Source organism: Dama dama, chromosome 1, assembly GCF_033118175.1.
Source record: "Dama dama isolate Ldn47 chromosome 1, ASM3311817v1, whole genome shotgun sequence".
Lineage (NCBI taxonomy): Eukaryota > Metazoa > Chordata > Mammalia > Artiodactyla > Cervidae > Dama > Dama dama.
The window spans coordinates 64,428,574-64,572,752 of record NC_083681.1 but is presented as its reverse complement, the minus strand read 5'-3'; the positions used below and the strand labels follow the sequence as shown (position 1 = coordinate 64,572,752).

Below are 144,179 nucleotides of genomic sequence, written 5' to 3'. Positions count from 1 at the left end.
CCTGGTGACCCTTTGAGTGACAGAGGGGGCAGCTGGCTGGAGTTGGATGTATTTTAGTCGTGGTTGTTGTTTACATTTTTGTTTCACTGTCCATGGCCTTTCTAAGTCTCCCTAGCTGGATCTCTTCTATTTTGCTTAATAATCCTTCATTTGTGCTCTTGTGTAGCTCCTAAAACTTCCTCGGACTCCTTCTCCATCCCCATTCTCTTGGCTCTGCATTCTCTTTGGAGCCCTTCTTGGGCACTTGCATACCACATGTATACTGATAACTCCCAAGTGTGTGTTTCTATCTCAGACCTTTCCTCCAAGCTCCAGTTTTCTATATCCTTCACCCTAATGGACAGCTCCATTTGGGCAATACAATCTCAAAATGACCACGGTACAGTGGAACTGTTGGTTATTTTCCCTGCAGACTCACCCCCTACTCCTTCCCAAGTTTCTCTAGAGAGTCAAAGCTAGAAGGTGAGTATTGGCCCTGTTTTTTTCTCTTCCATCAGTCCCCACCTACAAGCTTTCTCAGTTCTATCTCCAAAACATACCTAAGTCTGGCCTTTTCTCTCTGTGGACATGCTTCATGCTAGCCCAGGCAAGTCATCTCTCCAGTGGAAGCTTCCCAACCTCCTAACTTTCATTTCCTCAAACACCCTCCAGTCTTGCCCACCTTAGGGCCCGTTCCCTTTGTCTGGACCACTTCCTACCCTCCACCTACCACTATTCTCCAGTTGGCTGTCACCCTCTTATGCAGAAACATCCTTTAGTTCTTAGCTGGAGCAGTGTTTCCCAGAGAGCTCTTCTCTCATCCTGCCACTGAAAATAGGTCTCCCTCTCTTAGTCCTACATCATTCCTCCTTTTCTTCCTTCCTCAGGGCATCAGTGACAATTTTATTTATCTTCTTATGTCTGTCTGCCTCCGTCACCAGAATGTAAGCACTTTGATGGCTGGTTCATCATGGCATCTCTCAGGATCCTAACGCTGTGCACTCTATACACGTTTATTAATTGAATACTCACCCACCTCAGCCTGGGGATGTAGGGAAGCCTTCTCTAGAGAGATGATGTTTGGGCTGGGCCTTTTCCAGGAACTTTGTCCCCAACACATTTACTACAGCACTTCGTTATCACAGGAGTGTGCTAACTGTTTTCTTGTCTGTCTGAGCCATCACAATCCTGAGATCTCTCTGAGGATGAGGACTACATTCATTTCTTTGTGCCCCAACTTATCATTATCACAGTGCATGTTGGTGTAATTGAATTGTCTGATTTGGGAAGGAGACATGCAAGGGCATAGAGAGGAAGGTTTTAAGGGAGGAACAGCACCAAAGTTGGAAAAAAAAAAACAAAAAACCCTGCTCTTTTGCTTGTTAGGACAAGTCCTCCTTTTTAGGTCCTGGCGATCAGTTGAACTTCTCTGCCTAGCAGTCAGTAACCAACCTTTTCACTGCAAAAGTTGACAAGGTTCAAGTAGGTTACAAGAATAACTGGTCAGCAGCTCATCTTGTGAAGCCAGAAATGTATTTGTCATAGTCAGTTATGTTCCCATGCTGTTGTCTGGGAAAGATTGCAAACTCCTGTAGCTGCTGTTATTTTAAAATGGAATAAAATGGAATCAGATAAGAGTTTTTAAGTCCATTCCCCCGCTCTTCCCCCTGTCTTTCCCAAGACTTCTGGCTGTCTCTGAGTGATGTCTTTCTATTCCTTTTCTTCTTTCTTTCTGAAGGAAAACAAGGAGAAGTTAGCATTCATTTAATATTCAAAGAAGGATTTAAGTAAAAAATGATGTGTAAATTACATCAGTGAATAAATCAAGGGCTCAACAGTACAATTGCTTGTGAAACTGGTCTAGAAAAAGGTCCCAGTAGTTGACAGTTTCATTGTTAATATTGATGCTTTTAAAGAGATTCTGAATGTATTTAATCATTCCCAGTAGAGTTCTCTTCTTTGACTTCATATTGTGGTTGGAAAAGAAAAAGCCCTGGGTCTAAAAATAAATACATCTTGTGTTGGTATATGTTTTCTGGTAATGTTGCAGGAAGGGGGACCCCTTCCAGGGCCCGAAACTGGGCTCTTGTCTAACACTCGGAAATGAATTGTCCGAGGAGACACATGTGCTGACAAAACAAGAGACTTTATTGGGAAAGGGCACCCGGGTGGAGAGCAGAAGGGTAAGGGAACCCAGGAGAGCAGCTCTGTCAGTGGCTGGCGGTCTGGGTTTTATGGTGATGGGATTAGTTTCTGGGTTGTCTTTAGCCAATCATTCTGACTCAGAGTCCTTCCTGGTGGTGCACCCTAGTTCAGCCAAGATGGGTGTCAGAGAGGAGGATTCTGGGAGGTGGTCGGACATGTGGTGTCTCCTTTTGACCTTTCCCGAACTACTCTTCTGGTTGGTGGAGGCTTATTAGTTCTGTGTTCCTTACCAGGACCTCCTGTCCTAAAACAACTCGTGCAAATGGTTACTATGGTGCCTGGCCAGGGTTTCAATCAGCATGCTTCCCCTAACAATAATGTAAAGAAAAATGTGCGATATTCCTATATTTCTTGAAGTGAAGTTCTTTGCTGGAGTTTTCTAGGGCCGGGACAGACATGTTGAGGACTGTTTTTTGTGTCCTGGTAGAATAAGAAAATAAAAACTCTGTTGGCTCGGCATGCTGTTTTCTCCATCCTCAGGGAGAATTCTGTGATGGGATGAAGGGCCTGTTTATGGAACCCCTTCCTGAGCCTTATGAGAAAGTCTTCAGCTGGAACCGCCCTCATCATCCTTAGTGGCGAATGCTAGATTCTTCCTAGATTCAGAGCCGGGGCAGTCAGGCTGCTGTTTTGGAGTTGAAAGTAGAATCAAAGTAGAGACGCTGTGTTTTCTAGTCTCCTCTGACATACAAGTCGTTGTTAGCCGGAGCGCCCAGAGATCGTGTTTTTACTTTCTTTGCTTTCGCTGTCCGTCTTTAGACTCTCCGTGGGTTTCCAGGAGAGTAAGCAAGCAGCAGATCTCCATACACAATCCCTGCGTGTAAGCAATGGTTCAGCAAGCAGAAAAATCTACCCGGTTTTCCCAGAAGGGGGCGCTGTGGGGCCTCCCGCCGGCCAGCTGCAGGGCAAGCAGGGGTGGTTTTCCTGCTGCCCTGAATCAAGAGCCAGAAGGCACTACTTCCCTTCCCAGGCCAGCACCAGCTGTTGCCACGCTTTTTGAGAAGGGAAGCCCTACCGCTTTGACTGTTTATATTCCAAGTGACCTGGAGTTGTTAAAATACCTGGGGACCAGAGCTCTGGAGCACAAGGCTATACCTGGGACAACAGGACTGAGTTTGAGAACAAGTTGACCACAGTCACCATTGACAGCCTGGTCCTGGGTCGTCGTCCTGGTCCGCCTGGCTTCTCCCTGAGACTCGAGCAAGATTCGCTGGCTCCAGAGCCTGGGTAGGTCCAATCTGGTTTGGTCTGGGTTCTTGGCAGACTTTTTAAAAGTGAAGGGGCAATCATGGGGAGGAAGAGAAGGTTTTTAATGAGAGAGGGAAAAGACAAGGGATTGAGAAGTACATTTCGAAAGAACTGGAAAGGCCCCAGAATAAACATGGCGAGAGAGGAAGCATGAAAGCAGATATTCCTCTCTTCCAAATGACTAACCAGCCATCCCAGAAGTCCAGCTCATGTTCCAACCCAATTGGAAGCAGGAAATCGAATTCAAACTGGTGTGAAAGTGCTGTGTTTTGGGTGCTTGGCTTCCTCCCTTAGGAGGAGACCATAGAGGAAGGAGGAGGGCCTTAGCCACGTGTCCATATGCTGGTCGAAAGAGGACGTTGCTCTCCACCTTTGAGCTAAGCTGCCCAGGCCAGTCAGCAAGATGGAGGTCTTCCCGAGTTTTCAAGCAGCAGGAAAATCAGGCTTCTGCGCAGCTCTGAGTTTAGCATCTGGTCAAGGAGGCATTTAAAATTAACTTTTGAGTTTCTCATGTCATAGAATCATAGGGTATTTACAGAATATATACAGGAATACAGTCAAAAAGATCACTGGGGGGGTGAGCTTTACTGCAAAAATTTCTGAGTCCTCCTTCAAGAGGATCTTAGATTATGAGTTTATTGGTTATACACATAGAAACATAGGGAAGCAAAGCTGACTTCCTGGGCATGGGATGGGCAGTTACACGGGGCTCAGAAGGGACCTGTCCTTGGTTTAATGCTCTGTAGTCACGTTCTTGAAATTCTTAATAACAGAGTCCTGGGGTTTTAATTTTTGCACTAAGCCCCGCAAATCACATGGCCAGTCCCACAGGGAAGCCAGCAGAAACAGGCCTGTATGGAATACTGCGGTTCATGGTGACAGTGACTGTGAAGAGGATGATAACCTTAAGAATATCTGATCTCTTGCAGTGCCCTAGACTGTATCATAATGAGATACTTGGCATAAAACAGCTTCTGGGACCCGTGTTGTAGTGGTTGGAAGGATTTTCTGTTGCACGGCTTCCTAACAGTAAAACTCCAGGGAAGTTAACTAGCCTCTCTGAGACTCAGTTTATTTATCTGTTAAATAGGGACAATATCACCCACCTGATAGGCTTTGGAAAGGATTAAGGCAGAATGTGAGCCTGGGACACCCTGTAATGATGACTGTTTTTCTATATCTTGCAATAGCCTTTACTGTGTTGCTCTAAGCCTGCTGAACCTAGGTGGGGTTAACTGTCAATCTCCCTACTTTGCAAGTTACGTTGCCAATACTCATACGCAGGGTGTGTGTTTGCTAATTCTTTCTTGAGGACCATAGGTGATAAGATTAGAAAGTTGGTCCTAGACTCCTTTGATCTTGTGGTATTTGCACTAGTGATGGTTTGTTTGAAGGTTTTTCTCTTTTTGTGCTTTTAACCCTTGAACTATTTTTACTCATAACACACCTGACTCAAAATGTATGGTGCCTTTTCCACCACACTCTCTGATACCAGCTGGGTGTCCTACCATTCAATTCAGTTCTTACACCATCTTCCTGGGAGTTAGCATCCGATTCCATAAGTTAAGAGCTCAGTCCCACGAGGCTGCCCCACTGCAGATGCCGGTTGAAAGCCCAGGTTGTATTTTGATTGACAGGCTGGACATTCAGGGGGTTCCCATAAGCCCCTCCTCAGGTTCACTAATGTGCTAGAATGACCCACAGAACTCAGGGAAACACTTTATTTATGTTTCCTGAAAGTGAAAGTCACTCAGTTGTGTCCAACTCTTTGCGACCCCATGGACTATACAGTCTGTGGAATTCTCCAGGCCAGAATACTGGAGTGGGTAGCCTTTCCCTTCTCCAGGGGATCTTCCCAACCCAGGACTTGAACTGGGATCTCCTGCATTGCAGGCAGATTTTTTACCAGCTGTGCTATCAGGGAAGCCCCCTATGTTTCCAAGTTTATTATAAAGGATACAACTTAAGAACAGCCAATGGAAGAGATGATAGGTAAGGTATGGAAAAGGGAGTCTGGTCCTCTCTCTAGGCACACGTTGATGTGTTTACAACCTGGTAGCTCTAGAAGCTTCCGTTAGAGACTTCTATGGGAGTTTCATGGTGTTGGCATGATTGATGACATCACCGGCCATTGGTTATTAACTCAGTCTCCAGCTCCTTTCTCCTCCCCCAGGGTCCTGGTGGGAGGAGGGGCTGAAGTTTCCAACCCTCTAATGCTTTGGTCTTACTGGTGACAGCCGCCAGCCTGAAGCTGTCTTTTTGCTGCAGATGGAAAGAACTAAGCATCCTTTCTACGCTGCCTAGGAATCGATGATCGAACAAGCTGCTTCCAGCTGCAGGGCATCATCTACATGCAGGCGTTGAGGGTCAGCTCTGCTTCTCCCGTTCTTAACCTTCTTGTCTCGAGACCCAACCCTGTCCCCAACCCGGGCCACCTCCCTGCCTCCAGCTGTGGTCATCTGGATTTTGTGCCCCAAGTCTAAGAAGGTGACATCTACCTAACCGCCAAACAGGGAGAATCATCCCATTTGTCTTTATTATCCGGGCAGGTCAAAGTTAAGGTGTGGGGACCAAGTCATTCAGAGTTCTTGCTTTCCTTTCTTATGTGACCCAGGAGATGTCTGTGGGGAGCTGAGTCTGTTGGACAGCTCTCGACTTCCTTAAGGATGAAGGGGCTCCACGTGGGGAGGACGGCAGGTCAGGGAGCAGGTGGAGTAGAATGGCCATGCTCAAGGTCTGCGTGGATGGGATGGCTCTTTCCAGGCTGGTAAGAAGAGATGAGCTGAAAATTTCTATTTTGCAAGTAACTTGCAGGCTGATCGCCCAATAAACTCACAAATGGAGTCTCTCAGCTGGTGGCCCAGCCATGGGCAGGCTCCGCAGGGCCAGTGTCCTTCCTTCCTATCCAGGAGGCTCTGAATGGCCTTTCTTCTCATCTCACGTGTTTCACAGCCCCATGGAGCTGAGTAGGAGGCTAAGCTGCTGCTGCTTAGGGTAAGACTCTGACTTTATTTAGATCTCTTAAGATTAGGTACTCACATCATCTTCCTAAGAAGGGGCATCGCATTTTATTACCCTACAAACAGTGGACCCCAAATATCTATTTCAGCAGGCTTTACTTAACTCAGTGCAGAGTTGCTGGAACTTAATATCTTCTGGCCGACTCACCCAGGGTAGCGCTTCAAGTTTGGGCTGTGTTTTCTTAGCCAAACTCGGATCTTATTTTTGTTCCACCCTCTTCAAAAGAGAGAACAGTCAGGGCATGTGAAATTGCCTTGGCAAGGAATGCTGAAGCGGCTTCTATGTCACGATAAGGATAATAAGGTGTTTCTTGTTGTTGTCACCATGGACTCAGAATGTTCCAGAACATTTGGCTCAGCCCTCTCATTAGCCAGAGGTCCACAGTCCAACTGAGCAGAGAGACCTGGGTTTTAGTCCTTGCTCTGCTACTGGCTTCTGGACCAGAAATCGGTCCATTAAATCTCACAATACCCTGAGTACTGTGAGTTTGAAAGAGTCGGGGGAGGAAGAAGGAGATGAAAGTTGCAGACTGTCCCAGGCATATTCTAAGCTCTTCTTCTTCCCTGCTAGCGTGTGAGCTTTAGAAGGCGTGTTGCTCAGGTCACCTCTGTTTTTCCCTCCCCCTTGGGCCTCTGCTGGCTATTCTGGGGACATTACTGTCACCCTGGGGCCATTACTGTCCCTTGGATGGTGCTGCTCTGTCTGCAGTCTTGAGGGAAGGTGAGGTGGCAAAGCCGAACTTCCCTTAGCTCCCCCATCCTTTAATTCCCCCAGAGCCTCTCACATACGAGGGGGTTGTGGATGTGTAGACTTTATTGAAGATATGAGAATATCCAGAAGGGATAATGATTTTTTAAAAAAGATAACCTTTTAATGATTTTAAAAAACATAACATTTTTAAAAAACTTTAATAGATTTTTAAAAGATATTAAAAATGTTTTAATATTATTTTTATTTTTAAAATATATCTTAAAATGTTATTTAAAATTTAAATTTCTTTAAATATTTAAAAATAGTATTTTTTAAAAATACTATTTTTAAAAATTGTTATTCTCCAGCTGCCACGTCATGACCAGCAGTTTAACTGCAGCAGAAATGGGACCCAGAGCTGTATCTCTCCAAACCCTGGGGCCATTTGGCTCTGATCATTTCCACTAACTAGATCAGAATCTACAGGTTCGAATTTTCCTGGAATTCCATCCTGTTCTTGTCCGGTGGGATGGTGGCCCTCCAGCCGGTGAGCAGTGATTGAAGGTGTGGCCATGGGGTGAGCTCTCCAGGGTAGAAAGGAAGGGATCCGCCCGTCTGGCCTGTCCTGCCTTTTTCTGCTGAGTCACTCGGTCATTTTCTAGGCCAGAAAGTTCATGCTTCTTTGACTAATGTTAAGTGAATTTTTATATTTAATCAGGAGAATTAAATGAGCTATTTGCACTTTTATGTAGTTGAAAAGCATTCTTTCACTCCAGCAGGTTCAGATGGCCAGATTTGCACATCCAATGTACGAGGGACAGTCAGGCAGGTATCTGGTGCCCGAGCAGTGAGCCGAGGCTTTGGAGACCCAGGAGCTGTGTCTCTGACCCCTCCACACCTGGCTGAGGGCATGTTTGGGCACAGTGTGTGGATCTCAGCCTTCACTGTGACATCATGAGCAAAGCAGGATGCCCCCACTGCCTGCAGGAGGGAAGTGGGGGAAAGGATCACAGCTGGGGTCTTGTGCAAGGCAGGGGAGTTTACCTTTCAAGACTCCTGGGGTTAAGGTTGGGATTTGTTCAGGAGCTGGCAGGAGTTGGTGACAGAAAGGCAGTAACCTTGCAAATTGCTGAGGATGGAAGGGCTCCATTAAACAAAGGCGTCTTCTTCCTTCACACGTGAACTGGAGGATGCTGGGTCATGGTTATAAAAGGGGCTCAAATGTCTGAAAATTCCTCTAGTCATTCACAAGAGATTAAAACCTCGGAGACGGAAGAGGAAAATTGTGAAAGAAATGCACAGGATGATAAAGGGAGTCTGTAGTCTCTCCTATATCTAAAAATTTGAACATTTTTAGGCAAAGAATCCTTTAAAATGTCTTTTTAATATCCTCATGCCATTTTAAGATGCATGTTCTATTGACATCTATAATAATTTTCATTTGGTTATATTTCATATATGGAGGAGGCCACAGATTACTAGAAATCAGTCTTGAATATTCATTGGAAGGACTGATGCTAAAGCTGAAACTCCAATACTTTGGCCACTTGTTGCGAAGAACAGACTCGTTGGAAAAGACCCTGATGCTGGGAAAGATTGAAGACAGGAGAAGGGGACGACAGAGGTTGAGATGGTTGGATGGCATCACTGACTCAATGGACATGAGTTTGAGCAAGCTCTGGGAGTTGGTGGACAGGGAGGCCTGGCATGCTGCAGTCCATGGGGTTGTAAAGAGTCAGACACAACTGAGTGACTGAACTGAACAGATTACTATAGAGAATGCTCAAAACTTGGAGGAAAAGTGATCGATGACTTTGTTCAAATTCGTGAAACATCCTTTACATCTTGTCTGAATGCCTCTTCCCGATGACCAAATATTAATTTGAGAAAGGCTTAGCAGTGAATACTAGTTTGGGAATTACTTTTGCCGTCTCTGCTCAGGACATTAAGATAGCAAAAAGAATTGGAAGAAAGAATGCAGATGCTGTGGGTCACCTGCAGCCATCTGGCTTAAAATTGACCAGGGAAGGGACTCCTGTGTTAACTGCAGGATGGAGGTAATATCAGGGGCTGGGCTGGCCTCTGCCTTCAGCATGGGAGCTTTAGGAGTTAGGGGAGTCTTCTGGAATATCACCTGGACTTCTGGCTCAAGCTGCAGTAAAATAGGTGCTGTTCATTGATCTAACAGATGCATGTAGAGTGGCTGACCCTCTGCTTAGGTGTTAAGGATGACCCTCTGTAGGGATTCCCTGGTGGCTCAGATAGTAAAGAGTCTGCCTGCAATGTGGGAGACTTGGGTTCAATCCCTGAATTGGGAAGATCCCCTGGAGAAGGAAATGACAACCCACTTCAGTATCTTGCCTGGAAACTCGCATGGACAGAGGAGCCTGGCAGGCTACAGTCCCTAGGGTTGCAAAGAGTCGGACACAACTGAGCGACTTCACTTTTCTCTGAGTCAGATACCGCCATCTGGTGGGGCCCAGCGCCCTGGTGCCTGGAGAGAATGTGGTTAGGTCTCCTGCTACCTGCTGTCCTCACAGTCTGGCCAGAACCTTAATGCAGGACCCCTGGCACCTACAAGGAAAGAGAGGTGCTCCAGTATCATACTGGTTATTTTCCAAAGGAGCAACTTGGCTTCTCAGAGCTTCAGGTTCCTCTTCTGTCCTTACTATAAAGTAGAGAGAATAGCATCTACCTTGCAGGGCTATAATGCAAGTCATCTGCCATTTGACTGGTCCTGAAACAAGTAGGTGCTTGGAAAAAAAAGTGGCTGTTATGAAACATATTGTCAGGGCTTCCCTTCTGGCTCAGTGGTGACGAATCCGCCAGCCAGCGCAGGAGACATGAGTTTGATCCCCGGGTCGGGAAACTCCCACATGCCTTGGAGCAACCAAGCCCGTGAGCCACAGCTACTGAGCCTGTGCTCCAGAGCCCGGGAGCCGCAACTATTGAGCCCTTGTGTGGCAAACTGCTGAGCCCGCGTGCCCTCGAGCCCATGCCCTGCAACAAGAGAAGCCTCTGCAGTGAGAGGCCTGCACACTACCACGAAGAGTGGTCCCCGCTCACTGCAGCTAGAGAAAAGCGTGTACAGCGACGAATACCCAGCACAGTGAAAAATACATGATAAATACATAAATGCAAAATAGAAAACATATTCCCAGGTAAGCACAGTAGTGCTTAAATCTCTCTGGAACACCTGAAACAGAGCCCTCGAAATGTATACAACCTTTATTCAGAGTGTACTCATTCTACATTTATGCACATCCGCCCTCCAAGCACACATGTGCACCTCGTCGCTGCCGAAAATCTGCCAGAAAGAGAGATCTGAGGATGCCAGGCCTGGACGGATGCTGTGCTGGACTCAGGGCATCGCTTCCAGGTGGCTTTCCCAAGCCTTTCCGCTGCCACCGAGAAGAGTCTGGAAACCCTGGAAGCCTTTATTTTGACAGGCAAAATCCGGGCCTTGGAGCTCGAGCTCTCTCACTTGTCTCACTCAACAAGCATAAATATTGATTGACCCAGGCATTTCTATTGCCCGCTACATGCAATAGTCTATATGCAATTGCCCAGCAGGACCCCTGCCCCAGAGCTAGAGGCAGGCTTCCTCTGCCCGCTGCTGGTGACATCCCCCGCCCTGGACACAGGGGGGCGCTGTGGCCCCACGTTTTCTCAAAGACAATTGAGGCGCTCCCTGGGTTTCCTGACTGAGCCCTGAAGATCGCAGTCCTTTGTACGTACATGATTTCATTTTCTCTGTCTTTTCCTATGTGGAAATCAGTGGAAGGATGGCAGCGACCTAAAATCGCACACACAGAAAATGTGTGTAGCTTCTTCAACTAGGAAACGTCAAAAACTTGCCAGCAATTATGTTTTCATAGTAACAGGTATGTATTCCACACACCTTGTAAGAATAGTCTTCAACACACACACACACACACACACACACACACACAATAGGACATTTGTAAGTAATTTTTATATATTCACCAAAACAGGGTATCACTCTGCAATCTATTTTTTTTTTCCACTTTATAATAGCCTCAGTGAACTTTTTCAGTCTTTCCCACACTATTTTTTTTTTCCCCAAAATGACTTTATTTAGCTATCTGGAGCCATCAAATCTGAGGTGCGAAGCCCTGAAGTATTAGGGTTGAAAATGAAAAAAGAGGCACCTTAATGAAAAGCCCTAACTGAAGAAAGGCTTAAAATGATGGCATTTTGGTTATTCACAGAGCAGCATATGAGCATTATTTATTTGCATTGTGGGTCGAAAGCTACTCACTCTCCCTAGAACTAAAGGAATAGTTACAATCCTTAAATTCCCTGAGGAGAGGCCTTCTTCCCCAAACCTGTCCCCATTTTCCTCTGGACTGGTTGACAGTCCGATGGGTCTGTTCTCCAGCCACAAATGTGTTTAGTTAGGATTTGTTTGAGTGTTTGTCTGAGGGAGGGGAAAGTGTCTACAAGGTAGAAATGGTAGCCCAGGACTTGTCGTCAGGCTGTTGTTACCCTGTATTTGCTGAATCGTGTCCGACTCTTTGAGACCCCTTGGATCGCAGCATGCCAGGCTTCCCTGTCCTCCACTATCTCCCAGCGTTTACTCAAACTCATGTCCATTGAGTCGGTGATGCCATCCAACTGTCTCATCCTCTTCCCCCCACTTCTCCTTTTCCCTTCAATCTTTCCCAGCATCAGGGTCTTTTCCAATGAGTCGGCTCTTTGCATCAGGTGGCCAAAGTATTAGAGCTTCAATATCAGTCCTCTCAATGAACATTCAGAGTTGATTTCCTTTAGAATTGACTGGTTTGATTTCCTTGCAGTCCCAGGGACCCTCAAGAGTCTTCTCCAGCACTCCATTTTGAAAGCATCAATTTTTCAGTGCTCAGCCTTTTTTATGGTCCAGCTCTCACATACACACATGACTACTGGAAAAATCATAGTTTTGACTATACAGACCTTTGGCAGCAAAGTGATGTCTCTGCTTTTTTAATATGCTGTCTAGCTTTGTCATAGCTTTTCTTCCGAGAAACAAATGTCTTCTAATTTCATGGCTGCAGTCATGGCCCATAGTGATCTAGGAGCTGAAGAAAAGAAAATCTGTCACCGCCTCTACTTTTCCCCTTCTATTTGTTATGAAGTGATGGGACCAGATACCATGATCTTAGTTTTTTGAATGTTGAGTTTTAAGCTGCTTTTTCACTTCTCTTTCACCCTCATCAGACTAGCATGGGTTCAAATCCCAGCGCTGTTTTTTGCTGCCCAGTTGAGTGATCTGGGTCCAGTTACTTAATTGCTTGGAACCTCTTTTGTAAAGTGTGGTAATGAAAGTCTTCTTGCAGGATTGTCTTTAATATCAAGTCAAATATATATGTATATACATACATATATATATATATGCACCTTGGCTGGCAGATAATAAGCATCTGATGCTCTTTTAGAGGTCAGCAAGCTTTTTCTGCAAAGGAGCAGGTGATAAATGTTTTAGACTTGATGGACATGAGTTTGAGCAAGCTCTGAGAGTTGGTGATGGACAGGGAAGCCTGGCGTGCTGTAGTCCATGGGCTTGCAAGAAGCCGGACACGACTGAGCAACTGAACTGAACTGAGGTCATACACAGTCTGTGTGGCAACTCTTTACCAATACAATATGTGAATGAAGCAGAGAGGATGTGTTCCAATAAGGGTTTATCTACAAAAACAGATGGCGGGTGGATTTGACATGGACAGTTGCTGCTGACCCTGCTCTATGTCAGCGCTGCCCGCTAGAACCTTAATATGAGCCTCCTCTGTAATACTAAGTGTTCTCAGAGCCACAGAAAGTAAAGAGAAACAGGTGACATTCATTTTATTAAAATATTTCATTTGCTTCAAATTATCCAAACTATTCTTGCTTCCACATGCAATCAGTAGGAAAGATCATCAATGAAGTATTTTACTTTAATGTTTGGTAATATTTTTAAGCATCTGCTGTGTATTTTAAACTCACGGCTCCTCTCATTTCATACTAGTCACGTTTCAAGTGCTCCATCACTACATTGAACAGCGCAGTTATGGACAGTACTTCTCAAACTGCCATCGTAACCATTTAGTGGGTCAAGAAATCCATTTGCTAGAAAAAAGTCAAATTAAGAAAATGAAGTAGACGAGGATAGAATCCATCAGAGTACATTCCATGTTGAAAGGATACAGATTATTTCCTGCAGTCTTGTGTGTACTTGCCCATGTGTCTATGTGCATGTGTGTGTGTGTGTGTGTGTTACGTGTAAGTGTGTGCTGAGTCATGATGAGAAACATCAGATGTATTTCTTCCTGTGGGCTGTTGTCAAACATGCTTGATGTTCAGTATTTTACACACTGTAGTCAAGCTTTTTTTAAAAAAAACAAAACAAATGTAGGCTGAGTTGTTGAGCTTCTTCTTCACTTAGGCCATGCAGGCACTGTGCCGAGAGTGATGTGTTGACCACATGACTGGTGTAGAACCAGTCAAACTAGTTACCAAGTGTCATGCCAACCATTTCAAAAGCACAGATCAAAATTCTCAACTTTAAACTTTACTATCGCTGTCCTGAATTTCAAAGAATCCTCCTTTTACAGATAGTAAACTGAAACCTGGCGTGGTGGAATGCATGATCAAGATCCCAAACGTGAGCCGGGTTTTGGGGTGACAGTGAGACACGCTGTGTGCCAAGCTTGGGGACGGCTCCTGCGTCACATGTTGGGGCTTCACCTGGGCATGTGGACGGGAGCCTGGGCCAGCTCACCCAGTGACTTAAGTGTCACGAGGCCCTGGGGCTTCGAGCTTTGGGATTTATGAAACACAAGTTAAAGGGATGTTGCTTAAAAGTGTTTCCTTCTCTTATTGATTCTTTCACTGATTCTTCCACACATTTTTCTGAGCAACCCCCCACGACCCAAAAGTGAAGTAAGTTCATGCTCTGCCCTCAAACAGCTCAGCTTTTATCTTTCTATAATAATATGTCTAATATTTTTCAGAAGGTTGTGGAGAAGAGCATGTTATTGTGTCTGGCTCCTAATTCCATAAAAGTTGAAGACAGGAAACTGATAAAACTAGTTTTCCCTTCTTCTCTTTAGCTATGTGATGAAAGATATTTTAAATAATGTGTATAGTAAAAATTATTTAAGGTCCATTTTCCTGAAGTATATTCTGAGTTTATCCCACTCTCAGTTGGGTTCAATTTTCTTCCTTTCCCACCACAATACAGACTTTGGATTCAGGTTGACGTGGGCACAGATCCTGCCTACATGACTTCTAGGCTGTGAGGCTTAGCCATGGTCTCGAAGACTCAGCTTCTTCACCTATAAAATAGGGATAATAATTTTGGCCTCATAAGTTTATGGTAAAGATTAGTTGGGGAAATATATGTTAAGATTAAAAAAAACTTCGTGTGGAAAAATTCTTTTCCCTATGAATTTTCCATATGTTTTCATAATAATAGAGCCGGGTATAGAAATGTTATATTTTTTCACTTCCTGTTCCTTCCAGGAGGGTGCAGTGTAAAGCCAAGAAATGTTTTTGTTGCATTTCTTTTAATGTCCTGGTATTTAATGACTTACAGACTGCATTTTACGGTATCTTTTCTCCACCTGTTCACATTTCACTCTCACACATATATAGTTTCCGTCAGGAATTCAACATTTGAGAAGAAATGGTCTTACTTTTTAGATACTTAAAAAGAAACAACAAATAAGGGCTTTCAGCTGTTACCATGACAACCAAACCCTCTCCAGTCAGTTATCCAGAGTGAATTATTAAAGAGCTCTGTCCAGAGAGTTGTTCTAAGGGGAAGGTTACACGGCTCTAATAGTGAGAGATGCTTGCAGTGCTGGAAAGTGGGGTATGGGCTTGCTTTCTCACTTCATCCACAGGGAAAGACTCAAATGAGCTAACCATTTGCACGTGATCCTCTTCAGTGGCTAAAGAGTCTGTTTTCCCAGAATTTCAGGTTGCTTAAAAGAATGAGTGTCTCTCTGAGTCACTTTTTCAGAAGCAGGATGCGTAAATGAGCACTTTCTCTCATTCCCGGAAAGAGTTGACCTGTTCCTGCTCAGATAATCCTTCCTAAAAATTAAGATGTCCATCTATAGTGATTGGTCGATCAGGAACAAGTTGTTATACCAATTCCAGGAGAGAATGGAGGAGGCTGCTGGAAGATGAGAAAGTCAGAAAGTGTAGGTTTGCAACTTATTGAGAAATAAATGGCTGTCCTCATTTTTATTTTAAAGTAAGAAATGCCACGTGTTAGTCATAGATAACCTTCTCAGACCAAGTAATATTAAGGCAACTTACTTAAATTTTCTGAGCCTCAGTTTCCACATAGGTAATATAGGTTTCACCAGACCTTTTAGGGGCGGTTGTGAGGATAAATGCATAGAAAATGTAGAGCAAAGTTCCTGGCACACAGTAAGTTTTCTGTGTGCTAATTGTTGTGCTTAAAATGGTTGATTCCCATGCCACACATCATTATTTCCCTAACATTGTTGAATCTCCTGAAATCTATTAGGATATTCAAAATAAAACATCTTAAAGGTGACTTTATTATCATTTTCAAAAATAAGAATTGGTTTCCTTTGTTTTTCTTTCCAAAGAAAATGCTTGAACCTGCCATCCAAATGATAATATTTTGATGGCTTTTCTTCAGCTTTGAGTTTTGCTTTATACTCACATCCTTGAATTTCATTGCAATGGTATCTGAAGTTGCCAGTGTCTGAAAGTATACAGAAAATATATTCATTTGTAAAAGACATGTTCCTTTGTGTGTGTGTGTGCGCGCTCAGTCGTGTCCAACTCTTTGTGACCCCATGTGACGCCAGATTCGTCTGTCCATGGAGTTTTCCTTTCCTGACACAGTAGAAGAGTGAGAGATGGGAAGGCAAGATGGGCCTAAGAATTTAGGTATCCCATTGAAGAGAGAAACCTGGTGATGTGGAAAAAAACATGGCAAGGAGCATGGTGAGGCTCAGAGACAGTATTTTCTGAAGGATGATTTTGCTTGCTGCTTTGTGTCTCCTCTGCCTAAATTCTTTTTTTTTTTTTTCTATTTTTATTTATTTATTTTTTATTAGTTGGAGGCTAATTACTTCACAACATTTCAGTGGGTTTTGTCATACATTGATATGAATCAGCCATGGATTTACACGTATTCCCCATCCCAATCCCCCCTCCCACCTCCCTCTCCACCCGATTCCTCTGGGTCTTCCCAGTGCACCAGGCCCGAGCACTTGTCTCATGCATCCCACCTGGGCTGGTGATCTGTTTCACCATGGATAGTATAGATGCTGTTCTTTTGAAACATATAATTTTATTTATTTATTTATTGGCTGTGCTGGGTCTTTGTTGCTCCTAGGGTTTTTCTCTAGTTGTGGCGAGAGGGAACTACTCTCTAGTTGCGGTGTGTGGGCCTCTCATTGCCCTGGTTTCTCTTGTTGTGGAACGTGGGCTCTAGTGAACATGGGCGTCAGTAACTGTGGCATGTGGACTCAGCAGTTACGGCTCCTGGGCTCTAGAGCACTGGCTCAGTAGCTGTGGGCACATGGACTTAGTTGCTCTCAGGCATATGGGATCTCCCTGGACCAGGAAGAACCCGTGTCTCCTGCATTGTCAGATGGATTCTTTACCGCTGAGGTGCCAGGGAAGCCCCTAATTTCTAACTCTGATGAGTCAAATTTCTGTAGGGTCAAAAAAAATTATATAAGTTTGGTTAGAAGATGCTAAGGAGAATCAGGCAGAGAGAAATGAAACTAAGCCCTGTATCTTTGAAGGAACCTATCTTGGGGGAAGATCAGGAGAGCAGACAGGTTTGCCTGGTTCCTTGTAGAACTGGTGTTCTGAGATAACTTACAGGTCTCAAACAGTGTATGTTTAAGGAATTCCAAAAAGACCATTTCTCTGGCAACCATGCCCCGCTGCAGGATCTTCTGCCTGGGAAGAATGGGAGACACAGTACTGCAAAATTTGGAGGCTTTAGAATCAAACAGACTAGCTTGGAGAAATTACCTAACCTCTCAGAGACTCCGTTTGCTCATCTGAAAAAGGGGAGATACTATTTTTCTTGTAAGGTTCTGAAGAGGATGAAATGAGAAGCAATCTGTGATGTGCTTCTCATGTCATATACTTTCAACATTGTTATTCCTCTTCTGAGTATTGAAAACGTCCATTTTTCTAATTCATATAGAGGAGGGCAGAGACGGTTTGACCTGGTAGATTTACTGGTCTTTCTAAGTTACACTTAGGGGCGAGGGGGAGTACTTTTGTTTTTTAATATTTCTATTTCACTCTGAGGCCCAATCACATATGATGTGTATGTGACTATGATCTTACCATCATTCAGCGTGTGGGTAAATTTGTATTATCATATGTCTTTAGTGTATCCTCGTATAAGCAACAAATTTCTGGGAAGTTTAACCAAGTGCCTCTCTATGAGTTGGGCCATTTGTAGGCAGGTGGTTACCTATTTGGTACACAGTACAGTAGAAAAACTATACTGCCCTGAGACTCTGACTGTAGGCTTCTGGGCTTTGGCAATCACCTTGACCTCTCTAACCTTTATTCTTTCTTTCATATGTAAAATATAAGGTTGCTGATTGGATTTCTAAAATCCTTTTACATCCTTCAAATTCTATGATTGAAGTTCTCAGTTATTTGTGTAATTGTGTAATAGCACAAACAGGTCAATGGCCAAACTTCTGTGATGGTATTTTTCATTCCTGAAGTTGGTGAATCTTCTGAAGGTTTGGAGGTTGGGACACTGATGGGTATGCCACAGCGCAAGTATGAATGGGTAACTCAGCAACTGAGTAAGCCTCAGTTGATGTTGGATGTTCTCTAATCCACTGGGCCTAGAGCTGGAACAGTCTGAGATTCGTTTAGGATTCAGGATTCTTGCTTGTCGTTTTGAATTATGGCCATATGCTGAGCAGATGGCCTCTGGGCTCGCCTTCCTTGTTTGAGTGGGAAGAGGTCATCTTCATTTATCTGTACATTGTATTTCTAAAACTCATGGGATTTTAAGGATGAGTTCAGGATTAAGACATACTCGAATCAAGCCATATGGATGAGAACACTCATCTTCCATATTCCATGTGGGATCTGAGGTCATCCAGAGTTTGGCAAATGCTTGTCGTTATATACTTTCAGTTAAAATGTTTCTAGAATTATGATATTTCACAAAGTCATTCTCAGCTCTCACTAACCAATCATCCAGTCCCCGGTCCAAATTGCATTTGGCAGGACAACTTCTGTTATTACTTTGCTTCTTGTTCTTGGATTCCATGAGACACCCATGCCTCACACTATCACACCGTCCTCTTTTGTTGTGTGTGACTGCATTTCTCTTTCAAGTAACCAACAGAGTCCAGACCAGAACAGTGGAGGAAGATGGCAGGCCATTGCTAAACTTTACTGGGTTGTGGCTGTAGTATTTTTCAGCTGTCTTCTTTATTCTGTTAACTGTCAGTGCTCCAGACTTGCCACTAGAGCAACTGGGACAGGATCTGGAGAGAGATTTACACAAAACGCATCATGTTTGGGGTGGTATCATGGTGGCTGCTCCTGAAAGCCCTAGCATTTCTCCCAGGAATCCATCTGGGCACCATTCAACAGACATTGATCAGACACCCACCGTGCATGGAGCCCTGTGATACTTGCTGGAAATATAAATGTGGATAAGATAGGGTGCTTGCCCTTGAGTGGTTTTCACCGTAATAAGCAACAGCTTATCCAGAACATGCCCTATGCCAGGCATTGTTTTAAATGCTTCACGTGTGTGAGCTCATGTGACCTTCAGAACGACTCCCTGGGGTCACGATTACTATTCTCAACCCTGTTTTCTAGGTGGGAAAATGGACATGCAGAGAGAATGGGCAACTTGTTCAGTTACAAAGCAAGTGAGTAACAGAACCAGAATTCAAACCCAGGCAGTTGACTTGAGTCTGGACTCCCACCCACCCTGGCACATCCTGCTAACACTTTCCTTTTCTCTGATAACCTCAGTAACATCTTCATCTGCCTAATCTTTGTAGCCTTTTTATTAATAACCATTATTAACAATCATTTGTCAAATAGCATCATGATAAAAATAATGTTGCTCAAAACAAAACAATTTCAACCAAAAATAAATCACAAAGCAAGAAAGCAACCAGCCAAAAAAAAAAAAAAAAAAGTCACCCACAATCATTTTAGTTTATGTCCTTTTAACCTGTGTTTGTTATTTTTTTTTTAATCAACATTTTAAAGTCTGCATCTTTCATTGAGCACTGTGACAGGCTTGTTTTTTCCCCACTATATTCTTCATCAACATAACTTTAATGACTCAGTAACTTTGCAAGTTTTCAAATGATACTTATACTGTACTATTGATTTAATCACTTATTGTTAGACATTAATTCTTACACATCACTGTCACAAACCATGTGATCATGCACATCTTTGTATATACATTGTTTTGCATATGTTTAACAATTTCCTTAGATTATTCTGGTTATCTGTTGGATTTTAACTTTTGTTGTGTTTAGGTGAGGAAAGCAGAACCAGACTTTGGAGTCAGTTTCCAAAGAAGCACTTAAGTTCTTTTTATTCCTGGAGAGCTGAGAAATAGTAATACCATAAATGCTTGAAGCATGATCTAAATCATCTTTTACTTTTTAGGTAAACAATTTTAAACTTAGGATTTGTTCTCTTGGAAATACAGAGAATTTTCATCTTGAGGCCTGGATTCGTGATTCTGCCAAAGATTAGCTAAATCATGATGTAACTGGTCTGGTTGCCCCTCTTCCTCCCTCTTGAAGAATCACAGTGGAATGCTGGTGAATCAAACACACAAGGGTCAGGAAGACATCAGTTTAACAGGAGCTGTGTGGGAGTGAAAATGCAGAGAGGCTGACAGACCAGGACGGAACACACAGCGTGAATAAACAGCAAGTAAAGGTCCATCAAGCAATGAATGGGTGGTTCAATACATAGTGGTTGACCACAGGCTTTGGAGGTACATGGGGTTGAATTGGAAGCCTGACTCCATGTCTTACTTGCTATGTGATCTTGCACAAATTGTTCCATCTTTCTGGACCTCAGTATCTTTACCTGTAAAATGGGTATGTGATAGTTATCTGCTTCAAAGAGTTGTTGTGAGGATTTAACCAGATCATGTAAGTAAACATTTTATATGTATATAAAGTAAACATTCCAGTAGTCATGTATGGTTGTGAGAGTTGGACTATAAAGAAAGCTGAGCACTGAAGAATTGATGCTTTTGAACTGTGGTGTTGAAGACTCTTGAGAGTCCCTTGGACTGCAAGGAGATCCAACCAGTCCATCCTAAAGGAAATCAGTCCTGAATATTCATTGGAAGGACTTATGCTGAAGCTGAAACTCTAATACTTTGGCCACCTGATGCGAAGAACTGACTCATTTGAAAAGACCCTGATGCTGGGAAAGATCGAAGATGGGAGGAGAAGGGGATGACAGAGGATGAGATGGTTGGAAGGCATCACCGACTCAATGGACATGAGTTTGAGTGAGCTCCGGGAGTTGGTGGTGGACAGGGAGGCCTGGCGTGCTGTGGTCCATGGGGTCGCAAAGAGCTGGACAGGATTGAGCAACTGAACTGAACTGAGCTGAACTGTAAGGAAACGTCTAACTGCTGTTGATTGACTGCTTTGCACAGGGCAGTGGACTATGGCAAGTTCATCATCATCAGTATCACTCAGTGGAGGGGACTGTGTGATCAGAGGTCAGTACTCACACTCTGTTGTGGGGCATGAAAATCATCAGGGAAGTTTGCTCTTCTGGGAATGACAGCAAATGAAAGCTTGCCATGTGACATCTGTGGGAAATGAATGTTACTCTTTATTTTCCAAAAGTACAAAGTAGGATCAGCTTGGAATTCCCCATCTGCTTTCTGAGGGCAAATGAGGGCAGTTAAGAGGCCTTAGGTAGCAGGATGGGCGTGAGTGGATAGGCTTATGGCTTGTACTTTAACATTCCTCTGGCATTTTTAGAAATCTACATTTGGAGATCACTCTGCCTTATGCTTCTTTGGGGTACTCTTGGTAGAACCCCAACTCAAAGGGAGGAAAAGGGGAGCTTTATTGGTTAAGGGCATGAGGGTGTCTAGGGAGTCAGTGATGGGCCAGGGCCACGGGCACAGATACCATCAGGGTCACCCCATTCCCTCCCATCTCTTGGTTGGGCTTTCCCGGGTTGTCTCGTTTCAGGTGGTGGTTTGAGGCTCCTGGGAGCTCAAAGCTTACAGCATCCTCACCGTCGATGCTCTTAGTAATAAAAAGTGCTTCTTTCCTGATGTTTCAAGGAAAAGGCCCAGGGAACAGCCTCATTAGCTGGACTCTCAGTCCCACCCGTTCCTCGTCTGACCGGTGTAGGAAAGGTCATCTTATTGGATCACTTGGTTCACTTCTAGGAGCAGATGAAAATGGGTGGAAGAGCAAAAAGAAAGGAAAAAAGAAAAAGAAAAGAAGGGGGGAAAAGGAAGGAAGGAAAAGAAATACATATAGCTACTAAAAACTCCTAAAACTCTCATGGTTATGTGGTTTATACCTGAGCTCTGCCATACTTAATTTACTAAGTTTATGAAGAATTTTTTCTTCCTTTTCCACCTTCACTTCCCCATATGTGTGATTGCTAAGTCAGGTGTGGCCTTCTGACGCCTGCAGCTTCAGCAGTCGCTGTGTGCATCCTGCTGCTTTAAGCTCAGGGTGTCATTAGCGGCATATCAGCCACCCGGTGCCACTTAACTTCTCCCTACAGATTCTAAAAATACCCAGAGGCTCTCAAAACAAACAGCGAGGCCGCGGCGTGCGCAGGCGCGACGCAGCCCAGCTCCCTGAATGCCTTAGCGCCGTCCTTGGAAAGACAGCCTCTGGGTCCCTCAGCTCCATTCTTCATTCTTTATTTTCCGCTTTGGCTCACCTACACCGCTCCTTAACACAGAGGAGGAAAAAGGGCTTATTGACAGAACAGAATTGACTGGAAGAAAGGGAAAGAGAAACAAACCTCCAACTAATTCACTCTGTCATTTTGCAGTTCGCTTGTAGACCTGAACTAAGATGTGTCGAGAGATCAGTCCAGGGAGCTGCAAAGATTAGCTGGGATTTAAAATAAAACTCTTTAACCTGAGATCACCTAGAATAACTCTCCCATATGTGTCCATGAAGACACTCAAGGACCCTATTCAGAGAAGGTTAGTGCTCACAAACCATCTGGGTCGCTACCTGGATGATTTTTTTCAAAGGAGTGTAAAACCCAGTCTCCTTTCTGTGAAATTCTTAGGTAGAGTTGACTCATCCAGGGTATTGAGGTTTTCCTGTTTCAAGGAGGTGTCCCATTCGGTGGGGCTGAGGCGCTAAGAATATTGGCATCACATGTTTGGGAAACTGCCTGGTGGTATTTGATCAAATCAATGAGCCCTGGGTTGTTTTTGGAACTTGGCCAAGGGATTAAATGATAAAATCAGATGGGTTATGAAAATATGTGAATCATTACTGATCAGACCTTCTATAGATTTCCTGGAAGAATCAAATGTCTCTTGAAGATAATGAACCTGAACCCAGTAGAAGCGTGAGAGTAAGGGCTTTTGCTCTTTGTGCTTACATGGAATAATAGATGTCATGAGTGATGCTCATGCAAAGGCAAAAAAAAAAAAAAAAACCAAACACAGCTTTTTCCCAACTCTTTGGATGTCCAGACTACATCGAGCATTTGTTTTAGCTCTTGGGAACTGCCACGCGATTAATAGATTGCCCAGAAGTTGTTCTCAGAACAACCTTTCAGTTGGCTGATTTATGGTGGAATGCTGGGATTTAAATTAAAAAGTTCAGCCTTGTAGGCTAAGCATGAGTAAGTAAGTTCTTGGGACAGAATGTACTTAGCATTGTTTCCATCCTTACGTGAATGAAGGAAGCGTATGTACCTTGGACATATGCTTCTCATTGGAAAATGCGATCAAATGTCTCTTTCTGAACTGGTTCTCATCAGAAGTCCTTGGCATCTTCTCAAGACTCAAGTAAAGACTCCTCAGCTCCGCAGTTGCTAGGTGGTCTCTCCCTAGGAAAGTGTCAGAGGCAGGGGCTTCTTGCTCTTTGTGGGTGGGAGTTTGCTCATTCAGGATGTCATGTCTGCCTTCTTTAAAAAATCTGCATTGCTTATCTAAATGGAATTGCCTAAATGTGATGAAGGTTTTCTAATAGTTTTGTGCATCTGGGCAACCTAATAAGAATGTTAGTAATAACAATAGCAGCAGGAACAACAGCTAACTAACGTTGCTGCAGCACTTCCTTTATGCCAGGCACTGGCCTGTGTCACAAATTTTAATGCCCTTAATCCACAAACAATGGGGTTTCAGCTTACCCTTTTGTCTTCTTCTTTCAGAGCTACCATTAGCCTGGATGCCTACACACGCTTTCCAAGATTGCCAGCTTTTAATGGCATCCATGCAGATTTGACTTTAAATAGAATTTAATTGAAGAGAGCCACATGTTATGTGTTTGTTGGGACACACTTATCTTTCACATTCTTGTTGGTCTGTGAGCTGTAAGTTCAAAGCACACTATTTATCAATCCAGTCCAGAGTTTCAGTTCCTGGCAAAGACTCATTTTGTTCCCTTTGCCCTTCTTGCTTCCAGCACTTTGGAAAGGTTCTCATTGTATGCTAAATAGTTAAGTAAATTTCATGAGAAAGAAGAGCTGTGGACTTTTAGAGTTGCTCATAAAGACACAAATTGCTGATGCAAAATAGGAAGGGTGAGTGTTTTCCGAAATGAAGATTTTGACAAATCAGTTCAGGTTTGTGACAATTTTAAACTGCTTAAGATCAGTCATTAATATTTATTTCTGGCTTTTCCTCTGCCTTTGTACAGAGCTGCGAGCTGCTCTAAGATTGCCGACTTCCCAGGAGGCAGGGTCTCCCGAGTGGCCTGTATGTCATCACCCAAACAACGTTTCAGAATAATCGGTCCCCAAAGTATTATAGTGCAAAGGCATCAGGCTGCTTCCACTGTGCCTGTGTTTTAGGGTCTGGGGATTCTGTCCTTTCCAAAATTCCATATTGCTTTTCTTTTCAGAATGTGAAATCCTCTACTGAGAATTCACTTTTGAGGAAGGGGAAAGTGATATTGCTGATTCTGTTTCCAAGTTTGAAACCAATGCATTGGGCTTGCATTGAGGGGCACTAATCTGGTTTGGTGTAGCTTTATTCTGGCTGAAACCACTAAAGGAACTCCCAAGTGCCGGGCTGGTCCCATTTGCCATGTGCACGTGTTTTCATTTAGGAATGCCTATTTTGTGAAATGGATTGTGAATCTGAGTTTCTTAAACACACACACACACACACACATACACACACACTCTGGAATGCAGGAGAGGGGTGTTTGCAATTATCTAGATGGTTTAAGTCATGGAGATGTCTAAAATAAGAGATGTAGGCCCCAAAGAAAAGAAAACAAGCAAAATAAACAAGCCACTCTAGTTTTTTAGGGTCTAAATAATCTGGATTTGATCACTGTGACAGGGAAAATCAAGGGCAATGGCAGAATCTGCATGAATTTGCCTATGTAGGCCTGTCTTTTAGGGTTACTTTGCAGGGACTTGAGGTTTTTTTTCTTCTTACCTACTTGATTTTTTTTTCACCTTATGAGTCTTCCTTGGAAATGGAATGAATGAAGAGAGCATGATGGGCCTTGGCTATCAGGAAGATTCAAGTTTGAAAAATTCTGGTGTGCCCACTCAGCTGTCTGGTAACCTTTCTGAGCCCCTTACCTCCTTTGAACACGGAGGTGATAATCACTCCTCTTTGGTGATGATCAAATGGAATGATGGATTTAGAGCATCTGGTACATAGTGTGTGTTCTGTGATATTTGTCTGGTTCACTTTGCATCTTACTGTCCGAGTTGAGGACAAACCAGAGGATGATTTGTTAGAGAGAGCCAATTTAATTTTGGCTGAAATAAGAAAGTCAGCAAAGAAAGGGAAACCTACAGTCTCATGATAACATGCTTTTCATGCTGTATCCCAACTCTACTGCTGACTTGCTGTGTGACCTTTAGAAATTGTTTAACCTCTCTGATCTTCAATTCCCCGATCAGTGACTTGGGAATTATAATCATAGTTCCTTCCTCCTAGGGCTGTGGAGAGGATTAAACCAGCTGTTGCAGGCAAAGTGTTTGTCTCCGGGCCCTGTACCTAGTTATAGGGAGCTGTGCGTCGGTTTGTCCTTTACGTCTCTGGCTGACAGCCGTCTGGACCTTCATGAAGACGTGGGTCTCCCTGGCTTGCCCTTTCCTCCTAGTGTGTGTCAAACCTGCTGCCCTTCAGGAAGCTCACCCGTGCCTATGAAGCGGTACTTCACCTCCAGGGGATCCAAGCCTTTCTTGGGCAGTGGCCATCAACCTGTGGGTACTGAGTAGATCTGTTGAGTAGTGATGCTGAGCATGTGAATCAGAGAGGGAAAGATGAGAGAGAGAGACACCTCAAAGCACGTGTAAGTGATCTGTCCTTCCTTCTCTTCCAGTTCTATTGAGATATAACTAACGTGCAGACCTGTGTAAGCTTAATGTGTATGGCATAATGATTTGAGTGACATACATCATGAAATGATGATCACAGTAAATGTTGTGAACATCCATCATCTCACATGAATATAAAATGAAATAAATAGAAAAAATGTTTCCTTATGATGAGAACTCTTAGGATGTATTCTCTTACTAACTTTCATATATAACATACAATAGTGTTAATTATATTCATCATTTGTACGTTGCCTCCCTAGTGCTTATTTATTTTCTAACTGGAAATGTGTGCCTTTTGACTGCCTTCATCCAATTCTCCTGCCCCGAATCCTCATTTGTGATCTCTTTTGTCTATAAATTTGGGGGTTTTTTTTTTTTGAAGTACAGTTGACCTACAACACTATACCTTAGTGATTCAACATTTCTATACATTTAAAACTGAAGTGATGTGTTTTTCTAAAGAAGATCCAGGTTTCTAAACTTAATCATTACCAGCTTTTGTTGTTGTTCACAATTTTAAACAGATTTAATGTCAAGTCAAAATGAGTGCTTATTTACATATATAGGAGGAAATGTAGTCCGATTACAATGACAAAGATAAACACATTCATTTATAAACTGAGAATGTCACTGGTTTTGATCCTTTTGTCATTTGTATATTTGTTTTTTTCAACACCAAATTCTGTAAAAATTTTAGATAATTTTAGACTTAAAGAAGAACTGTAAAAATAATACAGAGAGTTCCCGTACACCCCTCACTCTGCTTCCTGTAATGGTAACATTTTACATAACCACAGGCCATTGATTAAAACTAAGAAGTCAACCTTGCTCCAATACTGTTAGAACTTGCTTGGATTTCCCCAGTTTTTCCAGGAAGGTCCTCCCTGTTCCGGGATGCAATCCAGGGTCCCATGTTGCATTTAGCTGTCCCGTCTCCTCCCGCCAGTGACAGTTCCTCAGTTTTTCCTGTCTTTTGTGACCTTGCCACTTCTGAAGAGGTCTGATCAGTTATTTTGTAGAATGCCTCTCAAGTTGGAATTGCCTAATAATTTCCCCATTTCCAGATTTTTAGTTGACTGTTCTATGTATACTTGACTACTCAGGCTGAGAAACCATTCACAGATAAGTGTTTCAAGGTCTGATAAATTATCTAGTTGCAAAAAAAAAAAAAATTATCTAGTTGCTTCTGAGAATAGCCTGATTAGGTATTACAGATCCTAGAGGTTAAGAGTACGGACTGTGGAGCCAGAGAGCCTGGGTTGTGTGCCTGGCTCTGACTTACCTGCTGTATGACCTCACGAATGTTACTTGACCTCTCTGTGTCGTCCACAAGATGGGGATAGTATTGGGACTTCTTTGGGTTGTGGCGAAGACTCAGTTACAGCGCTAGGTGCCCCAAACGGTGCCTCGCATGCAGTCATCACTCAGTAATGTCTTAGCTGTTAGTTACCATTGCTGTCCTGCAACCCTGCCCCAAGGAAGTTCAGGATTAATGATTTCCTGTGGTCACTTCTCAGGTCTGCAAAGTCAGGTGTGGTTCTTGCCAGAGTGATAACTTGGCAGTAAAGCCCCGGGGTGTTTGGACATAGGCCTCATGTCCCGTCTAGAAAACTCGTTTCAACAGGAAGGTTGAATCTCGGCTGCCAGAACCATGTAGAAGTTCGGTCTCCAGTACGTCCTGGCTGTGCTCAGCTCTTAGAGGACCCTTGTCTCATCTCCCACCCTCAGCCCCTGCCAACAGCCCTGGGATCTGCTTAGAGCTCTCTCCAGGAGTCCTGTCTCTGTTCTGCCTTCTCCCGGGCCTCTCACCTTGGCAACCTCTCTTCACCTTGTTCCTCTGACTTGATGTGAGGCAGCAAGGCATAATGGTTACACACACTGCTCGCTGGCTGGGTTTACTTCCCCCACCCATCACTTCAATGTTACGTAGATCTCTGTGCTTCAGTTTCTTTGTCTCTGAAAAGGGCAAATGATAGCAACAATTATTATAATGAAATTGACTTTATTCTTTATGATGCACCATTTTACTTGTTACCTCTATTATTACAACTGTGTGACAGAACCACTAACATGCTCCCATTTTACAGACGAGGAAACTGAGAAACACAGAATTGAACTAGCTTGCCCCCGATCACAGAGCTAAGAGATGGAGAAGTCTAGATTCAAACCCCACCTGGTCTTGGAGCTCACATTTCTATTCATGCCATGCTGTTTGCCACATGGAGTCTCGGGGTGGGGTGTTCTGTAAATAATTCTCAGGGGGTTAAATAATTTACATAGAGCATTTATCAATGTGCCTGGCTCGGGGTTAATGTTCAGTCAGTTTTAACTATGATTAATCCCATGTCTCTGACTTCTGTTTCCTCTGGCTTGTGGTTTATATGATTCTGGGTTCCAGGTCCTGGGGTTTATCAGTCATTGACCTGGCACCCTGCACCAGGAGCAACGGCCACCTCGCCCAGTCCCAGCCCAGCGTCCCCCTCTGCCCATGCTGTATTAGTCCCACAAGCCCCCCACCCAGCAGATGGGCTTGCCCACAGCGCTTCACCTCGATACAGTCGAGCCTGCACTCCTCTGTCTGTTTCTAATCGACTCACTTTCCAGCGTCTTTACTCCTCTTCATTTAGTTTCACCTTGCGCCTCCGACCTTTGGTTCCGCTTCTCTGGCCCAGCTTCTGCCTCCTTCCCCTCACCCACAGCTGGCCTCATGCCTTCTCTGGACCAGCTGCTTCCTGTCCCCAGGCTCAGCCCCGGGGCCTGTCGTGTGGGACAGCCTGAGACAGATCCTCATGACCGGTGTCCCTGCTGGATTTGCCCAAGTGGTGAAGGAACTCTGCCCCGTGGTGGAAACAGCAGCACCTGTTTGTGGGCCTTGAGGTCTGAAGGAAGGTGTTCAAGGAGTTGTTGTTTGGTCGCTAAGTCGTGGCCGACTCTTTGCGACTCCGTGAACTGTAGTCTGGTCAAGAATGCTGGAGTGGGTTGCCATTTCTTTCTCCAGGGGATCTTCCCGACCCAGGGATCGAACCCATGTCTCCTGCATTGGCAGGCGGATCATTACTGCTAAGCCACCAGAAGGACAACTGTGGGAGGGGCAGGGAGCAGGAGCCAGGCAGCGTTTTGTTCCCTGGTCCCAGGAAGCTCTTTTCCTCAAACCTCAGAGTGTTCAGGGATTACCTGGAGATTCTGTTAGATTCTGTTTCGCAGGGCCGGACACGGCTGCAGGGCTCTGTGGTTCTGTCGCCTGGGTGACGGTCGCTGGAGCACCCGTTGATAAACAGAGATCGAGCACAATAATTTAGCCAGTGACATTTCTGAATGTTCGATAAAGAATTCAAGCTACAAAAGTGATGTCCTGAGCATCAGTGCAGATGTTGCCACCTCCTAAAGGTGTTAAATGAGGTCATGGTCTCCTTTGACACAGGTTTTGAGGCATCCCTCATCTAGTACCAAAGAAAATGAGGCCAGAGGTTCAAAATCAGCCTCTCAGGGAGCAGTCAGCTTCTTAACTCAGTAGTCACTGGCCACCAAGGTTGTATGTGATGGCAAGAAAAATCCACTGTGGCCAAGGGATGGGGTCCTGAGGGCCCAGCCGGACCATGGTAGACACTTCTCCAAGTCTGCAGGAAGGGAGTGAGTGTGGGTTATGGTGGAGTTGGGGCCACATCCAGGTGCTAAGGGGAAGCCATAGATAGGAGATGAATGAAATGATAGGAGGCAAGGGAACAGGACCTGTCCTGGAAGTGTCCAGGCTGGACTGGTGGAGGGGACCTGCTCAGGATGCATGAGGCCAGGCTGTCCTCACTCAGGCTGGCCACCAGGCTTAAAGGACCAGAGCCAATACAGGTGAATCAACTCATTCCATCGCCTGAGCAAGACTCTTCTACCGCTGAGCCACCAGGGAAGCAGGGAATGGAGACTCAACATGGAGGCCTCTTTTCGCCTTTAGTTTTTCCCCTCTGCCCCCTGCCTCCAGTGAGACAGCTGCTCAGATGGAATGGAAAGAGATGCTACCTCTGCCTGCGTGGCCTTCCTCCTCCCCTCCCCTGCTCAGCCCTTCTCTTCCCTCTCTGCTCCTGTGACACCCTCTCTGTTGTTTGGGCTTCTCTTCCAACCTGTAAATCCCATCTCTTGGGCTGCTGAGTTTAGAGACTCCAGGCTGCTTCTCTTGTCGCCGGTGGGACATAGCTACCCCCATACCAGCATCATCCTTATTCCCTTGAAAGCTGAAGTGACTCCCGCAGTTATTTCAGGAAAGCCTTGGCTCCTTTCTTGAGGAGGCTTAGCCCAGCCTGGACTGTAGGTGGAGTGCCACCAAAGGAGGGTAGGAAGGGTCAGTGCCTTGGTCTATGATTGCTTCCCCCCCCCAACATGTCCCCTAATGATTCTTGATTTCCATAACCCGATGAGCTCATTATTCCTATATGGGCTGTTCCTTCCATTTCTATCTGTAGATACTTATCATATTCTGATTTTTGTTAGCATTAGTTATGTATTTGAGTTACTACCAGTATCATTCTACCCCAGCCCCCTGTCTCACCACATACACATCCTGCTGACAAGTATGATGGTCAGTTCTCAGATGGTGGGGCCTAGCCCTCTTGAGCCTGCAATGGGTGGCATAGAAGGCAGTTCATGAAAATTCAGAATAAATGTATCAGATGCTGATATGGAAATGCCAAGCTCCTTTCAGACCCTTAGATATGGCCCATATCATGCTCTGGTGGGGTTTGAGGGATCTGGTGTTAGGGACAGTGCTGTGACAGGGATCCATAAAGCCATGTTCATAAATGAAAGACCATAAGTTTCCATCCATAACTTCCTTTCTCCTGCTTTCCACGAGTGCCTACAGGCAACCTCAGTGTCCTTAGCCACAGAACTAAGTGTCCTAAAGCTGCGAGCTGGCCGAGACCCTCAGGGAACTTCATGGGAATGTCCAGCCAGTCCTTTGCTTCAGAATCAAGTGATCAAAATCCAACTCAGAGTCCAGCAGGCTGTGGGGATGCAGAGTGGCTTTTCTGGACTCTTCCACCTGTCCTGGGGCTCCCAACCTCAGCCAGAGACTTTTGGGGTACACTCTGAGTCTGACCCTATAGTGGGTTGAGAGCACCCTAGGTTCCCTGTCCCACTGTCTCCCAGACCATGGAGCTCCTTTATCCCCCAAAGCCTTGTGTCTTTATTCCCAGCCTCCAGCCTGGGTTTCCTTTCATTCTCTGCATACATGTGTTGCTTCAGTTTGGGCAAGTCAGGGACATGCAAGGCTTCTGATTAGGAATCTGGAGTTTTGTAAGGGGCATATAACTGAGCACCAAACATGTATGTATATATCCCTTACAAGACTGAGGATGGGGCACCTACAGTGCAATCAGACCTTGTGGGCAATGCTGAAATAGAACTTTTTTTTTTCTTTTTCATTTATTTTTATTAGTTGGAGGCTAATCACTTTACAACATTGTAGTGGGTTTTGTCATACATTGACATGAATCAGCCATGGATTCACATGTATTCCCCATCCCGATCCCCCCTCCCATCTCCCTCTCCACCCGCTCCCTCTGGGTCTTCCCAGGGCACCAGGCCCGAGCACTTGTCTCATGCATCCAACCTGGGCTGGTGATCTGTTTCACCATAGATAATATACATGTTTCGATGCTGTTCTCTCGAAACATCCCACCCTCACCTTCTCCCGCAGAGTCCAAAATTCTGTTCTGTACATCTGTGTCTCTTTTTCTGTTTTGCATATAGGGTATCATTACCATCTTTCTAAATCCCATATATATGTGTTAGTATGCTGTAATGTTCTTTATCTTCCTGGCTTACTTCACTCTGTATAATGGGCTCCAGTTTCATCCATCTCATTAGAACTGATTCAAATGAATTCTTTTTAATGGCTGAGTAATATTCCACGGTGTATATGTACCACAGCTTCCTTATCCATTCGTCTGCTGATGGGCATCTAGGTTGCTTCCATGTCCTGGCTATTATGAACAGTCCTGCGATGAACATTGGGGTGCACGTGTCTCTTTCAGATCTGGTTTCCTTGGTGTGTATGCCCAGGAGTGGGATTGCTGGGTCATATGGCAGTTCTGAAATAGAACTTTTATGTTAAAGAGTGTCTGACTCCCTCCACCCCCACCACCACTGCCTTGAGTTCTGTGACAAAAGCCCCATCCCCTTGGGATTACATTAATCTGTAGAGCCCCAGTCTCTGGGAAGGCAGTGGGGGAGAAAAATCTACTTTAGGATGTGTTATTTCTGCTGCACCCACACTGTCAGCCCCAGAGCAGGACTTGATGCTGGTGCTTTAAGACCAGTAAGGGGTGTGGGGAGGGAAGGCAAGTGACACGTGTATGCTGTCTCTCTTCCAGACTTGTGCTTTTCTATCCAGGTGGTGCTAGTGGTAAAGAATCCACCTGCTAATGCAGGAGATGCAAGAGACCTGGGTTCGATCCCTGGGTTAGGAAGATCTCCTGGAGTAGAAAATGGGAACCCACTCCAGTATTCTTGCCTGGGAAATCCAATGGACAGAGGAGCCTGGTGGGCTACAGTCCCTGGGGTTGCAAAGAGTAGGACATAACTGAGCACCAAACATGTATGTATGTATCATCTTAAAGTGTTCTCTGCAAGTGGTGAATCTGAAGTAGAGTAGGATTAAAATCAGGTGAGACATGTATAAATGGAATATTAAAAAGGCATAGCAAATGTCAGCGTTGTCTGCAGTGACCTCTGCCATGATGAGTGGCAGGGCTTCGCATGTAATGATGCATCTGAGTGGTTTTAGATTAGATCTTTGCCCTCATGTGCTGCCCTCCACAAAATGGCAAGCCCCAGGGCAGGTTGGCACACTTTGGGGGCCAAAGATGAGGCAGGCCCTTCTCACTCTGGCCTGAATCTGCTCCAACTGACTGCTTATGTCCGGGCATCAACGCCTTCTGTGTTTTTGTCAGAGGCAACCAGGCAGGCCTGTAGAGTTAGAAAAAAATAAAATAGGATGGGAACAAAAATATCCAACTTAAAATAGGTAATAATCCTGGCTGCACATTAAGGCAGCTATTTATAAGAGTGGAAAAAGCAAGGCTGTGTGACCTTGACAGATTATGCAACCAGTCCTTCCTTTTTTTGTCTGTAGAATGGGTGTCAAAATACCTAGCCTATATTGGGACTTCTCTGGAGGTCCAGTGGCTAAGACTCTGCAAGGGACCCTGGTTCAATCCCTCGTCAGGGAACTAAGATCTCACATGCCACAATTAAGACCTGGTGCAACTAAATAAATATAAAAAATACCTATCATACAAAGTTAACAAGAATAAATAGTAATGACAGCCATAATTAATTAAGCCTGACTGTGAGTCAAGCATTATTTGAAAGTCTTGACATTACGAAGGTGGGACTATGATTATCCTCACTTTGCAGATGAAGAAAGAAACCCAGAGAGGTTTAGGAAGTGGTAGAGCTGGACTCAAACCTGTGCTATTAATAGTAAAACCACACACGGTAAGAATCCAGGGCAGTGAGACAGCTTTATTCAAAGCATGAAACAGATGTCCCAGTGAAATGAAAGATGATTTAGATGACTGTGCACTGATGACAAATTAAGGAACGTTTCATCACATGGTGAGAAACACTCCTTTTCTGAATCTCTCCCAGTCTTTCTGATGATGACAACGTTAAAACCTTGGTCAGGTGCTGCTAGGCCTTTATCACTGTCCTAAAGCCTTTCAGTTTCCCTTTTAAACAAAGAGAGCAGGAGGCCGAGGCTTCAGCAAACATCCAGCTCGCATTCAATAAAGATATTTGCTGTCACATTTGTTTTCATGCCTACCTTCTATTTATGACAAAGGTTACTGGGTTTTCATTGACAGTAGGCATGTAAAAATCCCTCTGAAGATACGGATTTAAGTACAAAGAGTCTGTCAGCACTAAACATTATCAAGTCAATTTTAGAAGAGGTGGTATTCAGATAAGGCAAAACTAGCCAAGGCTCATGCTTGTGAGTGACTCAGGCATGAGAAATCTTGTGAGAGATCGTGAGTAGGTTTCAGCCTGATGCATAGCACGGGCTTCCTACTCAGTGAATGTTAAAGACAGAGGGAAGGGAGGATGCCATTCTGTCTTCTGATCTGGGAACTGGAGAAAAAAAGAAATGAATCCTTGGTAAACTGCAGGAGACAGTCTTTCCCTTGAAATTTTGGGTATGAGTTTAGCTTGTTCTGAAGGTTGATGGATCAAGCAGGGGATGGAGAGAATGAGGTTGGTTTTGGTCTTCAGAGAATCCCGGTGGCTGAGTCTGGTGATGGATTCAGATCTTAGAGTCAGACCCCAAGTTACAAATGGGAGGCTCCAGATGGGGGGAGGGTTTTCCCCAAAGTCACTCAGGTGGAGATCAGCTGTAGTATGGACTGGTGTTTTCATCTGTTTCTAGCCAAGTGCCTCGTCTTCGTCTCTTTTCCCAAAATAGTCACCAGGCTTGAACTGGTTCCTGGTAAAACCCAGATGGCTCGGAGATAAGTCCCCATCTCTAGGTGCTCACCACTTCTCAGCACTGCATGAGGTACCCCGAGTTACAGGAACCTCCACGAGGGGAAAAAACAATCGTCTCCAACCTCAAGGATCTGGTAAAGCTCTGCTGTATGATTTTGCCCTTAGACGAGCATCATTTGAGAGGTAAGTAGCCCAGGTTTTCTAGAATAGCATCAGTTAGGAAGGTCCCTCTAGGAGTGATAAGCCCTGTATGACTCGGTTTTCACCAGGTTTTGCTTCAGTAACAACAACTCCCAAATCTCTGTGGCTTACCACCACGGAAGTTTGTTTCTTGTGTCTGTTACATGCTGGTTGCAGGTCAACTGCAGTTAGCCACAGTGTTTCCTCCATAAGGGACCCAGGCTAAAGACACAGCCCTCACCTGGGTCATGCTTTTCTCGCAGGAGAGGGAAAAAGCAGTGACAGAATCACCTGGTAGTTCTTGAGGCTTCTGCTAGGAAGAGAAATGCGTTGCTTCTATTCTGTTTTTGTTTGGGCAGACTCCAGAGCAGAATCCAGAATGAGGATTCCAACACGAGTTTATTTGGGAGGGGCAGGAGGGGCAGGAAACACCAGGAGGGAGGGCTGAAGTGGAAGGGCAGCCAAGAGAGGGTGGGTTATCAAGCTCACCTCTGTGGGCAACGCTAGTTTAACCCACGGGGAAATCGTGGAGACAGGGAAAATTATGTGCCCTGTTAGCCCTGGAGTCATGTGTCCTGGTTTCCTCTCCGGCAATGAAGGAACTGATGTATTTACACATTCAAACCTGCTGGCCATTAGTTGAGGGCTGCTCCTTGCAGGGGCATTTAATTTCCCAGCATTTCTGGCACATATGGGGCCAAAGCCCTCAGGCAAAGAGATGCAGATAGTGGCAGTTGGGAGTTAGCTGGAACACATTGGAGTGCCAGACGAGTGCTAGCGGTGAGGCACGGAAAACAGCTGAGACATCTCTCGTTCCACTGACCCAAGTGGAGAGGCATCAGGGATGGAGACAAGTGGTCCTCCCACAGAGGTCCAACTCTTCTCTGAGGTCTGAGGTGCAGTGTGCGGCAGCCCCTGAGTCCTGATGTATGGGGCGCAGTAAACTCTTGAGTCAAGAGCATGAGTGATGCTTAATTGAGAACTGCTAGGTAGACTAGGGGCTTCTAGTGGCTCAGATGGTACAGAATCTGCCTGCAATGCAGGACACCGGGCTTGATCCCTGGGTCGGGAAGGTCCTCTGAAGAGGGGCATGGCAACCCACTTCAGTATTGTTGCCTGGAGAATCCCATGGCCAGAGAAGCCTGGCGGGCTACAGACCATGGGGTCGCAAAGAGTCGGACAGGACTGAGCGACTAACACTTTCACTTTTTGGAAGACTAGACTGTGTTGACCTTGACAGCGTTGGCATTTGGGGCTGGGTCATTCTTTGTTGTGGAGGCACTATCCTATGTACCGTAGGATGTTTAGCAGCATCCCTGGCCTCCACCCATGAGATGACAGTAACACCTTCCCACCTCCAGATGGGTCAACCAAAAATGTCTCCAGATTGCCAAGTGTCCCCTGGGGGAGCATAATTGCCATCCACAGAGAGCCACTGATATAGATCATGCATGCATTGCTAATTCCCAGAGAACTGGAATAAATTATTAATTCCCAGAGAATTAAATTATAGGTGCCTGGGTGGAGGGGTTCGTAGCCTAGTGGAGGAGACAAATATAAACTCTAAGGACGAGTCCCTCTGTGTTGCGGCACTTTGAAATATGTAAAGGCAGGAGAACCAGTTCAGGAATGGAAAGAATGCATTCTTTGAAGAGGGAGGATGGGCAAGGAAGGCTGTATAGAGCCAGAGACAGCCGAGTGAGGTTTTGAAGGATGAAGAGGAGTTTTCCAGATGAGTGATACCATGTATAGAAGTTAAATATAATCTTTGGTGATGGTGGAGACTTGGGAATGCTATAATAATTGATGCTGGAAGTGCTGACTTCAGAGCCTTCTCACACTCAGGCCAGATTGCAGGACTGTAGTTGAATCAGCTTTACCTTGTGATAACAAAGCATTCTGAGTGCATCTGGACCTGGGTTCCAGCCCTCCTCTGTCCATCCACCAGCTGTGACCTTTTCTGACTCCCTCCTCATTTTCTCATCTGTAAAATGGGTATAACACCTACCTATGGGACTGTCTTGAGGACTAAATCATGCTCTGTCTCTAAACTCTCAGCCCTGTATCTGGCATGTGGTATGAGAAGAATAAATGGCAGTTAATTATTACCATAAATATTATGAAATAGGCTGAATTTGCATAATAATAGCTAACTTTTGTTGAGAGTGTATTCTGCTCCAGGCACCACCACAAGGGCCTGTCTGTATTAACCTTTGAGCACGATAGGTATTGTGATTGCTCTCTCCATTTTACATGGAAGAGGCCGAGGCACAGAGTAATTGGTACGGTGGGTGAATGATACTCAAAATGCCAGCCGACGTCTGAACAAGCAGTCTCTTTGCTGGATGGTTTAGTACTTAGCATTTCTCCTTAACTTTTTGAAAAGAAATCAAGGGCTTGGTTATAAAGTTATTTTCACCAAAGTTTTAGAGGCAGTGTAGCAACTTTTGAATAAATGAACTTTTCTCACTGTTGACTGAAGGTCCTTAATGCAGTTATAGAATATTAATAAGAAGATGAGTGAGCAGAGACTTATTTTTAACCACAGCATCTGAGCTGGCCTTTCACTGCTAGTCTATTGGGGTAGATGATGAATCACCCAACGCTGACCCCTTCCAGAAATGTCTGTGAGAGGAAACAAGGGGAAACTTTCAGCTATTTAACTCTTCCCCCGGCCCCCACCCCCACCGCACCCCCCAGGCTATTAAAAGAAAAGCTGAAAGTGTGTTTGTCAGCCTCCTGGATTCCAGGTCCAGAACAGGAGGAGATATGTCTCCTCTCCCTCTGTGACCGGGACACATAGGGTGTTCTGGGTATTACAGGAGCAGAATGTGTTCCAAGGACTGCTTTTAAACCCAGCCCCACTCCATGTGCCTGCGATGGGAATCAGCGTAGGGTCCTGGTGTCTGGGGGAGCACCCTTCTTCTGCTGTTTCTGGCTGAGCTCTCAGCTTTGATGGCCTCTCCTTTGAGAAACAGAAAAGACAATTCAGTGAGGGCATGGACCTGGTCTGCCATACGTAGTTCTGTGTCCTGAGCCCGTTGGAGGCGCTCCAACATGAAAGAGTCAGTGAATGAAAGGTGTGGGTGCTCCTTCTTTCCCAACACTACCATCACGTGCCTAGACTACACATGAGTTTCTCCCATCTTGGGCTCAGGTCCAGACTCCAGTCCTTGCCAGCCACGTGTTCTGGGGTAAATTACTTCCCCTCTTTATGCCCCGTCAGTAAGGTGGCATGTGTGTGTGTGCTCAGTCATGTCGGACTCTCTGCAACCCCGTGGACTGTAGCCAGCCAGGCTCCTCAGTCCATGGAATTTTCCAGGCAAGAGTACTGGAGTGGGTTGCCATTTCCTCCTCCAGGGGATCTTCTTGACCCAGGGGTTGAACTTGTGTCTCTTATATCTCCTGCACTGACAGGCGGATTCCTTACTGCTGGCGCCACCTGGGAAGCCCATCAGTAAGGTGGAGCGAATAATAATTCCATGCAGAAGGAGGCTGGAAGAAGTCAGTCTAAAGCACCTGGCTCATAGAAAGTACTCTTGGTGGTAGTTCTTTTGCTTATCATTTCAAGATGGAGCTGGATCCGTTGGAGGTATCCCTCGGGTCGGGGAGAGGGATTGGCATCCTAGAATTCCACAATCCTTCCCTTGGAGGGATCGTAAGGTGCCCTCGGGTTCTGTATTCCAAATGATGTTTGAAACCCTCTGGTCAGCCCATGTTTTCGAAAGGACAAAAACCGTGGCAGCCTAGATAAAGAGGCGTCTGCAGCAGCTTTGCTCTCGTTAGCTGTGGCCTGGGCTCCAGCTGGCCCCCCTTCTCGCTGCCACGCAGCATCTGCTGTCTGCCTCCTACTCAGATGTCCGTGGGTCGGTGGCAACCCCAGAAAGTTCTGGGCCAGATGTGATTGCGGCTCAGACTGTGCCCGACTAGGTGATTAGCTGGTTGTTTTCTGTGCACGACACCCCCCAAAATGTTTTTACTCTCCATGCCTCACCCACACCCATTGCTGCCTCCTCCACTTTCTATTCTTTCTTGAATATGCATGCTTCACATTACCCCTTCTCTAAGAGACAGTCAGCCCCTCCAGGGAGAGGCAGGGTCATATAGTGGGTCCGGGCTCAAGCTCAGGAGTCCAAACTTGGAGGGTGTGGATCCCAGCTCTGCTGTGGAGCTGCTGTGTGAACTCGGGCAAGTTACTCAGCTTCTCTGTGCCTTCTCCTGGCCTATAAATGAAAATAATAGTAGTGCCTACTTGAGAGGGTCTTTGAGAAATTTAAACAAGCCAAGCTCTTGTAAAGCACATAGAATGTGCTTTGACATATGGTGAGTTTCAGTGAAGCTTAGCTAATATCAAGATCTTACAGTAACAAGTGGTAGCAAAAGAGGATGGTGATGCTTCAACCATAAGAGCTTGCATGTAGTCAGCCTGCCGAGGGGATCTGGGATCGAAAATCCAGTTGGCTGTGGATTTGCCATGGATTCTTTAAAAAAATTTTTTTTCTTTCTTTTTTTATTGACTGTGTTGAGTCTTAGCTGTGGTGCATGGACTTAGTCGCCCTGCAGCAAGTAGAATCTTCCCGGACCTGGGATCAGGTCCCCTGCATTGCAAGGCAGATTCTTTACCACTGGGCCACCAGGAAATTCCTTGCCATGGATTCTAATGGCAACCCTCAATAGTGAAATTGTTCAAAGGACCTTAAGGGCTCATGAAGTCAAAGTGTTACTCAGCTGTGTCCGACTCTTTGCGACCCCATGGACTGTAACCTGCCAGGCTCCTCTGTCTATGGAATTCTCCAGGCAAGAATACTGGAGTGGGTTGCCATTCTTTTCTCCAGGGGATCTTCCTGACCCAGAGATTGAACCCAGGTCTCCTGCATTGCAGGCAGATTCTTTACTGTCTGAGCCATAGTAAAGCCCCTGGGGAAGCCCAAGGGCTCATAAAGGCAATGGCTGTTGTGCTTCTGTAACCTGATGAATCCAGGTTAAATGTCAGGGAGCGAGCCTGCCAGGGAATGCGTAGTTAATGATCACAGCGGGTGTAAGGCTAGTAACGGAGGAATGAGAGTAAGTGCCAAGGAAGGATGGTGTGGTAACAGTGACTGTGGCTTGCCAGCTAGCTGCTGGGCTCACTGGGTGAAAAGTCACAAAACCCTGATAGGAAAAAGGTGTAGTTCTTGCTTATGGAAAAGAGAGGGACATCAGAGGTCTAAGATGATCCTATCGAGTTCTCTAACTCCAGTAATTACACAATGTTCAAACAAACACTTACTGACCTTGGCGCTTTTCAGCCAAATGATGCACTCAACTGGACAGTTTGTTACTTCTGTAACGTCAGAACACTGGCTGGTAAACTTTAAAGCACCTGACAGATCTTCCTTCAAGGTACAACAGCACCGAGATGAAAGATAGAATTCATGTCCGTGCTCCGGGGCCAGTACGTTCCTGGAGACAAGAGGACAGTCAGGTCAGAAGTCTTGGGATGGGGTGGGGCTGGGCTGTGCGGGGCGATGAGAAGGGAAGAATCACTTTATATTCCTGGAGGAAAAAGAGATATGAAAAGTGGAACAATGGGTTATTATAGCACACTCATTGGAGCCTGTTTTGGTATCTGGCAAAGACACTTGCTTTTCCCAGGGGTTGAGGTAAATGTGTGCTTCCTTCTGTGAACCAAGTCTTTCCTGGGAATGTAGAGGTGTCAAGAAAGAAGGAGTAAAAATTGGGAAATATAATCTGTTCATCAGAAAACAGCTGGTCCTGAAATGTTTGATACTGGTGAAGAAAATCTGTGGCCCTTGTACCCTGATGCCTAACGATGAACCAGGGGCATGGTTCCCTTCCCGATGAGTATGTGTTGAATGAATGAATGAATGAATGAAATTCATACATTTCCATATAGATGTTTTCTCCTTTAGTTGTTGTTGTTTAGTCAGTAAGCTATTTCTGACTCTTTTTGCAACTCTGTGGACTGTAGCCCACCAGGCTCCTCTGTCCATGGATGATTGCTTAAATAGCATATTAATAAGGTGTTTAGTGATGACTTGGAAAAACTGTACCTTGTACTGAAATCATCATCTGTGATTGCATCTTGAAGAATTTAAGCACCCAGATGTGAGACGTAGTCCTTAATGAGGATGTCACCCACATTCAATCCCAGACTCTTTCTAGAGGTTCGAGTGTTAGAATTTTCAGCAATCATTGCTGAAGGAATTGGTCCATATAAAAGCCTGTGCATCTCAGTTCAGTTCAGTTCAGTTGCTCAGTCATGTCTGACTCTTTGCAACCCCATGGACCGCAGCATGCCAGGCCTCCCTGTCCGTCACCTACTCCCAGAGTTTACTCAAACTCATGTCCATCGAGTCAGTGATGCCATCCAGCCATCTCATCCTCTGTCATCCGCTTCTCCTCCTGCCCCCAATCCCTCCCAGCATCAGGGTCTTTTCCAATGAGTCAACTCTTCGCATGAGTTGGCCAAAGTATTGGAGTCTGAGCTTCAGCATCAGTCCTTCCAATGAGCACCCAGGACTGATCTCCTTTAGGATGGACTGGTTGGATCTCCTTGCAGTCCAGGGGACTCTCAAGAGTCTTCTCCAACACCACAGTTCAAAAGCATCAATTCTTTGGCGCTCAGCTTTCTTCACAGTCCAACTCTCACATCCATACATGACCACTGGGAAAACCATAGCCTTGACTAGAGGGACCTTTGTTGGCAAAGTAATGTCTCTGCTTTTTAATATTCTATCTAGGTTGGTCATAACTTTCCTTCCAAGCATCTCAGCTCTGCCGTTTACCTGGTGTGTGATAACTGTATTTCCCTATGCAAGCAAGTACCCGGTACGATTTCATTAAGACTGTGTTGTCAGTTAACCCTACTGCAGAAGCTCTTCAGTCCAAAGATTTAAAAGCAAAAGTGTTTAAGTGGTGTTGCTCTGTGACCTGAACTTGGTGTGATGGGAAAGCCAGCAGACTTGGTGTTCATGTTGGAAAGACACTTTCTGATATTGCTAAATGCATAAGGTATTTGGTTCAATGTTGTACTCTGGGCCCTGGTAGCATTTCTTATCTCTCTTGCAACACAAAGTGTAGGTGTTACAAAGACCACCAACTCCTCCTGTCATTTTTCCTCTTCAAATCACTCCTCTTCAATTCCCTCCATAATCAGGAAGAAATGGCTGTTGTTCATTTGTTAAGTCTATTGAGTGTTTGTTATCAGTTTGGGGCTCAGTTTTAGGGTTTACTAGAATTGGGATGGTGCTCAAACACTCTGTCTTTTTATACATTGATTTGTGTTTTCAGAAGCCCAAAACGATGTTTTAAAAAGTCTAACTGCTGACAGCCATAATTCAGGAAATCAAAAAGAAGAGATCAGTGTGGAAAGGTTGGATTTTGAGCAAGGACTCTCTGTATGTTTTTGACACCACCAAGTTGTGAAAAACCTAATGATTTTCATTTTTTACATTAATTTAAATGATTTATTCTGTTCATATTTTGGCTTATTTCTCCTCACTGCTTTAAACTAATTTCTTAAAGTTCATTTGTTCATAGTTTCATTTTTCTATAAAGGATATTAATATTATGATTGTAAAAGTTCTATATGCTTATTATAACCAATGGTTAAAATTTTTTTAAGTATAAATAAGGGGGCAGAATCATCTGCAATTCCTTCAACCAGAGATAATCGCTATTCAAATGTATCTTTTTCTAGTCATAATGTAGGATAATATTTGGGACCATGTTTTACATCTTCAGTCTTATATCTGTTTTTTAGATTATCCCCCTCCATTATTTTTTTTATTAAGAAAAGGAACTCAAATCATTATACTGTAAATTCCTGTTCTAAAGTCCCTTCTACTCCTAGTGATTATTCTTAAGTCCATCCTGTCTTGTGTGGGCTGTGAGGGGCCTGGTGTATGTCCAGCTGCATGGACAGGCATTAGGTTGACAAATGGAAACACAGATAAGAAATTGCATCTTTTAATGGCTCTGTCATACTTCACTACTGCTGTGGCATTGTTTGCTTAACCTTTCAGAGAGAATGAACTGAGTTGTTTCTAATTTTCTTATTATCTAAAGAGTGCTACAAATAATCATCTTTGTCTGAATTGAATTTATTTTTCTTGGACATTGTTCCCAAGATGGGGTTACCAGGCCCATGAATATAAACAGACTTATAATACTTGTTACCTCTTTACAGTATTACTTAATCCAATTAATACTGCCACCTGTGATGTCCAAATGTACTTGTTTGCAGAAAGCCCACTCCTGTCCAATTTAAGTCATTATATTTGTTGGGTTTCTTTGGTGACTCAGTGGTAAAGAACCCGCCTGCCAAGGCAGGAGACCCGGGCTCGATCTTTGGAGTCAGGAAAATTCCCTGGAGAAGGGTATTCTTGCCTGGGAAATCCGATGGACAGAGGAACCTGGCAGAACTGCAGTCCGTGGGATCTCAAAAGAGTCAGACACGACTGAGTGACTACACAACAACAATTTATATTTTCTGCCTTAATATGGACCTAAAATTACGTGAAACAGGTTTGAATTTACTTTTTGAAACTTTTACCTTTTTGTCACCAGAGGTACATATAATGCTTGCCAAAAATGTGAAATGAGCTTGTTAAGTATTACCTAAACAGTACTTTAAAACATATAATGTATTATTAAAAGGTTAGCTTCTACTAAGTAATAAAATTAACATAAGGACTTAATGTTTGGGGAAAGTTCTGAAAGAAAAGACTTGCTTCCATCTTGATTTTCCCTCATTTTTCTTTATCTTCTCACCAAATTCTCAGGAATTTTACCACGCTCAATGCCATTCACCTACTTGCCCTAATGTTTCAAGCAAGTCTAAGCAATAAGAGAAAAGTGATATTCTAGACCTTCAGAACCAATTTCCTTTCAAGTGGTGCAGAAGGGTCCTTGGATTTCCTTGCTTAGGAAAGAAAAGATGCCATGTGTTCTTGACCCAAAGTAGCTGCCTTGGAATGCACCCCCTCTCTGCTCAAATCCGAACCAAAGGCATTCTGCCCAGAACTCGAGGTGAGCCGTAGTCACTGCGTGGAGTCTTAATCTTAGCAAACACACAGCCATAACATTTGGCTAGAGAAGCATGTAAACATGAGTGGGTTCTCTCCAAATGAACCTTTGTACTCTCCAGGGACAGCAGGGGAGTGGACGATCTTATCCCTGTCCATTTATAAGATAAAGCAACACAAGCCCCTAACACCCTTGTTAAAAATCAATTAGTAATATTGTATGGGTTGATTATAGGTTTGTGAGTATGAGTTTGGAAAAAAAGTTACAGGCTCCCTCATTTTGGTCTACTTGATGGCACTGAACCATCAAGCTGAATTCAAGAACATCCAAAGTATAAACTGACTACAAGGCTCTGGAGGCTTTAGAATCACCATGGCTGGATGTCTTACAATTCACTCAGAAGACCAAAACAACGGCTGTGGGTAGTCGGCTGTGCGTTTCACATGATTACTTTCACGTGGTTATTTTACTTAACATCTAAAGAGAAAAAACAACTCTGTAGTGGGCAGTGCTATGATCCTCCCCTGCCACTCCCTGTCTGAGAGAACCGAGCAGTTACCTTACCATGTCCAGTGAGATAGTCAGCCAAGGTGCTGAGTCTCAGTCTGTCACTGACCTCGCTCACTCCAGTCATGTGTTGACCAGTCCCCGCTGACCTGCAGCACCCATGCAGTCAGAAAAGATGGTCAGCAGGCAGGACCCATGGGTGCTGCCCTCCCAGGGAGCCTCTGGACGCCCGCAGGTGCTAACCACAGGAAATGGTGGGTTACGGGAAAGAACAGAAAAGGGGCCGTGGAGATGAAGAGAGTGGAAATGCAACAGGAGTGCATTGAGGGCCAAAAGGAGGCGGAGGAGGCCAGTCCACCATGGTTGGTATCATCACAGACCCTCTGGGTACTAGTTGTTTTTCATCTTAAGAATAAAGTCTGTGCTTTGAACTTTTCTTCCAGTGAGGGGGAGGACTGTGACTTCCTGCTGGTTGAGAGAACCTGCTTCAAGGCAGAAATCCTCTGAAGGCTTGTGTTTTGTCTTTGGCATTCAAGCGCATTTTACACCACCTTCTATCATATCTCTGTGTTTATTTCTACATGTTATATTATTTTAAATTACCATTTAAATGATTCTAATATGCAATCATTTATGAGTTTTCATTGATTTCAAAACACCACATGGGTGGGGAGGGAACTACATTAGTTAAAAGGCACATTCCATTTTCAGAAATATTAAAATATGGGGATAAGGTATATCTTAGAATGAAGACAATTCAGCAAATTCTGAGTAAAATTACTGCTCCCGGAAGCTGTGTCATATTTCTGGTGGGGCTGAGTCTGTTTTCTGGTATATGTTTGTGTACAGGTGGGGGTAGACAAGTACCTTGGTATCTAATGCACAACCTTCGATATGTTGTGGGGTGGGGGTGGGGAGTGTGTTGGGTTTGGGGCTGAGAGGTGTGAGGAATTGCCCAGTGTCCATTCTGGATTCTTTTATGACATTCCTTAGGACAGGGTTCCTAGACCTTGGCAATGTTGGCATTTGGAGCCAGTTAACCCTCTTTTGGGAGATGTTTAGCATCATGCCTGGCTTCTATCCAGGAAGAGCATCCCTTGGCCCTGGTTGTAACAACCAAAAATGTCTACAGATGCTACAGAATTGCCCCTGCTTAAGAGCCGCTGCATTAGGGCCAAAGAGAAGCTCCCGAAGCAGTGGACCAACCCAGAGCCTTTGGCATTTCTATTCTTGGGAAAGAGTATTGTGGTTAAGAACAAAGTTTCTTAAGTTTCTGAAGTTAGGCTGAGATTTTCAAAACCCACTTACTCTGTCACTTTGGGCAGGTAACTGCACTTTTGGGGGCCTCAGTTTCTTCACCTGTCAAACGGGGATAAGAGCAGCACCTACCTCTGTGGCCTCCCAGGATCGTTGTGGGTATAAAATGCTTGGCAGGACACCTGGAGTAAGTGCTTTGGACATGTTATCTACCATTACTATCGATGTTGTTATTGTTGCTCTTCTTATCATTGCTATTATTATTGTGGATCCTTTGGCCACCCCCACCAGCTGGGCTAATCACTGGCCATCTCTTGACTGCAGGCTCCCGCCTGCCGACTGTGTTGATAGGGCTTCTCACTCCCTGATCAAGCTCGTCACTTTTCCTCCTTAGATCCATCCTCTCTCACCCCCCGAATTCTCATTTACTTCTGCCGCGCTGTTTACCATCGCATTAGCCTACTCACTCCCAGCCTAATCCTCAGAGTGAAACGTGTCCATTATGTTTATTAAAGTAAGAGCAACTCAGATATGCAGATGACACCACCCTTATGGCAGAAAGTGAAGAGGAACTAAAAAGCTTCTTGATGAAAGTGAAAGAGGAGAGTGAAAAAGTTGGCTTAAAGCTTAACATTCAGAAAACTAAGATCATGGCATCTGGTCCCATCATCACATGGGAAATAGATGGGGAGACAGTGGAAACAGTTTCAGACTATTCTTTTGGGCTCCAAAATCACTGTAGATAGTGACTGCAGCCATGAAATTAAAAGACGCTTACTCCTTGGAAGGAAAGTTATGATCAACCTGGATAACATATTAAAAAGCAGAGACATTACTTTGCCAACAAAAGTCCGTCTGGTTAAGGCTATGATTTTTCCAGTGGTCATGTATGGATGTGAGAGTTGGACTATAAAGAAAGCTGAGCGCCGAAAAATTGATGCTTTTGAACTATGGTGTTGGAGAAGACACTTGAGAGTCCCTTGGACTGCAAGGAGATCCAACCAGTCCATCCTAAAGGAGATCAGTCCTGGGTGTTCATTGGAAGGACTGATGCTGAGGCTGAAACTCTGGTACTTTGGCCACCTCACGTGAAGAGAAGACTCATTGGAAAAGACCCTGATGCTGGGAGGGATTGGGGGCAGGAGGAGAAGGGGACGACAGAGGATGAGATGGCTGGATGGCATCACCGACTCAATGGGCTTGAGTTTGAGTAAACTCCGGGAGTTGGTGATGGACAGGGAGGCCTGGTGTGCTGCGATTCATGGGGTCGCAAAGAGTCGAACACGACTGAGCGATTGAACTGAACTGAACTGAAGAGCAGCTCGTGTTCTCCCTCCTTCTCTCTCTCCTCTCTCTCTCTCTGTCTCAGGTTTGGTACAGCTCACTCTGAGTTATTTTGTACATCTAGATGGAGATGATGCTATTAGGAAGAGAAAGAGGAAAAATTGTGCCAGTCCTTTGGAGAAGCAAGCAGGAACCTGGCTGTTTCCTCAGCCATTGGAATGGCTTCTAGAAGGACAACCTTGGCATCGGGACAGGATAAAAATGCCTCATCTTTGTGACCTCTGAGGATCGGCCAAGGCAAGAGTGGATAAAGAGCTAAGCTGCCCCGCCTGCCAGCCAAAAATAGGCCAACTGCGTCACAGGGCTTTCAGTCATTAAACCTTTCCTCTGCAGAAGGCTGTGGTTCCAACTGGAAAGGGGCCAGGGATGGGTTAAGGTAATTCCCTCACAACCCTGACATTCCTCTCTTTGCGTCAGAGGCAGGCTTGGAAATTGAGTAGTGCTACATGGAGGTGTAAATTCGTAACCAGGAATGATGTATAAGCAGCTAGCTGAGGGAACATGTGCAATGAGTCTACTTATAGATTAACTATTCTTTGTCTTTAAATAATGAAGACCTATTTTTTGGATCAATCAATTTATTTTTTTAACTTTTGTTTCTCATTCTAAAGGTTAATTCATGTTTGTTGTAGAAAGTTTGAATGTAAAAAATCAATAAGAAATTAAAATCCATCCATCATCTTACCACTACAGCCACTGGGAACCTTTTGTGCCTTTTTTTTTCTTTGCATCTTGGTGCAATGTACAGTTTTCCTAAAATTGTGATCATATGCCGTTTTCTAAACAGTGAAGTTATAGATGCTAAATTATATCAGAACTGTCTTTATTTAGAGTGTTGTAACCTCAGTGCCTGGCTCAGAGCTTATAAACAAAAGTATCGTTAGTTTAGTAAAGATATTTGTTAGATGAATTCACAGTGAGGTGAGTAAATTAATAAGCTTATAAAGAGAGTATATATTGATTCTTACATGAATTAATAGTTTGGATAAAGAAATATGTCTAAGTTATAGAATGTTTGCATGAATTATTCCTAATAAACAATGTAAAAGGTATACAGAAGAAAAAAATTTCAGGATATTTCCAAAGGTCATGATAAATCTTCTTTTAAATTCTTGAGGTTCTATATGGACCAAATGTTCATGATAGGAATTGATAAAGGATATAGCTTTAAATTATAATTTAATCCACATGTTCAGCCAATGTTTCTTTTGCTTTTATTGTCTGAGCACTATGCTAAAAGTTGGGGATGCAGAAATTAACAAGACAAGTTGAGTCTTTGTTCTCAAGAAGTTGACATTTTAGGCAGGGGTTGTCATGATGACATCTTTGGTCTACACAGGGAAACATTGTTTGAGAATATGGAACTCAGTTACTCCCTTTATGTTCCTGATCTGTCTCAGAAGTTCTGGGTGGAGCATGTTCTTTTCTTGGCTTCCTTCAAAAGAGGAAGAAAAAATAAATAAATAAAAGTACACCCAAAGTACTCACAATGATACTGTATCTCAGATTCAATTAAAGTGTTAGCCGCCCAGTCATGTCCAACTCTTTGTGACCCCATGGGCTGTAGTCCACCAGGCTCCTCTGTCCATGGAATTCTCCAGGCAAGAATACCGGCGTAGGTTGCCATTCCTTTCTCCAGGGGATCTTCTGACCCAGAGATTGAACCTGGGTACTAGATCTCATGAGGTCATTAAATATATTACTTGAGAACCAGATGGATTTTGGCTTGTTAACCTCCTCTTGACTGGGCTGAGTGTCCATGTTGGTAGGAAGAGGCTCTGGTCTGGAGTATCCTTCAGACTCCACAGTCCCAAGAGGAACTGATGTGCCATCTGTGGGAGCAGAGACATGCTGGTCATTCAGGGAGGTGGGGAAGGAACGGGAGGCCGCCCAGCTGCCCTGGAGAAGGCGTGGCACGGGGAGTGGAGCGTGGGCCTCTAAGGGAAGCACTTCTGGGTTGTGTTCTGTCTCTGCCGCCAATCAGTTGCCTGGCTTTGATTAACCCATCTCACCCTCTAAACCTCAGTATTCCCATCTATAGAATGGAACTAATGATTGTGTCTGTTTCTTTGGATTACTGGGGATAGTACCTGACAGTGTGGGTACACAGTAGTGATCATTAGTATGCTATCATGATTAATTCCTCAAATGAAGACTGGGTCAGCTGACTCCATCCTATGAGGATAGTGGGTAGATGGGTTCACCTTTTAAGCAAATGTCTAAAAGAAAATAAAAGTGTGGATAGGATTTAGTATGTTCTCCCAGAAGGGAGGTGCAGTCAAAATATAGGGTGGTCCAAAGAGAGGAATTAGGGCTCCTTCCATTATGCTTTTGAGGCTATTAGTGGAGATGCTTCCAATGCCTGCTAGGAGGTCACCCACCCCAGAGTCTGGGTCTAGACCAGGGAGAGTCTCTAACCCCAGCCAGGCATCTTTCTAATCAGGCTTGATGGAGCAGCTAAGAGTATTTAATACATCATCATCATCAGTTTTGTTGCTGCAGCCAAGGTTGTTAGGACCAGGAATTGACACATTGGGATGAAATCTTATCTCCCAGTGCTTTTGTGGAAGGATCCCCAGGTAGTGGGGCTTCAGGTCTGGCTTCAGTCAGGAGCAAGAAAGCATCTGAAATGGTTGGAGAGACCTGGGTTTGAATCCTACTTCTCCAGTAGCTTTAGGACTTTGGGTAAGTTTCACACACTCAGTCTCTCTTTACCTTCTCACTTGATCCAACTTAAACATCTCTACCTTGTGGTTGATGTTGAGGATTAAAAGAGATAAAGTCTACAGCATGCCTAGCACCATGCTGGACTTGCAATAGATACTAAAAAAATGTTGATATCATCTTCCACTCCCCACATTCAGCAAGATAAAACCAGGAATAAGAGAGTCTCTTGGTTTCTCCATCTGTAAATAAGAAGGGTTGATAAAAATTAATGGCTCACTCAGCCTCTAGGGTTTGGGAAATGTTTGTCTTGTCCTCCGATTGTCAGTCCTAAACATCAGTAGTGAGTTTCCAGTATTTGCTGGCACATCCTGGCAGATAACCATTGAGTGTATGCCATGTGCCAGGCACTGAACTCAGCCCTTTGCATGGGTCATCCCATTCAGGGACTACATCCCATAAAGAAGAAAAACAGAGGCTCAGAGACATTATTAAGAGACTCATTCCAAGTTTCTTAGCTGGTAAGTGGTGGAGGTGGGATTTGTGCCTAAACCCTTGGACAGCAAATAGATCAAACCAGTCCATCCTAAAGGAAATCATCCCTGAATATTCATTGGAAGGACTGATGCTGAAGCTCCAGTACTTTGGCCACCTGATGTGAAGAGCTGACTCATTGGAGAAGACCCAGATGCTGGGAGAAGATTGAAGGCAGGAGGAGAAGGGGGTGGCAGAGGATGAGATGGTTAAATAGCCTTATTGACTCAATGGACGTGAGTTTGAACAAACTCTGGGAGATAGTGAATGACAGGGAAGCCTGGCATGCTGCAGTCCATGGGGTCGCAAAGAGTCAGATACAATGTAGTGACTGAACAACTCTTTACCTCTGGAGACCATTTTCACAACTAAAGACTTCTGACCCTGTTGGCAAAGATAAGCACAAAACAGGCTAGAATGGCCATTTCAGCAGCTAAATTGAAGCCCCCCCCTGAGCCCAAGGACTGTGGGTTGTCCACTCTGTCCCCTCCCAGGCAGGCAAGCAGCAAATAGGAACTTGTGGACGAATGTATGGAAAATCTAAGCATCTAAGTCAGCTTCCTTTAAGTGCAGATGTGAAGTGAACAGCAAGTGCTGTTCATGTAACTAGACACATAACTAGCTGGACACGTTCACTTAGCTTAGACACATACCTCCACTGCAAGAGAGACCAGGACTTTCTCGGGTCCCTGGGTGACTGCTCGGAGTGAAGGAGACTGAAAATCTGGAGGGGAAGGATGTTCCCTTAACTTTCGTTTCCCCACAAAAGGAAGGGAGGAAAGGACCAGAGATGAAGAAGACAGCTTCATAGGTTCCAAAACAGAAAACCATCTGAATTATTGATTTCCAGGACCTGGACATTAGCTGGACAAGGTTTGGTGGTTAGCAGGCTATGTAAAGAATCAATGTTTCTAAGGACTTACAGAAAACTGCCACTTCGTCCATCATTTAATTTCTTTTTCCCGGGAATGTTGGCCTTTGATTCCCTTTGTGCTTTGATTCCTTCCTGATTCTTCTTTTTTTTTTAAGTTATATTTTTATTTTGTGTATTTATTCTTTTTTTTTTTTTGACTGTGCTGGGTCTTCATTGCTGCGTGCGGGCTTTCTCTAGTTGTGATGAATGGGAGCTACTCTTCCTTGTGGTGTGCAGGCTTTTCATTGCGGTGGCTTCTCTTGTTGCAGAACTCAGGCTTTAAAAGTGTGGGCTTCAGTAGATATGGCTCACAGGCTTAGTTATCCCACCACATGTGAAATCTTCCTGGACCAGGGATCGAACCCACGTCCTCTGCACTGGCAGATGTATTCTTAACCTCTGGACCACCATGGAAGTCTCTGATTCTCCCTTTTAATGTGGCCTTGGTTTTTATCTTTATTTCCATCTGTATAGTGCGCACCGTAATTCTGGCCTCATTCCTCACTCTCTAGGGGCCCCCATTCACATCCTAACTTCCCTTTCTGCTCCCTGTTGCTCCCAGATTCACCTCCCACATTGTTCTGCCTGTTCCTGAACCTTGCCTTTCCCAGTCCGCTACGGGCGTTTGCCCTCCGCTTCCTCTGCCTAATGCATGTCTCCACTTCTCTGTCTCTCTGCAGTGTTTACCTACGGCCTTCCAGGCTCAGCCCACATCCTCTGAGACTCTGTCCCAAACTGTTTCATCCATCCCTTTGTCACTCCGGTTACACTGATGCGTGTGTGCATCTGTTCCTTTGGCAGTTAACCATGTGCTGCTTCTCTCCCCTCTATCTTTTCTCCCCATCTACTCAGGAAGTCTCTAAATGTCTGTCTTATTACGGAGACCCCACTGCATACAAGGCACTCTTCTGAGAGCTGAGGGACAGCCAAGAGGAATACCGGGTTTGCTCATCAATAGACACTTGAGGGAAGACACCCAGAAATGTGTCCATTGGCCTGACTCATGACTGTAAGTTCTTTCACCAACCGCAGGGGAAGCCAAGGCAGGCATGTCTCTGCTTCTGACGTCCCTCATCTCCTCTCTGCAGAAGCAGATGCCTGGGGAGCGCTTTAGTGTGGCCTGGGGTCACAGCCCTGTTCCTAGCGAGGTTGTGCCCGTCAGCCCCAGAATCCTCCAGCTATGTGAATTCAGCCTCTCCCACGGGCAACGTGTGGATGCTGCTGGTGGGTTGAGCACTTTCTCTGAATGAGAGCGACCTCAGCTCAACCCAAGTGGAGCCCAGACCATCACAGGGAGTACGGTCCTTGGCAGGGTCAGAATGGAAAGCTGGCTTCAGAGGGAGAGGCCCCTTCTGCCACGTCTGCATGTCCTAAAGCTCACTGCACCCAGCTTCCTTGTCGTTTTTCTTAGGAATAAATGAGTGTAACAATTCATTCAATAAACATTTGCCGAGCACACCATTCTCTGATGCCCTAGTTCCTCCCTGGCACAAAGATAAATATGACTGTCTTTGCTCTAAATGAGTTAACATCTAGGACAGAAGGTATATGCAAATTACTCAGAGAAAGAGAGCCGATATGGGCACTGCTCAGTGTTGTGTGCATGACAGACATTGCTAATCAAGCATAACTCACTCACTTTGAATCTGGATTCAGCTTCAGAATCCTTCTCAATACATTGTTCTAGGCAGCCACCGTTATTGAATTGGGTATTGGGTGAGAGTCAACTGGCTTGTGATCCATTCTTCTCTTTGTTGTTCAGTAACGAAGTTGTGTCCAACTCTTTGTGACCCATGGACTGCAGCACACCAGGCTTCTCTGTCCTTCACTATCTCCCGGAGCTTGCTCAAGCTCACGTCCATTGAGTCGGTGATGCCATCCAACCATCTCATCCTTTGCTGGCCCCTCCTGCCCTCAGTCTTTCCCAGCATCTTTCCCAGGGTTATTTTCAGTGAGTCGGCTCTTCGCATCAGGTGGCCAAAGTATTGGAGCTTCAGCTTCAGCATCAGTCCTTCCAGTGACTATTCAGGACTTATTTCCTTTAAGATTGACTGGTTGGATCTCCTTGCTGTCCAAGGGACTCTCAAGAGTCTTCTCCAACACCAGAGTTCGAAAGCATTCTAATCTTTAAGGCAGTCTAAAGGCCACTGAGATAGAGGGAGGGGACTCATTGTGTTGAGTTACTGTGTCTGTATGTTTAGTGGAAGTGCTCGAAAGTAACACTGCTTTTGGGGAAACCCCCTAAGATCACTCCTCATGACATCTTCATGCTTCCCCTGCTCTCTCAAGGCTCCTTTCTGCCCGTGTTTTAAAGGATTCTTCTTCCTCTCTTTCCCACAGAAGTAGTTGTAGGAGTCAGCTCTCATCCTTTATAAGGTCTTTGTTTTTGCCTGTTCTCCCACTTAGAGAGTTAATTGAAGCGGTCAACTCCCAAATCTTTATCTTCGGGTATGTGTTTTTTTCCACAGTCTCCCCTTCTTCCTTTGGCACTGGAGTGCCAGGATAACCTGAGCCTACTTTATCTTCCTTACTCCATCCCCAGCCCCCACTCCTTGCCTCCAGAGCCTCTGCTGGGAGCATCTGGGTCCACTCACATGGAGTCAGCTTTGGGACATCCTGCCCCCATGCCTCTCTTCTCTGCTTTGTCACATCCTATCCAGCATCTGAGTCTCAGCTGAACTGTCACTTCACCTGGGAAGTCATCCCCAACTTCTTTATGATTTCCAAAGAGATCCAGGGACCGAGATTCTTACTATCTTACTCTTTCAGTCATTCGGTAAATAGCTACTAACTGCCTCCTAAGGATCTGCAGTGGATAAGATGCAAACCTGTCCTCAAGGAGCCTGGAGTCTGGCCACGCTTCTGCTGCTAGTTGTTCTTGTTCATATGTCACACCTCTGCCATTAGACCAAACCCCTCATGGCCACTGTGTCCCCACGGTCCTGTGTATGTACCAGATGCTCCACATATCCTGGAGTGGACTGAAAGGTGGCCTCTCTCAAGTTTGATGAAAATGTAGTCCTTAGGGCAGCTCAGAAAGGGTGGAGGGCTGGAGAAGAGGGAACTTGGAACACGGAGGCTGGACCCCAGAGCATTGGGAGTCGGGGTAGGGATGGACGCCTCGAATGGAAAGCAGTTGTGGTTCAAACGTGTTAAGGACATGGTCTGGGTTTGCATTCCAGATTTTCTGCTTAATAACTAAGAAACTTTGGCAAGTAACTTAACACATTATTGACCAGGGGATTTTTCAGAAACTTGTGGCTGATGATTTGTTATGTAAGTGAATATTGTTACATTTCCAATGAATAACATTTGGGTAACAAATGTTACATCTCTGGTCAATAAATTGTTAATTTCTCTGTGCCTCAGTTTTCTCATCTGCACAATGCGTCTTAAAATGTCACCCTTATAGAGTGGTTATGAGGTTTAAATAAGTAAGTGGGTTTACATGAAAATAAAGCGCTGAATACAATGCTTGGTCTACACATTGGCTATTACTTAGACTTTCCTGACAGTGGGATTTACTGGGGATTTTTAAAGTAACTTTCTGTAAACAAAGTGCATATTATTTATGTAATCTGAAAAAACAGACAATAAAACTATTTTTTAAGAGACAAGGAAAGAGTCTGGTGGGTAAGGGGGTCACAGTCATCCCTGCTAGCTCCTGCTCCTTGCCCCATGTGTAGATTTCTTGGTGCTCTGCGTGTCGGGGAGGTAAGTTTCAATCCCGCCACCCTGCCTGTTCTCTTTGGTCCCTCCTTGTCCTAAGAGTTTCACAGTGTGAGGCTCCAGCCTTCCTGGATGCGGTCATGGTTTGCTCCCAAGAGTCGTTTGTTCTCAGAACTTGCTTGGAGAACAGAAATGAACTCACCCAAGGGTTCCCTTGCAGAGAGGATTTGCTGAGCAGTGCAGTGGCAGGGATTCCTCAGGACTGGGCAGAGATCTCCAAAAGTGGGAAGGTATATGCAGTGCTGAGCGGAGGAAGGAGGGAGGGCCAGACTGCGTTTGCAAAAGCAGGAGCCAAGTCTACACATTTTATGAAGTGTTTTATGGTGAAGCTGTAATTGGAACCCTGCTATTTAGCAAGAATTATGAGGTGTGATGGTCTTAACGCTGAGAGTCCTGTGGGAACCTGAGAGAAACTGGCAGGGGAAACAGAGAAGTAGGCATCGTGGAGTGGGTTGCTTGGATTCCTCACGCTGCTTAAATCTGCCTATTTATTATTTTTAAAATTATTGCCATTCATTTTTTACTCTGGGACACTCAAAACTCAACTTAAAGACAAACCAGAGATATTTGTCAGTTACCTGCTGTCTCTCTGAAATAGAGTTGCTAAGCCTCATTGAGTTGTTCAATTCTCTTACTACCTTCTAGAGAAAAAAAGTGCCTCTGGGTCACTTCCAGCTCAGAGGGCAGGGGAATGGGATTCAATCAGAGTGCTCAGGATCCAGAAGCCCTTGCCATATAAAGAGGGCGGTTGTCAGGCCCACAGTTGATCCCGCTCATCATTGCCCCATCCTAATGTCTTAGTCCCCCGAGCTGTGGCTCAGTGGTAAAGAATCTGCCTGCTAATGCAGGAGACTCGGGTTCGATCCCTGGGTTGGGAAGACCCCCTGGAGAAGGAAATGGCTACCCACTCCAGTATTTCTTGCCTGGAGATTTCCATGGATGGGAGCCTGGTGGGCCTACAGTCCATGGGGTCACAAAAAGTCAGACACTACCGAGCACGCACCCACAAGCTGAGGGAAGGGTCTCGCATTCCTTTGGAAATTCACAACCTGCAGGCTGCCTGAAGAAGGGATGTGGTCTCATCTTTGCCTCTTTTACCACGTGAAGAATGTCGGCCACGACTCAGGCTTTTGGAGCCATGCCGTGTCCAGGACAACAATCTTCAGTGGTTGGAGAAGGAACAGAGATTGTTCACCAGGGTCCGTGAGTAAAGGCTTCAGGGGTCTTGGGTTGCAAGGAGAATGTTTCTGTGTGTGCATTTTCAGGGGGAAACGCCTTCAATCACATCAACCGGGATTTACCTGTCTGTGTGACGGTGAGGAAATCCTCCTTGCTGTTTTCCGAATTTACCACCTCGCTCCTGCCTCCGGGCCTTGGCACTTACTGTTTTTACTCTCAGAATACATTTCCCAGGATTTCCACATGGCCACCCTGACTTTCTTCAAGTCACTGATCAAATGTGCCTTCCTGACCCACTTATATAAAATAGTCCTCCGTCACTCTCTGTCACATTGCATCACTCCATTGTTTTTCCACAGTACTTTGTGGTACATACACCATATGACATTATTTGTTTATGATGTCTCTCTGCGGTGTTCACTGTTCTTTCTGTGGTATGTAGAATAGTGTGAAGACCAGAGTAGATGCTCAGTAATGGATGAGCAGATGCTCAGTACCATCTGAATGGATGAGTGAATGAGCAAATTAATATCTTTGATTATATTTGGGTCTCAGATGTAAAATGTATTTTTTTTTAATGATAGAAGATGGAAGTCTGAGTTCTTTTTTAAAAATTTTTTATTGAAATATAGTTGATCTACAGTTGTGTGCTGGTTTCAGTTTCAGATTCAGGGAAAAGCAGTTCAGTTACACACACATATTTAAAAATATATATATCCTTTTTTTTTAGCATTTGTCTCCATTATAGGAGACATTGAGTCTCCTCCATTATTACACTGAGTTATTACAATAATATTACATTATTACATTGAGTCTCTTCCATTATTATAAGACATTGAGTATAGTTCCCTGTACTATACTGTAAGTCCCCTTTGGCCATCCATTCTATCCACAGTAGTGTGTAGATCCCAATCCCAAACCCCTAATTTGTCCCTTTCCTGCTTCCCGAACAACCACAAGTCTGCCTTCCATGTCCATGAGTCTATCTCTGTCCCACAAATAAATTCACCTGCATCACTTTTCTAAACTCCACACACAAGCAATACCACACAATCCGTCCCTAGCTGTCTGTCCCACCCCCGCCTCCAGCACTCAGCACACACACACCGCATCTTCTCCATCCATCCATCCATCTATCCATCCATCCATCAACACCCAGGCTGCCTTCCTGTGCTGGCCACTGCAGACAGTGCCGCTGTGAACACTGGGGTCTGAGTTATTAGTGGGGCTGCTTCTCAGCCACGTACCTTGTGTCTCAAGCATCTCATCTGCTATGAAATACACATGGGCGCTGCAATGGACGTGTCTGTGTGTGTATGTGTCTCCAAATGAGGTGGTCAGATATTGGTGCACAGTTATTATTATTATTATTAATTGTTATATTCTGGAGGGGCAGATAATGGGTTCCCCCCTTTGAAAATGGGTTTCCCCTCTTTGAAATGACATTGTAGACACATTGGCATGGTTTTTGTGACTTACCTGAGCCTTTACAATCTGTCAGAGCAGGGCAATGATGAAAGTCTCATTTGCAAGCTCCAGCCCCATCCTAGAATCATTATTAACATTTTCTGGGGGAGATGTCCCAGGGGTTGACCTGAACTGACCAGGACCAGTTTGGGGCTAGTATTTTCTCATACATGAACTCCTGTGTGAATGGGATACAACAGCCTCTGTTATTGACCAAAGGGAAGTGGAACTAAGACTAGGAAAGGAGATTCTGCATTTTCCTCTAATTTTATTTTTTAAAAATAAAAAAGAATTAAAATATTTATTTACTTACTTTTGGCTGTGCTAGGCCTCTGTTGCTGCATGAGGGCTTTCCCTAGTTGCAGCGAGCTGGGGCTCTTCGTATCTGTGCGTGGGCTTCTCCTTGCGGTGGTTTCTCTTGTGGAGCCTGGGCTCTAGGCACATGGGCTTCAGAAGCTGTGGCGCACGGGCTTAGTTGCCCCATGGCAAGTGGAATCCTCCTGGACCAGGGATTGCATCTGTGTCCCCAGCAATTGGCAGGTGGCTTCTTAACTGCTGGACCATCAGAGAAGCCCCATTTTCTTCTAATTTTAAAGAAGAAATTAAAAGGTACCCACTTTTCCAGGAAGTATATTCCTTCTGGTCTCTTCTGGACAGATTATTTGTTTTGTTTTTGGGGCATAAACCTCAGAATCATTTTGGACAGAAGATTGTCTTTTGTCAGTATCTGTATGGGGTGAGCTTGGAAGTAAATTCAGCACACAGGCTTATGACCTCCCTGACAACTCCTCTCTAAAGGACAGCTTCTAAGATTTGTGTTTTAAAAAGATAATACTTTCCTGTATTAAAAAAAATATTTTGTCCTCTTCCAGGCATTTTAGATGGCTTATTCACCATTCTTCAAAATAAATTTTAACTATAGACCATGGACACGTGTATAGCATTGTTTCAAAAGTCAGAACCTAAAAAAAAAAAGCCTAGCAAAGATATGTATGCACACACTCATCTCTGAAACCCTCTTCCATTCCCAGAATTAACCCCTGAGAGCATTTTTTACTTCTTTTTCCAGAATTTTTCTCCATGCATTGTAAGTGTACATGTGAGTATACAATTTTTATATACTTATATCCTGTATATTTTTCCAAATAGTGATACATCATTCTTTAAAACAGATGCAGTCTTTCGTTGCATCAAAGTGTATCAGAATTTATTCAGCCATTCCATATTGATGGAGTTTAGGTTATTCCTCAGATTTTACTATTATAAACAATTCTGCAAAGACTATACATCTTTGTGCATAGGCATACATGCTTCTCTAGGACAGATATTAAGGGAAAAAATTTCCAGGGGATCAAAGAGCATTGCATACTTTTAATTTTGATAGAAACTACAACATTAACCCTCCTTCTACCCCACCTTACCAATCTAGACGTCCATGTTTAATTTCCTACATCCTTGCGAATCCTAGATGTTATAACTTTAAACTATTTTGTCAATTTAATGTGCAAAAATTGCCCTTTTCCTTTGCTTTGCTCTGATTTCCAAGGTATTTGAGAATCTGTCTGTCGCTTGTGATGCTCCCAGCATTGCTGGGTTTTTAACTTTATTTTCAAACATTTTCTTTAATAAGACTATCCCAGAAATGCCTCTCTTCCAGGACTAACACACAGTTGGTAGTTAAAATATTGAAATCTTTCACAAAAACAAACAACTTTTACCGTATGTGTGTTGATAGTGATATGAAAGTGACTTGGAGGGATAAAGCATTTTCTAATCTGGAAATCAGTATGGAATCACAGCTTCTGGTTATGTTATATGTTCTCAGTAACTCTGAAAACACAGAATCCTATGGAAAGAAATATATTGGGGTACATAGTTGGGTTATAATCGTACTTTTAAAGCTAATATTAGAGGACTGAGGCCACCTCTGTCACTGATGTGGCCTGTGACTAGTTAATAGACCAGGAGATGAAACAATAAAAACAAGTGAACACTGAAATACTTTCATGCTTGTTGGTAGAGTGCCCTGACCTTTAGTTCCTGTTCCCTCACCCCATGCCATGGACCTGCCTGGGAGGCAGCAATGAAGAGGTTAATATGCAGGCTAGGGGTGCGGGAGACCCTTGAAACCCTGCTTTGTCACAGTCCCAGCCTCTGTTCAGATGGTTTGGTGCCCCGATGTACTATTTAAACAATATTTAGACAATCCTCTCCCCTACCCGCAACCACGTGTGCTCCACTTACCTGTGTTTTAAGACATTTGGCGGTTTCTGGCTTCTGAGAGAGCCACTGGAACATACTGCTGGCTTGCTTCTTGAATGGGTCCCTGTTTTGTTTGCTGGTTTTCCAGGATTACGCTTGCATAATTTCCTTGTGCCCTTAGCCTGCACACCATAATCCCAGAGGGCACACCAGGGAAATAAGATGCCCCTTATGTAACTTGTTATGTAAGAGTCCAGAGATCCGAGTCTCACTGCAGAGTGTCTACCACGTTTCCCAAGACTCTTGTCTCAAAGTTCCTTTTGACAGGGGTTTATGTTGTCTCTTTCAGTCAATTGAATTCTTTCAAAAGCATTGTGTTATTTCAGAAATAGCTGACAGGAAGGGAGAAGAAAGGACAGTACTGCTATTCTGTGTCAGATGCTTAGCGGAAGTTATTATATCTAATTTAATCTTCTCTGCAATCCTCTTTCCTTCTAAACAGACCCAGGCTTTCAGGGACAAAAGCGAATAGCTGAGACTCTTGGCTGGAGATACCAGCTCTGGGCTATACGTCAGACCCAGGTTCTGTGTATGGAATGAGCCTCTGTGAGTGTGTGAGTGTGTGTGTGTGAGTGTTTGAGTGTGTGTGAGTGTGTGTGTGTGTGTGTGTGTGTGTGTGTGATGGGGCATGAGTAAATCAGAATCATGCTAGACCACTCTTGTTTCATGTCCTGTTTTCTTGAAGCCAAACTTTGCCTACTGACTTAAGGCTGATAGGAAGCTCAGACCGTTCTGAGCGCTTTCAGTGGCCTGGGGGCCAGGCTGAGGCCAGCTCTTTGATCTCTGTGCCATAGATACCCTCCCTGGGCCTGGCTGTGCCCAGAGGGACTGGAGGCTGGCACTTTGGCTCCCTCATGCCCATCCCCTTCGTCTTTACCTCAGAGCTATGGCAGGCCCCAAAGCAGCAGGTCCCATGTAACATGCTTGCCCATCACAAGCTGGGTTTCCCTGCTTCTTCTCCCTCTGCGCAGGGAGAGTGGAGAGGCGATCTCACCAGGGTGAGTGTTTGCAGTGACCAATCTCACCAAGCCTCAAAGAAAAAGCTTAACCAGGAAGCCTGAGGAAATGGGGTTCTGGTTGCTTAACTTTTAGGGTCACTGGGAGATGAAAGTAGAGGGGTTTCTCAGCAAGTATATTTTTGGTAATTCTTAGTTGTAATCCTTACATTAAGAAAGTAATAAAAGGCAGCCAGGTAATCGAGACTTATATATCATCTCAAGCTAAGAAAAGGGATAGGGGTTTAGGGCTTCAAGAGGAGAAAGGCAGTTCACAGGAAGAGAACAAGGGCAGACATTTGGTAGATAAATGTTTGCCCTGCCATGCTGGTAAGTCTCTCAGATGAAAAAGTTACATCTGGTAATAGTTTTCTTCCAGAAATACAGACCTCCTTTCTAAATTCTTTTAGACAGTTAAGAGGAAGGTAAAAAGGTCTTCCCAGGTGGCACAGTGGTAAAGAATCTGCCTGCCAATGCAGAGTGTACAAGAGACACGGATTCAGCCCCTGGGTTGGGAAGATACCCTGGAATGGGAAATGGGAACCCACTGCAGTATTTTTGCCTGGGAAATTTCCATGGACAGAGGAGACTGGTGGACTCTAGTCCATAGGGTTGCAAAGAGTCAAACATGACTGAGAGACTGATCACAGTCAAAAAGCTTTACTGAGTCTGCTGGATCTTGATTGACTTCAACTCAAGACAGTCCTCAAGCCAAAGAGGTTTATTTTGGGGTTGGCATGTTCTGCTCCCCTTCAATGTCCTGTGGGTGGATGGATCCAGTTGGATGAGATTTCATGGAATCCCTGCCTCAGCAAAAGCAAAGACCTCTTTGACTCATCCTTTGCTAGAGAAGGATCCTAATTTATAATCCTTTCTCCCTGCGTGGAGACTACCTGTTTACCTATGTTAATTGCTAGATAACCATATGCTCTAACAGAAGGAGGTCAGTTTTCTCCCCAGCAAATTTTTCCCCCCTTAAGTGTGGCAAAAATAAAGGGCTTGAGAAATGGCTAAGACACCACTTTTTAATTACAACTGCCTCTGAATTACCACCTGAGAAACCAGTACTCTACTGGGCCTTGTCACAAGTGGAAAACAGGATAATCCCCAAAGAACTACTCTCTAGAGAGCAGAGATACAGTTAGGCAGATTCCTTTTTCAGAGAAAGGAAAATAACCTGTTGGTTGTGTTCCTGTCCTAATCTGATCTTCTGAAGAACTCTACATCTGGTTCCCTCATCTCATAGAGCCCCATGTAGACCTGGGTCCTAGCCTCTGCCATCTGCTACTCAATAGCTATGTAACTTTGGGCAGGTAAGTCTCCATGGGCAAAATAATTGTCTGTTTCAAAAGATTGTTTTGTTTTAGTTGCAAGTGATACATGCCTGACTTAATCTGACTTTAACACGTGAATGTATTGGCTTATTAGCTGAAAAGTCCAGGGGTAGCTTCAGGCAGTGCTGGATCCAGAAGCTAAAATCCTATCATTAGGACTTGTTCTTTTTCCATCTTTCTTTGTCTTCAAACACAGATGGTTCATTTCCATGTAGGGTCTTGTTAGCTCTGGACTTACATCCTAGCAGCTCAGAAACCTCTGCAAAAGAAAAAAAGCTTTTCCTTCTCACAATTTCCAATTTCAGTCTTAGGACTGAAACTTACATTCCCGCCTCTGAATCTCTGTTGTCCTGAGGATGGAGTATCTTGTTTGTCAGGCCTATGGTGGGCGATGGGTCAGCTCCACCCAAACCACAGGGTCACTAAAGGAGGTGTCCTAAGGGAAGTTAAAACGGCAGAACCAAGAAAGTATTATATGGATACTAGGTAGGCGAGAGCAACAGGTTTGCAGAGTAGGGGCTAAAAGAGGGATCAGCAATTTTTTTCTGTAAAGGGCCAGATAACAAACATCATAGGGTTTCTGCTTCAACTCCTCAACTCTGCCCTTGTGGTGCAAAAGCAACCATAGGTAAATGATGGACCTAGCTATGTTCTGATAAAACTTTACAAAAACAGGCAGTGGGCTGGGTTTGGTCAATGGCTAGAGTTTGGTGATCCCTGATCTAAAGGAATGCACAGGATCTTCTCCCATATATTCCAAATGACATCTGCACATACAAAGTAATTAACAGATACTGGCTATTATTATCATTTAGGCTGTAAGTAAAGATAATAGCAATGATAACATTGACAATAATTATAAGAACACTAATTGGATAATGAGGCGTAATGCATTGTGAGTAATATGTCAGCCCTGTGTTCCAGGACTGTTTCTACCCTGTTGGTGGGGCTTCCACTCCACCTACTCAAAGAGCTGGAAGGCACCACAGAGTGTCCAATGCAAATGTCTCCTTTTATCCATGAGTCTTAGGCTAAGACCAGGGGCAACTCATGTACAAGTTCATATAGCAAACTGGTGGCATTTTTGGAACTTGCAGCTGTTACCTCTGGCTCCTCTCCTTCAGTCCTGAAAGACTCCACCCTATAGACATGTGGTGTACACCTAGTACATTTTAAAATAGAAATAGAGTCAGATGATAAGTATTCATTGATTTTGAATCCAAACTGAGTAGTGTAGTGACTTCGTATCAGTACAGCTCTTGGCACATTCTTGAGCCAATGGAAAGACCTTCTTCTGGACCAGTATATTTTTATAACCCAGGAGAACTGCCTGCTGTTGGGATGACTGAGATGTCTATTTTTCACGATTACTGAACACTTCTTGCTGCTTTTGAAAACAGTGAATAAAATGAATAGTTACTCATTGCCTTACTTATTTCCCTCTTTGTCACTGTTTCTATTGGCTTGGCATGCTGGTAGCCATCCAAACAGCTAGTTTCCAGTTTGGCTATATGCTGATGAAAGGCTTCCCCTCAAATCCCCCATCAGCATGTACAGAGACCCATGTGCACTAAGAGGGTCGACTTGGGGTGCTGGAGAAGACTCTTGAGAGTCCCTTGGACTGCAAGGAGATCAAACCGGTCTATCCTAAAGGAAACCAACCCTTGAATATTCATTGGAAGGACTGATGCTGAAGCTCAATACTTTGGCCACCTGATGTGAAGAGCTGGCTCATTGGAAAGAGTTTGATGTTGGGAAAGACTGAAGGCAATAGGAAAAGGGGGCAGCAGAGGATAAGATGGTTAGATAGCATCACCAACTCAATAGACATGAATCTGAGAAAACTCTGGGATATAGTGAAGGACAGGGAAGCCTAGTGTATTGCAGCCCATGGGGTCACAAAGACTCAAACATGGTTTAGTGACTGAATGACAACAAAAGAGGGTCATACCCTTTGGGCAGAGTCTTCATGATTAGCAAAGCCCTCTGTGGGGTTTGGTTAACCAATAAACAGCCCCACAGTGATCCAAGAGATGGATATTGTAGACCCAAAGCTCTGTAGCTTCTCTTTTTTCCCACAAATTTATTTCTGATCGTTATTACTCAGGCTTATAAATCAGTTAGTTTACATAAATCAACAAAAAGAAATTTTTCATGAATCAAAAATAAGCCATAGACTCCTCTAATCTCAAGTACTACAGGGACCTCAGTAAACACAACGGAACATTTGGGATTTGGTTTATCATTCCTCTAAGGCAAGGGTCAGCAAACTTTTTCTGTAAAGATCAGATGGTAAATATTTTATGCTTTGTGATCCATTTGGTGGGCTATGATTTGCTGACTCCTGCTCTAAACTCTAGTTAGTTACAAAAAGCAGAGCAAAAGGTATTTGCATGTGCTGCCCAGTTTCTCAAATGCAGTCTTTAAAAACTCGAGCTTTAGAGTTAGACAGATGTATGTTTAGCTCTGTGGTTCTGCTGCTTTGTGGGTGAATTTAGGCATGTTAGTTTTCTTGCCTATGAAATGGGAATATTAGCAGTCTTCCCTTAATGACTCATGAAGATCAAGCAAAGAAAGTCACTTGCCCCAGAGTTGGTGTGCTGTCTAAATTATACTAGTACAACTTGCACAGTTAGCGATAACCAAGACCAATGGGTAAAAGGAACTATTTGGTAGGTGCAATTGAGGAATTGACCTATCTGGTTACCTTCAGAGAAAATTAGGTGGGGAATGCCAAGAAACCTATTTTCATCATCATCTTCTAAGGGAGGACTCTGTGACTAGATCAGATTTGCTTTGCACTGTTGCTAGGAGGCTAGTGCTCACTCATGACAGACCATGTTCCTTTCTCTGACAAATGAATCCTTACATCATTCAGAGGAAAATCTCAAGTTAAAAATCTCATTTCTGAACACTTACTTCAGTCATAGAGTTAAGGCAAGTGGCCTGCTTTAGGTCTGGATCATCAACATGGTCTGAGAACAGGTGGGAGGAGGGACTACCGCCATGGGAGCTCTGGGACCTTGTTAATTACTTCCCAGTGACTTCATTGTGCTGCCTTGATTTTGCAACCCTTGTTGCCATGGCTGAAGCCTGAAAGAATTTGGCCTGAAGCCACCTATATGCTCAACATACTGGGGAATGTAGCTTTCAATAACTAAATATTATATTTATTTCAGAAGAATTATGAGCTATGAGGTTGAAGTTGGGTGTGTTGGTTAAGACTGGAGAATGAAAAGTTCACTTCCGAATGGCAAAGTAAAAGAAAGCGCAAAATAGTAATCTCTTTTTCTTACACACACACACACACACACACACACACCACATAACATCACATCACACCACACTCTACTTAGAACAATTGGAAGTCAGGTCTATGATTCAGTAAGTAAAGGAATATCTAAGGATGATATTCTCATTTGAAAGTTCCAGGTTTTTGCAGCTGCCATTTTTACGGAAAAAAGGAAGAGGTTTTGAGTAAACACAGATCAGGCTGTGATTTCCAGCTCTGTCCTTTCCTAGCTATTTGACAGCAGGCAAATTGCTTAATCTTGTTTACTCATCTGTAAAATAACTTAACAATCACTTCTCACATTGTACAAAACGTCTGTCTTAAAAGATGCTGCAAGTAACGGACTGTACAGACTGGAGTCCAGATTACCAAATCTGCACACCCCGCCCCTCACTGTAGACTTGTTTTAAAAAAAAAAAAAGGCTGAAGTCATTCTCAGCATTTTAGCACATCCTGAGTCATTGCTCTAGAGGGTTCTAATCCTGGGGCCATGATAACAAGGAGACCTGCTGGAAAGACATTGTAAAACCTACTCCACCCTCCATAGCCAGCTGGCCTGACTTTTTAGTTGTTCTTCCTTCCATTGTCTCTACCTGCTCTCAGGGAAGGTGAGGGCACAGGTCACTTGCTTTTCACTCTTGTGCCCTGGGAAACTGTGTTCAAAGTTGTAAATTGTGTGACATCTTTAATAACAACATGATTGACTCTGAATCACACTCCTGGCCAATAAATACTCAGTCCTTGCTTGGAGATTTCGTTTATACACACAGGAAAAGTCCTCATCTATACAGAACTGCAGAGGACAGGGATTGCTAACTTAACAGGAGCCAGGCAGGTGTATAAATGAAGTCAGGAGGTGGTTTATGCTCCTGTTAACATTTCTTTCAGGAAAAACAGCAATGTAAGTTTTTGTTGTATCTGACACTTGGCCTCGGCATCAGGGAGCAATAGGGACTGGTGGGAACTGTGGCAGAGTAGAAAATTTGTGTCTGTCTAAAGGACAATCACTTCTCAGTTCTAGTTACCACTCAGGAATGAAGTTGGAGGATACCTAGATTTTTCTAGTACTCTAAGAGATGAGAGAAATCTGAATTTTGACATGAAATCTATTAGCTTTTAAACATTGTTCAATAATTGAAATTTTAAAAAGTAGTAACAGCAACTGTGTGTTACTCTTGTGTTATAAGCCCTTCCATAGACTGAAAGGAAGAATTGGTGGGGAAAAAATGAAGTTGGGGTAAAGATAGTTGTGTGGACTAACACCTCAAAAAATGGTATATGGTATTTCTTGCAATACTCTCCAAGTGGAAAATCTAGCCTATTTCATTTAAGCTTTGTCATATTCCTCAGACTTTACTTACAAAGGCAGGAAAGTGGTCAAACACCTTTGGTACTTTAGATCCAAACAAAGAGCATTGATGTTTAGTTAACAAAAATGTAAATGGTTAACAATTTACTGGCATTTATCACTGCAAATTAAAAGAGATTTTTAGGATTAATTCTCAACTTGTTACCTTTAACATTGCTAAAATTACTTCTGGCTGAACTTAGCCCAAAATCAAAGGAATATTTGCCTAAAGGAGTGAATGGGTTCTGTGACTTCTCTCCCATTATTTTTGGTGTAAATACATAAGAATATTTTCTTAGTGGCTGAGAAAGACCTCTTTGGAAGTACTTGTTATACTGTGTAGGGATGGGGAAGAGACCCACTAAAAGGAGCATGCTTGAAGAACAACAGCTGGGCAGCTGTTGGGCAATCCATCAAGCTTGTGTTTTGCTCAATGGCCTATGGTAACTGAGAGTGAGGAATATGGAAGAGTATGAGGAGGAAGGACAAAGATGCTTACAATGAACTTTTATTGTATGTTGCTAGGTGGTGTGTGATGTAAAACCTTGTTTCCCCATACTCTGTATTGCACTGTGAAGTTAGGTCTGTTCTCAAGTGAGGGACAATGGGCCAAGTGTCAGCAGAATGTGACCCTAGGGCACATGGGCTGGGTAGAGGAAGGAGGCGAAGTTGCCCATGGCAAGGAAGCCTGCCACTTCTGTATTAGCTCGAAGCCCTAGGATGTCCTAGAGTCCAGCGAACTGATTTCAAGGAACACTGTAGATCTTATCCAACCCCTATTATATTTTATCCTAGCACTTAATTTGATCTGCTAGTTTTCACTCAACACCTATTAGGTGCCTGGCATTGTGCATGCCATCGTATAGTGGATTCAAGGAAAGATAAGACATGATCCTTGTTTTGATGTCATGATTTAAGAGCCAACCAGATAAGTCCTTGATGTGGAAATAAAGCACACTCAGAAATAAATGAAAGATGTTAACGGTTTGAGCACGACTGAACCTTTCTTCCCAAGCACCTGGGATGAAGAACTTTCACTTCAGTTGTGGAGTGAAATGGTGTTGATGGTCCAATGGCCAACATACCAGACCCCTTCCAGGGATATTGGAAGAGCTGTGACTGGAATGATTCTAGAGTGCATAAAAAGTCAAGGTATGACTGCTTTCAGTAATTAGAGGCCCTGGTTGCTTTCGGCAGGTCATCAGATGTTAGTTCGAGCTTCCGGCCGACTTCAAGGCTGAGGAGTTTTGTATATTCTTTCCTCGTGCTTTGTTTGTGCTTCTCTCCAAATCCATATCCATAGGAAGAGCCTCTTATTTTGTGCCTGATCTGAGGAAGCTCCTGCTGCTTGGTGACAAAATCACTTCCTAGATCCTAAAGACTTGGGTCCCCCTGGTACCTGCAAATCATTAGTCTCTTAATGAAATCTTGTATGCTTAGTCATTCAGTCATGTCCGACTCTTTTGACCCCATGGACTGTAGCTCACCAGGCTCCTCTGTCCATGGGGATTCTCCAATCAACACTGGAGTGGGCTACCATGCCCTCCAGGGGATCTTCCCAATTCAGGGATCAAACCCAGGTCCCCTGCATTGCAGGCAGATTCTTAACCAGCTCAGCTACCAGGGAAGCTCCAATGAAATCTGAATAAGCACCTAATAAATATTGGGTCCAGGAGTAGATATGGGCCCTTCCCTCACAGAGTTTAAAGCCTAATGCGGAAGACATTCAGACATTAAGGAGGCAATTTGAATATGATAAAGTATGAAGTGCAGGCTGTTACAGGCATAAAAAGTAGATTGGGACTCAAGAAAGGGTTATTCAGAGAAACAACATCAAAGAGTTGTTTGTCAACAAAATGTTAAGATTTTAGGTTTAATATAAGAAGTAATATAGTCCTAGAACACCATGAACTACATCTAGTTATTAAAAGTGGCGGCGGTGCGGGGGAGAATGGATCATAAAAATGGATGTATTCCACTTGTGGGCTTTGCCGAATTTACGTAGACCACCGTGAACCAATCTATCTCAATAAGTTACCAGTTTGAGAAATGCACATTCTTCTCTTAAGAAGGAATTTTCCTGCTGATTGAATGGCTCTGTTTATCACTTGTAAAATAAACATATAAGACTAGTTAAGAGAAGATTGGACAGTCAATCTGGTGGAATTAACAGGGACTGAATATCTAGTTGACAGATTCAGTTCAGTTCAGTCGCTCAGTTGTGTCTGACTCTTTGTGACCCCATGGACCGCAGCACACCAGGCTTCCCTGTTCATCACCAACTCCCGGAGCTTGCTCAAACTCATGTCCATTGAGTCAGTGATGCCATCCAACCATCTCATCCTCTGTTGTCCCCTTCTCCTCCTGCCTTCAATCTTTCCCAGCATCAGGGTCTTTTGCAATGAGCCAGTTCTTCACATCAAGTGGCCAAAGTATTGGAATTTCAGCTTCAGCATCAGTCCTTCCAATGAATATTCAGGACTGATTTCCTTTAGGATTAACTGGTTTGATCTCCTTGCAGTCATTTGCAACTCCTTGAAGTTGACAGATTAATAGCCATATATTTAGCAGCTCATTAGAAGGAACCAAGGTAAGAAAAAACACAAGTCATCTAGGAGGCCCTGAAATGCTTCCTTTGGTGTGTTAACCTAAAACAATGAAGCAGCCAGTTATTTTTTTACTAGCAAAACGGGTTTACTTAGGAGCAGTGGAGAACTGAAATTTGGGACATGCAACTGTAATGAAACATGTATAGATCTGGTTAAAAAAAAAAAAAGAAGAAGAAGAGACTGTTATAGAGGAGAAGGGGAAGTTGGGAGCGACTGCTATAAACCTAAAGTCCTTTGGAGAAAACTTCAAGTTCAGCTCTAGTGGCTTCTCATTGGCTGAGTTGTGACAGTCTCTCATTGACTTAACTTTTGCCAGGAAACCAGAAATCTTTGTTTCTCCTGATCAGGGTAGTGTCTCTCCCTGCTGGAGATGCCAGGTATGTCTCTTCCTGTTGGTTGTGCATGAGAAGTCTCTCTTCTGGTCCCCTCACCCCACTGTAGTGAGTTTCCTTTTATTAATTTTCACAGGGGATTGGTGCCATTTAGAGATAGGATGATGACCAGTCTTTGAAACAGGCTAGTGGTTAAGGAAAGATGGTGCTTTAACCTATGTTTATCTAGAGCTTCCCTCACTAGTGGAAGAAGGGAGGAAGGGTGATGTTGAAGAGTTTTGCCCTACATCACAGGAAGGAAGGCTGAGAGGCAAGTATTTGAGCCAACTGCCTCTCTGAACAGAACTCTAGAAGGAGAGGAGTGGATATTGATCAGAAACTTTCAGTGTCTGCCACCTTGCCTCTTAAGCTTACTATAAATGTCAAATAAGACACTTAGTCTACAGTCTGGGGCTATATTACTTTTCTATTGTTGCTATAATAAATTACTACAAATTAAGTGTTTTAAAGGCTTTCCAGGTGGTGCTAGTGGTAAAGAACCTGCCTGTCAATGCAGAAGGTGTAAGAAATATGTGTTCGATTCCTGAGTCGGGAAGATCCCCTGGAGGAGGGCATGGCAACCCACTCTAGTATTCTTGCCTGGAGAACCCATGGACAGAGGAGCCTGGCAGGCTATGGTCCATGGGGTCACGAAGAGTCGGACATGGCTGAAGCGACTTAGCACACACACACAGCCTAAAATCAAGCTGTCAGCGAGACTGTTTCTTTCTGAAGGCTATAAAGACGAGCTTGTTTTTTTGCCTTTACCAGCTTCCAGAAGCTGTCCACGCATCCCTTGACTCACGGCCAATGATGTTAGATCAAGTCTTTCTCATGTTGTCATTTCTCTAATTCTCTCTCTCCTGCCTCCTTCTACTTATAAGAGCACTTGTGATGATATGGGTCTCACTTCGATAATCCAGAATAAACTCCATCTCAAGGTCAGTTAATGAGTAACCTTAATTCCCCTTTGCCATGTAACTGACATTCTCACGGGTCCTGGGAATTAGGGCATGGACGTTTTGGGAGAGTGGGCATGATTCTGTATCCGTACTATTATGCTGGTACACAATAAAAGTCAATCAATGGTCCCTGTTGATTATCAGTACTCCTGATCTGTTCTTTCTCAAGTGTAAGGTTAGCTACTGGCCTTCATTCTTCAAATGCAGGACCAAAGCCTCAGCTCTGGTAGACTTTAGAAAGCCTACACTTGACAGACTCAGAAGGCAGGGATGTGGCCAGACCCCACCTGGAGGGTTGTGTCTGGCCTAGGAGGTACATTGTAAGTGGATGTAAGTGGTCTAAAGTGCTGCAACCAGGGTGGTCAGGAACTTGAGGGAGAGAAAAATATGGGAAAGCTGGTAGGTGGAGAAGGAATTAAACTTCATGTATTACAAGCGTGTCACGAATAAGAGCATGCACCTGACACATGTAGAGCTGGGTTCCCATTCCAGCTCAGTCACTCACCAGCTGCCCAGCTTTGAACAAATGACTTCCCCTCTCTGATCTTCAGTTTTTCATCTATGAAAAGGAATAATAATAATATCTATGTCATGAAAGTGTTTGAAGTGGTCAGTGAGATAATGCGTGTGAAATGTATAGTATGTTGCCTGGTGCTAACTGTTATTATTATTAACTGATTCCATGGGGTAGAAAAATAACCAGTGAGTAGAAGCCACAGGGAAAATTTAGTTTCATCATAAAGGAGGAGCTTTGTAATATTCAAAGCTGTCCAGTGGCAAGACGGTGAGATGTGTGAAATCATAAGCTCCCCTTCACCGCACTGGTTCAGATTTTGACTGGACAACAGCCCGTGGATTGATAACAGAAAAGCCACCTGGATGCTTTCTAAAAAGTCCAGAGGTCTAAGACTCACCTGATGTGCTGAACTGGGATAGTCAGGGATGGGGCTTAGAGATCTGTGTTTTGTTTTTTTTGTTTTTTTTTTAAAATAGCACCCAGGAGCATTGATTGTCTGAGACAGGTGACAAAATGATGGGTTCCCTGAGTTCACATTGCCTTTTCCCTCCACTAGGGTCAAATTCTTCTCTCTGCTTTCCTTCTCCGGGAGCTAGAATCTCATGTCCCATAAGTTGCTAGTGCCTGGGCAGAGAGGGAAATATTTTTGTGTCCATCACTCTGCAGACATCCCTAGAGAGGATGTAGCCAAAGGACCCTAGGCTTAAATACAGAGTACAACACAGGATTTCATTCTGCTGCAAGACCACCTGGTTCAAGCCCCAGCTCAGCTGCTTCTGAACTTGTGCGAGCTTCAGAATCTCCATGTCTGAGATGGAATAACTCCTTCCCAGTAGAGGACGTCATAAAGGAATAAGTTAATAGATGTGCAAATATTTTGTAAACTATGCAAATGTTAGGTTGTTACAATTTTTAATTTATTTATTTTGGCTGCACAGGTCTTCATTGCTGCTGCTGGGCTTTCCTTAGCTGTGGCGAGCCGAGGGCCACCCTGTGGTTGTGGCTCTCGGGCTCTAGAGTGCGGCTCTATAGCTGTGGCTGCTCGAGTTTAGTTGCTCTGCGGAATGTGGGATCCTCCTGGACCAGGGATCGAACCCATGTCCCCGGCCTTGGCAGGCAGATTCTTAACTGCTGGACTACCAGGGAAGGCCTTATTAAGTTATTATTAACTTATGTGTTTATAAGTTCAGTGGATAAAATGTTAGTTATTATTTATAATTCAAAAGAAGAATGAAAAGAGAAGAGCCTACAAGGAACATTCCCTTGGAAGAAAATCTGTGTGAGTACTTTGCAGTTATGGGCATGCAGAGGCAGATAAAGACCGGGAATTTCTTTCTTGGGGCCCATGAGACCACTCTTGGGTTAACCTGGGTTACCCAGAAACCCCACCAATTTCGTCTCGTCTGAAGAAGACCTTTGCCGCTGTTGTTGCCGTTCAGTCACTCAGTCGTGTCTGACTCTCTGCGGCCCCATGAACTGTAGCCCACCAGGCTCCTCTGTCCATGGAATTCTCCAGGTGAGAACACTGGAGATGGTTGCCATTTCCTTCTCCAGATCTTCTTAAAGTGTTTCTTCAAGTCTAAGGGGCACACAAAAAAGCACATAGACTTTAAATCACCAGCTTAATTAATTTTTGTAAATTGAACACATACATGAAACTAGCCTCCAAATCAAAAAGGAAAGTAGAAAAAGAAAATTGGTAGCCTTAAGAAACCCTGCTGAGGCCACAGAATTTTGAACACAGTGACTTCAGAACTGACTGGGGCAAAATTCACATCCAGTGTTCTGGCCTCCCCTCCTTTTATATGGCTTCTAAATGTGGTTCTGGTCAGGACTTGTGTCTAGGGATTTTTCACCAGCAAGCCCTGTTCTTTGGGAGAGATCTGAAAAGATCCTTCACACTGAGGTGTCAGTGAATACCTTTCCTTGGATTTCTGTGTTTCACCTGGTCTCCTGCAGGGAAATAAAGGGGCAGGTCCTTCTTGAGGAGGACTTTCAAGGCCTCTGGGAGCCAGGAGTGGGTAATTTTGAAGAGTGGTGGAGAAACCTTAAAGAAATCCTAAAGTGTCACCCAAAAAAGCACAATGTGACCTTTCGATTCCCTGCCCTTGGAGACCTGATCTTTTACATGGTCATGATGGCGACTTGCCTTCTTGCTCATTCCTGACACCACGTTTCAAGATTGGCTGCCTGGAAAGAAAAGGTACACAGCCAGACCACTCTGTTCACAGAAGACTGCAAAGCAATGGTGAGGTGTGACCACAACGCCCAGAAAGTCTTAGCTACTGGATGCCTCACCCAGTTTCTACTGGTGCCTGAGTGCGATGCAGCTCATTAAGCTACTTAGTCAACATGTCAGCCACTCCCGTGTCTGGGGGACTGATTGGGAAGGCCCAGTGTGGGAAGCTTCTGGGGCCAAAGGAGGAACTTCCCAGGCCTCCGGGCCAAATCCAGAGCTGTGTTAATAAAGGGAGTGCCTTGAAGTCAGAGTCCCATTGGGAAAGGAATAAATGTCCAGGCTCTTTGGTTGAAGGATCACATTTTCAAGAATCCAGATTTAGGGATGTTGATCTTGGCATTGGAGTCCTGAGAAATGGAATATTTCCTGCCATATCAGTAAACAAGGATGTCACAGTCACTAGCAATTGCAGCCACCACTAATGGTAAGGCAGTGAACCCTGAGGAAACTCAGGAAAGAAAGAATGCCTGCTACCTAGCAGCCATCAGACTGTAGCCACTCCCTACTGTAAGCCCTGGAAAAACTCAGGATGTGAAAAATGCCAGAAACCAGCCCCAGATAGCTGAGGTGCATGTCAAAGGAATGATTTTACTGAGCCCAGACTCTCACATCTTCCCAAACATAGAAAAGCTCTTGTTGTTTAGTTGCTAAGTTGTGTTGGACTCTTTGTGATCCCATGGACCGCAGCACACCAGGTTCCTCTGTCCCCCCGTAACTCCTAGAGTTTGCTTAAATTCATGTTTATTGAGTTAGTGATGCTATCTAACCATCTTATCCTCTTCCGCCCCCTTCTTCTCCTGCCCTCAATCTTTCCCAGCATCAGGGTCTTTTCTAATGAGTCAGCTCTTTGCATCAGGTGGCCAAAGTATTGGAGTTTCAGCCTCAGTATCAGTCCTTCCAAAGGATAGTCAGTTCTTCCAATGAATGTTCCAATGATTTCCTTTAGGATTGACTGGTTTGATCTCCTTGCTGTCCAAGGGACTCTCAAGAGTCTTCTCCAGCACCACAGTTCAAAAACATCAATTTGAAAAATGCTAAATTTCTTAATTTGAGTTATCTGGCTTCTTTTAACTAGTAGTAATCTTTCGATGTTCAGACTACCTGCCCTTTGTTGCAAAACTTCTGTACAAGCTGGCTCCTCCCTCGTCTTCTCAGCAGTGCTCTCAGGGTTACTTGAGGTGCTGTCTCCCAGCCTTAAGTTCTAAAAATTCCCACCAAATAAAACATAACTCTCAACTTTGAGCTTCTGAATATTTTTTAAGTCCACAATCCTAATGTATCTTCCTGTGTCCTCATCAGTTTTCCCTGAAGGCCTCATTAGCTGAGGTTCATGGCTCCACATTCCCAGAGAATGCTGGAAACAGTGAGGCCACCACGCTTGGGTAAGGCAACTGGATCAAAACCACCAGCAAGGAAAGGCTAGCCCTTGAGTGGTGCTGACCTGCCCTTCTTACCTCCCACTGGTTTTTCTAATGTATTTGTACTTTTGTTCTCTTTTCTCTCCTAATCACAGATTTCTTAGTCTTTTAGAACACTACCATCTAGAATGGAGTATCACACAGAACCTGTGATTAGAACATATTTTTTTGTCTAGTCACCCATCCATTCATTCATTTCTAAACATATATTGACCGAGTGTCTACTATATGCCATGAACCACACTGAGTATGGGGAAGACAGAATCAAGTAAGTCAAGATCTTGCCTTAAAGAATTCTATTCTAGTGGGGGAAAAGACAAGTAAATTGTGATAAATACCTTGAGAGAGGTAAGCTGCAGGAAGAACATCCAAAAAGCAAACCCGGGAGTCAACAAAGACTTCCCGAGGGAAGTCATAACTGAATTGAATTTTGAAGAGGAAATAAAGATTAGTCTACAAAGGCTGGGTCAGAGGGTGTGGGGAAGAGGGCACTTTAGCAGAAGAGACAGTTTGCCTCAAGGCAAACTAATTGGGGCTAGGTTCCCTGTGGCTCAAACCTGGAGCCAATGCCCCATGAATTGCCTCTTTTTATCGGACTAATATGAAGTTTTCAAATTTATTTTCATATTGTTCAGTGAACCAGAGCCAGAGGGAGTGGCATTTACTTCAGAATCAACACGCCTCTGGGGATTGGGCTGGCCAGCGTGTTCCTAGGCCATGGCTCAATCTTTATTTTTAGAAGGAGTTCCCAGTTTGGGAAGATCAAACACCTCCACCCCAGTCTGTCACTTGGGCCTGGAGATTCACTGCTCCTTGGTGTCTTATTTCTGTTTTGGGTGATGGTCCTTTCTGGAGATGGGTGATTCCATTGGGTCGAGGCTGACTCAAGTCTCTACCGTGGGGAGGACCTCACAAAACTCCAGAGGTTTTATACTTATGGGTGCTCTCCTGATGCTCCTCCAGAGGTGGTCCAGGCCAATTCACAGTATGGAGCTTACAGCCCTGGGAACTTCCGAGGCTCCCACCTACTTGGGCCTCCTTCTGGTACTTTCTTTTTGTAAAAAAGCACAAATACCATTTGTTGCTATAGCGACGTACTAAAACTCACTGGTAGCTAAGCTATTTGAGTGGTCATTTTGTACCATTTTAGGCATTTAAGACAAGGAAAGGAAGCTAAAATAGAATGTTGATTTTGCGTTAAATACTGTTGGTGCTTTCATAAGTACCATCTATTTTCTTTGGCTCCAAAATCACAGTGGACGGTGAATGCTGCCATGAAATTAAAAGACGTTTGCTCCTTGCAAGAAAAGCTATGACAAACCTGGACAGTGTATTAAAAGGCAGAGACATCACTTTGCCAACAAAGGTCTATATAGTCAAAGCTACAGTTTTTTCAGCAGTCATGTTTCATTGGAAGGACTGATGTTGAAGCTGAAATTCCAATACTTTGGCCACGTGATGCAAAGAACTGACTCACTGGAAAAGACCCTGATGCTGGGAAAGATTGAGGGCAGGAAGAGAAGGGGACGACAGCAGATGAGATGGTTGGATGGCATCATCGACTTGATGGACATGGGTTTGGGTGGACTCCAGGAGTTGGTGATGGACAGGGAGGCCTGGCCTGCTGCTGTTCATGGGGTCACAAAGAGTTGGACATGACTGAGGGACTAAACTGAACTGAACTGAACTGTACAGATGTGAGAGTTGGATCATAAAGAAGGCTGAGTACCAAAGAACTGATGCTTTCAAACTGTGGTGTTGGAGAAGATTCGTGAGAGTCCCTTGGACAGCAAGGAGATCAAACCAGTCAATCCTAAAGGAAATCAACCCTGAATACTCTCTGGAAGGACTAATGCTAAAGCTGAAGCTCCAATACTTTGGCTGCCTGATGTGAAGAGCTGGTTCATTGGAAAAGACCCTGATGCTGGGAAAGAGTTTAAGGCAGAAGAAGAAGGGGACAACAGAGGATGAAATGGTGTGGCATCATCGACTTGATGGACATGGGTTTGGGTGGACTCCGGGAGTTGGTGATGGACAGGGAGTCCTGGCGTGCTGCTGTTCATGGGGTCACAGAGAATCGGACACGACTGAGCGACTGAATAACAACAAAAATCTTACTGAAGGTTCTATAATGACCCAGTGAGTTGAATGTTATTGTTTTAGAGATGAAATGAATGCCTTGTCCCAGCCATAACTGGAAAAGGTAGATTTTAACCAAGAATCTGATGACCATGTAATTATGAATTTGCATTCTGCCAAGGTCCCTTCTGTCAGCTGCTAATCAGAGCTAGTGTTTTTGACTTTTGGTTCTCAGCAGAATGAGTGTCATTTTATTTATTCCTTCATGGGTTTTTCTCCTTCATGGTTTTTTCTCCTAGTACTTCTTTTTTTTTAATTAAAAATTTTTTAAAATTTATTTTTTATTGGAGCGTAAGTGCTTTGCAGTATTGTGTTGGTTTAGGCTATACACCAAAGTGAATCAGCTGTAGGTATACATATATCCCCTCCCTCTTGAGCCTCTCTGCCACCCACCCCCTACCCATCCTAGCCCTCTAGGTTATCACAGAGCACCAAGTTGAATTCCCTGTTCTATACGGCTGCTTCCCATTAGTTATTTGTTTTACATATGGTAGTGTGTATGTATGTGTATGTGTGTGTGTGTGTGTGTGTGTGTATAAATTTATGTGTGTGTGTGCTTAGTCCGTCAGTCATGTCCGGCTCTTTGCGACCCCATGGACTGTAGCCCACCAGGCTTCTCTGTCCACGGGGATTCTCCAGGCAAGAATACTGAAGTGGGTTGCCTCTGCTGTTCTCTCAATTCATCCCACTCTCCCCTTCCCCTCACTGTGTCCTCAAGTCCATTCTCTGTGTCTGCGTCTCTATTCCTGCCTTGCAAATAGGTTCATCTATACCAGTTTTCAAGATTCTATGTATATGCATTCATATACAATATTTGTTTTTCTCTTTCTGACTTACTTCATTCTGTATAACAGTCTCTAGATTCATCCACGTCACTATAACTGACTCAAATTAGCTCCTTTTTCTGGCTAGGTAATATTCCATTGTGTATATATCTCCTATTACTTCCTGTGTGAGATCATCTGAAGTCCCAACTGACACTATTTGCCATTTATGTCATTACCCAGTTTGGGCCCCTTGGCTTGGAAAGTGATTTTTTTTAAAAAATTCTTTTTTTTTTTTAATCTTGAATGTTTTTGTGAGTGCCTCCTGTCCAAATCCACAGGATTTGACTGTGTATAAGATATGTGACCTTTCAGTGATTCAGTGGTGAATTTGGCAATTGGCTGGTCAAATGCAATTCACCTGTTGGACTATATTCCCACGACATTGATCTGCCTCTTTCAGAAGTCTAGACTAAGAATTGGTCAGACATGAGAGGGTATTAAGATGATTCCTGTGTCTGAATTATACACTGAATTTGACCCCAAACTCAATGTTAGTAGCTCTAGAAAACCATGCTTACGTAGCAGAGACAGGAAAGGAGAAAATGGAGGTAAAGAAGTTAAGCAATGGTTGTTGTTATTACTGGTTTGTCTCTTATCTGTAAGCCACCCATAAGGTCTAAGCTCATCAGTCCTGAATAGAATAGAATGGAGGCTGCCTCTCTGGAACTGAAGGCTATTAATTACCACCTTGCACCCCAAGAGAATTAGAGAATCACAGAATTTTAGAATGATAAAGAATTTCTAATACAACCCTCTTACTTTACAAATTGAGAGCCTGGGACCTAAAATATAAAAATCTGCCAAAATTGATACCTAAACCCCACTGGTGTTCCATTTTAAGAGTGTATTTTTATCATTTCAAAGCGCTTTACTCTTCTGTCTCCTGATTATGGTCAAGTAAATTTACATCCATCTGATACTATTTCTGACACAGCCAGTTAGTAGCACCCTGGAGTTAGAACCCAGACCTCCTGACTTCCCATCTCTTGTTGTCTACTAGGTCCCATCCCATCATGATTTGGGATAATTGTAAGCTGTGCTCCTTAGCCAGACCCTCTGATAGTCAAGAAGAAGCTTAAGATGTATCATTTGTGAAGTCTGGTGTTCACTGGCAAGGCTTTTCCAGCTAGTATGTGATCTAGGAAATGGACACAGTGACCAGGGACTGAAGGAGATTTGGAGGCTGTGAACCTCTAGGTTTCATTTATTCTCAGGATCAATGAGGACACAGCATCTGTCAGAGAGATTCTGACTTCTTGGTTAGTGAGCATCCTTGACATGGTTAAACCCAGTCTTACAGGATCTAGAATGGGTGAAGGGAGTGGTTGTTGAAAAGTCCCAACTGTTTTAGAGTTCCAGTACCTTTCCCTATGGGGTGGTGTTCTTTAGGGAGTCAGGGAATTCCCAGATGTGGGACAATCACAACTATAACCACCGTTTTGTGGTGTTCAGAGCTGACAGCACTGCTATTTCCGGCATTTTTCTTCAAAGACCTTGGCCACCTTGGGGGAAAGCCCCCTCAACAAACACTGTTTCTGTTCTTGAGGGTCTAATCTAGTGTCTCCCATTAGGGCAGTTTCTGGACACTATCTTTTCTGCGCCTTTGAGGTCTTTGATTTGGGCAGCAGAGGGTGGGAGGGGTGATGTTCATGGCAGATCTCACATCCTCCAGATGAAAACACACCAGTTGCTTTTAGGTTCCCTGGGGAACATTCTGTTGTCACCTCATTGAACCAGCGTAGGAGGAAAAAGAGAATTCAGTGCTAGTTAAGTTGACACAGAAGCGTGCAGGCAGGAAATCTGTATCCAACACCACATCTAATGAGCCTTTCCTTAGAGGCTCTTGGCAGAGCGAGGAAAAACAAATGCAAATGAAAAACAGGTTCTGAGAACTGTTTAAAACTTAGTACCAGCCCCATTACACACTCCCTTTGGATTCACAGAGGATGTTCTGTACATTAAGCTGAGCTTGCCTTTGAAACAGAACTCACGTGGATTTGCATGAGAACAGGCCAGCAAGTGACTGCAAAATTAACAGCTGTTTAAATAGTTCAGTGGAGGAGCTAAGGCAGAAGGAAGTTATAGGCTCATTGTTCAAGTCTGGACTATCCAAGGAGCTCTCCCATCACATGGCCTTACTTTGTTGGGCAATGGAGAGAGATCTGGTGGAACTGGCTTATGGAACATTCCAGTAGTCTGTTAAAGAATTGCATTGCTAAATCTTCCATCCAGAAGGTACTCAAGTAGAAATAGAGGTGATGAACAGTTTGGAGAGAGCATCAGGCTTGATGGATTTGGTAGAACCAAGCCATCACACTTGGGCTTTCAGAGTCCTTATTGCTTGGTTCCCTCTACATAGCCACAAGTTGTAGGAATGGAGTGTTACTATAAGGATAAGTGTGCACACTTGGATTAACTTACTATGTTTATCCAACAGATTTACCCAGATCAGGCCTTGCCCTTCCTGTTCATTGCCAGGGTAGCAAATCTGCAGGCTGCTGTGACCTCAGGCCTTCCTCCTGGGTCCAACTCACATTTCTCTAGAATTCATTTCTCTTGAAGCTGGGCCAGTCATTGAAATCCATCATATTCACGATGATAATGGGATGTAGCATTACTTCCTTGACTTTTGTGTGAATCTGTGCCTGTGCTAAAAACCAACATGTGGACATCAGAATTGGCATCTGGTGGGAGCTTCAGGTGCAAGTTTGGACAAATACATGCCTAAATTGTGTATATTTCATTTATTTTGCTAAACTCTGGACAAATTGCATTCTTAATTTAGGAGACCCCCTCATTCCTCCAGGTTTCTGGTCAAATGCCCTTTATCACAGAAGCTCTCCTTTCCTGACCAGCTGATGCAAAATAGCTCTGTCTTCTTTCTGCGTGTCACCCCCTTCCTAGCATATCTCCACTTGAAATATATTTATTCATTCATTTGTTCCCCACTAAAATGTACATCCTCCAAGAGCAAGGGCTTTGTCTCTTTTGTCTATTGTGTTATTTTAGCACCTGTAACAGCATGGGGCCTATAATATATGCTCGATAGGAACTTGTGGAATAAATGCAGAATGGTGAGAGGGTTGCTAGGTCGTATGCTGCCAGCTACTGTAGAAGGACCTGGTTCCCAGGAGGAAGCACAGTGCCCTGTGTAGCTGCTTTCCAGTTCATAGTTTCTTTGAACAAACATTTATCAAGTGCTTGGGGCCAGGTGTTAAAGAACACAGTCCTGCTCTCAGGGTTCGAAGAGTGGTGGCGGATGTAGACGTTTAAATTAAATCCATCCTTTAAGATCCAGCTCTGGTGTCAGTCCCTCCTGGGAACCTTTCTTGAACTCTCTTCTTCTTCCCCAAAGTTAGGTTAGGCACCGTTCTTACCAGGCCCCATAGCATCCCGTATAGAATCTCATCACGGCCCGTATGTCAGGAGACCAGTACCAGACCTCCTGCTCTGTGTTCTGCCTACGAGCTCCTTAAGGGCAAGCACTATACCTCACTCATTCCTGACTGTCGTGTCTGACACTCAGAGTCCTCAGTAAATACCAGGTATCCTTGTTATCACTGCTGTTACTGGGTACATTCAGTAACCAGCATCCACATAGCTGTGGATGTGTGTGGACTCATATGAAAAACTATCTGTTCCAGGGATGTAATGTACACCATGATAAATATAGCAACACTGCTGTATGTTATATATGAAAGTTGTTGAGAGTAAATCCTAAAGGTTGTCATCACAAGGAAAAATTTGTTTTCTATTTAATTTTGTACATATATGAGATGATGGATGTTTTCTAAACTTACTGTGATACTCACTTCACATTATATGTAAATCAAATCATTATGCTGCTTACTTTAAACTTATACAATGCTGTGTGTCATTTATATCTCAGTAAAACTAGAAGGAAAAAACCTTACAACTATAGGAAGGAATAAAGATGATTGTTGTTATTCAGCGGCTAAGTCGTGTCCTACTCTTTGCTACCCCATGGACTGGAGTATGCCAGGCCTTCCTGTCCCTTACTATCTCCCTGAGTTTGCCCAAGTTCTTGTCCATTGAATCGGTGATGCTATCCAACCCTAAAGATGATTAGAAATGGTAAATACAAAACAAAAACAAAGCAATACATCTGTTCCTCTGAGGATATATAAGGCTTAGAAGCAGTTCTGTATTGTGCTGTGCCAAATTGATTAATGTTATGTTCTATAATATTCTCCATTTCAAGCTCTCTTTGTGTTCTGGGGGATGTAGGGATCACTTAGACTTGTCAAGGATTTTTACAAAAAGTTCTTAGGGGACTCACTGCATCCCCAGAGGCAAGACAAGACCCTGATGCACTTTAACAATGATTTTCTACACGCAGATGTTAGAAGCTTCTCTGAGCCTGGAGCACATGTTTAATTCCAAGAAGGCAAGTCACAGGCATCCTCTCAATAAATACTTGTGGGTTCATGACATTTTGATGCTGCCACTTTGATGTGGCTGTTTTGATTCTGGGCTTCAGGGATGTTTTGCCATGGCTTAAAAGACAAATCGCTAAACAAACAGAGATTTTGTGCGACTCAGAAGGGTGGCCAAAAGGCATCCAACCACACTGCTTGATGGGGTGTGGATGTTAACCTAATATTTGTGTGTTTTTACTTGGACGTGGCTGTCTTGATGCCTGACACTTTCATTACATCGTATGGATCTTGCCAGAATGTCTGGTTTAAATACTTGATAGTCTCACTGAAATACCAACCATGATTCTAATTTCAGTGGCAGGAGGGCTTCAAATGAAACAGAAGGCAGGGGATTATGCTCTTGAGGCGCTCATAGAGTATTTCGCCAAGGGCTGGCTAACGAATGCATTCACCATTTTAGAACACGTACGGCCGCCATTCTTTATTGGCAATTTCCTGGTTTACAGCTTCAGATTATTGGCTGGAGAAGTGTTTAAAAATATGAAAAGATACTAATGCAAACATGGAAATATGGTCCATCCACGTTAAAAAGATCGTTTTGATCATTTTCCCTGCTGTGCTGTAAAAAAGAACTTTTCCGTCTGTTTTATTTTGTGATGGGAGGAAATGGTCTTTACTGCTTGCCGGTCAGACAGCCCTTGTCTGCTTGCAGTGAACTTCCTGCCCTGTTTTCTTTAGGCTGCCTGAATGATCATTAACATACACACATGCCAGATAGTTGGGGGGTGCCCCCAAACTAACTAGATGAGTAGAAAATTAGGCCACTGTAGGGAGACTAAGATGCTTTTATTTTGACTAATGTTTTCATCTGAGTGTTCTACCAGACCTTGCTACATTATTCCTAATTTTAAAATATTTTAGAAGCAAGTACATTAAGCAGCTTTTTAAGAAAGAGTAAGTCATTGTATTGGGTCCCTGGTCTTGACTTTGAGAGTCCAGAAGCTAAGCTTGGTGTCTTGAAAGAAAGAAAGAGAAGTTGCTCAGTCGTGTCCAACTCTTTGCAACCCCATGGACTGTAGCCTACCAGGCTCCTCCCTCCATGGGATTTTCCAGGCAAGAGTACTGGAGTGGGTTGCCATTTCTTTCTCCAAAGATTGTTTCTGCCCAGTTTTGAACCAGGGACTTTTCACGTGTTAGGCAAACGTGATAACCACTACACTATGGAAACCATATGGCTATATGTCCCTAATGGTGTCTTGAATGGTGGTGCAACTGGATGGGTCCCCTAAGTTAAATGTCACACGTGTCATGAAAATTCCCTGGAGAAAGGAACCATGTGTGCTGGCTGTCTAACATACATCATCATGTTTAACTTCCACAAGGTAGGCCTCGAGCTTTTCTTTCCTTTTTCTTTTTTTTAGAAAATATTTATTTATTTATGGATATGTCAGGTGTTAGTTATGGCACGAGGACTCTTCCTTGCAGCCACACAGGCTTCTCTCCAGTTGTGGTCTGCAGGCTCCAGAGTGCCTGGGTTCTGTAGTTCGCAGCACACAGCCTCTCTAGTTGAGACCCTGGGCTCAGCAGTTTCTGTATGTGGACTTGGTTGCCTCACAGCACGTGGGATCCCGACCAGGGATCAAACCCATCCACCCTGCACTGGAAGGCAGATTATTAATCAATGGACCACCAGGGAAGTCCCAAGCCCTTCTTTCTATGAACCACACAGCTAGCAAGTAATAAAGTCATGATTTGAACCCAGGTTCTCTGATTCCAAAATCCACACCATTTCCAGTATAACCAGTGATTTCAAACTACTGGTTTGCAGGTTGGTGTTGACTCCAAAGGAATGTCTCTCCAGTCTGTGGTGGGAATATCAGGGTAAGGCTGACACCTGTCTATCTTGAAGAAAGGCATGTGTGCTAAGGTGATTCAATCCCGTCCAGCTCTTTGCAACCCTGTGGACCACAGGCCACCAGGCTCCTCTGCCCATGGGATTCTCCAGGCAAGAATACTGGAGTGGGTTGCCATGCCCTCCTCCAGGGCGTCTTCCCAATCCAGGGATCAAACCGGTATCTCTTAGGGTCTACCTGCATTGGCAGGCAGGTTCTTTACCACTAATGCCACCTGGAAATAGTTGTTTATTCAGAGACTGTGACTTGTCTTTCAAGGTGTTAAAGACCTTTTTTTTGTTTGTCACATGATGGTAGTTGTAAATGACAGAAATGTCCTAAGATGTCAAAGTAAAAAAATCAGCCTCCCTGTGTTGGTCCCCAAGCTTAAACTTGAGATGTTACTGGCCCAGGAAGTGACACAGCTGGAAAAAAAGAGACATCTACTCATTGTCCTGGCAGGGGCTCTGATGGCTGACTTAGCAGAACTTGGGTTCACGTGGGGTTTTTCTGGAAGAGGACTGGAGTGCATCTGCAGTTGGAGGGAACCACAGGCTGCTTAGAGAGATGCCCCTTTGACCCTGAGGAGCATGACTTTTGGGTGGCTCAGAGGAGTCCCGATAATGCAAGTGACCTTTTAAAAACCACAATGGAATCAATTTTTTTTTTAACTAGAAAAATCATCTTTTCCAAAAGAGAGGTAGAACTTGGACTACTAGCATGTCTGAGTTTTCTGTGTCCAGGATGGGGAAGACTGGAGCTCAGAGGCATTTAATTTAGCAGTGACTCAGGCTGTTACTTTTCTGACCTTAGATTATTAAAAAGTCATCTTTTTGCTCTTGATACAAGAATGAAAGGGCTCAGATTTTGGAGCCAGACATATCTGGGCAAATTACTTTCTGTAAAATGGGGCAGGGACACTTGCCTTGGAGAGTTACCATGGGACTCTTGGAAGAACTTTCCACTGCCTTTCCTGCGATGATTCAAGATAATAGGGATAAAAACACTTAGCTCGTTGGCATTTGGTGTGTCCTGGTGTCCTGCTTACAGGTGAACAATCATTCAGGGCACCCTGAGTTTCTTTGACTTTTAATTCCCTGCCAGTGATTCCAGAATCCCAGCTGTGCCCGGGGAGGCTGTTTTGCCTCCTACATCCTGAGCCCCTCAAACTGCAGAGGGGCGGTGCCCGGCAGACTGTAACCACTGCCTTCACTTCTGTTTCAGTGCCAACAACATGCCCAAGCAGGTGGAAGTACGGATGCACGACAGCCACCTGAGCGCGGAGGAGCCGAAGCCGCGGCATCTGGGGCTGCGCTTGTGCGACAAGCTGGGAAAGAATCTCCTGCTCACCCTGACCGTGTTCGGTAGGAGACAGGTGGCCTCCACCCGCCCCTCCGCCCTGGGTCTCTCCTGGCTCTGTGTGGAAGCTGGTTCTGGCAGCGGGCACTCTCACCCAGAAAGCAAGCCACACGTGCTGCCTAACCCCACCTTTGCCCTGACACAGCCACCTCAGTGAGACTCTTTTCCCTTTCCCCCTCCCCAGCCATGTTTTCCTCCTTGGGGTCCTAGTGGATCTCAGATTCCGGTGAGCACGACCAGTTTCTGTGGGTATATGAGCATGCAGTTTCCCGGGTCCTGCTCCCAGAGACTGTGCTGTGGGCCATTTGCATGAGACCTTGGAATCTGCATCTTAAACCGTCTGTGCGTGTGTGTGTGTGTGTGTGTGTGTGTGTGTGTGCACACGCGCTCAGTCGCTTCACTCGTGTCCAACCCTTGTGACCCTATGGACTGTAGCCCACCAGGCTCCTCTGTCCATGGGATTTTCCAGGCAAGAATACCGGAGTGGGTTGCCATGCCCTCCTCCAGGGGATCTTCCCCACCCATGGATCCAACCCACATCTCCTATATCTTCTGCGTGGCAGGTGGATTCTTTACCACTAAGCCACCAGGGAAGCCCCTTAAACCTTCTAGGTGATTCCAAAGCAGATGGTCAGTATACCACATTTAGAGAAGTACCTGCGTCCTGATGAAGACAACAGTTGCCAAAACCTCACCAACAGGAGTCCAAGGATTCACCTTCTCCATGCCCCTCATTAACTTAGATTCAGTTAGCACAGTAGCTAACAAGGTCCGTGTGGAAGAAGCTTGTCCTGAAGCTTTGACCTGCTCCAACTCCACCTCAAAAGCCTTGCTCCTGTTCTTCAGGTCTCAGCCAGGCGCTGGTTGTCCTTTTGTGTGACCATTGATATAGACTTGGCCTTGGGTTTTCAACCAGGATTTATTGAAAATAGGGGAAATTGCAGTTTCTTGTACTGAAACCACATCACTTCACGCCTCTCCTTTGAGTCAGTCATCTTGGATGTCAGTGGACGACAGTCAGGAGTGGACATTTGCCCCAGCTCAGTTCACTTAATAGAAGAAAACCACAGGCATGATAGGGTTTTCCAAGGGTTACCCTCCACAGAAGGGATGAAATTTCATTCACCTTAAGTTTTGAAAAAGTGTGCTCTTCACTTGTGGAAGAAAACAATATCCGATTTCTGGCCGTGTTACTTACTCTCTTTGCATCTCGGGAGTTAATCCCATAGCCACATACCTAGGACCCCCCTGCCTCCCTCCTCGACTCTCGTCATGCTTATGACCCCATCTGTGGTTTCCACAAGGGTGGCTTATGTTAGCCACCAGTTTGGAGCGATCCAAGGTTTTGTTGTGGAATCCTTGAGTATGCAAAGTGAAAGGCTCCTGGTAGCAACTCTGTCCGAAGTTTCCTCCCAAATCTTATATTTTTAGACACCCTCCTTGATCTCCCATCTAAGATCAGCACATCTCAAGATTACGTATCAGGACATAGAAGTCAAAGACAAAGCTCCTTGGGGATAAGCCATGGGGAAATGACTGGAAGTCAAAGAAAATAGTAGAAAAAAGAAAACTAACCCCAGTTTGATCGCTTAAATGTTCCTTTTGTCTGATATTCAGTTAAAAAGATAAGAAATATATTAGACACCATGGCATGTTGCCAGGCTAGACTTGGAAAAGAAGCATATCTAATGTTGTGGGTTATTTCTACTGACAATCCCTGACTCTGCAAGTGGATGATATCCTAAAGAAATTGGGATCAAGTTGCCAGGTTATATTTCCCACAAAGCCTTCAGAAGGCTCTTCTTGACTCTTCCAGTGCAGCCTTTTAGAAGAGTTGGAGATAGAAAATATTTTCTCACAAGTCAACAAAATTAGCTTCACTTTTCTAATGGTATTTTTGTTATGTGTTAGTCATCATCTGATAATAGAGAGGTACGAGAGAAGTCAATGTTATTGAACAATATCCTAGAGCTATTCATTTGATGAGGGCAAAAAATAGATTCATATTTTTTCTCCTTCCTTATATAGGTGTCATCCTGGGGGCAGTATGTGGAGGACTTCTTCGCTTGGCATCTCCTATCCACCCAGATGTGGTTATGCTAATAGCCTTTCCAGGGGATATACTCATGAGGATGCTGAAAATGCTCATTCTCCCTCTCATCATCTCCAGTTTAATCACAGGTAAGACCACTTCTCTGGCACTGGGTTGAAGTGGGTCATACTCCTGCTCCTGCTTTTGGACTGACCATAAAATCTCAATTTGGTTGAATCAATGAATCGGATCATCATCTGATTCATGTGTCATTTCACTTCAGAGTCTTGGTTTTCCTATCTCCAAAACTGAAATAAGCAACCCTAAAAAAAAGAGTTTGCCATCTATTGGTCGGTCCATCTGTCTGTGCAACAAACGATAAAAAGGAAATAGCCATATGTTAAAAGTGATCATCTCTAGAGATTTTAATTTTTAATGTACACTTTTCTCATTTTCTATACTGTACTTGTTCAGAAACTGACAAATAAAGATAACGCATAGAAAAAGAAGTTTTTTCTTTAATATTTAATTGGGTGTAGAGGGAAGTGGTTATTAAAGATAAATGAAATACTAGATAAGAAACTCTTGGAGTGTTTCAGAAGAAAGATACCCTTAATGTATAGTTCATGTCTACTTGTTTTTTGACTCAAAGAGTTGTTTCATTTGAAAGGATCTTTTTTTTCCCCTCCCTGGGCTTATACAGGTAGTTTCCTCCTTACCAAATATTACTCAAATGATTTTGAAATTGTTGCATTTTAGAGACTAAGCTCTGGGTTAGGGATGAAGAACTGGGTTTTGGTTTGTATCTGGGGGACCAACAGGCTGGGCGACCTTGAGAAATCTGTTGAAGACCATCTACCTTATGAATGTAGTGAAGCTCCGGTAACTCCAAGAGATTCAGCTGTTACAGTTTTATAGCTGGTTGACCAATGAATCCAGTAAGGGAAAGAGCTGACACTCAGTGTCAGGAAGGTCTTAGTATTCAGCCTCAGATTGAGTAAAGCTGTGTTTTACTTTAAATGCTCCTTTTGAAACCAGAGAAATTTGTTTTCCATGCCTGTTTAATAGATTGTACATTAGCCAACCCAGTAAGGAAGTCTCATTTCCATTAGTCAGAGTTAGACTTCAGATTGTAAGGACAAATAGGTCATATATGGGTCAGCCTCATTCAGAAAAGTTAACGTCAATCATAGCTTCCTCCCCCATGGCAAAAAAGACTGATCCCCAGTAAAAGTTGCATGTCTCAGTCTAGTAAAAGCAGGAACTGAAACCAGGAAGTAGAAAAACTGAAGAAACTACTGGAAAAAAACCCAATGAAGGCTGGAGTTTTTGTGACTTGCTTGGAATTTCTGCTAACCATCACAGAAGCTTCTGAGATACAGATGAAGCTTCCACCCATGCTGGGTGTTTTGTGCATGTGTTCTCACATCCCTGCACAAGGTCAGAAAACGTGGTCTCCATCAGGAGTGATAGGGCTGTGCTAGAACCATTTCTACTTTCCCAGACTTTGGTTTTTGTGACCCATAATGTATTCAAAAGAGATTTTGAATACATAGGGCTACCAACCTTTTGTTTCCCTAAGTGAGGACCTTCAAACAAACAAACAAGAAAACCTAACATGTACCAGTATCACCACTTCATAAGGAAAGGATTTCTTAATACCTAAGAAGTGGGAAGGACATAATCTCAGAATCAAAAATTGAATAGAGCATTCAACTTTCACTATCACAGGCTGAAAAAAAAATGTTGTCACCAATCAGTTTATAAACCCTGGGCCAGATGTTCTCCAACTCTTCCCAGTTCACTGTGTGTGTGTGATCAGTCGCACAGTCATGTCTGACTCTTGGGACCCTGTGGACTGCAGCCCACCATGCTCCTCTGTCCATGGGATTTTCCAGGCAAGAATACTGGAGTGGGTTTGGATAGAATTGTGTCTCTTGTGTCTCCTGCGTTGGCAGGCAGATTCTTTACCGCTAGCACCACCCTCTAGAGTCTCAAAAATAACCTTGGAAAATTGAATCGTAAACTGTGGCAATGACCAAATATTCAGTTGAAGGAGGTTTAATTAACCGTTAATACATTTGAGTAATACAAAGCCAAGGGTTGGTTATAGATATGCGTGCCAAGTAGCTTCAGTCGTGTCCAACTGTTTGCGACCCCATGGACTGTAGGCCATCAGGCTCCTCTGTCCATGGGGATTCTCCAGGCAAGAATACTGGAGTGGGTTGCCATTTTCTCTGCCAGGGAATCTTCCCAACCTCAGGATCAAACCCAGGTCCCCTGCACTGCAGACGAATTCTTTACCACTGACCACCTGGGGAAACTATGGGTATGCAGACAGGGACAAGTAATAGGAAGATAATGGAACTTCTGGATTTCTTTTTCTATCCAGGGTTGTCAGGCCTGGATGCTAAAGCCAGCGGCCGCTTAGGCACAAGAGCTATGGTGTACTACATGTCCACGACCATCATTGCCGCGGTGTTGGGGGTCATCCTTGTCCTGGCCATCCACCCAGGGAACCCCAAACTCAAGAAGCAACTGGGGCCTGGGAAGAAGAACGATGAAGTGTCCAGCTTAGATGCCTTTTTGGACCTTATTCGGAATCTCTTCCCTGAAAACCTTGTTCAAGCCTGTTTTCAGCAGGTAACCCAGAGCTCTGATAGTCTTACGTCTCCAAACTCCGATGTTATGAAGGTGATAACTTTGAGACTATTTCAGCAAACCAGCTGTGGGCAGTAATTTTTTTCATATTTATATCTCTGCCTAAGTGTTGTGGGGGGTCCTCTGGGGCAGAATATTTGGATAGGAGTCGCTTAGTCTTTTGTTTTTAAACTTTCACTTCTTTTGCAGTATTTTTAATAGCATTTAGCTCTGGAATCTCTCTTCTCCTTTTTGCTGTTTGTCTCTTTTTCTTCTTTTTGGTTCTTGTCTCTATCATCCACAGGCACATTTTTATCACCCTTGCCCACAACCTTCTAGAGTACCCAGTGGTTCTTGATCTTAGCAATGTAGCAAAACCACATGTGGTCCATTTCAAAATGCTTATTTATGTTCTACAAAATCAGAATCTCCCGAGTGGGCCCAGTAATTGGGTATTCATCAAATTAATACTTGAGGGTATTTGTCAAAGTAATACATGAGGATTGTAGAAATTTAAAGAAATTTTTAGATGCACATAAAGTAAAAATTCAAGTCCCCATGTCCGTTCCCTAGGCTATTCATGTTTCCTCCCATATATATATATATGTCACATATATGTTGTGTTTATGTATATAAAATAAAAAAATATCTATCTGGGAGTATTGCATCATACATACGGTGCTATATTCTACTTTCTTGTTTAACAGTGTTTTGGTGTCATCTCTCTTTTTCTGTTGTTGTGTAGTATTTCTAAAGGATAAATTCTAGAAGCAAAATATGCCCTGCCAAAGAGTTGATATTTTGAATTTGCTGATTTTATAAAAAATGGTCCTAAAAAAAATGGTCCTACAAAATTTATATCAATATATACTCCTACCAACTGCATACACACATATCTGCTTTTTTTAACACACAATTTTTAAAACCTGTTGATTCGGCTGGGTATATTACCGGCCAGAGTTCTTAGACTCTGGAAATTGATAAGAGGTCAGACGAGAATTTCAGGCAAGGCTTTATTCGACCTCAGGCTGCAGCTGGAGGGAGTGAGAACAAGTAACAGCCTCTTTTGCTCTGTCCCTGAATGTGTGTGGGGGGGTGGGGGGTTGGAGGAGTGCAGGGGTGCAGGACAAGCTGGTCCCTTAAATTGGGTGAGGGTAGGGTAGTCCAGGGGTTAGGCCAGTAGGGTGCCTTGGGTGGTCTGCCCACTCCCTTGGTGGCGCTGTGTGCAGGGGTCATGCCTGGTACCCTGCTTTTGTTCCAGAAACCTCAGAAGTGGCAGTTGGGTTTTGGGCCTTTTTGCATTATGTTGTTCATAATTTGCCTCAACTGTGCATGCATGCAGTTGTCTTTAGTCCCTAATAGCTTCTTTTTACTGTTGCTTGAGGAGACATTTGCCCCAATACAAGCATGGTAGCAAAGGGTCCCGGGTCCCGGGTCCCAAATCCTAGCCTCTCAAGTAAATTCACTGAGTCAGCTGCCCAGACCCCCCTCAACAGACAACCAGCCTGTTGTCTAGACCCAAAGTTAGTTTAGGTTAGAATACACCTCTGTTCCCATTAGCCCTGGTTGGAAGTAAACTAGAACCAAGGAACCTCCTTCAACCATTTCCAGTGAATCACAGAAGAATAAAGTTAGGAAACAGGTTACAGAGAAGAGAAGTCTGCATCTCCAGCGGCCCTCGAGGTGCCATTGCCACCCACTGCTGAGCCAGTGCACTCTGGATAAATCTGGAATATGGTCTCTGCTTTCCAACGCCACTTTGGATGCACTTGTAGCATGGAGCTATATTAAAGGAGACATCCAAGGCAGGAGAAGTTGAGTGGGGAGTGACTAGAAACAGACTCGGGGACTTCCCTGGTGCAGTGGACGGGAGTCCGCCTGCCAGTGCAGGGGACGTGGATGTGGTCCCTGCTCCGGGAAGATTCCACGTGCCACGGACTGGCTGAGCCCGTGTGCCGTGACTGCTGAGTCTGCGTGCGGCAACTGCTGAAGCCTGCATAACCGAGAGCCTGTGCTTCGCAACAAAAGAAGCCACTGCCACAGAAGCCCTCACGCCGCAAAGAAGAGGAGCTCCCACTCGCCACAACTTGAGAAAGCAATGAAGACCCAGTGCAGCCATAAATGAGTACATTTAAGAAAATAAAAACATTCTTTGTCCTATAAGGAGTCATAGATTGAAAACAAAACAAAAAAAAAGAATGAAACAGGCTAGGGAAGGGGTGCTTCTGGGTACCCTCTCTCTAATGCCCCTGCCCCTCAGCCAGCCTGTTTAGAAAGACGAGCTTGCTGGCTTTAGGGCAATGGACACAACCAGGTGCCAAGTCTATTCTTAACGTTTTGGAAAGAGCTCTCTGGAGCTGGAGCAACGGGAGACAGAGCTGGTAGGAGACCCGGGGTGGGAGTAGTATCAGAGGGAGGGGAGAGGGACAGATTTGGGCTTCCCTCAGGTGCCCGATCACGACCACGCTCCATGCAAGAAGGAGTCCCTTTTGTCTGAGTGAGTGAGGCAGGACTGAGAAGCAGGCAGGCCCCCGGAGCTGTGGATGTGAGCTAGAGGAGAGTTCTGTGGTGTCAGCCATGCTCACGCCCCCTGAGCTGTCCGGTCGATGGGCAATCTCTGCAGGTTGCTGCCCCGGGCAAAGGGCACTGGGGCTGGGGTGCAGCACCAGGATAGAGGGGGGCAGCACCTGCCCTGCCTGGCCCTGGACCCACACCTCCACTGGCAAAATTCACATGAGGAGTGAGCCCTTAGTCTTCCAGCGAAATCCAAGGACGTGGTCCCTTTGGGTTAGGACTACTGGGGGAAAAAAAAGTCATGTGGAATATTTTACCTCAGGCTGAGGGAGGGTGCAGATTTCGTAAGCCAGTCTCTGGGCAGCCCAGAGGAAAGGGAGCTTAACGTAGGTGCAATCCCACGGGCTTAGGAGGGTCTTGAAGAGGGTTGGAAGACAGGGAATGCTTAGACAGTGACATGGTATTGCCAGAAAGAAAGGCAGAGAACCCTGTCTGGATGGCAGCATCCCTAGCGCCTGGCCTCCAGCTCAAGCCACTCACCTGTGCTCTTGGGGAGCAGCATTTTGGAGTCAATAGAGCTCACTTTGAATCCTGCCTTAGTAACTACTAGCTCTTGGTCCTAGGGTTAGTTACTCAGCCCTGTGAGTCTTGAGGGGCTCCTGTTGACATAAGAGGTAGACGGATATCGCATGATCATGGAACACCTGGCCACCTGATCCTGGAGGCCACCATTCATTCAGGCTGATGGCTGTGGTGGCGCTAGTGGTAAAGAATCCGCCTGCCAATGCAGGAGACTCAAGAGACACGGGTTCGATCCCTGGATCAGGAAGATCCCCTGGAGAAGGAAATGGCAACCCACTCCAGTAATCTTGCCTGGAGAATCCCATGGACAGAGGAGCCTGCTGGTCCATGGAGCCGCAAAGAGTCGGATATGACTGACGTGACTGAGCACGCACATGGCCATTACTCTTTGGAGCTTTAGCTTTTTTAGCCTTCTCAGAATAGGCCTGTATTTGGCTATGGTCCCCACTTTGTCCCCAGGCACATGACTCTGTTGTCCATGGAGGCTTCCCTTCAGATCCCCCCTGCATTCTCTCTTTGGGCCATCATTGCCCAGGTCCAGGGGGCTGTGAGCTGCCTGCTCCCATTCAGCCAGCCTGCCCCTCTCCCAGCACAAGTGCATGTGGCCAGGTTGGAGCACAGAGCACTGCCTCGCCCAGGGAGTGTATGCTGTGCTTCCCCCTCCCGGTTAGGAGAGCCGATCTGTTCAGCCTTGCTTACCCTTGGGCTCAGCTACTGGAGGATTGTGTCCATATAGTTTAGCAGGCAGCACAGGTGGTAAAAGAACTCGGGGGTGGTCAGTGCATTGAAGTTGAAGTCCCAATAACTCTATGACATCTGACGAGTCACTTGACTTCTCCATGCCTCTGCTTCCGTATCTATTCAGGCTTCAGCCACCTGTCGCCTACTACGTGCCGGCACTGACATTCTAGGATTCTGCACGCCTTCTATTTTCATGCCCAGGGAGGGAGTGATTCTCTGGGCTCAGACGTTGCATTTTCACAGCATGCAGAGTGCCTGGCACCTTTGAAAATAGGACGGCTGCCCCCAGATGTCGAGGAATTGTCTGAGAGCTTCTTGGGGGACTGTTGGCCCAGAGATGCTTGGGGAACATGGAGCAAGTCTTAGCATCATTGCCTGGAAGGACAGGCTGTCTTCCCACCTCACACCTCCCTGCTGTGGTGGCGGCTGGTGGCTGGCACATCTGGCAGCCAGATGGAAATCCCCAGCAGAGCCAGGCTCTGGGAGGAGCCCGCATGAGAGTGGGTCTGTGAAGACTCCGTGTGACGGAACAGGCAGAGAGAAGCAAATCGTGTGGGTTATGGGGTGCTGATCTGACCCCCACCAAGACCCTCACCCTCCTGTTCCTGGCCATATCCAGGACCCATCACAGGGGCCAGCAGGTCATCCAACTAGGTCTCATATTTGATATTGTCTCCCTGGGAATGAAAGAAGCAGACAGGCGTCCCTCCACTCAAAGCTTGGGTCCTGTTACTGACCGTACTGCTCATAGTAGTTACAAGAGAATGTTATAAATCCTGTCCCTACCATGGGATGAGGACAGCCATTTCTCACCTGTATTTGTGCCTTAAAGCATCACTCTGTCAAACACAGACATATAAAATATTCCCCAATTTTATAATCTCGTTTATGACATTTCTTAATTATTTTTGACCTATTAGGAATTTTAAAACACATAATTGGCTAGGATTTTGGTAATTTTAACAGCGTCTTGTCTTTATGTTTTTCCCCCCACCCCATTAGATTCAAACAGTGACGAAGAAAGTCCTGGTGGCCCCCCCATCAGACGAGGACAGCAATGCCACCGACGCTGTCCTCTCGCTGTTGAACGAGACTGTGACCGAGGCTCCAGAGGAGACCCAGGTGGTGATCAAGAAGGGCCTGGAGTTCAAGGACGGCATGAATGTCTTAGGTGAGTACCCTTGTCTTCATTGCCTTGCGGGAGACACCTCTGCCGGGGCCACGTGGCCGGCATTTCCTGCAGTGCAGCACCCGGGCCTCCCGGTGTCCTTCTCAGAAAGCCAGTCGCCCTGCTGTCCTGTAGGTGGAGCAAGAGGCTTTCTCTGGGGAGTGATTTGAGGGTAACTGGGACTGAGAGTTGAGATGAAGGGCAAGGGAGAAGGCTGGAGCAATACCACGCAGGGGTGTGGGCACTGCAGTCAGAGAAGGAGAAGGGACTGATGCTCATGGGGCACTTCCCCTGACTTTCTGCTTGGTGTTGGCCAGTCACTTGCTCTGACTCTCCATTTCATGAGGTTACACTTCCAAGTCTTTCATTTCTTTCTAGCCACCCTTGTGTGAGTCCCAAGACTGTGTAGGCATAGGAGCTGTCCCGCCCCAGTCCTCACAGTCTGTAAACAAAGGCAGTGCTTTTGGAAGTGGAAAATGTTGGCATTGGTGCTTAAAGGAGCTTCTCAAAAGGAGAAGCTTTTGTTTTAACTTTCTGGGATTCCAGGAAGCCCTTTCTCCAAGTGTGGAACCTTCTGAGCATGCCGTCACAGGGGTTCTTTTTTTTTTTTTTTTTTTCATTTATTTTTATTAGTTGGAGGCTAATTACTTTACAATATTGTAGTGGCTTTTGCCATACATTAACATGCACAGGGGTTCTTGGACTCTGAAGTTAGACCAGTTTGGATCCTGTTTGCATCCCTTATGGGCCATCCACTGATTATCTAACTGTGGACAGATTCCTCTATGTCTCAAGATTCATCTGTAAAGTGGGCATGGAGTTGGCATTTCTCTTGTAGATCGTTCTGAGGATTCAGTGAGATTGTGCACATGGGCACAGCAGTACGTGCCATGAGCTTTTCACGTGAGCTACTCTCATCATTAAAGGTGAGCTGCTCAGTAGAAAAAAACCCGTAGAAGATACTCCTATCATGGGGATGACTCTAGTTTGCTCAGTTTACTCCCCACCCACCCCCTGGGTCCGTTCTCCCCACCATAACCCAGTCCACTGCTAGAGTGGTGTCCCCAAGCCAAGACAGAGGGGCATTTGGTCATAAGGTACAGAAATGGGAAATCTATGTGGAAGAAATATGCTGATCCATGCAGAGTGAGCTTTCTAAGGATTTGAATGAGAGCTCTTTAGAAAAGATTGAGCTCACTTTGTCATCTAGGAGATCAAATGCCCTTGTCTCTTTGGTAGGGGTGTCAGATAAAATACAGGGTGCCCATTTCACGTGAATTTCAGGGCTTCCCTGGTGCCTCAGACAGTGAAGTGTCTGCCTGCAATGTGGGAGACCTGGGTTCCATCCCTGGGTCGGGAAGATTTCCTGGAGAAAGAAAAGGCAACCCACTCCAGTATTCTTGCCTGGAAAGTTCCATGGATGGAGAAGCCTGGTGGGCTACAGTCCATGGGGTTGCAAAGATTCGGACACGACTAAGCGACTTCACTTTCACTTTTCACTTTCAGATAAACAACAGATAATGTTAAAGGGTTATGTCCCAAATATTGCACCAGATATACTTGTATTTAAAAAATGCATTCTTTATCTGAAATTCAGATTATATCTGGGAGTCCTTTTTTTTTTCTCTAAATTTGGTAACCATACTCCTTACTCATCCAGAATGGTTGACTCAGCAAGATTGCCCCACCACTAAAAAGTGTCTTTTTCTTTGACCTGACAGGAAGTGAGAGTGAGGGAAGAGATAAGCAGACCAGGTTGCCAGGCAACAGAAGATCAATAAATATTGTTGACAATCAGTGGGAGGCGAGAGGAGGAAGGAGAAAGTGGGAGAGTTCCTCTGAGGAGGAGGATTTGCAAACACCCTTTGCAGCCAACCTTGAGTGGCTCTTCTTTACCAATGTCCAGATACCTGTGACCTTTCAGGCATTCCCAACTCCCCTTGTCCCCCCACAACCCACGGTCAATGTGGCCCCACCGTTTTGTACTGTGGCCATGAGTAATGGGGTCAGGGCTCTGGAGTGAATCATTCAGAATACTTTTTGTGGTCATTTCCAGCGTCTTGGTGGATTCTGGGAAGTCACATGACCTTTGGTTGTATTGGGGAGTTTCACCACCATTCAGGACTTGCTCAACCCCAGTGACCAAGTCTAAGAGGGCTTTGTTCAAATGAAACACTGGTTGTTCCAGAGAGTGAGTTCAATGAGGCAGTGTTTAAAGAGGGAAATGACAGGCTGGCCATGGGTTTCTAAGTGCAGACTGAGGCCCTGGAAAGCTAAGGGAAGTTAAACTGTTGAGAAACTTCCCATTTACAAATCATGGCTGAAATAAGGTTCTTTCCATGGTCTTCCAAGGCAGAGATGGTGGCTTTTTTTATTTTTTGGTTTTGGTTTGTTTTTTGGCTTTGGAAAGTCCCGAGGATCAAGCATTGCAATAGTGAAGATAAAAACTCCGCTTCCAGCCTCCCACTTCTTTAAAGACTCATTTCTCTACTCCCCAAACCTCCAGACTACTCTGGGCTTCACTTCAACTCAATCCCAACCACTTAAGTCAACTCCTGTGAGAGATTGCTTCTTTCAACATCTCTCTCTCTTATACTCATGGAGATGGACACTTTCTGCTGACCCTGCCAGGGATGCTATTTTATCCTAGTTCTTTGGGACCTTGAGACCTTGGGCATTTTCTCTTAAAATTTCCAGATGGAATTAACCACATGACACTAACTATTCTCAGCCATGATATTCACAGATTATCACTCACCACACACCTAGAAAACTCCTCTCTGTGGGCTTGAGATGAGCCTAAATTTGATTTCCTCTATTACTGCAGAACTAGGTCACTCTAATTCTAGGTCACACTAATTCTCATTAAGCCTTTGTGTTTATGGCCAAAACTGACTTGTAAGTCACTAGTTAATCTTTCTGGCTAAGAGCTAAAAAGGGGAAATATTAAATATAATGGATTAAGAATTTCAGTGCAAGTCCTAGATTCTTTTTGCTGAAGAAGAGAGGGTCCAGCAAAGGATAGTTGAACAATCTGGGTTGATATGTACTTGGTATGAGAAGTGAATCGTTTTGGTAACTATGGAAAAGGCAAATTCAGAAGTTTGGACAGAAAGAATTTTCCCCTAAAAGAATCAAATCATAATGCTATAATTTACCTTGATATGGCTCAAGACTGTGGGCATAAGTGGACACTATAGGAAACTGGATATAATAGGGAGGGGCTGGAAATAAAGTCTGCCAACATGGGACAGAGTAGGTGTAAGGAAGAGGAAGGGGAGAGAGGGAAGAGTGGATGGCCCATACTGCAGGGCAGAAAAAAAGTCAGATGGGCAAGCAAGGGCCCGTTGCCAAGGGGACGACGACATTGACTTATAGTCCATGAAAGTCATTAGCATTGGAGCACCAAGACTGGCAGTCACAGATTGGTAGCTGGGCACATGGTGACTGGTTATCAGAAGTCCAGAGACACCGCCCCCCACCACAGTCACTATGGGGACATCTGTTAGCCATGGAGTGCACCCCAGACCTGGGGGAGTCTGAGTGAGACTCCAGGGTGAGATGCTGAGGAAGAGGGGTGGAGGGAGTGATGGCAGAGAGAATTTTCTGGGGAGAGAAAAGCTGGGTCTTGCCTTGGAGGAACTAAAGTATCAGACAGGTTTCCAGGACAGATACTCAGAGAATGAGGCAAAGGCAACACAGAAATAAGATCCAAGGTTGGCTGTTGGTCTTGGTCCAGGACTTAGTGCAATGTGATGCTGACATCAAGAGGTGGGGACGGGGTTCCTCAGACCCTCCTGGCCTGGGATTAGATCGACCCTGGGAGCTGGGGTGTGGCTGCACTTAGATGGAAGTCAAGTGACATCAAGTAAAAAGAGAAGAGGGCCGAGGGCTAGGAAGTAACAAAGAGTATATTCTAGTTTTATGATCCTGAAAACACACACACACACACACACACAATAAAAAAGAAAGTATTCTAACCGTTTGGACCATGGAAAAAAATGATGATGAATTAATAAATAACAGGTTAAATCCAAACAAACTGGGTCATCTGGGGTTTCCCAGCTGTTTTGGATTTCTCATTGCTTTCCCTTTGATTTTTCAAGATTTCTTCCTCCTTCTCAAATTAGCAATAGAAAAATAATTTCATGTTTAGGATTTCCCTAGAGTGAAACATATACCAACCATGCATTAATTTGGGATAACACCAAACTAATATAGACATAACCCTGGCAGAGACTGAATTGGCTAATTGATCTCTACTCTTCTAATATTGGCTCCAAAGTTTGCATGATAATCCCCAAGTCCCAACAAGCCTTCCTTCATTAATCTATGTACTAATGGAACCTGCTTGCACATGACTTCATAAGTGAGGGGGAGAGAGAGAGAGAAGAGAGTACTTTAGTTTGGAATGAAAATGAATTCATTTTCTCCAAGGAACTAACCTGCTTACAGTTCAACTTGTTCCTGTGGAAAATATTCAGGAAAGCCATAGTTATGCAGAGGAAAGGTATTTTCAGTGTGGGACATAATACTTCTGTCTTTTAATGCTTAATTCATAGGATAGCTGGTAGTGAGAATGTGGCTGCATACACAGGGGATGGTTACAAACAAGAAGAAAACACATATTTTATCATTTGTCCTTTTGTGTCCTGTGATTCACCCAACAGGTCTGATAGGGTTTTTCATTGCTTTTGGCATTGCCATGGGGAAGATGGGCGAGCAGGCCAAGTTGATGGTGGAATTCTTCAACATTTTGAATGAAATTGTAATGAAGTTAGTGATCATGATCATGTGGTAAGTGGATCTGTTCTTACATCATTGTGGTGGGGGTGTGAGGTGGTCTTGGGGTCTTCAAAGGACCCTGGACCCTCCTAGCAGGAAAGAATGAGCAGGCATGAATCAAGGAAAGATTTCTCTGGAAAGACTTTGAAAAAGGAATGGAAATCTCTTTTTTGAAACTTTCCATAGAAAATGGGCAGGAAAACTATATAGCCTGTGGGCCAGATCTTACCTGCCATTTGTTTTGTGTGACCTGTGAGCTAAGAATGGGTTCTATGTTTTTATTTTGCTGGAAAAAAAAAATCCAGAATAGTAATATTCACAACACATGGTTATGCAAAATTCATATTCAGTGCCCATAAATAGTTTTGTTGGGACCCAGACTACCTATTTGCTGATGTATTGTTTAGGGTTGCTTTTGTGCTAAAAGACAGAGTTGAGTAGTTATGACCAAGACTGTGTAGACTGCAAAGCCTAAAAAGTTTACTGTTTGACCCCTTACATAAAAAGTTCACCCATCTCTGTCCTGGAAGAAAAGAACACACACATACACACAAAACCAAAAAACCAAAAACCAAACAAGCTGGGAATATCAATCAGTAATCGTGATTCTGAGCAATGTCAGGATACACTACACTAAGATAGGGCCAAGATCTCAGGGATGTGGCATGACCCAGGGTGTGTGGAAGAATCACTTCTCCAGTATTCTGGTGTCCAAAATGAAATGCCTTTTCAATCTGGGTTCTCATGACTCATACATAAAATAAGTAAATAAATACATAAAAGAGGCCGTTCTCAGGCTGTGCAAGAAAAAGTGCCATCACACAGGATTAAGTGCTCTTGGAAATCTGGTTCCACCCTCTAGTTTTACAGCAGAGAAAACTGTGGTCCAGAGACACTAAATCTTGATTCTTTAACACTGTCATGATCACCATGATCTTTATGGCTCTCCTTTTATCTGCCAAGAGTCATGAGAGTGCTTCATGCCTCTCAAGTGTAATCCCTACAACCCTGCAAAGATGGTGTTATGGTTCCCATTTGAGAGAAAAGGCAATGGGAAAAGGTTCATGCAGGTGAATTAACTTGCCTAAGATGACATAGCCAGGGAGAAGAAGAGCTGGAGTTATACTGACATCAAAGTCTGTGGTGTGTACGTGGGTGGGGGTTTTGTTGTTGTTTGAATCATGAGAGTGGTATTGTCTCCACTTCATCTCATGTGTGTTTATGGTCAGTGGTTCTGATGTCTAGGGCAGCCCAGGAGAGCATAAGCTTCTCCTTCACAAGGGATCTGTGTCACTTCCAGTTACTGGAAATTTCTTGTGTTCAGTATCTACCAGATAGAATGATTTTTACATGTATGCATTTCAGATCCCTATGATGGTCCTGTATGCCTTCCTGGGAATAAAGTAAAACCACTCTTAGACCGAATAGCATGTGTGTTCTGTTTGCCATGGAAATTCTGGGTTAAGATTCCTTCACTCTGCCTGCTCCAGTCCCCCACGCCTGCCTCCCCAATCCTCCTCTACTTTCCTTCCCCTGAAATTCCACCTGTTTCATCTCTTCTTCCTTTCCTTGGCCCTGACTTCCCACCTTACACGGGCAAAATCTGTTCTCAACTTGTATTTTATCACCAAGCACAGCGATGTGCCGGTAGTAAATTCCTACTAAAACTTTAGGAACAAGTGGGCTAGCTGAAAGCCCCAGGGTCTCAGATCAAGAAGATGTTCCTCATGATTTCATGAACCATATTTAATAGTTCTGGTCTGTTCTGATCATTGCTTTATTGACTTTGGAAACACAGAAAAGATTCTCATACAATAGTGTGTTCTTTTCAATTATTGTATTGATTCTTCAACTTCCCAGGCAAGGCTAGATTTCTAAATATTTCTTTTGTGTGAAGATTTAATGTCACTCACAATGTCATGCTGTAAAAATATTTTAAGATATCTTTTAAGGACTTCTTTGGTGGTCCAGTGGTTGAGGCACCGTGCTTCCAATGCAGAGGGCATAGGTTCAATCCCTGGTTGGGGAACTAAGATCCCACATCGTACGGCCAAAAAAAAAATAGTCTTTTGAATCCATTCTGAGCTTGCTGAGAGTTTAATAAATGGTAATATGCAAAGCTTCCTCCAGCCCAGCATTTCTCATGATGTCCTCTGCATATAAGTTAAATAAGCAGGGTGACAATATACAACCTTGACATACTCCTTTTCCTATTTGGAACCAGTCTGTTGGTCCATGTCCAGTTCTAACTGTTGCTTCCTGACCTGCATACAGGTTTCTCAGGATGCAGGTCAGGTGGTCTGGTATTCCCATCTCCTTCAGATTCTTCCACAGTTTCTTGTGATCCACACAGTCAAAGGCTTTGGGTCCGTCTAGTCAAAGCCATGGTTTTTCCAGTAGTCATTTATGTATGTGAGAGTTGGACTATAAAGAAAGCTGAGCACCAAAGAATTGATGCTTTTGAACTGTGATGTTGGAGAAGACTCTTGAGAGTCCCTTGGACTGCAAGGAGATCCAACCAATCCATCCTAAAGGAGATCAGTCCTGGGTGTTCATTGGAAGGACTGATGTTGAAGCTGAAACTCCAATACTTTGGCCACCTGATGCGAAGAGCCGACTCATTAGAAAAGATCCTGATGCCGGGAAAGATAGAAGGCAGGAGGAGAAGGGGACGACAGGGAATGAGATGGTTAGATGGCATTGGGGACTCAATGGACATAGGTTTGGGTGGACTCCGGCAGTTGGTGATGGACAGGGAGGCCTGCTGTATTACGATTCATGGGGTTGCAAAGAGTCAGACATGACTGAGTGACTGAACTGAACTGAATATGCAAAGCAGAACAGGCCTCTTAGTTTTAAACATTAAAGATCTGCCTTTACTTCCTAGAATTCCTAGCAAAGTGAGCACCCTCACTGTAAATATGCAGCTCCGTTTTCTTTACTCCGATGCCAGTGATGTGGGTTATATATGAAAATTTCTTCCTTCATCCATGCCAGTGTCATTTCCACTGAGCCCTTGAAGCAGAAGGAATCTTCTAGGAAATCAAATGAGTCATGGGATAAAGTGTAGCCTCCCTTCTCCCCAGGGATGGAGTGGGTGTGGATCAAAATGTTTCCTCTTCACGGAAACCAAAACTCTTAAAGATTTAGCATCATATCCCAGGCGATGAAGAGCAATTGTGAGTCAGGAGCAAGGCCTATGAAATGGTTTCTGACAGCTGTTTGGTTACCACATCCAGCCCAACAGTCTGGAGGGTGTAATATGACATGAGATGTCAATCCTACATATTTATTTCATTCTTCAGCTGCCTTGCCAGCAATTGATAATGATGTGTATAAGAAGGTTCTGGATAAAACAACCAACCACATCTTAACTGACACCCTCAAAGCTTAAATCATCAGAGTTCTTTTGTAGTCTTCTCTATGTGATAGTAAGAGTAGTAATCTTAGTTAAAAAACAACCTAGTGCTGCCATATGACCCTACAATCCCCCTCCTGGCCATATACCCCCAAAAAACATGATCTGATAGGATACATGCACCCCAATGTTCATTACAGCACTGTTTACAGTAGCCAAGACATAGAAGCAACTTAAATGTCCACTGACAGGTGAATGAGCAAAGAAGATATGGTTCATATATACAATGGAATATGAGCCATCAAGGAGAATGAAATAATGCCATATGTAGTAATATGGATGGATCTAGGGATTGTCATGCTGAGTGAAGTAAGTCAGACAGAAAGGGAGAAATATCATATGACATCCCTTATATTTGGAATCTAAAAAGAAATGATATGATTGAACTTATTTACAAAACAGAAACAGATTCACAGCCTTAGAGAATGAACTTATGGTTCCCAGGGGGAAGAATGGGGGCAAGAGGTGGTTAGAGACTTTGGGACAGACATGTACACATTATTGTATTTAAAATGAATAACCAACAAGGTCCTACTGTATACACAAGGAAATCTTCTCAATGTTATGTGGCAGCCTGGATGGGAGGGGAGTTTACAGGAGAATGGATACACGTATATGTATGGTTGAGTCCCTTTGCTGTCTATCTGAAACTGTCACAACATTGCTAATCGGCTATACTCTGATGTAAAATAAAAAGTTGTTTAAAAATGTTAGAAAAGAGTAGTAATAATAGCACAAAGCATCATTGAGGAGATTGCTATTAATCTAACAATGCTAGCGTGTGATGTGTTAGTCACTCAGTTGTGTCCAACTCTTTGTGACTCCGTGGACTGTAGCCTGCCAGGCGCCTGTCCATGGGATTTCTCAGGCAAGAATAATGGAGTGGATTGCCATTTTCTTCTCCAGGGCATCTTCCAACCCAGGGATGGAACCCGTGTCTTCTGCACTGCAAGCAGTTTCATTACTGTATGAGCAATGAGGATGTTAAATTATAACAGAATTATTAAATTCTGCTATATGTTCAGCACTTTTTCATTTACTCTCCTGTATCTATTATTGAGAAAGTAATAATTGTTATAATTATTATTTTAGGTCATAACTAAGATTTTCCAAATTCCTGCTACATGCCTAATACTGTTCAAGTATTTTACATGCATTGACTGTTTTATTTGTCACAGTAAGACCTAGTGAACGTGCTTCACTCAATATGCCAGCAAATCTGGAAAACTCAGCAGTGACCACAGGACTGGAAAAGGTCAGTTTTCATTCCAATCCCAAAGAAAGGCAATGCCAAAGAGTGTTTAAACTACTGCACAATTGCACTCATCTAGCAGAGTAATGCTCAAAATTCTCCAAGCCAGGTTTTAACAGTACGTGAACCGTGAACTTCCAGACATTCAAGCTGAATTTAGAAAAGGAAGAGGAACCAGAGATCAAATTGCCAACATCCACTGGATCATCAAAAAAGTGAGAGAGTTCAAGAAAAACATCTACTTCTGCTTTATTGACTATACCAAAACCTTTGACTGTGTGGATCACAACAAACTGTGGAAAATTCTTAAAGAGATGGGAATACCTGACCTGCCTCTTGAGAAATCTGTATGCTGGTCAAGAAGCAGCAGTTAGAACTGGACATGGAACAACAGATTGGTTCCAAATCAGGAAAGAAGTATGTCAAGGCTGTATATTGTCACCCTGCTTATTTAACTTATAAGCAGAGTACATCATGAGAAATGCCAGGCTGGATGAAGCACAAGCTGGAATCAAGATTGCTGGGAGAAATATCAGTAACCTCATAGATACAGATGACACCCTCCCTTATGGCAGAAAGCAAAGAAGAACTGAAGAACCACTTGATGAAAGTGAAACAGGAGAGTGAAAAAGTTGACTTAAAACTCAACATTCAGAAAACTAAGATCATGGCATCTGGTCCCATCACTTCATGGCAAATAGATGGGGAAACATTAGAAACAGTGAGAGACTTTATTTTTGGGGGCTCCAAAATCACTACAGATGGTGAATGCAGCCATGAAATTAAAAGATGCTTGCTCCTTTGAAGAAAAGCTATGACCATCCTAGACAGCATATTAAAAAGCAGAGACATTACTTTACCAACAAAGGTCCATCTAGTCAAAGCTATGGTTTTTCCAGTAGTCATGTATGGATGTGAGAGTTGGACTATAAAGAAAGCTGAGCACAGAAGAATTGATGCTTTTGAACTATGTTCAAAAGTGTTGGAGAAGACTCTTGACCCTTGGACTGCAAGGAGATTCAACCAGTCCATCCTAAAGGAAATCAGTCCTGAATATTCATTGGAAGGACTGATGCTGAAGCTGAGACTCCAATACTTTGGCCACCTGATGCAAAGAACTAACTCATTTGAAGAGACCCTTAGGCTGGGAAAGATTGAAGGCAGGAGGAGAAGGGGACAATAGAGGATGAGATGATTGGATGGCATCATGGACACGATGGACATGAGTTTGAGTAGGCTCTGGGAGTTGGTGATGGACAGGGAAGCCTAGCATGCTGCAGTCTGTGGGGTCACAAAGAGTCGGACACAACTGAGTGACTGAACTGAACTGAAGACCTAGCAAAAATAGGTACTTTGGTGAGCCTCATTTTCTAGATGAGAAAACCATGCACATTGGTTAGCTTGCCCAGTGTTGCATGGCCTTAGTAATGGGAATTTAGAGAAGTGTTATTAAACTCAACTTCTATCTGAACCTGGGGTCCTCCTCTTATGAACTGAGTGACGTTAGACAAGTTAGATACACTCTACACTCCTCATCTTGACCTGTGAGATGGATTGATCATAGAATCCACATCATAGGGTTGCTTTGAGAATTGAGTGAAATTGTGACAAATAGTTGTGGAGCAATTCCTGTGTGCTGGGACCTGTCTAAGCATTTTGTATGAACCTGTACTGTCATTAGGGCTTCCCTGGTGGCTCAGGGGTCTTCTCTTATGGCTCAGCTGGTACAGAATCTGCCTGCAAGGTGGGAGACCTGGGTTCGATCCCTGAGTTGGGAAGATCCCCTGGAGAAGGGAAAGGCTACCCACTCTAGTGTTCTGGCCTGAAGAATTCCATGGACTGTATAGTCTCAGTTCAGTTCACTGTATAGTCTATAGGGTCACAAAGAGTCGGGCATGACTGAGCGACTTTCTCTTAACTGGTAGCCCAGCAGTAAGAATCTGTCTGCAGGAGGCACAGGAGATGCGGGTCCAATTCCTGGATTAGGAAGATCCTCTGGAGGAGGGCATGGCAACCCACTCCAGTATTCTTGCCTGAAGAATCCCAGGGACAGAGGAGCCTGGTGGGCTACAGTCCATGGGGTTGCAAAGAGTTAGACATAACTGAAGTGACTTAGCACGCTTGCAGGCACAATATTGTTATTATATTGTAATTACCATTATTATCAATTCAATCCATAAGCTTTGTTTCTCTGTGCTCATGAATTCTTTAAGAAGCCTGCAAAGCCCTCTGAATCACCTAAAAGAAAGAAAGAAAAACTCTTAATTTTGTTGTGATTTTCATATCCTCATTTTTTGCAGAGTGCTTTAAAACTTTTTTTTTCAAAATCTGCAAAACATATAGAAAGTAAAACTTTTCATAATCTCACCACCATAGAAACATAAAGTAAGAAGTGAAATCTCTCCTCACTGTTTCAATTCTCCCTCTCAGTTAACCCACTACCACCACCATCCATCCACCCCCAATCCACCCAACCACCCATCCATCCATTCATTCTTTCACTTCCAAAATACTTTTGAGCATGTCTTCTCTGCCAACGTTAGGCACTAGTGATATAATGGAGCCTGGAACTGACTTTCACTCTATCCTGGTAAAAAGTTCTAACCCCCATATGGTAACTCTCAGCAAAAGTGACTTTTTGGATAGCCAGAAACTCTCCCTAAGTAAAATGGGAAAATGGAGATTTGTGTTTCTTCCTTACCCCGAATATGGACAGTACCTTGGGTAATTTTTGGAATGTTCATCTTTATTGACAAGCTCTTCCAACTCTTGAGTTCTCTTGAAATCTGCCCCAAACTGGTAGACCGGTGTTGTTATTGGCAACGTGTGGGACAGAACCACAGTGACTTCAGGGCAGGACTGAGAAAGTCCCTTCACTTACCTCTATCCACTCCAAGCATCTGGGCCACCATCTGTCCTGTCCTTGAAAGTCCCCAGTTAATCATTTTAGTGGGTTAAAACTGGAAGCCTTAAATAAGTTGCAGCTAAATAAAGGAAATGGTTTCCAAAGACTAACCATGGAATATCTGTATTTCAGCCATTGCAGATCAGATTTTGTTGCTGAAAACACTGATTTCTAAACATGTCAGAATGACCTGGGGGACTTGTTTGAGGTATAAATGCCCCAAGGCTAGCTCTAGGAAATTCTAACTCAGTCGGTATGTGGTGGGTTCAGGGAATCCATGTTGTTTCGGGCAGGCCAGGTGATTTGGAGGCAGGAGTCTGTGGTTACATGGACTGAGATCAGCGTATATTAGTGCTGTGGATGAGCCTGTTTGTGGATTAGAGAGCAGACCTTGGTGAGAACCTTAAGATAACAAGAACTGAGGTGTGAAGTGGGCGGAGGAAGGAAAGAGTGATGCAACAGTAAGAAAAAGATGCCACAGACCAGTCCTGGATGAACCAATGGCTTTGAAAATGCTGCCCAGAGCTGAGGATACAGCCAGTTTCAGGGCAGCTTGGGAGCCTTCCCCTCCCCCCAACTCTGTAGTCATATCCTTCTGATTTAGAAACTGCTGGGCATCACTTGGCTTTAGAAACCTCACAAGAGTTCTCAGCCTCTTCATGCACTTTGGTTTATGGCTTTGGTTGTTTGCTTCATCACTTTAAGTGGTGATCTTGAGCGCTTACTCATAAAATCATCTGTAGTTGGGTGGCAGTAGCCTGTGAGATATCTTGAAAGTGAAAGTCACTCAGTCGTGTCTGACTCTTTGTAACCCCACGGACTGTAGCCTGCCAGGCTCCTCTGTCCTTGAATTCTCCAGGCCAGAATACTGGAGTGGGTAGCCCTTTCCCTTCTCCAGGGGATCTTCCCAACCCAGGGATCCAACCCATGTCTCCCGCATTGCAGGCTGATTCCTTACCAGCTGAGCCACCAAGGAAGCCTTAGAAAGTCTCTTTAACTCAGACTTGACTCATTCAGCATGGTGATGAGGGGACATGGAGTAGATGTGTGGAAACAGAACATGCAAGGGACTTCTGTGTCCGGAGTATTTCCCCGTGGCTCAGTGGGTAAAGAATCTGCTAGCAATGCAGGAGACACAGGAGCTGTGGGTTCAGTCCCTGGGTTGGGAAGATCCCCTGAAGGAGGAAATAGGAACCCACTGCAGTATTCTCACCTGAAAAATTCCATGGACAGAGGAGCCTGGCGTGCTACAGTTCACAGGGTTGAAAAGAGGCGAACTTGATTGAATGGCTAAGCACGCACACCTGTGTCAGCAATCAGAGAACTAATGGTCCTAACAGGGATTGGCGGGGGGCAGGACTTCTGACAGTGTGTGCATATATGCAAGTTCAAAAATGTAATCACAGACTTCCCTGGTGGACCAGTAATTAGGATTTCGCCTTCCAATGCCAGAGGTGCAGGTTTGATCCCCAGTCGGAGAGCTAAGATCCCACATGCCTTGTGGCCAACAAGCCAAGGCATAAAACAGAAGCAGTATTGTGACACATTAAGTAAAGACTTAAAAAAAAAACACCCCAATTCTCACAGCAGTCCCATGAGGTTGTAGTTAACCTCTCTAAGCCTTGACTTGCACATCTGTAAAATGGAAGTAAGTCACCAACCAAGGTCATAGAGCTGGTAAATGGCTGGAGAGGCTCCGTGTCTTGTGTAATTGTGCATATGACTCTTCTCTACTCCTCATGGCTTTGCTTTAACCCAGGAAGTGCTTGCTTGCTCCAAACACAACTGATAGGAAAAAACCCACCAAATCTGCTCACTGTCCTTGTCTTTTTTCTGACCCCCCTCCCTCAGCTGGGAGCCTGACTTCATTTGCCCCACAGTCTTTCTTTCAAATATATTCATAATTCTTAATAAGGTTGCAGTGTTCCCACAGACATGTTCATTTCAGTCAGAAGTGTCACAGGCTGAACAATTTCATGCTCCAACGCCAACAGGTTAAGCAGTGGAAAAGGGGGTGTTGCCAAACATGTGAAAAGTATACCCAAGGTGAGAGAGAAAGAACATGGTTGGCTGAATGAAGAGTGAGGACAACAGTAGATTGTTTCCAAGCATACTATAAAATAATAATAATATAGAAATAGAAAATAAGTTTACTTTAGGATAGATTGGTAGGTGGCAAATTGTTAGCTTCTGTACAAAAAGCTATAACTGCTCCTTCAAGGAAGTGGTTTGGTGGGTAGAGGTGAAAACCCCCAGTGGTAGAGTTTCACAGATCTGAGATTATTCTCCTCCTCCTCTTTCCTGGTTTCATGATCTTGGGCCAGTTATTTAACTTTTCCAAACCTCAATTTCCTCATTTGCCAAACAGCCATAAAGAGACCTTGGTTTTAGGGTTGTGGTAAGAATTAAATATGTGGATCTCCCCCCATAATGCTTGAAATACGATGAGTGGCAGCCAGCATTCTTGTTTGAGTAAGTAGGGAAAGAAACACTTGGAAGTGATAAAATCACGTTTCTCTAAACATGCTCGTTGGCTCATATGATTTTCTTGTTTGGGCAGCTCTCTCTCTCTTTCTCTGTATTTTCTAGATTCCTTCCAAGCCAAAAACAAAGCACAATTTACAAACCCCAGTGTTCATAAATTGATGAAACTCGAATGAGTTTTCTAGGAAGCTCTAGATTTATTCTCAATTTTCAAGAAAGGAGATATGGAATAGAGAAGTCAAACAAGATTATTAAAGTTGTAACCTGGGTGTCTCTTAACTTTAAGCGTGGTACTTACTTAAGAGGCGGTAAAACTTGTCTCCTCTAGCCCTAAAAAATTACCTGAGTGGGATGGGGAGGGAGGTGGGAGGGAGGTTCAGGATGGGGAACACATGTAAATCCATGGCTGAGCCATGTCAATGTATGGCAAAAACCACTACAATATTGTAAAGTAATTAGCCTCCAATTAATAAAAATAAATGAAAAAAAAAATTACCTGAGCAACAAAGTTTATCTTGGGGTTTTTCATCAGAGCAGGAGCCACTGGGACCATAGGAAAGATTTCAGATAATGTGGCTAGTCAGAAGCAAAATATAGTATGTATTGAGTCTCCTGGTCCTCTTTTGTAAACACTCTTTGTACAGAAATGTGCAGGGTTTTCCTCAGGGTGTGGTACCTAGGAGGGCCCAGGTTTTAAATTCTGAATCCCATCACCAGCTCCTTCATGCTTTTTCTTTCCTGTTTTTCAGGTACTCTCCCCTGGGTATTGCCTGCCTAATCTGTGGGAAGATCATCGCAATCAAGGACTTAGAAGTGGTTGCTAGGCAACTGGGGATGTACATGATCACGGTGATTGTCGGCCTCATCATCCATGGGGGGATCTTCCTCCCCTTGATTTACTTTCTAGTGACCAGGAAGAACCCTTTCTCCTTTTTTGCTGGCATTTTCCAAGCTTGGATCACTGCCCTGGGTACCGCTTCCAGGTAAAGAACACCAGACATCACCGTTTCTCTCTGCTCGCTCCTTTAACTTCTTTGCCACTCCCTTTTCAAAACCTCCCCATCACAATATTCAATGAGAACACTTTTCACATATTATTAAAATATTTTTGAAAGAGTAGAACTCTGTAGATTCTTGGCTCCATTTAGGAACTTTTGATTTTTCTGATGAACTTTTTGCTGGTATGCTGCTGTTCTGGAACTATGATCTCATATAACATTTCCCAGGTGAATGCATACTGTTCATCTCTAGGCATAATTTGCCAGATATAGCATTAAGGAAAAGTGTTAGTCTCTCAGTCATGTCTGATTCTTTGTGACCCCATGGACTATAGCCTGCCAGTCTCCTCTATCCATGGTATTCTCCAGGCAAGAATATTGGAGTTGGTAGCCATTCCCTTCTTTAAGAGATCTTCCCAACAGAGGGATCGAACCTGGGTCTCCCACATTGGAGGCAGATTCTTTATGATCTGAGTCTCTAGGGAAGCACATATAGTGTTAATTCAGCTTTAAATGTTTTCCAAAAGGGTGTAACAGGATGCTATTGTATTTAAGAAATCCTCTCACCTGTGATTTGAAAAATGCTATTACAGCATATCACTCTATTGAGTAATTTTTCAAGAATAAGAGAAAAAGATTTTGTAGGGTGAATGGTAGGTTAGATGAGATTTTTCAGGCAAGCCGGAAATCAGACAAGTCTCTGAACCTGTAGTGGACTATTCAGTCCCATTGATTTTGAGGAAAGTCAGGTTGGTATTGATTTGACTTGACATTGACTAAGAGTTGGTTCCTTCTTCGTTACCTAGCTCCAGTGCCTCAGAAGCCAGCGAGGACTCCAGAGATGTGCAGACAAAAAAAGCAAAAATCTCTTCTTCCTTGGATACCATTTTGGACTGAATTTAGCAAAAACAAACCAACAAATCAACAAAAACAAGTACATAAGAAACACCAAGGAATGTAGAATTTCCAAGACTAAGAGAGTTTTATTCTCTAGGCCTGCAATATTTGCTTTTATTTCTGCACATGTATCCTTGGTTCCTGAAACCAAGACTGAGGCCATAAAGCAGGTGGCAGGGAGACAGACAAACTGCAACCCACAGCTCAGCGTTATCTCTGGAGTCACAGGTCGGCAGGTCTTTGTTACAGAGCCCATGACCGTGCTCTGCCGGGGAGGCAGCTGCTCTGTGACACAGGGAAACTGCTGCTTCTAAACTACTGAGCAGACCATCATGTTTTTCTTAAGTTACATAGTAGGCCCATAGTGGTGATACCTAGGAAGCCAAACTATATTTCCATCTTGCAAATGAATGAGAAATTTGGACTAGTAGAATGTAAGGTTTCAGAAAAAGTGAAAATATGTACAATCTGGGAGATCTAGATTCTGCATTTGGTTTCCCGAGATGAAGGAAAGCACTCCAAGATTTCCTTTTTCCTTCTTGGTCCTATAAACTTCTTATGGTTAAAGAGTTCTAGCCATAAAGATCCTGTCTTTTTAGTGAAAAAGTTAACTTTTTTCAAAAATAAAAACAATCAGGTTTAGTTTTATTTTTGTTTTCTGGTTATGAGCATGATGTTTTCTCATTATGAACAAGTTCAGACAGTGAATAAAAGTTTGGAGAAAAAACAGGCATCACTACTGATACCTCGTAGTAACATTTTAGTTAATCTTTACAGTTATGTGCATATCCAGTTCTTTTTATGTGCAGATATTGTACATTGCTAAAGTGAGTCGAGAAGATCCCTTGGATAAGGAAATGGCAACCCACTCCAGTATTCTTGCCTGGGAAATCCCATGGACAGAGGAGCCCAGCAGGCTATAGTCCATGGGGTTGCAAAAGAGTAGGACCACAACTTAGTGACTAAACCAAAAATAACAAAATTTTCACTGGTCAACATATCATAAGAGTTATGTTATGTCTATTAATATAGCTCTTACTATATTTCTATCACTATTTTTTTTTTATTAGTTGGAGGCTAATTACTTCACAACATTTCAGTGGGTTTTGTCATACATTGATATGAATCAGCCATGGATTTACACGTATTCCCCATCCCGATCCCCGCTCCCACCTCCCTCTCCACCCGATTCCTCTGGGTCTTCCCAGTGCACCAGGCCAGAGCACTTATCTCATGCATCCCACCTGGGCTGGTGATCTGTTTCACCATAGATAGTATACATGCTGTTCTTTTGAAATATCCCACCCTCACATTCTCCCACAGAGTTCAAAAGTCTGTTCTGTATTTCTGTGTCTCTTTTTCTGTTTTGCATATAGGGTTATCGTTACCATCTTTCTAAATTCCATATATATGTGTTAGTATGCTGTAATGTTCTTTATCTTTCTGGCTTACTTCACTCTGTATAAGGGGCTCCAGCTTCTCCCATCTCATTAGGACTGGTTCAAATGAATTCTTTTTAATGGCTGAGTAATATTCCATGGTGTATATGTACCACAGCTTCCTTATCCATTCATCTGCTGATGGGCATCTAGGTTGCTTCCATGTCCTGGCTATTATAAACAGTGCTGCGATGAACATTGGGGTGCACGTGTCTCTTTCAGATCTGGTTTCCTCAGTGTGTATGCCCAGGAGTGGGATTGCTGGGTCATATGGCAGTTCTATTTCCAGTTTTTTAAGACATCTCCACACTGTTTTCCATAGCGGCTGTACTAGTTTGCATTCCCACCAACAGTGTAAGAGGGTTCCCTTTTCTCCACACCCTCTCCAGCATTTATTGCTTGTAGACTTTTGGATAGCAGCCATCCTGACTGGTGTGTAATGGTACCTCATTGTGGTTTTGATTTGCATTTCTCTAATAATGAGTGATGTTGAGCATCTTTTCATGTGTTTGTTAACCATCTGTATGTCTTCTTTGGAGAAATGTCTGTTTAGTTCTTTGGCCCATTTTTTGATTGGGTCATTTATTTTTCTGGAATTGAGCTGCAGGAGTTGCTTGTATATTTTTGAGATTAATCCTTTGTCTGTTTCTTCATTTGCTATTATTTTCTCCCAATCTGAGGGCTGTCTTTTCACCTTACTTATAGTTTCCTTTGTAGTGCAAAAGCTTTTAAGTTTCATTAGGTCCCATTTGTTTAGTTTTGCTTTTATTTCCAATATTCTGGGAGGTGGGTCATAGAGGATCTTGCTGTGATTTATGTCGGAGAGTGTTTTGCCTATGTTCTCCTCTAGGAGTTTTATAGTTTCTGGTCTTACATTTAGATCTTTAATCCATTTTGAGTTTATTTTTGTGTATGGTGTTAGAAAGTGTTCTAGTTTCATTCTTTTACAAATGGTTGACCAGTTTTCCCAGCACCACTTGTTAAAGAGGTTGTCTTTTTTCCATTGTATATCCTTGCCTCCTTTGTCAAAGATAAGGTGTCCATAGGTTCGTGGATTTATCTCTGGGCTTTCTATTCTGTTCCATTGATCTATATTTCTGTCTTTGTGCCAGTACCATACTGTCTTGATGACTGTGGCTTTGTAGTAGAGTCTGAAGTCAGGCAGGTTGATTCCTCCAGTTCCATTCTTCTTTCTCAAGATTACTTTGGCTATTCGAGGTTTTTTGTATTTCCATACAAATTGTGAAATTATTTGGTCTAGTTCTGTGAAAAATACCGTTGGTAGCTTGATAAGGATTGCATTGAATCTATAGATTGCTTTGGGTAGAATAGCCATTTTGACAATATTGATTCTTCCAATCCATGAACACGGTATGTTTCTCCATCTGTTTGTGTCCTCTTTGATTTCTTTCATCAGTGTTTTATAGTTTTCTATGTATAGGTCTTTTGTTTCTTTAGGTAGATATACTCCTAAGTATTTTATTCTTTTTGTTGCAATGGTGAATGGTATTGTTTCCTTAATTTCTCTTTCTGTTCTTTCATTGTTAGTATATAGGAATGCAAGGGATTTCTGTGTGTTAATTTTATATCCTGCAACTTTACTATATTCATTGATTAGCTCTAGTAATTTTCTGGTAGAGTCTTTAGGGCTTTCTATGTAGAGGATCATGTCATCTGCAAACAGTGAGAGTTTCACTTCTTCTTTTCCTATCTGGATTCCTTTTACTTCTTTTTCTGCTCTGATTGCTGTGGCCAAAACTTCCAACACTATGTTGAATAGTAGTGGTGAGAGTGGGCACCCTTGTCTTGTTCCTGATTTCAGGGGAAATGCTTTCAATTTTTCACCATTGAGGGTGATGCTTGCTGTGGGTTTGTCATATATAGCTTTTATTATGTTGAGGTATGTTCCTTCTATTCCTGCTTTTTGGAGAGTTTTAATCATAAATGAGTGTTGAATTTTGTCAAAGGCTTTCTCTGCATCTATTGAGATAATCATATGGTTTTTATCTTTCAATTTGTTAATGTGGTGTATTACATTGATTGATTTGTGGATATTAAAGAATCCTTGCATTCCTGGGATAAAGCCCACTTGGTCATGGTGTATGATTTTTTTAATATGTTGTTGGATTCTGTTTGCTAGAATTTTGTTAAGGATTTTTGCATCTATGTTCATCAGTGATATTCGCCTGTAGTTTTCTTTTTTGGTGGCATCTTTGTCTGGTTTGGGAATTAGGGTGATGGTGGCCTCATAGAATGAGTTTGGAAGCTTACCTTCATTTGCAATTTTCTGGAAGAGTTTGAGTAAGATAGGTGTTAGCTCTTCTCTAAATTTTTGGTAGAATTCAGCTGTGAAGCCATCTGGTCCTGGGCTTTTGTTTGCTGGAAGATTTTTGATTACAGTTTCGATTTCCTTGCTTGTGATGGGTCTGTTAAGATCTTCTATTTCTTCCTGGTTCAGTTTTGGAAAGTTATACTTTTCTAAGAATTTGTCCATTTCATCCAAGTTGTCCATTTTATTGGCATAGAGCTGCTGGTAGTAGTCTCTTATGATCCTTTGTATTTCAGTGTTGTCTGTTGTGATCTCTCCATTTTCATTTCTAATTTTGTTAATTTGGTTCTTCTCTCTTTGTTTCTTAATGAGTCTTGCTAATGGTTTGTCAATTTTGTTTATTTTTTCAAAAAACCAGCTTTTAGCTTTGTTGATTTTTGCTATGGTCTCTTTAGTTTCTTTTGCGTTTATTTCTGCCCTGATTTTTAAGATTTCTTTCCTTCTGCTAACCCTGGGGTTCTTCATTTCTTCCTTCTCTAATTGCTTTAGGTGTAGAGTTAGGTTATTTATTTGGCTTTTTTCTTGTTTCTTGATGTAAGCCTGTAATGCTATGAATCTTCCCCTTAGCACTGCTTTTACAGTGTCCCATAGGTTTTGGGTTGTTGTGTTTTCATTTTCATTCATTTCTATACATATTTTGATTTCTTTTTTGATTTCTTCTATGATTTGTTGGTTGTTCAGAAGCGTGTTATTTAGCCTCCATATGTTTGAAGTTTTAACAATTTTTTTCCTGTAATTGAGATCTAATCTTACTGCACTGTGGTCAGAAAAGATGACTGGAATGATTTCAATTTTTTTGAATTTTCCAAGACCAGATTTATGGCCCAGGATGTGATCTATTCTGGAGAAGGTTCCGTGTGCACTTGAGAAAAAGGTGAAGTTGATTGTTTTGGGGTGAAATGTCCTATAGATATCAATTAGGTCTAGCTGGTCCATTGTGTCATGTAAGGTTTGTGTTTCCTTGTTAATTCATAATAATATACTGTATGTACTATAATACAACCCTATCCCAAATGTACATTTAAGCCTTGTGTATTGAATAGGGCTGTGACATGCATCCTTTTAAATACATCTCTGCAAGGATGTCTGATGATCCCTTCAGGATAAATTTCGAGTTTCTGAATCCGATGATAAGCACATTGATGGTTTTGAAGCATATCACCAGATTACAATTTGGAAAAGTATGTTAGTTTATGTCCCTACTAACTGGGGACATAAAAGCAGTCATTTTAACACTTTGCAAACCTATTGGTGAAAAGTGATCTCACTGAATTCACGTCACTCTGATTCCTGGGGTGGGAAAACATCTTTTTGTGTTCTTTTTGACCATCCTTCCCTTCCCTCCCGTGCCCTGCGAATTGTTTGGGAGCTGAATTTCCTGTTGAGGTATTTATCCTTTCCTGATTGGTTTTCAGTTCTCTTCATGTATAAAAATATCAACTCATGTATCATATGTTGCAAATAATGCCCCTCTTCACTTGATATTTGTCTTAAAAATTTACCGTGCTTTGTATCACTAACAGGTTTTAATTTGTGGAGCTTCCCCAGTGGCTCAGTGATAAAAAGAATCTCCCTGCAGTACAGGAAGCACAGGCTTGATCCCTGGGTCAGGAAGATTCCCTGGAGGAGGGCATGGCAACCCACTCCAGTATTCTTGCCTGGGAAGTTCCACGGACAGAGGAGCCTGGCGGGCTACAGTCCATAGTGTTGCAAAGAGTCGAACATGACTGAAGCGACGGAGCACAAAGTCATCAATATTTTCCTTTAGTATTTAAAATTTTGACTTTGCTTAGGAATATCTTTTCCACCAAAGATTATAAAATAGTACTTTATATTTTCTTCCAATACTATTATGGTTTTGATATCTGTACTATCTCAAAATATTATATTTTCTTTTGAATGACTAGACAATTATCTTAATCCCTTTATACAACAAAGGTAAATCTTAAAATCATAGAGAAAACCCAAAATTATATTTAAGTCAAAGATAAATTCTTGGGTTATCTGACCAAGACAACAAACATTAGACTCATTTCTCCCCCTTACCTGGTATTTCGTTTGAAAAAAGAATATGGTTTTAATCTTTGGTTAAAATGTGGCTTTGCCTGATGTAGAATTTCTTTTATTTTCTTTTTAAGGTCACTGTGGCAGGAGTCTTGTACTGAGAATTAACGCAGGGTTTCTTTTCCGCTATGACTACAAGGGAAAAGCCCCAGGGACAGCCAGTTAAATACACTTTCTACCTCCTCGGACCTTGGCCTGAATGGGACATAGAGGGGAGGGTTGGCCCCATTTTCTCAATAGGCACAGGGGCTGGTGTCAGGGCAGCCAGTTTGGGGTGGGGTGGCCTGGGACACATCTCTTTGCATCCCTCTGACTTCAGTGCCTGCTGTTAAAACTAATCTGGATAATCAAAAAAAGAAAAATCTCGAGTACCAGACAGTTATAATCAGCAACATTTGAAGAACGTCATATGACCATGGAGGCAGGAGCCAAAAAAAACAATGTCAAAATGTTAGCCTGTCAATACAAGAAAGAGTTAAAATCCTCAAATCCCAGTTTGGACTCATGGGGTGCATATGAATTTTTAATACACAAACCATATCCCCTAGTGGCAGTAAGAATATTTGCATGCCTCACCAATTGTGTTCCTCAGTCTGTTGAATTGTCTAAAGACCCTTTGATGACAGTGTGGGGAAATGAATGCAGTGACAATAGTGGATATATTCCAGTCATCCCAGCAGTGTCCTTAGATTCATACCAGTGAGAATCTAGCTGCCCACCACAGCTATGCTGCCATTTCAGACCAGTCATGGAGTCCTGGTGACCTCAAAGGGTCTTAGAAAGGGGCTGGGGGTGTGGGAGAGGAATAAAGGACACTAAGTGAAGTGAAAGCATTAGTTGCTCCATTGTATCCGACTCTGTGACCCCATGGACTGTAGCCCACCAGGCTTCTCTGTCCATGGAATTCTCTGGGCAAGAATACTGGAGTGGGTTGCCATTCCCTTTCTGGAGGATCTTCCCCACCTAGGAATCCAACCTGGGTCTCCTGCATTGCAGGCAGATTCTTTGCCATCTGAGCCACCAGGAAAGTCAAAGGACACTAACTTCTCTTGAAATAGCTGGGGCAGCAAGCCAGGTACGACACCCCCGCATGTAAATGAGGCCAGACCCCAACCTTTTCCCTGGGTTCCTAGGGTTTTTTTAATGAGAGGTCTCCAAACATCCATAACTTTTCCCCACCTAAAACCAAAGAGGAGGCATGAGACAGACCCCTGACCTGAAATCACAAAGAATGGTTCAGTAAGATGACGCTGGCTTCTCTACGGTGGTTAATGGGGCTTGTGGGTCTGTGGGATGTGAAGGTGCAGATCTAGGAGACCCTAAGTTTGGAGCTTCAGGGTCCTTGGTTCTGAGTTGGTCCTGGAATCTGCATTTTATTTATCATGCCTGAAGCTGATGGTCCTCTTCCACTCTCTGAGAAACCGAGACCTTTGCAGGTGTCTTTGTCCAGCTTGGCTAGAGCCCTAATTCTGACAAGTAGGAGGGAACTATGACTAAGGCTGTAAAGGCAAGAAGAAAAATGTGCCGTCCACATTAGGGGTTTCTCGCAAGTCAGTATGCTAAAGTTTGAATAAGAAAAAAGAGAATGGCTCACAAGGTATTCCCATGGCAACTGGAATGTTCTGTGTTGCTTTCCATATTCTTTAAACTTTGAAGCAAACCCACTTGCTCTCCCATCACATCTATCCACATGGAAATAAATAGTATGGTTTTCAGCAACCCTTACTCTAGTAGGTCTCCTGTTTTAGAAGTCACCGAACATGTCAGGAGTTCTGGCCTTTGAGACTGATTCGTATGGTCATGAATTGAATTTGCATGCCACGCCTGGGAGGAGTGGGAGTGAAGTCACTCCACATTGAGTCTTTGATTAGCTACAGAGCTTTTCTGCCCTATGTCATAGGAGAGACTCTAGAGTTGGCAATGACCTTTTATCAGGGAGTTGGAATGTCTGTGAGGATCCCCAGGGAATTGCTAGAAACTTGGATTCTTGCCAAATGGTGTTTACCATGTTTGTCCAGCTTTCTCAAAATTAGCAGGCCAGCTCAGGGCAATTCCCAGGGGCTGGGTACAACCCATGTAGTTAATCTTGTTGGAAACAGTGTTTCTAGCATAAAATTATGGGTCATTCAAAAATTCCTCATTCTGTCTTACTATTGGTAGCTGATCTTTTTCTGATACCTTTTTTTGCAGCCCAGTTAATGTGGGCAATCACACAGGTTTTGAATATTTAATCCAAGATGGAAACAAGGACCAAAGGGAAAGAAGAACTTGAAGCTCTGAGTAGATCTCAAAAACCAACAAAAATATTTTGCTGCCTAATTAGCACCTTAATAAGATTGAATTTAAGCCTCCCAATCAAGGTTTTTTTGTTTGTTTGTTTTTTTCACTTTGCTTTATTGCTAGAATTAAAATTTATTTGGATTTAAAACATTTTTTACTGGAGTACAGAACTCTATTCAATACTGTGTAATGGCCTATATGGCAAATTGATGGGTTTTAATTTAGTTCCAGATGCTTCTTTTTTCAAGTCACATTGTTTGATTGGAACAAAGAACAACAGCTTTGTGGTGGCATTTCAGATTGTGCTTTGTCCTGCTTCTCTAAAGTGGACATAACTCTTGTCTCTCTTCTTGTCCCTTAGTGCTGGAACTTTGCCTGTCACCTTCCGCTGCTTGGAAGAAAATCTGGGGATTGATAAGCGTGTGACTAGATTTGTCCTGCCAGTCGGAGCAACCATTAACATGGATGGTACAGCCCTTTATGAAGCAGTGGCTGCCATCTTTATAGCCCAAATGAATGGCGTCGTCCTAGATGGAGGCCAGATTGTGACCGTAAGGTGAGTGAAGTGGGTTGGATAAAGCCCTGAAACAATCCTTTACCCTTTTGTCCCTTCCACACTAGTTCCATTTCACAGAGGCCACTTCAGTTTCAGTTATCCGGGTAGAAGGATGGTGAAAGAAGTAAAAGAGAAGAGGAATCATTGGCAAGCTCAAAGGGAAGATTGGAAGAGTAATGAATTAAGCGGCTCACACTAATATCTTCTGTTTGTATTGCCTATGTGAAATTGCTTCAGAAATTTGATATTAGTTGATTTTTAACCATCTTGTGATGTTCCAAGGCAGTTACTTCTATGTTTATTTAATAGATGAAGAAGCACAGGCTTTGGGAGCTTGGTAGTTTGTCCGAAGCTGTAATACTGTCAGTAATGAGCCAGAAGGGCTGTCACTGGGACCAGTATCAACTGACTCTGGGTCCAGTTTTTCTTAAAATATGCTCTCTTCAGCATTCCAGGGAATGACAGCATAACCGATAAAGTACTTGGAGGAAGAGATTCCTCAATACAGCACATAACATTTTATTACAAATAAATAGTAATTTTTTTTGTTTTTGCTAAAGCCATTTTACCTATTATTTATCATTTTTAAAAATTCAGAAAGAATACTTTTCCAATATGTCATTAAAAACATATTGCTTCTCTGCAGACTTAAAGATCATACCTACTTGTATGTATTAACTTATCTAATCCTAACAACCATCCCAGGAGGTATGTACTTGTCTCAGTCAGCTCAGGCTGTGTAACAAAATACCACTGACTATTTGGCTCAAACAGAAGGTGTTTATATCTTACAGTTCTGGAGGATGGGAAGTCCAAGATTAAGGTGCCAGTGGGTTCAGCTCCTGAAGAATGTCCTCTTCCAGGCTTGCAAATGACTGCCTTCTAGATGTTCACTCACGTGGCCTTACCTTGGTACCTGGAGAGAGACAGCAAGTTCTCTTATGTCTCCTCTTATGAGGGCACTAATCCCACCGTGAGAACTCTGCCTTCATGACCAAGGCTCCATCTCCAAGTACCATCACACTGGAGATTAGGGCTTCAACAAATGAATTTTGGGAGGATGCATCTCAGTCTATAGCAGTACTGTAAAGGAGCCTCAATTTCAAATAATGGGACAATAATCACATCTTCTAGAGGTGGTTGAGAGCACTGTGGCTGATACGTAGTCACCTGGCAAGAAATCTTAGCTACTAGTATTATTACTACTATTGATGCTTAATCAAATACCGTACTCCTAGCATATGAGAGAAAAATGTGACGGTGATATAGTGAATAACAGGATGTTACTTAGTGGAAAACATGCTTTACATCAGATTATCAAACCTTCTAAGTCATGTCCTAACAGACTGTGTACAGGACTGCCAACCACCCTTGCTTTTAAATTCAAAGACAAACCAACCTCCCTCACTTTAAAATTCAAAGACGAATGGGGCTTTTTAATGTCTCTGAAGTCTCCCATCGATGAAGCAACCATGCTTCCCATCAAGCTCACATCATTAGATGAGAACTTGCAGACTGGACCAGGTGATTGAGATTGTGCTTGAATTATTTAAATTTATCCTTTATTTTAGTAATGATAGTACTGAGAATTTTCACTGGACAAAGGATAAAGTTGGCCAAATATATTCAATACTGGTGGCCCTGGCAAGTTCAACCAAATCTGCTATGTTTGTAGACATCACAAGGGCTGTCTCTGGGAGACACCACCCCCCCATGGAATATATGTAGTTCATATACTCCATATGTAGTATATGTATATGTAGTATATGTAGTTAAGTAGTTTTCTGGCTACTACATAGTATATGTAGTATATGTAGTTCCAATTTAGTCAGAGAAAAATAGCCAAGTCTAGCTTCACTGCTGTGCTTCCAAGTACATTTCTCATCTTCTCATTTCCCTGCATGTAGCAGAACAGTGGCCAGGAATTCTCAGCTGTGAGAAGGGATCAAGAGACATAAAGAGGCAGCATGACATTGGAATCGAGCAGACGAGTGCTCAAATCCCAGCAGACCATGGACAAGCTGAGTGACCCTGAGTTTCTCCACCCGTCCAGTTGGTGGTACAACCAGATGTACCTTGCAGGGTTACTGTGAGGTCCTGCTGTGATTAATGTGTGTGTGGTATTTTGTACAACATCCAAGAACCAGCCAGAGGAGTGAGCCAGAGGAGTGGAAGGACGTGGAAAGCGGGAAGGGATAAAGAGAGGGAAGATCTCGGCCCAGGGGTTATTGCAGGACATAGAGTTCCACAGATAACCCGTCTATGTTCGGGTCAGGGAATAACTGAGATGGAGGAACAGAAAGGGAACCAACTTTCAGGAAGATTTCTTTATAGAAGTTTGTCTCACACAACCAAGGGGTAACAATGTGGCCACGGTACCCAGGGATGTGTAAGAGTGACTCATAAGGTTTTAAACAAAACAGCCTCGGCCAAGACCGTTGGAACTTGGGAAGTTCCCCTTCCCTCGTGTGTTCTGTCCATCTTGGGGAAATGGCTGAGAATTCCCACCTGCCAGCTCTTGGGACTTTAGGGAAGTTTTCATCGCAAAGCGGCCTCATCTTGCCCAGCTTTCCCAATGAAAATAAAAATTCACATGTATTAGGGGGAGGGGAATTTGCAGTGCGCCAGCCTCTTCTAAGTGCTTAATTTTTGAGCTCCTGCATACTCCATGAATGAGAGCCCATTGTTACCTCTTGTTTTACAGATAAGGGAATCAAGGCACAAAGAGGTTAAGTAAGTTGCCCAAAGTCACGTGCTTAGTAAGTGGCAGAATTGGGGTTTGAAGTTGGGTCGTTCAACTTGAGAACCTTCTCTGATAACCACTACTAATTACTCTCTCCTATGACCTAAGTGGATGCCCCACCACCCCCCAAAAATGGAGCTCTTTAAACTCTTACATCAGCTCCATATTGCTGGGGCAGGCTAAAAGCAAAGATGGGTTCTAATCCCACCTAGGAGGAGTATCTGTTTTGTGACAAGCCTAGGTGGGGGGAGGATGGCAATATGGAAAAACCAGTGCAAACCATAAAACCTCCTGGAAACTTTCTTTCCTCATGTGTAAGATTAGGTAAATTCAGATTCCTTTTGACTGTAATACCAGGGTTCTATACATGGACATACCAACTGGCAAACCAGTTTGGGAGTCTGATTCTTTGTTTGAAGCCAGAAGACCTACTGTAAAACCTCTATAAAAACTGTAAAAAAAAAAAAAAAAACCAACTTTATATAACCACAGAGAAAGCAGCCCCCTTTTTCTTTTCAGCAGTCAGAAAAGCAAGTTCAGAATCCATATTTTCATAAACTGTCCATTCAGAAATGACAGCTTTTATAAATAGCATCCAAAATAGAGGGAGAAAAAGGTCACTGTCCTTTGCTGGACCACAGAGGCCCTCTGGTGTCTAGATGGGGTGCTTGAACCCTAGATTAAACTCGTTTCCAGAGACAACTTCAAAATGGCACTGGGTATGCCCTTGGCGCTCCTTGCAAAGCCAGGAATGAGATGTTTCAGGAGGAAGGTCTCCCATTGTTTTATTATCATTTCTTGGCACCCTCCTTCTGAATAGTGTATTTTCCAGCCCATGGTGAAATGTCCAGGCATCTAAAGCTTAATGTCATTTGGAATTCTGTCAATTTGTTTCCCCGATGTCCACTCAATTGAGTCTGGATATTTGCTATTCCGAGTTCTCATGTTAATGTTGGCAATGACCTCCTCAGACTCTTGCCACTTAGTCTAGAAGTCTCTGTTTCTCACAGAGACATAAAGACGTAAGCAGAAATGAATGCAGTGGTGTTCCTGTGGAAGGATTAAGGGTGATTTGTTTTTCTTCTTTACTATTTCCTTGCCTGCATTTAGAGTCATGCTTACCTTATTTGAGCCCTGTGATATATTTGGCGAATTGCATGTCATGAGGGGGGCAAGACTCTGATCCATGAATTTGTAAGCTTCCATCAGGCTGAGCAAAATCCAAATAGACCTTGTTTCCTGGGTCTTGGTACTCCAGATTTCTCTATTCCTTGGGAGGAAAATGGGATTTTATGACTGCTGGGAAAATTAGAGCTTAAAATTGCCTGTCAGTGATGGTTTTGGCAAGGCTACGTTCTCTTCCTTTGACCTGACCTTTTTTGTTCTCACAGCCTCACAGCCACGCTGGCCAGCGTTGGTGCAGCCAGTATTCCCAGTGCGGGGCTGGTCACCATGCTCCTCATTCTGACGGCTGTAGGCCTGCCGACCGAGGACATCAGCCTGCTGGTGGCTGTGGACTGGTTGCTGTAAGTGTCTGTGGGTGCGGTTCTGCTGGGAATGTGAATACCGCCACCCGAGGGTGGACAAGATGCAAGGTTGTGCCAAGATCTTCTTCGCCAGTCCCCATGACAACTCTCACTTCCTCCCTCCTTTCTTCTCCTTAACATTTACTGAGTGCCTCTTTGGGAACCAGAGAAGAAAAAGAATGTTTGAGGGCTTCAGAGTTTAGTGGAGGAAGCAAATTAATTAAAATACAAAGTTAAAAGCAAAGCTATAAGGGACCAGTTACTGTTGGAGCATGCAGGGGATCTCAAGACTGAGTGAACGGATTAGACTGAGTGAACAAAGCACAAAGGAATATATACTGTATGACTCCATTCATGTGATGCTCTAGGAAAGATAATGTGATCTCTAGCAGTAAAAAGAGATCATGGTTGCTTGGGCCCAGAAATAGAGGCATGAGGATTAACTGGGAAGGGCACAAAGAAGGCTTTAGGAGTGACAGAAATGTTCCATAGACACCGGTATGCACAGGTGTTCACAAGTGGAAACTCGTCAAAACATATACACATTTAAAATGCGTACATTTTATTGTATGTAAATTATACTTCAATAATGTATATTTCTAAATTGCACACACATAGAATAATAGTGATAGTCACCCATCCCATACTAAGATGGAAGGGCAGAGTGGAGAAATCAGAAAACAAGGGAAATGGCTACTGAATACTATGTGTCAGCTACACTGAATCCTTCACAGCTTTCTCTAACAATGCTGAAGATTTGGTGTTATCACTTCCATTTTAAAAATAAGAAAACTGAGGTTTAGGGAGAATGAATAGATTTTCAACCCTAGGTCTGCTTGGGTTTGGAGGCCACCACATTCATAATCATGGTCACATTCAAGTTCCTGAAGGTAGTGATACCTAAACTGGATCCTAACAGGTAGGTAGAAGTTACCCAGGTACACATGGAGTGGGGAATAGGACATTCTGGTCAAGGCAAGCCTACACAAAAGCACAGAGGCAACAAATAAAGTGGAGACCTCTGAGTGGTTTGGTACTGTTGGAGCACAAAGCATAAGGTAGGGAGTGGTGAAAGGTGACGTCAGGCAGACAGACAGCCTTGAGGCTGCGCAGAGCCGCTTGAACTTGGCAGTGTACATGTAGCCCAGGCACACTTTCCCAGTGAAGGACATTATCCTAGTGTGAGACTCACTATCTATTCCCAAAGGTGAGTCAGTCTATCCAGATGGCCCCCAATAGGAGGCTGGCATCTCCTTGCTAAGGTCTTACTGGGGCTCTGATGGTCTATGGGATGTACACTGATACTTCCAATCCAGTCCTGGCACTCCGTGACAGGGGCCAACCCTTGGCTTCAGAGTCAGAGGCTCAGAATGACGAGTGCAGAGATCCAAAGTGTTCACACTTAATTTTGTAAAATTGCCCTACCTGCCAGTAGCAATTTTTCTGACATTTATTGACACAGATTTTAAGAGCCAGAAGCCACATTTTATGGACTTGAGTTCCTCCATGCTCAAAGAGGTTCCACTTCTCTACAAGCACTCTTCTGAAGAGAGAAACATGCAAGTGGCCGAAGGGAAGAAGGACATCTTGGAAGGTTAGAAGGAAGCCTGGTCTTTCTAGAAAACTTGCCTGTTCTTGAGGTTTAGTTAGAAATCAGAAGTGGACAGAATCTGTTCAACCCAGGAGGGGGCACGGATCTTCCCGACTGGTTCATCTGTCACCAGAGAAATGCCCTGGAAATGCCTCTCATGGGAGGTGAATCTTACCTGTCTCTGCCTGTCTCTCCCAGTGGGGGCAGCAGGGGCCTTAGCACTAGTTTGGTGGTTCTCTGTGCCCTGTGCTGGCCCCAAGGGGCAGGCTTTCTCATGATGTTCATCCAAACAAGGCAATTATAGGGGCAGCTGAGATTGGTTGGTGGGGTTTGGTGGAAGGATTTGGAGGAAATAGGAAAAGAGAGACTAAGGGGTGGGGTCAGTTTTGGTTAGAAGGAGGACAAAGTGGAAATAAAGACGTTGGCAACTGTTGGGGACAGAGCATACAGCAGGAGCTCAATAAATGCATGCTAAAGTGACACACAGAGCCGCTTTGTGATAACCAGGGGCCTTTCCACACGTGAAGAATGACAGAAGAAGCTATTAAAGTCCCAGCTGCTTCCCTTGTGACTTTAGCTTCCTCTGCCTCTTTGACCTTTGAACTTATGTTGTTCGGGTCCTTCGCCTGCTCCAGCTACATCGCCTACTCTCTTCTTGGACTTGTTGCCAAGGCCTGAAATCCACCGTTAGAGATTCATCTCTTTAGCAATGATTAGTATAGATGCTGCCCCCCCATTATAATGCAAATTCATTTAAGTGGAAAAATGCACTTGTATTATCAGGAATAGAGGTGATATTTGGTGGGTACCACCGTGTTCTTTACATTAGTTTACAGTTAATCCATAAAGGGATTAACTGTGGTGTGTTTCACAGATGAGGGAACTGAGTGTCAAAAGGCACAGGATAGCTTGTGTGGCCAGGTCAGGACCCTTCACACCACCTCACACAGTTTCCTAGTTGGTACCCAGGAGGAGGCACAAAGGGGTTCAGAATCAGAGAGGCTGGGAAAAACAAGCTGACTTGGGGCACCCTTGGTTCTACATACTAACCAGAGAATTTTTTGTCTGACTTTTTTTTTTTTCCCTCTCCCAGGATTAAAACAAAACAAAACAAGGAGGTTAAGTGGGGACAAACAGGGTACAATGAAGGTCTCAGCCACTCTTAGACTCCAAGTCCTCCGGCCTCCTTGGATCAGCCATTGTGGGCTGGTCTTCCTGGTAGTCATCTTCTTCCAAGCCTCTTGGAGGAGAGTCAGCTCAGGAAACATGCACAACCCTGCCTCCTCCTGACCTAAATGTCAGCGAATGGGCGCTCACAGGCTCACACCTGCGCCCAGAGCAAGGTGTCCTCATTCCAGAGGTGAAACATGCTAGCAGGAGGGAGTTGGCTGAACAACAGCAAAAACATGATGATCCGTTTGGATTAACTCTATTGATGAAATTGCATATGAGAAAACGTCATTGCAGGCTACAACTGGAAAGGGTAGAGTGATTGAAGAACTTGCTTCTAGTTCTGGGGTCTGATCTCAGAGGGAAGGAGGCTCTGTGATCAAGGGGAGAAAGGCAGAGGTGGGAGCCCCAGGTCTGAACTCTGCACCTACTCATGGGGGGCCTGGGGACTAGTTACTTACTTTCTGGATTCAACTTTGTTATGTGGACAACGGGAACAGTAAACCTACCAGCTTGAAAGTGCAGTCTAGACCCCCATGCCCTTGAATGCCCTTCCAGTTTTAAGACCCAGACTAGGATTCTGCTGGTGATGGATGTTTATATACAAATGAGCATGAACATTCCTTTTCAGAAGCAAAGACAAAGGGAGGGTAGAGGATCCTGGGAAAGTGTGTAGGGGTCTGTAGCTAGGTCAGATCTGCTTTGAATTAGTAACGGTTCCACATTCTTTCTCACCAGCAAGAGGAGTTCTGGAAACACACTCTTGGTCATGGGCTCCATGGCTGTTGGATGTCCTTCAGTGTGTGAGTGGGACAGGGGGATGAGTTGAGAGATGGATGCAGGGGGCTCTGGTTTTTCCCTGGTGATGTAGTCTGTGCAGGAGACAAAGAAAAGCAGGACATAATTCCTCCCCAGGTTTGTGAGGTTTGTAAGCTTTCATAACTCTAGCAATTTTTCAATTTAGAACCAAACAAAGCCCACAGTGACATTTAATGTGCCATGCTGTTTGCCAACTGCTGGAGGTCAGCCAGCCACATTACTGCCTGCCAAGCCCTGGATGATTTTCAATGAGCAGGCTTAGCTGCTCTGTAAATGTCATGGTGAAAACCAAGATTCTGGGCCCTGAAAATGTCTGAGTCCTAGAACATCAGATGGGAGGGGCTGGTAAAATCAGAACCTCCCCCAGAGTCCAAGAAGCCCTTTGCATCAGGCGTCCTTGGCAGATGTTTGTGAGTCCTTGCTGACATCCCCCCTCTCTCTGAAGGTGTCAGGATGGAAGGAAAACTGGGGGATCAGTACCAGGCTTGCTTGCTTAGTCACTCAGTCGTGTCCAACTCTTTGCAACCCCGTGGACTATAGCCTGCCAGGCTCCTCAGTCCATGTGATTTTCCAGGCAAAAATACTGGAGTAGGTTGCCATTTCCTCCTCCAGAGAAATCTGTACCTGGCGGTGATCAATTAATTGTAAACACCGATGCTCTTGGACCAGCCAGGGACCGACCCAGGGATTGAACCCATGTCTCAGTATGTCGCCTACATTGCATGTGGGTTCTTTACCACCAGTGCCACCCAGGAAGCCAGTACCAGAGAAAGGTGATAAATAATTGAGTCAGACCACAGGTGGGAAAAGGAAAGCCAGGTGGATCTATGGCCCGCTTATCACGTAGGGCTGCTGGTGAGATTGTTTCTGGGGACGTATTTGCTCACTGGGGACATAGTTGAATTCTTTCCTTATAAGGAAGCCTGAGGGGGCCTCCACCCTGCAGGGGGCACCCTGAAGTTCCCCCATTAGCCTCCCAGAGGGAATAGAGCTTTGGTTCTCAAACTTGAGTGTGCGCTCAGCCTACTGGAGAGTCAGAAGATCTGGGGAGGGGCCCAAGAAGTGGCTTGTCTAACAAGTTCCCAGAGGATGCTGGTGATCAATCCAGGGACCTCACCTCCAGAAGCAATGGTGCAGAGGCAGAGCAGGAGTTCCTGACTGTGGTATAGGAACATCTCTACTCTTTTCTGAGTTCCAGTTGACATTGGGGGCATCCATTCAATGAAAGGAGATCAAGAGGACACTGGGCTCTAATAACTAATACTCAATGTCAGACGTTGTTCTACGTGCATCACATGGACTTATTTAAAAAGTTGCAGCAAATTATGAGGCAACTAATAATACTATCCCTGTTTTACACTTAAGAAAACTGAGACTTAAAGCAAAGAAATATATCCTAATTTGGTAGGTCTTAAAGGGCTGACCTGGGATTTAAACCCAGACCATCTGGCTATTTCTTGGGTGTCCCAGGCTTGTCCATCTGCATTTTCATTATCTCATTTAAGACATGCACACATGCATATTTACACACACTTAGCTGAGGTAACCCCTACTCTTGTGTCTGGTGGGAAAGAAAACCAATTCCTACACATACCATACCTCTGAAGATTCTACGGGTTTATGTTTAAGTCTTTTGCTTCAATTTCCTACTTCCACTGACTTCTCTTTTCAACATCTTACCTCATCTTTCATTCTTTGTCATCCTTTAGCATGCCAGCCTTACCCTTTTTGAGTAAGTCTTTCTCTCCCCTGCCAAAGTGTTCCTGACTCAACGCAGTGTAATTCCCAATTGAGGGAGTAGGGTGGAGGTGGGTCACATTTTAATGCATCACAAAAGAAATATATATATATATGCTCATGGAAAGATTAGAGGAGGGTCCAAGCTCAGAAGAGCTATAAAATGGAAAGAAAAATCTCCTTTTCCTTGCAGCTGCATCATGAAAAGGGGAAGAATATGAGACTCCCCAAAATGCTGGTTAGCATGTGGCTTATTTTAAGCTGAAAGTGGTCAGGATCCATCAGACTAAGGACAAGCTTTTCACCTCCTCCTTAACTGACTGAAAAGATTTAGAAGGAAGCCTATACCAGGAAGAACTCTTTACCAGAGAGAACTTTTTCATTGAAGAGGCTTCTCTGCATGGCCGAGCAAACATTTGTTTACCAAATATTTGCTCTTCCTGTGAGTTGTCTTCCTCTCCTTTCAAGCCCCAGACACTTGTCCCCTTCCTTCCCTCAGGATGGCATGTAAGCCTCAATTACCTGACTGCCTCTGAGTCTCCTATTAGGGCTCAGGCATATACAAAATTACATTTTCCCATTAACCGCTTATGTAGATTTAATTATTAGACCAGCCAAAGAGTCTAGAAGGGAAGAAGGGAATTTTTTTTCTTCCCCTATAATCTCAAGTCTTGTTTCTCTTGTATCAGAATAATAATTTATGGAAAGTAAAAACTTAATAGTAGGCATCTATTTCTTTTTAAAACATCCTGTGGTGTACCCCACCCCTGGGAATCTCTTCCTACACCTGTTTATTTCCAGTTTCTGCCTACTTGGCTGGTCCTCGTCACTCTCCACCTCTGTGTCTTTCCTCATTCCTCAAGACACTGCTCTCATTTTCCTCTGCAAGGGAATCTGGGCTATGTCCCCCACTTCTTTCTTCTAGATCACACCCGGTGTCCTAACTTTTTACCACTGAAATAGCCAACCAGAGGTTTGATGAACAGAAGGCTGTTCTCTTTCTAGAGTTAATCTGCTTCCACTTCTTAAACAATGATCCATCCCCACCCTGCCTCCTTCACGTACCCGCTTACCTCCTTTCCAACCCTCCTCCCCTCCAGCCCATGTCATAAATGAATACAACATGGTGTCCACTCTGAAAGGGCTTATAGTCTGGTAATGGGGACAGATGTGGTCAGAAAATCCCAACAGAGGTAGGTACAGAGGAGAAACGTGTAAGACACGATGAAGGAATAAGAGAGGAAGTGATTTTCTCCCCTCTGGGCTTGGACCAATGATGATGGTGGTGATGCAGTTAAGGTTGAGTACTGAATTTCAGTCAGATGCTCTGTGAAGCCTTTTATAGGCAGTTTGGTCCAGGATCTGTCAGAGGTTGAGCACTTCTCTGGGTTAGTGGTTGTTATGTTCTCAGTACTCTTGGAAGTGGATATTACTTTTCATATTTTACAAATGAAAAAGCTGAGCAGAAAAACTAAACAACCTTCTCTGCTGGAGCCAGGATTGCAATCCAGTCTTGAATCCAAAATTCAGTGTTTCCATGGTTCCTTCTTCCCTTCCCTAATCCCATGTGGTCTGAGCCCTCAGATGCCCAGAATAGTGCCAGCCTTCTCAAGATCTGGGACATCAGGGGACCCCTTTGCCACACTATGCACCCTGCATTCTGAGAGGCAGACACAATGGTTTGTTTCTATGAGTAGTAGGCTGGCGCATATGAAATTGCCAATAGTTGGCCTTTCTGAAAGAAAGTGAAAGTGAAAGTTGCTCAGTCATGTCTGACTCTTTGTAACCCCATGGACTTTACAGTCCATGGAATTCTCCAGGCCAGAATACTAGAATGGGTAGCCTTTCCCTTCTCCAGGGGATCTTCCCAACCCAGGGATCGAACCCAGGTCTCCCGTGTTGCAGGCGGGTTCTTTACCAGCTGAGCCACAAGGGAAGCCCAAGAATACTGGAGTGAGTAGTTGGCCTTTCTAGACATGAAAATGGCAGTTTCATGTGGTTCACTCCAGTACAAGGTACCAGATGAATTTTGAGTGACCCTGGATCTGTTCTTCTGTGAATAAGACTTTCAGACAATCCCACCATCTTCCTTCCAGAAGATTTAGACTGAGAGAAGGAGAAAGAGAGAGCACCTTGGCAGCTGTTTTTATTGAAGAAACCGGACCCAGTGCCTCAGCATGAAGGAGCTTCATCAAGTCCCCATTTTGGTTTTGATTCCTGGTAACCCCAAAGAATAACTATATCATTTTCTGAATTTATTCAATTAAAAACTCACGTCTTTCCCTTCTCACAGTCTGGACATGCCACATCCACGCCAGGGTATAACAGGAAGCACTCTAAAATTCTTTTTATGAAGCAGCCTAAAAATCTCCTGAGATCAGTGGGGTTACATGAACATTTGGGGCTGTTGGGAGAGAAAATGAAAGCACTTGTCTGTGGAGAAATTTTCCACATGTGAGCCATAAATCCCCATATCCTGCTCTTGGCTAGAGTTGGACTTCCCCAGAGTTGATCAGATATTTCCCTGGTGGCCTCAAAAGCAAACCCAAATTTCTCCTGCCTGCCTCTGCCATTGTCTCCTTGGCTTCTCAATTAGTCATCTTGAATAAGTTGGTTCTACAGTGTTCTCCTTTTCCTTACCTCTCATTTAAGCTTCTTCCAATGGAGAGCTGGCTTCTGGCCCTGCCTGTGTGTTGAAGCTACCCTTGCCAGGTTGATCATGGCCTCTTCATTGCTGAAACCAAGTGGCACTTCTTTTCCTTATCTTACCTGACCTCCAGGCTGTCATGGGCATTGTGTTTCCCCCACCCTCTTCTAAATTCCTGCCACCTTTGCAGGCTCTTATTCCCTTGCCCATTCCTTAACTATTTCGTCTTCCACAGAGTTCTGGACTAGATTATCTGCTTGTTTCACTCTACTTTCTCTCCAAGGATGAACTGAACCTGCCTTGGCACTCATCCATGGCCTCTTTAGGACTCTTCATTCACTACCTGCAGCTCAGATATCTCTCCTGACCTTTGATCCATATTCGCAGTCATTTGTGGGACATTTCCCCTTGGCTGGGTCACACTCGGCACATTTATGCTGACACCAGAATCTTTTTCCGCTGAACTAGTTATGCCCACTTCATATGGTAGCCTTGTCCTTTGGTTGCCCAAACCAGAAACTTGAGAGGAATTCTCGACTCTTTTGTTTTCCCTTTTCCAGAATCAATCAGTCCTCAAGTCCTGTAATTCTGTCTCCTGGTTGTTGTTGTTAAGTCGCTAAGTCATATCCAACTCTTTGCGACCCCATGGACTGCAACACACCAGGCTTCCCTGTTCTTCACTGTCTCCTGGAGTTTGCTCAGGTTCATGTCCACTGAATCAGTGATACTATTTAACTCTCTTTCAGGTTCATCTTTCTCTGTATCTACCACATCTTTACTAAGCGGATTTTGCTCTTTCAGTCTTGCCATTCTTTATAGTGAAACAAGGGAGATGCTTCCCTTCCATGGCTCCCCGTCACACTTGGGATAAAGTCCTAACTCTTGCACTTGACTGATAAGGCCATACATGATTTGGTCAGTCCTTTCTTTCTGCTCCCACTGTACTCATTTAGCCAGCCTGAATGCTCCTGAGAGCACCTACCTCTTAGATTTCACATGTATTAGTTCTCCTCTCTAGCTGATTATCTCAGATCCACCCTTAGTGCCTGACTCAAGACACTTCTATTCAAGCCATTGATGGGACCCCAGTGTAAATAAAGTGCCCTGCCTACAAAACCCAAGAACATCCAGTACTTATTCCTATTAGAATTTTTATCTTGTTCTAGTGGAGGATAAAGACAAGTAAAGAGAGTGTGAGTTTTTACAGAAAGGAGAGCATAGGAAGGGTCTTCTCTTGTTCTTTACTGCTTGGACACTTGGCATAGTGCACACACTAAAATGCTCCTTATGTATTTGTTGCATGAGTCAATAAACTATTGGATTGGTCAAAAAGTTATTCAGATCTTTCCGTAAGATAGTATGGAAAAACCCAAATGAACTTTTTGGCCAACCCAATAACAAAGAGTTCAGCAAGTATTAGAGTCCACATTCTTATTTTGTTTCCACTTAACCATTTTCAAACTCAGCCATTTTCAAATCAGGGCTGTCTGGCTCCTGAGTGCTTTGCGTCATATGGTGGACAGTAGATTCTAGAGTCACATTGCCTGTGTCCAGATTCGGTTCTATGACTCTACGAGGGTGTGTGACTTTGAAGAGCCACTTAATCTCTTTCAACCTCAGTGTTTCCATCTCTTAAATTTGAATGATAGTCGTTCTTATAGAGTTATGGTGAGGATTAAATAAGGTAATATCTATAAAGTATATTCCAATTCATATAAATGTGAGGAATCATCACATTTCAACATCTTCATCAGGCTTCCCTGGTCACATGGGGGTGGCAACGAGTTGGACACAACTTGGCAACTAAACAGCAACTGTTGTCGTCACCACCACCATTACTTTCATCCCTCTTTTTGCCAATAAGACAGATTCTTCTGGGCCATGAGATGAGTAGGTACTCAGAGCATTCTTCTTGAAGGCTTTAGTTCTCTTTGGAAACAATTGACCAGGAGTGTTAGGTGCACAGTTCAGAGCATAGCCAAGAAGAATGGGAAGTAGAGTTGAAAAACAAAAAGTAGACTACAACTCTCTGAGGAACAAATAACTCAGCTGGTTAGTTGGGAGTGCCACCTTAGGAACTGGCCTATAAATAGGGTTGATGTTTTAAGGGGAGATAGGAACTTAACCAGGCATGTTTGGATGGTCTGCCTAGGAGCTGCCAAAAGAATATATGAATTGACTTAATAAGATTAATAATTAACAGTGAAAATGTTAGTCACTCAGTTGTGTCTGACTCTTTGTAAGCCCCTGGATGGTAGCCCTCCAATCTCCTCTGTCTATGGAATTCTCCAGGCAAGAATACTGGAGCGGGTTGCCACTCCCTTCTCCAGGAGATCTTCCAGAGCCAGGGATTGAACCCAGGTCTCCTGCATTGCAGGCAGATTCTTTATCATCTGAGCCACCAAGGAAGCCCAATGATGATGGTGGGTCACATTTATCTGAATAGGAATATACCTAATAGACACTACCTTATTTAATCCTCACCATAATTCTATTAGAAATAAATGTATACATCAAGCAATAATTAATGTTTTTTGAGTTCTCATTAAATGTCTGGAATTATTCTAAGCATTTTGTTATTTTATTTAATCTTCACAACAACCCTTATGTAGGGAACATTTTTTGTTGTTGTTATTTCCATTTTATAGATGAGACAACCAAGGCTCACAAACATGAAGTATGATCAGGGTTGTCCAACAGGTAAAGGGAAAAGCTGGCGTTTGAATCCAAGTTAGCTTGCCTCCAGAGTCCAGGCTTTTCCTTTCTTTCTTTTTGGTTGCTCTGGGTCTTCGTTGCTGCATGCAGGCTTTCTCTGGTTGCAGGGAGTGGGGGTTGCTATTCACTTCACTGCATGGGCTGCTCATCCCATGGCTTCTCTTGTTGCAGAGCACAGGCTCTAGACTTGCAGCCTTCAGTAGCTGTGGCTCATGGGCTTAGTTTCTCGGATGCATGTGGGATCTTCCCAGATCAGGGATCTAACCCGTGTCCCTGGCATTGGCAGGCTAATTCTTATCCACTGTGTCACCAGGGAAGTCCCAGGCTTTTTCTTACTACATATTCCTTCTCATCTCCTTATGTTGGGGCTTCTTAGTGATCTCCACGTCAAGTGCCTACATATGCAGATGACCTCAAGAACCAGTCTTCATTTATGTTAAGACTATCACTCTGAGGTAGATTCTCTAAAGCAGAAGGGAGGGCAAGAAACTTCTCATATATAGAGATGTCTCTGAGAGTTAAAGTGGGCTGTGACCTGTATTTTTTTCATGGACAGTATCTTCCTGCTCAAAACCAGAAGGATAGCTGGCTCCCAAGCTCCATGCAAGAGAACCAAGCCAGACTCCTTCTACTGCAACTTCATAATGCCCAGGCTTCCCTGGTTACAGAGCTGGTAAAGAATCTGCCTGCAATGCAGGAGACCAGGGTTTGATTCCTGGATTGGGAGGATACCCTGGAAAAGGGATAGGCTACCCACTCCAGTATTCTTGGGCTTCCCTGGTGGCTCAGATGGTAAAGAATCCACCTGTAATGCAGGAGATGTGGGTTTGATCCCTGGGATGGGAAGATCCTCTGGAGAAGGGAACAGCTACCCACTCCAGTATTCTGGCCTGGAGAATTCCATGGACAGAGGCACCTGGCAGGCTACAGTCCATGGGGTTGCAAAGAGTCGGACATGGTTGAGTGACTTTCACTTTAAATGAGAAATAGATTTGTTCAGAGCAGGTAGAATTTATTTTAGGCTTTTGTTCCAAGAACCAACTAAGGTTTCCACTTTGCCTTAAACCAATTCTGGTATCCTCCTTTTTTAAAAAAAAATTGTGAATCGAATGCTAGAGTGCTGGGCTAAGATGTCTCGGTAGCATTTTTACTTAAACTCCTTTTTCTTTTCTCTGTGATTTTCTAGCATCCTTCTTTTTACAACTTTGAGTATCTCACAAATCTGGTCAAAAGGACTCTTCACACTGTTTTTAACTTATGGGTGAGAGATTACAACTTACTCTTAAGAACTTAATTAGTTTTCTGGATGCTGACATTTTGAGAGGGAGTGTTATGAACCATCCTATTTTTTCCAAGTCAGAACTTGAGAAACAGATTTGAGGAAGGATTTTTTCTCAGCCCTTCCTGGTTCACGAGGCCCTCTGGAAGATTTTATTTTTTTTTAGATTAACAGAAAGAGCAAGAGAAAGTATTTTGGTTTTTTGCAGGGCACATCATCACTACACATATTAGTCAGGGAGGAAGTTGTGACTGGGTGTCTTAGCCAACAGCTGTGTCTGTGTATATGTGTATGTTGGGCACAGATTGGGGTCCATGGCAGGGGACACAGGGCTGTTTTTATCCTTACAAAGAAGATAAAATTTTTATTATGAAGCAATTCACAGGTGGTTACTCTTTCATGAAGAATTAATAAATAAGTAGAGGTAATCTGGAATCTTCAAAGAACAGTTTAAAACAAGAGGACTTGCTGGACATAACTAGAAATGGCTGCTGTCTGGTCTAATTCTGAGATCTGGACATTCTTGTTGCTATTCAGTCACCAAGTCGTGTCCAACTCTTTGTGAACCCGTGGCCTGCAGCACGCCAGGCCTCCCTGTCCCTCACCATCTCCTGGAGTTTGCCCAAGTCCATGTCCATTGAATTTCCCATCATATATGAATGGCTCAGATGGTAAAGAATCTGCCTGCAGTGCAGGAGACATGGATTCAATTCCTGGATCTGGAATATCCTTCAGAGAAGGGAATGACAACCTACTCCAGTATTCATGCCAGAATAATCCCATGGACAGAGGAGTGTGGTGGGCTACAGTCCACGGGGTTGTAAAGAGTCAGACATGACTGAAGCAACTTAGCATGTACGCAGAATGTGAAGCAAAATGAAAGAAAGAGGATTCAAACTTGGTTACTGGTGCTGCACACATTTCAGTTCAGTTTGATTCAGTTGCTCAGTCATGTCTGACTCTTTTTGACTCCACGGACTGTAGCACGCCGGGCTTCCCTGTCCATCACCAACTTCTGGAGCCTACTCAAACTCATGCCGATTAAGTCAGTGATGCCATCCAACCATCTCACCCTCTGTCGTCCCCTTCTCCTCCTGCCCTCAATCTTTCCCAGCATCAGGGTCTTTTCCAATGAGTCAGCTCTTTGCATCAGGTAACCAAAGTATTGGAGCTTCAGCATCAGTCCTTCTAATGAGTATTCAGGGTTGATTTTCTTTAGGATTGACTGGTTTGATCTCCTTGCATCCAAGGAACTCTCAAGAGTCTTCCCCAGCACCACAGTTCAAGAACATCAATTCTCCAGCACTCTGCCTTCTTTATGGTCCACCTCTAATGACTGCATGACTACTGGACATTACTTCCCTCTAATTCTTCCTCCTTCCTGCTATTGTTTATTGGGCTTACCATTTCATTAGACATTTTACTAAGCAATTTATGTACATCATTCCATTTAATTTTCATACAAGCTTATAAGAGAAGTATGATTGTTATCTCCAGTTGACAAAGAAGGAAATCAAGGCTCATGAAACTGAAGTCACTTGGTCCAGATGAGGCAGAGTGAAAGGTAGAGCTAGAAGGCAACCCCAGGGCTCTCCAGTCCAGACCTTGACCTCTCAACCCTCACATCATACTGCTTCTCACTAAATGTGTTCTGTTCTTTGTCTCCAGGGACAGAATGAGAACGTCTGTCAATGTTGTGGGTGACTCTTTTGGGGCTGGGATTGTCTATCACCTCTCCAAGTCTGAGCTGGACACCATTGACTCCCAGCACCGAGTGCATGAAGATATTGAAATGACCAAGACTCAGTCCATTTATGATGACTTGAAGAACCATAGGGAGAGCAACTCAAACCAGTGTGTCTATGCCGCACACAACTCAGTAATAGTAGATGAGTGCAAGGTACCTTTCCCATTCATGGATATCGAGACCTGTATATAATAGTGCATGCTCAGTTTCTTAAAGCAAACACAAAAGCCCTGCATGTATTATTGTCACATTTATTTTTCTAAAGAATCATGTAACTCAAGCATCTATGAGTCCCAGATCATCTAACTCTGTGTCTAACATGGCAGCAAATCAACAAATCTAACAGTGAAAGAGTCAGACAGTTGCTTGTTTTGTCTATGCGAGATAAATTCTGATTCCCCTGTCCACCCACTCTGCAAATTTGATCTGTTTTCTTTGAATATTATGCTCAAGAATTTGTGGTTTCTAGGGCTTTGCTGGCTTTCAGATATTCTGTTCCTCAAGTGAAACATCAAGAGAAATGCCCAGAATCACTTGATTTACATAGCACAAGTGTTCCTCCTTGCTGTATATCAGGTATTGGTTAAAAAAAGAAAAACGTGCCCACATAACTTTGCAAAGCTATCATTCTCTTAATTATTTTTGTGGGAGCATGAGTTTTGACCTGGAAGTCACTTTGCTCCAAGAATGGGGAAGCAATTGTCTCCTTCAGGACAATTATCCATAAATGTCTTTTAAAAAACACTACATGTCACACATTGCCTGGCAGCACCATTATTCCTGAAGCATGGATGTTCTGGACTCTTTTCCAAGCTGTTGGATGCTAAGTCTTAAAGCTCAGTGGGCTCTGTCTCGCCTTCATTGTAACTAACTTGACATTGTCAAAGACTGAGTGTCATGACCAGAGTGAAGCAAACTTGGAGAAACCCCAGCAGGTGAGCAAAGTCAACTCTGGAGGGTCTAGACAGCAGTTGAGGACAATCTGAACCCAACACAGATTTCTGAGACCTTTTTGACTCCTGTTGAACTCATTTAATAATTAATTTCTCCCTGTGTTTCTGGGTCATTCCAAATATATGCCAGACAACTAAGGATGACATAGAAGCAACTCTCTTCACTGGACTATAAGATAGTCCAGTGGCTTATCCCCTCTGTATCAACTACATTGTTCTTAAACCTAATTTTCTAATGAAAATTAGGGAGGGACTCCACTCATCAAGAGGCAATTGCATAAATTAATTAACTCTGTGAAAGCAATTAAAACTGTTAGAAATTAAGATGGACCTAAATGGTAAACTCCATTCTCCTGAAAAGTCAGTGTTTTCCACATCTAAATGAATATGCTGGATTATTCTCCATCAAAATGTTAGTTTTGGTCAACAAGAGTCAGTATTTCATGCTGTATAGCTTTATGCTGTATTATATTTAACAAGTATTTATTGTGTGCCTTGTGGGGTTTAATTGAGCACCCCCATCTTATTCCTATGACTTCCTATATTTTGATTATTAATCACATTTTACCGAGTGCCCATAACCTGGCAAAGCCCTGAATTAGGCACTGGAGGACAGCAAAATGAATGTACAATTATATAGCAAAGATACAGCTTGATCCCAATGGCTGCCATACAAGGAAATACAGTAGTATGAACCAAAAGAAAATCACCATATGTACTTTTTATATTTGAAGTTATGTATTAGAAGGATTTTAGTGGTTAATTACCTTTGGAGTGACCCTTTTGGAGCATCTCAGCAGGCTTTTTAACAATATTGTACAGGACAAGTTTTGAGGAAGATTTCTAGGCATGGGGATAGGTTTAGATTTCAGATTTCCCAGATTTTTTTTTTTTTTCCCTTAAAGGACGTCAAGCGTATCAGGACAAATTCATTTCATTTTTTTAGCAAACAATTCAACCCCTAAAGGGAAATGTTGGTCAGCTCTCCCTATCACTGGAAAATAAGCCCATGAGAAAAGAGACTATATTCATATTTATCACTGCTGTGCCCTAAAGCAGTGCCAGGCATGCAACAGGCTCTGCAGAAATATTTACTGAGTGTATCCTTCTAGAACTTCCCTGGTGGCTCAGACGGTAAAGCGTCTGCCTACAATGTGGGAGACCTGGGTTCGATCCCTGGGTTGGGAAGATTCTCTGGAGGAGGAAATGGCAACCCACTCCAGTACTCTTTCCAGTACTCTTGCCTGGAAAATCCCATGGATGGAGGAGCCCGGTAAGCTACAGTCCATGGGTTCATAAAGAGTCGGACATGACTGAGCAACTTCACTTTACTTTACTTTACTTTATCCTTTTAGCATCCTGACCCTATGCTTTAATTCAGATAACCTTTCTTTTTTTTTTTTGCTGGGCAGTTGCATAGAGATAGTGGCTTAGTCTCTCTAGGTAATTAACCACTGAACCAACCACCTGCAAACTCATTGGTGAATTAGTGTTTAGATAATCAAGTAATGAAACTGAGCAAGTCATGAAAATAATGAAACGACCATATTGGTTTAATAATTATTCAGCTGTTTTCATTTTTTAGTTAAGTGATGGAGCTCAGCTCTGTGAAGATCGTGAGGTCAGGCAATTGACTCTTCTTGTTCTAGACCAATCAGCTGGGTTGATACCCATGCACAAAGGAGGCAACCAGAGCTACAGAGATGAATTCGCAGGCTTTACCCAGAATATCTGAGTTACATTTACTCCGGCCTTTGAAACTCTTTCTCGTCTGTTTCGTTTCACTGTTTTAAAATCTGAGGGGGACATCAATGCTTACCGCCAGTCCTCTATCCTTTTGGTTTTCCTATTACCCAGGTGTTGGAAAAGAGCCGGGTGGAATGGATGAGGGGGTGGAGTCCCCACTTCTTTTAATCCAATCAGAAAAAAGAAATGCCCCCAAAAAACTGCTGTCCCAGCTACTCTAGAGACAGAAGTCCTAATATTTGAAAACAACCCCCCCGCCCCACCCAGTTTCTGTCTGGTTTTCCAAAGGCACCACACTGAGATTTATAATGTTGCACAGCTATTGATCTGGTTCAGCGCTAAAAGCCAGATAGGCATATTCAAGGTCATGGTGAACAGGCAGCTTTCTCCAGGCAGACAGTTTGTCCCTGGCAGTCCTTCCTGACAGTTCACTGAAGGGGAAACAAATTTGCTGCTGCTCTGGTCAAAACTTTAACCATTTTAAGCATTGTTATGTCATGTTGGTCTCTCTAGTTTCAGGCTCTTGCCTTGTAACCGTAGTTTGAAATTATGCAGTGTTTTTTATTTTAACCAGAATAACTGCATGTGATGCTTACATTTGCTTCTTGCATGGTCTTTTTTTTTTTTTTTTAATGGAGGCTTCATGGGGACTGGTGGAAGGAGTAGTTTTTATTTTAATTTGCTTGGTTCACGAAAGGCATTTGGTCTTCTGTTCCTAGCATGTTGTGTGTGTTCATAATGCATGCGTCTCCCTTCCACTTGGGTAAGAAGAAGGTCAGATTTCTTTCAGTCATTGCTGCCGTTTGTCATGTCTCCATGTCCTAATGCTTCCATAAATCCAGTCTCTCCATTATGTGGAATATCAGTCGTGGGTTTAAGTTTGCACATGACGTTGAGGACAGACAGATGGAAGGTAAGCTAGGAAAACGATTTAGATGTGGAGGGGTAAACCTCCCATTTTGTGTAAGGGTTCAGTTTGCTTAGAGCCAGGGAAGCATAATCCGGACAGTCTGGTGATTACAGTTGATTAATAAATGTCTGCATTGAAATAATTTAGATTTACTGATCCCCAGCTTTTAATTCCCTTGTTTTCTTCTTTCAACATTTAAAGCCTGGACAGCTTATATGGTGGAGCCAGACCACCACGACTTCTGATTTTGAAATTGGACATATATAAAATCCACCTGGGCTCATTGAAACTGAACCTTTCACGTGCATGAGTAGAACTAGATCTGGTTCTGGATTTTTTTTGTTTCTCTGTGGTTGTCTGGAGTAGCACAGGGCACTATGTTTTAAGGACTGCGTTATTTTGTGGTGAGTCTATGGGTAATTAGACCCCCTCAAAACCCTAAAAGCATCATACAAGTTATTTATTCCCCAACTTGCAAAGTCTAGTGCTTCAGATACCTCCCCAAGGCAAACATGCATTTTTAAAGTGTACAAATCATTGTTGAAAACTAAGACCAGCTTAAAATCAATTTGGAAAGAACAGTGTTTAACATTAATATTTAAGTTTCATAGTAGAACCTGGGTCTGGTGCTCCTCCACATAACCCCCCGGGGTGGTTTTCTGGTTCATGGCCTATAAGCTGGATGTTGATGATAATTATTTTCAGGTAACTCTGGCAACCAATGGAAAGTCAGCCGACTGCAGTGTTGAGGAAGAACCTTGGAAACATGAAAAATAAGGATATGACTCTCAGCAAATTCTTGAATAAACTCCCCAGCATATCTTATGGTAAAAGAGGATATAAACAAGCTTTCTTTAAAAAGAAAAAAATACATCTATTTCTGTGTTTACTTAATCTATTAGCTGAGGCTTAGAGGATCTGTTGTGAGTCAGTGACAGGCACGGTGCTGTGTTGCCAAATAATGCTTGGTAAATGTCTCATTTTCTCACTTGTATTATTGTTTGAATGGATGCTGCTGGAGGAATCAGTTTGAATTGAAGACGCGTTCTTGCCAGCTTCCCTTTTCTGTCAAGATGCAGAAGCGTGGGTGCTCTTTTCTCCAGGAGACACAGCTAAAGGCGTGTGGCATATTCTGGGGACTTGGAATAATGAGCAGACACTTGGCGTGTTCTCCAGCCTCACCTTGTAGCATACAGGAGATTCTGTTAGAGCCTTTATGAGAAAATCCCCTTCGGTGTCTTAGAGCGTTTGCCCTTGTGTTGGTGGAAAGAAAGCACCCATCTTAGGGAACTCTGACAGTTTCTCTTCTGTGTATTCTTTAAGTTGAATGACTAAATGTTTCAAAGAGAGTCACATTTGGAGTCATATCTTAAAAGCAGCCTGTTATGGAACCCACTGAGTCTCTGCTCCACCCCACCTAGTCTATGGGAATGATTGTTGAATTTCAAAGTATGTTTCATAACTTGCTCTAAATTCAGTTATGGGTTAGGATGTAACTTACAGAGAATTGCTGTATATATTGACAACACTTAGAGAGCACAGTCAACACACATTTTAACTAGATTCAAATTCATTTGTGTTTGGGTTATATCACCTGGTATAGTGAGATCAAGTGAGATTATTTGATCTATGTTTCACTGTCTTTGTTTTGTCCATAAAATTCTTATTTTGCGTTTCTACCTTAAAAAAAGACATTCTTCATCCCCAAATTATTTCTGTCATATTCTCATCAGACTAAAAGACTTAATCATTTTACTGTCCTCACAGATGGAAAACAGTTACGTTGGCTGTGCTTCTTTTAATACTACTCTCATGATAAAAGCAAAACCAAAACACGATTAGTTATCTAATATGTAGAAAGCTTTTTGTTATATTTTATCAAAGCACCTAAAACCAATTACAGGACATAGTTGAAAGCAGAACCCATCTTCCTCCCCAGTCTTCTCTGTGGAAAGAACCAGAAAACAAACATATGTGCAAAATCCTATAAAGGTGACATTTCTACGGCAAAGTCAAGGCAGCCTTGAACCATAGAGTAGGAAAAAAGGGTGGCTTTATGGAACTTCACAGACGGAATCTTTTTCCAAGCTGTGGAAGTTTGAGGGGATACATAATATAATACTGGAGTAACTCATCAGTGCCTTGCATGCTATAGGCATTTCCAAGCTACGTTTTTCCGTGTCTGTACTATCATTTTCTATGGAATAACCTACAGTATTTTCATAAGGTAGCTGACTTTGGGAGTTTGCTAAGGATTACTTGAACATGCATCACTGAGAAATAAAGCACACTTGACTCTAAGGAATGTGTAGAACCTTGGTCCAGTGTGGGAGAAGGGTGGTCATCTGAGGCCAGCAGATGTGTGCTGAGATATTCATGAATAGTTGTAGAATCCAGGTTTTCACGGAGAAGGTGTTTATGGACATCACATGCCCTTCATTACCTACTCCGTGTGACCTTACTCTTCTACATAGGGAAACTTTGCCACACAAGAGACATGAGACTCTAGTAGTTTTGTCTCTTAAGCCCTAGTTTGTTTTTTTTTTTTTAAAAAAACAATCACTGTTGAGCAGTATTAAGTAGCTCTTTGCT

The 144,179-nt window shown here is 43.7% G+C and overlaps 1 protein-coding gene across 2 annotated transcripts; it reads left to right on the top strand.

The window, feature by feature from the left end:
• The first annotated feature begins 54,200 nt into the window (after nt 1-54,200).
• SLC1A2 (solute carrier family 1 member 2) lies at nt 54,201-142,396 on the top strand. Of its 2 annotated transcripts, none has more exons than XM_061151924.1 (11): nt 54,201-54,295; nt 84,786-84,925; nt 86,949-87,101; nt 89,345-89,595; nt 94,432-94,600; nt 99,268-99,394; nt 110,191-110,424; nt 119,810-120,004; nt 124,139-124,273; nt 137,900-138,131; nt 142,293-142,396. In XM_061151924.1, the coding sequence occupies exons 2-11, from the start codon at nt 84,796-84,798 to the stop codon at nt 142,362-142,364; spliced, it is 1,698 nt and encodes a 565-aa protein (XP_061007907.1). In that variant the 5' UTR covers nt 54,201-54,295; nt 84,786-84,795; the 3' UTR covers nt 142,365-142,396. The 2 variants fall into 2 exon arrangements, with proteins under 2 accessions (XP_061007907.1, XP_061007916.1); XM_061151933.1 differs by lacking the exon at nt 54,201-54,295 and adding an exon at nt 84,482-84,611.
• The last annotated feature ends 1,783 nt before the right edge of the window (nt 142,397-144,179 follow it).

What these genes read in the sequence shown, in the direction of transcription:
- SLC1A2 (XM_061151924.1), top strand. Translation starts at nt 84,796, where the DNA reads ATGCCCAAGCAGGTGGAAGTACGGATGCACGACAGCCACCTGAGCGCG. An exon ending in CATCTCCAGTTTAATCACAG is followed by an intron (nt 87,102 to 89,344) that starts GTAAGACCACTT and finishes TTTTCTATCCAG; the next exon opens with GGTTGTCAGGCCTGGATGCT. An exon ending in GGCCAGATTGTGACCGTAAG is followed by an intron (nt 120,005 to 124,138) that starts GTGAGTGAAGTG and finishes TTGTTCTCACAG; the next exon opens with CCTCACAGCCACGCTGGCCA.